Below are 144,179 nucleotides of genomic sequence, written 5' to 3' on the forward strand. Positions count from 1 at the left end.
ATTTGGTTATAAGTGTTTGGTGTTTAAAGATAAATGGTATCATTTTGAATAATTATTTTGCTGTTAAAAAAATAAAGGGATGTAAATTTACATATTTTAAAGAAGTTTTTCTGACAGTCTACACAAAGGATTTTTTTATTAACAATGGTTGAACAATTACAGAAAGGCATATACTTTTAAAATTACACAACACTCAGATAACAATAAATTTACATTCACAATGTTTACATTCACATTAATAATAATAATAATAATAATAATAACCACAACAACAACACAAAATTATATAATTACATAAATACAATTAAAAGATCTAATAAATGATAAAGAGAAACAAGTATGGAGTACAAATTCTCAAAATATGAATTAAATTGCTTGAGTTTCTTTGCATAGTGTTAAACACAAAAGAATATATTTTGAAGAATGCTGCAATCTGGTAGCCACTGACTTTGTGTTTTTTAATAATGTTTTTGCTGCTATCGATATTATTTTTCTTTTGTGTTCAATAAAAAAGGTAAATCAAATCACATCCCAGGGGGAATTCTGTAATAACATATTAAATATAGGCTACTTAAAAACTAAAATAAACATACAAAAATATCAAAAACATTTGAGGGTGAATAATCTAAACTAAAATAAATAAATAAAAACCAATTAAAATTGAATTAAAAAAGATCACAATCTGAATCATCAAATCAACTAATTGAGACATGGAATTACAACAAATAGCCTCATCGACAATGATTAAACAGCAATAAAACGATGCTGATTTTTATTATTATTACTTATTATTAATAATGTTGTTGTTTTTATTAATAATGCTTAAAGAACAAAGTACAGAGCAATACAAATACAAAAAGAAAGAAAGAAAAACTTCTAATGTTCTAATTATTTTAGTATAGCAGGGTAAAATGTTTTTGGTTATTAAATTTGCATCTGAATATGTAAATATTATCATATTATCATAATAACGTAAGCTTCCTTTTCAATTTTTTGTTACAGTTTAAAAATCCCCAAATAACATGTTGGTATTCTAATAAAAAAAAAAAAAAGTTATGACTTTGGAGATCTCGTATAATATTTTCTATGTAAATTGACAATTAAAAAAAAATACACAGCACAGTTTCTGGCTGTAACAAAGCAAATTAACAGTTTTGATCCTATGACTGTCTAAACTTGGAAAGAAAATGTTTGACAGGATAAAATATATGCAGAATTTTAAATGAGATCTCTTTAAATTAGGTTGAAATAAAAAAAATTATGAACAAATCTTTTTACAGTTTAAACCTCTGATGAACCCAGGCCAATGAGAGATTATGTAGGGTTTACTGACTAACGTTATAAGTGATATTATTGTTGTTGTTGAAAAGTCTCTCATTCATGACGTATTTATATTTGGACTGATTCATTACAAGCGAACTGATCAAAAGAACCGACTCGCGGAAATTCGTACTTCGTAGCTTCCAGACCAAAAAAATCTCGCGATACATCAGATTACATACCAGCACATTACAGTGTGCGATAGAGACAGGTAAGATGGCGGCGCAGGAGACTCAAGCAACACAGCAGTCCTCCGTAAGCAACGGAGAGGTAAGAATAACCGAAATGACAGGATGTAGCCGTCGGTTAAACGTGTCAACGAACAGTTTCAGTACAGTCTACGCGTCCACGAGAGTAAATGCGTGCTTCGCTTCTGTTTTAAAGAAGAAAACAAGATTGCCGGTCTGAATCAACGACCCCTTTAATTCAACATGCAGTGGGGGAGAAAGGCTGCCTGAGTCACGGAGGGTCTTTCCGATTGTGTGGCTTATTTTAACCGACAGGTCTATTATTTTGAAAACACAACAAAGCTTAATTTAACTCCATATATATATATCCCTTACAGGCTGTATTTTGAAGACTAGTAAACTACTGCTCGCCTTGACAGCATTTTAGCCATCAACTAGTTTGAACGCACATTTAATGTCCTTATACGTTATAACATGCTGCCTAGATATACAACTAAGTAGGCTCTGAGAAATAGCCTATAATGTAGATGACTGCTTATAAATGTTATTGTTAAATGTGTTATATGCTAATGACTGTATGACTTGATCAGTGTTAGCACGTAAGCTAACTAGCTGCTTAGCTCTCCTGTTAGCTTCACATGTCAAAGCAGTTTAAAGATGGCAGTATTGTGCAATCCCGATTATTAATCTTCTAGTTAACGTAGACCCTATCGTGACACAATAGCACGTGTCTTTGTATGGATGGAGGAACTGTGGTGGTAGTGACTGCTTTAGTAATGATTATAGCATATTGTGTGTAGTCAGCTACTTGGGTAATAGGTTTAAGTCAGAGATGGTCAGATTTGATCCTGGAGATCTGCTTTCATGGAGAATTTTAATGTATTATCTTTTTTTTTCTTTTCTTGAGAACATCAGGACTTTGGTTTTCTGGTTTTATACCAGAGTTGGATCTAAACTCTCAGGATGACAGATCAGGACTTAAAACTTGCATTTAGCTGCTGGGATTATGTTAGTGAGGTTAGCTTTGCCTGTCTTGATGAATAACCCAGTGGTTACTGATTACACAGGTTATAAAGGTCATGAATGTGTTATGACTTATAAACCTACTCTGGTTCACTAACACTTTTTTCCAACACAATGTGGGCTGCCAAATGTAAACAGATGACAGTTTCTCAGTAGTTTTGTAGATTTCTTGTTAAGCTCGGTGATTTTATAGAAAACTGGTTTGATGTAATTATTTAATTTGAAATTGTGTGATTATTATTTTTATTTTTTTTACATTCATGTCTTGTTTGTTGTCTAATCAAGTTGGAGTGACTGTTAATGCTTTGCTGTAAAATATGATGACTGAAGAAGTAGTGGTAGGTTATTCGGGATGCGGTGGGTTTCTTAGGTTATTAAAGGTGTTTTCTGTCATTATTTGTTTAGCCTGCATGTGTAAGCTGCATGAGTAATCATTAAAACATTGAGATCTCAACAACCATGCAGCATAATTTATAATCGGTGTTGGTTTGCATGTGTTTATTAGTCCGTCCAATCGCTGCTTTCAAATCTGCATTTGAAACATGCAAAGAGCGAAAAAGAGATTAAGGCTTTAAATAATACAGAAGTATTGGGAGGACAGTTTATAATTTAGTTTATGGTAAAGATTAAAATCACCTTCTTATGCATTTAACTTGACGCTCAAAAATGAAGGTTGTAGGCAGCTTTACTTGACCAAAAACTAGCATATCAAAAATATGCCACTGAATAATTTTTCAAAAATGACACATTTGTCAATGAAACATGCATTTAATGAGTGAATAACTGAATTATTTATTGAAAATAAGACTATAAGTAAAAATGGGTTGGATGAATTATAATGTTAGATTTGCACATTTAGCATTATCAGCAACAGTATTAGTAACAGTGAATTTTTCACAGAATTTTATACAACAAAATTTTTATTCAGCCGATTATTTCTTCATTTTATTTTTAATAAAATCACAGGTACTAAGTTCTGTTTGTTAAAACCAAAAGTTTATTGCAGTACTGTTTTTGTGATGAATAGAAAGCAAATTACATTTGTCTTTTCTCCTTTTTGGCTGATCCAAAAAATGGTCCGATCTGTGACTAAAAAAACCATAGTGTGATCCGAATTGTGAGATTTTGGGTCCATTACACCACTAATTTACATCTATGATACATCTATGAAGTGTACCTATTAACCATGTCAACAGAAAACTACAATGCACTTTGATTTGGCTGCATATTTAGAACAATAGTGGTCTCATGACAGAGCCTTCGGGGGGGACCCCATATTTAGAATCAGTGTTGGCAGTGGTTAGCTGACCATCTGACCCTGCATGAGGTCTATTAGTAAGTCATTCCAGGAAACATTGATAGAGAGTTTTAAGTTGAATAAATACTCTACACAAGTGTCTAAATGCAAATGTTAATAGCAACCAAGTCTTTACTTTGCTTATTACATTTATATCACAACTTCTAAAAGTGTTGTTTTTATGTTTTTATTCTGTATGTTTCTGGCATTATGTTGAGGTACAATCATTGGACTTGGTGACAGGCCTTTTGGGACCTGTTGTTATCTCAAAGCTGTTAGCTCTAGTCTCCAGACATCTGGATTGTAACCGGAATCATTTGTAAATCAGATTCCCATCTTCTGTCTCCATTTATTTGACCTAAATCCAGTCAGAAGCAATTCTATGCTCACCCTGCAGTTAAAAAGATTTAAAGTTAATATTTACCCAGTAGTGTCATATCCAAATCATTTTCTCTGAACAATTGTTTTTTAGTTTTTTTTTAGTTTAGTTGTTTAGTGGATCAACAGCAAATGATGGGAATACAAAGGTACATGAAAGGTGCAGTAGTTGCTTTATGGACTTGAAATTATATTTATGGAAGTGATTTCTTTGTGTCCACGTTGTTTGAAACTGGTCATATTTTGTTTTCTTTAGAGACAATGGCAGACTGATTTAAGCTTTATCAGCCTCTTTTTTTCTTGAATCAGTCTGAAAAAGTATGAGCTTTTTATGAGCTTTTTCTTTTCAGAATTGTCAGGAAGCACCAGTTGGACTGTACCTACATATTACAATGTAAAAAAAATGCTGGATTCCACAATATTCCTTCATGTTGTCTCAACACAAATTAAATAAGTTAACTAAATCGTTTTTACAAATTTAAGTGGACTGAACATGAAACAATTACAGTCTTCACAAAGAAGTAAGAATCCTATTGGTTCAACTCATATTAATTAGTAGTTAAAAACAAGCGGGTATGTGTGTGGGTTTTGTGGTATAGGAAAGATCAGTTTTGTTTTTTTAAATATGTCGATTATCAGTAATCATTAACTTAGTACTGGATTGTAGTTGAGCTTTGGATTGTAGTTCTGTATGTCAGACAGAGTTATAGTAAATAATAATATGAATTGTTTAAATTAAAGAGATAATGCAATATTTGTTCTTTTCAATATTGTGTTGTCAATTATTTAACTGAAAGGTGTTTCAAAGTATAAATGAATAAATACAAAAATAATAAATAATCTGAATTTTATTATTTGGAGATTTTTGTTTTAAAACAAATGTGGTTAAAGGCGCAAAAATAAAAAACTACTTTTGTGATCTGGGTCTGATCTTATAGTGTACAATGTAGGGCTGCACGATTAATTGAAGGTGATTGTTTTGCACATTTTTACTGTAAACAGTAGTGAATCTCCAGGGGCCTCATGTATCAACATTGCGTACGCACAAAAACTTTGCATACGCCAGGTTTCACGCTCAGAATTGCTCACGTTTGGATGTACTAACGATGAACTGAACGTGAAAATGTGCGCAGCTCCACGCTAGCTATATTACATTTTTTGTGCGTGTCTGTTTTATTTCCATTGGCGACTCCTAGAGGCAGTTGTGTTAAATTGCACTCTACAAAGTGTCTTTGACCCTTGCTATGGCAGCTGTATGAGACAGGTTCATCTAGCAGGTATATAAGATTTCCATACCATACAGTTGACCAGCCAAACATTAAAACACAATTTGCAGCGGTCGCCTGTTTTCCCATTGTAATGGGAACGATCTACTGCATGCACATTGCTATAAAGGCACCACCTGAAGATGAATTTGCATGCGTGAATCGGAAACATTTCCATTCAATAAATGTGCGAATAAAATATAATGCACAGACTTATTAATGATTCCTACTTGTCTTTCTCGTGATAAATAGTTGGCAAAATCTGATATGTAGCGGGGGAAAAAAGAAGAAAGAGTTCATCAGACGCTGGATTCGAGAGTTCATGCTCGTACGTGTCAAAACATGTTAACATGCGTTTTACGAGCTGCGCCACTGAGACTGTTAAGGGTACTACAACATGTTAACCGCATCAGCTAAACTCTCCCACTCTATTTTTTTTCTTTTGTTGTTAATTCCGGAGGACAAACTTGCAAATAACACCGTTTTCCTCCAGTCTACCTCCGAAAGCAGCACCTTCAATTCACATTCTGTTCAAAGTTTCTCTTTTTGCTTGCTTTTGCCATTGCTTTTTCGTTTGGGTTTTGCCAAAGTAGAGTCATTAGCATATTCATATGGGGGAGGAGGCAGGGAGGGGTTTTGTGCTCGTGCATGTTGCGCTCAGTTTCACGTTCATTCCGATGTACAAAAGAATATGCGTGGGATTTGGCACAAAGCTGTAAATCTGCGTACGCAGAAAAAAATTCAGATGTATGAAACACTGCGTACGCACATTTACAGCTTTGTGCGTACGTAATGTTTTAGTATGATTTCCACGCAAGTCTTTGTACATGAGGCCCCAGCAGTTTTAGTTAGAGCAACATTTACTACACAGGTTTGTATTTCACTTACAAGCTACACAGCAACACATTCATTATCGTAGATGGTTAATTTGTGTGATTATGAAATTAAAGATAATGACTGTGTAGCTTCTCTGTAAACTATGGCTTTGTTGCTGCTACATCTAAAAGCATGTGAAAATGCCACATTTCAGACATTTTTACTTCACGCTCGCTTCATAACTTAAGTCAAGTGTTTAAGTCTTTCTGTGAGAATATTCCATATTTATGTGTTTATTAATCAGTGTAAGCAGTTAAATCTAGCAACCACCATAGGGATTTCATGTAGTCTTCATGAGTATTTGGAGTTTCATGTGAGAGCTTTCTGGGCTTTGAAGGAGATTTACTACTGATCTTCCGTGAAAAGATGTTCATAAAAACCACAGCATTTGCTTAATTGCAGTTGCAATTTCTTTCCATTTTGTTGTGCTGCCCTTGTACAATGTGTACTAAACATTTTGCATGTATATTTAATTGTTTATCACTAAATGTTTTGTGCAGGTGAGCAGTAATGGGGCAGCTGCCTCTGGTCAGGTAGCTCAGACAGGTGCAACTGCACAGGACCCCCAACAACAGCAACAACAACAGCCCAGTGCCTGGCAGGTGATTAAAGGTGTCCTCTTTAGGTGAGTTCAGATCTTGCAAATTTAAATTATGTGTAACTCATAACTATTTTCCCCCTGTTGTTCTCACTTTAAAGCTATAGTATGTAACTCACATCAAATCACTCAAATCATTTATATTGTCACATCATCAGCAGCATGTTTACTACGAGGAGTAAAAACGCTTAGGTGCTGACAGTGCAAACTGTAACTCGCTCTCTAGCAGTTAATAAAACAACAATTCATGTCTTTTTAAGTACTACTGTTTATTAAGTTGTAGGGATGAATTGAACACAGGTTCATAGCTACTCCACAGTATGGATTGAGCCAACAGATCTAAAATAATTTGAATATTAATACTTATTTTATTATTTTTGAATGTAAATTTTGTAGCCTTTTAGTGGTTTGTTGTGGGTTTGTTGTGATTTTAGAAAGTATATGCTAACATTTTAGATTATTAATGGTGATTGAGCTGTGTTTGCCGTTGGATTTCAGTACAGTTAAATGGTTTTATTTGGTAATATTTATGCAAAATCAGTGTTCTAAGAGTCTCACATCACATGTCATGTGCTGAAGTGGAACATTGGAACGCAAAACTGAAAAAGCTTTCAAAAAAAAAACTGAAAAAGTTTCAAAGTTGTGATCTGTTATATGGATTTTTTAGGGTTTCTATGAGATGTATCAGATTCTTAATTTTTGCACATAGAATCATAATGGAAGGATACTGTGGTGTTTACTTTTGTGACAGTTTTAGTCACTTAGCATGATTAGCCAAATGCATGATTTTCAGAAGTATGTGCATAGACTCTTTAAAATGCATCCAGGAGATTTAAATTTTCTGCATGTTCTTCTGTAGATGCATCAGCATTATATTTAACATTATTTTATATTAAACTGTGATTAGTTGTTTTACGTGTGTCATTCAGACAACTTCTGTGCTGTTGTTGGCAAATGAAAGATCCTGCTAAAGAGTCCAGACCATCTGCCATGAGTCTGAAGCTCTGGCTGTGCTCAACTTTTGATTTTAATGACATCTCTGGCATTGCTGTGTTATGAAAATTGGGTTACCGGGTTTACTGGTATTGCCAGATATGATCATGATACTGTAACAACCCCAGTGTGAGTCCTGAGGGCTGCATTACTCGATGGACATCCCCTGAGGGGAAAACAACTAAACTCCAGAGCTGTTCTGACTGCTCTAATTGATGTCACGGGATTTGCATTCCTAATATTTCACACTTACGCAATATTTAAAGTGTATTGTCACAGTTACAGCATTTACCTTCTCCAGAGGTGTTTCTCAAAAATTGACTTTACTCTTATTTAAAGGGGCTGAAATAATATTAATATATATATTTTTTTTACTCTCACGTTATAGCTGATAGTTTAAAATAGCAATGTTGCATCATGAGATCTGGGAATACTCTTCTTAAACATCATAGGACTGACGTCTAAAGTTAACCCCCTCATGTTTTTACCCAGGATTTTTATCATCTGGGCTATTAGCAGCTGGTTTCGCAGAGGTCCATCAACCCCAGATCCCAACACTCCTGCTGGAGCTCCGCGAGTGCCCAGCCGAAACCTCTTCCCTAAGGACACTCTTATGGTATTCGTAGCTTTTCATGTATAACAACATAAGCAGAATATATAATCAAGCACATAATGAAATTCAAAGTAGGTTCATGTTTGATAACCATCACCTGTCTGTTTACAGGATTTATATGTGTATATCTCAGAGAGCGAGATATTTACAGATTTTAACAATACAGAAGAACTGTTCTGGTACCAGCAAGATCTGGTTTATGGAGAGTGGACCACAGGGGACTCGGGAGATGGCTGCTATGAATATTACAAAGAGCTGGACCTCTCTGAGGTGAGACATGTTTGCTTGCTGTGAATGTGATGGGTCTGAGACATGCACAGTTTGAAAATGTATGAAGGCGTGTAATTGACTATTTATAACCACTTTGCACGGCGGTATTGTTTTGGTGCTTTTCAGTACATGTGCCTACTAAGCTTTGACGCACACTAGAACATGGTAAAACACAAGTATGTTAATAGCTTCACAACTCTTTTAGCATTTAATAAGATGTATCACTTTAAAAATCTAAAGATTTTCCATTTTTACCTTTTTAAAAACTTTTAATAGTGAACAAATAAAACTTAATTTAAAAAGACTGGCATATCTTTAAAAAGATGTCTCTCTGCTGTCTTATGAAATAAACTCTCAATGACATTTTTACCAAAGTGTCACTGAGAAGAATTTTAGAATGATCATGTATTAACGCTAAAGATTGTATTTAATTTATGTTGTCATTTGTTTGTTGTTTATAATTGTATATTTATTAATGAAATGTTCTTGCCATTAAAATAGCCTTTGTTGCTGACATGGCACTAAATAAAAAAATTAATGATCTCTCCGCTGCCTTAAAATACATGTATAGTGATCAAGGGTTTCGCAACAAATCTTTTTAGATCTTGATGATTCAGTGCTCAGCATAAAGAAGTACACCCCTCACAAATCTTATTTTTTTTAATTCATATTTTAATTGGAAGCTATACAATATTCGATTTGTGCATATACATTAGATTAGTCAGTATTGAAGCCAAATCTGGAGCTTATCTAACAAAACAACTTACGATAACGTTCCAAAAACTAGTACAGCCAAATTTATATGTTAAAGAAAAATATTAAATACAAATGTAAAAAAAAGAGAAAAAATCAAGAGACGCAAGAAAATAAAAAAATGTAGTTGAACTTTTGTAGGTTGTAATTTTTTTGCAATATTTTGCTTGAATTTAATTGTATTATCTTCAATTTCCAAATGTTTTGTGACTAAAATATGTTTTTTTTAAATATATATGTTTAATAAACCTATTTTGTTTAAATGCACCAAAAACATTGCCTAAATTTACTGAGAAATGTATAAAAATATTCATTTTCAAAATGGTGTGTACTACATTATGCTGAGCACTGTATATCTAAAATGCATTATATGGTCATGTCCACCCAAATATACATGTGTTTTATTTGAACCCTTGTGTTGACTACCTATGCCTTTAATAAACAGTCTACCTTTGTTTGTTCATGCAGAGTGTGAAGCAGAATGGCTCAATATACATGCACATTTACTTCACCAAGAGTGGCTTCCACCCAGACCCCAAACGCAAGGGCCAGTACCGCAGACTATCCACAGTCCATGCCACTCGAAGTGAGTTTGTTTAGTTTTTTTTGTTTCGTTCACAGTCTCTCACCACTGGTACATTTGTGTTTCTCATGTTCACACATTTGCCTGTGTCAGCAGGCCTGTAATAACAAATTACCAGTGCATGGATGAACCCGCTTAAAAGCCTAAAGCCTGTTTTCACACACTTCCTTTTCAACAGTGCTCAATAAGTACAAGAGGAGGAAGTTCCTCAAGACCAAAAACCTATTGACAGGAGAAACTGAAGCTGATCCAGAAATGATCAAGGTAAGTATTAGAATGTATATTTATCAAGTTGGATAGAACAGAATATATAAACAGCTTATATCAGATGCCAAATTGGTCACTCTTGGTTGACTCATTTCTATTTGTTTATTAATGATGCAACCAACATGTAATTACTGTCAAGCTGCTCTTCCCATAAAACATATTTCATTAGAATGTGAAAGTATTGTTAGACATTATTTTAATCGAACGTGCAGATAAAGCAGCTAAGGAAGCCCTAACAGTTTTAAATAACAGACTGTAAAATTCCTGTGTCTGATGTTAAACCTGTTTTAAATCTGTATATTAATGAATAATGGCGAATGGGATGAATGTAGGAATAACAAATTGTATAAAGTGAATCCATTTGTAAATGTAACCGTTTTGAAAATAGACATGACCAGGTTGTACATACAAGATTTCGAATCGGACACTCAACTTGTACATGCACATTTATTGAAAGGTGTAGGGACCAATTTGTGACTTGTGCAAGAATATTTAACATTTTAACATAATGTGTATTTTAAATGATATTAGAGAACGTTTTTATTGTGGAGATATTTTAAATGAAATGTTTAAAAAGGTGTCTTCTGGAGCAATTTTAGAGTATGTATCTTTAATTAAACTAAAAGACTGTATATGACTGTATATTTTCAGTGTTGTTGTTACTTGTATGTTTTTTTTGTAGATTTTTTTTTTTAATACAATGTATGTTTGTTAAGAAACTTGTATGATTGTATTTTATATTTAGCATATGTTTTGCCATGAATTTAGCCAATGCTGCTAATATGGCATTAAAACACAAATAAATAAATAAATTAGACAATATTTTGGATGTTTTAAAAAAGGCATCACCAGGAAGAATTTAAGTTATTTATCAAATATTGAATTGAAAAATCATATTTAATATTTTAATTTACTTTTTGTGGTTTATTTATTTCTATTTATATATTTGTTTGTGTATCATCTCTTATTGAAATATGAAGTTGTTCTTATCATGTAATGTTTTGATGTGTATTGATCTTGCCAATAAATAGCCATAACTTACAGATGTGGCAATAAATAAATAAACAAACAATCAAACAATATAAACGGCCACTAAAACCAGCTACATTCAGACTATATCATAGTTATGGGATGTATTGATAAAAAAGTGCAGGAAAACAAAGTATTTATACATTGCTGTGCTAAAACAGCACAATTGTAGGCAGCACAATTGTAGAATTGTAGGCTTTCATTCTTTTCAACTTTTCATTTACTTGCTTTGCCAATCGCTCGTAAGAAGTGCAACAGGAGTTTGTTAATTCAATATCACTTCTGCAAAAATAATGTACAGCGTAATGGAAATAAGAGGGAAAAGTCTTGATTAAAGGAGAGTGCATGTGGTCATGAGACACATTTGAACATGTTAATACCAATTAGAAATGATTGCAGATCACCAATTGTGAGCAAAACAGTTTTGATTTGATATTCACTGTTGTCTTGTTTCATCTTGGGATTGACTTCTCTATAAAATATATTTATATACATGATGTGCAGTTTCTAAAGTTTTGCTTTGTGTGTTCTCACAACTTCTCAGAGAGCTGAGAGTCATGGCCCTGTTGAGATCATTTCCCATTGGCATCCCAATCTCACTATTAACATGGTAGATGATCACACGGCTTGGGTGAAAGGCTCTGTGCCCCCTCCCCTTGACCAGCGTAAGTGGTATTTTTTTTTTTTTTTTTTTTTTTTTTTTTTAACTGAAGGGACCCAGCTGATAAATTGATCTAGAATTGCCTGTAGTTAACCACAGCACTTTTGTTCTTCTCAGATGTGAAGTTTGATGCAGTGAGTGGAGACTACTATCCCATTGTTTACTTCAACGACTACTGGAACCTGCAGAAGGACTATTACCCCATAAATGACACCCTGCTAAACCTGCCCCTTCGTCTCACATACTGCCCCCTGTCCTTGTGGCGCTGGCAGTTGTATGCGGCCCAGAGTGCCCGCTCTCCCTGGAACTTCCTGGGCGAGGACACTTATGAGCAGTCAGACGAGGACCAAGATTCTGTTAAGGTGAGTTCTGAGCTCAAGAAAATATCTCTGTTAGCTCTGTGCAAGTGTTATTGTCTACAATATCAATTGTTATATGTCCAAAACATGCAAATAGTCCTTGCTGCAGCCTGTAAGGCTGCGTTCAAAATCATATACTTCCATACTATATAGAACATACTTTTTTAACAGTCGTGTAGTAAATTCAAATGTAGTACATACTCGAGTAGTGTCCATTACTTTAGTCCAGTGTTTCCCAACTCTGTTCCTGGAGGCACACCAACAGTACATGTTTTGGATGTCTCCCTCATCTGACCCATTCAGGTTTTAGAGTTTCTTCTAATGTTCCGATGAGTTGGTTCAGGTGTGTTTGATTAGGCAGATGTTGAACTTGTGTAGAGGGTGATATGGTGGTTTAGTGGGTACCCTCGCAGCAAGAAGGTCACAGGTTCATTTCTGTGTGGTGTTTACATGTTCTCCCCATGTTCGCATGGGTTTCCTCCGGGTGCTCCGGTTTCACCCACAGTCCAAAGACATATGCTATAGGTAAATTGGGTAAACAAAGTTGGTCGTAGTGTATGAGTGTGTGTGTGAATGTGAGAGTTTGTGGGTGATTTTCAGTACTGGGTTGCGGCTGGAAAGACATTCACTGTGTAAAACATATGCTGGAATAGTTGGGTGTTCATTCCACTGTGGTGACCTCTGAAATGGGGACTAAGCTGAAAGAAAATAAATGAAAATGTGTACTGTTGGTGTGCCTACAGGAACAGGGTTTGGAAACCATGCTTTAGTCTGTAAACGTATTCTCTGATTCACACTCCGGAGCTGAAGGTTGCGGTAATGCACCAAAATATTGGGTGCCAACCACCTTAAAAATACAAGAAGAAAAAGATGATGACATCCATTACGTAGTTGACATTGTAACCAGAATACTTTCTGTGATGGTTGGGTTTGGGGTAGGTGTAGACTGTAATAACACGCTGTAATGTGTAATTTAATAAATAATACAAATAATTTTCATTTCTAGCGACAACCGCTCACGCATGCTCGTCGATGTTATAGACGTTTTACATGCATTCATTCATAAAAATCAAAAACAACAAGGCAGTCGCTATGCATGCGTGCTAACATGTATGTGACATTGACATATGTTTTGTCACTGTGCTACCTGCTACAGTGAGGGCTGTCTCGTAACATGTTTAAAAGTATTTACTGTTTGATGAAACCTGGTAAAATGCAGTTAGAAATACCCTATAGTTCAAGTAAAAAATACAAAAAAAGTCATTTTTTTTTTTATACAGTTAAGCAAGAGTGGCGTTTTCAGCACTGTCCACACTCAAGTATGATCACAGATTTGATGCCGATTTGAAATGGCAGTTAAGTAAATACAATAAGTAGGGGTGTAACGATACACCAAAGGCACGGTTCGGTTCACGGTTTTGGAGCCACGGTTCGGTTCGGTTCGGTTTCTGTTTGCTGTGGGGTTAGGGTTGATGTCATGTTAACAGCAATGCTAAGGGACAATTTACTTAATAACAAGAACATCTTAACTTTTTCTTTATTAACTTTGTCATCACAGTTTTGGTACAGTCAGGATACCCGAGTAAACAACTAGTATTAAATAAATACCTCCAATACAGACTAGTCAGAAAAAAACTCTTTAGTGCAGCCATCTTAACTAAGTAAACTAAAATTAAATAAATAACTGCAGTGTAGACTAGTGAAAGATCTTCTTCAAAAACACCATAATATCCACATTCTCCGATGAGAGGCTTGATCGCTGTGCTGACACAGACGCTCATTTTTGATTATCTATGGTTTCAGTTAGATAGATAGGTTTTCGTTTAAATTAATGAAAAATATACATAATGTGTATTTAATACATATAATACATATAAAATGTATATTTATTTATGTTATTTATTTATGTATATTTATTTATGTTATTTATGTATATAATACATAAAAATATATATAATGTGTTTGTAAAGTGTCTTTACATGACATATTCACCAGTAAAATACATTGCAGTTGTGTCTGAAACTAATGTTAGGGTTGTAGCCGACTGTATGTTTGCCTTCCGATCTCTCGCTCTTTCTCTCCCGCTCCTTCCATGCCGGTCATTTATGTAGGTCCGCCTTCATGACAGCTGATGCCTGTCATTTCTGTAGGTCCGCCTTTTTGACAGCTGATTGGTCAGGAGACCGATCTATCATCATTTAGCGACGTAGCGCGGGAACATCATTTGGCGACGCAACGCGGGAATGTAAAAGCATGTCAGGAAGAGCGGGAGAGAGCGCTTTTTCCTTTGATCTCGTTTTTCGTGTATTTTTCTGACATGATTATGATTTTCGTTGTTTTTGCTTAACTTTCGTTTGGGCAAAATTATTTTGCATTACTTTTGCCCACTTTAAGAAATTTTGTGAGGTTTGTACATTTTTATTTCAATTGATTTGTAAATAATTTTTGGCTCCGCTCCTTCCCGACAATATAGCTTTATCTCTTCAAGTTCACTCTTAGTGTATGGTGGATAGGGAAAATGTCATACGATTTCCATTTTGCAAACACGTAGAAAATGTATTGTTAAAGACATCAGGTAAGAGGTGAAGGTCATCTTTGTTTATTTTATTCAGTATAGGGAAGAATGCGGCGCACGGCACTGAAGACCTTTTTTTTCTTTTCATCAGTTTTAGCGACGTAAGAGGGGTTATTCATGAGTTAGAATTGTTTTGTTATATTTATTTCTTTTATTTGTCTTCACTATCATCCCCTTGCTCGAGTTTAACTAATTTTTGTTTGATACTTTTGTTTGAATTTGCTACTTAATTATATTATTTTTATTAATGTAAATATCTCTTTTTTTTTTGTATATTTGTGCATTATTCTGGTTTCACTTTTGTATATTAAATCACTTTTGTTGGCAGTTCTGTTGCTTACATCCTCACATTGTGAAATTACCACACTTTTTAAATGTTTTTCCTTACAAGTAAGTTTCGTGAAACAGTTAAGACAGACAGGTGTGCGCTTTGTCTACGACACGAATTCTATTCCTGTACTCAACTGGAAAACCAAAATGTTTCCACACAGATGACTGAAATGTGTCTGGGGGATCTGCAATCTCAGTACTATGTGAAGCAGCCATCCTGCGTCCAGTAGTAACGAGTGTGATGCTAATCAAGTCACATGATAATACTAACTGTAGAATATAATATTTAGAACAAAACCTCATCATTACTAAAACAATTTCATCAAATGTGATAATAAAGATGTGTTTAAATTGGTTCAATTAGTTAGACAAGTGACGTCAACCTCAACAATGGGCAGCAGGGGACGTGAGAGTACCGCGATACGTATCGTGGTTGGTGTATCGCAATATTTCGGTTCAGTTTTAATATCGTTACACCCCTAACAATAAGTTAATATTGCACAATATTTTGTTTTATTTTTTCAGTTTTTACAGTGAAATGGATAAAAGCAACACCATGGCAGAAAATGCGTTTCAGAAGAGCAACATCTAATGCTGAGTTCAGACTGCATGATTTTCAAAGTAGTCGTATCACAGATGTTTTCACACTCCATGACTATCTGATTTAGCGTTTTGTTGCTGCTTTGTTTACACTGCAAGATGGATTGACGAAAGTGGGTTTCACACTGCATGACTTTACAATACAAAGAATCAGCGACAACTTTGTCCAAGCTACATCTTACAACCAAAAACATGTAGTATATCTCTTGTTATTGACTACATGACGAGAAAGAAGCCTTTAATGGGGTAGAAAATGTACATATTTGCTCACCTGGGTTTGAAGGGAATTAGCAATTTCTCCTCAACTTTCTTTTTTTGACCCGGTTGTGATATTGCTCACAATACATGTCAAACAGACAGGGGTGCTCCTGCTAAATTTACACTAGTTTTCCTTCTATTTCTTGGGTCCAAATAAACTGAAAAGGAGCACTTTTAACTTCTCGATCGCCGATGTTATTTTCAGTCAAAACTCATTTCACACGGCATGATTTGAATCGCCGATAGCTCCAGATATTCAGCACACCAAATATCTTGCAGGCATCGACGACTCATCTGCGATTCTCTCAGACCACGTCTTTGATAGTTCATACTATGTGATTGTCACTTACATGCACGAGCACCGATTTGCCTTTGATTTCAGGTGTTTGTCTGCGATTTCTCAAAACCTGTTGGCGAGTCAAAATCAGGGCTAAAATCATGCAGTCTGAACTCGGCATAAAATTACATAAAGTGCTTATAAAGTAGTTTCATTGAGACTTTAACCTTAAAGTAGTATTCGATATGCCAGTAGCTACGTTTCCTTCCTCCTATTTTATGTGCATTAAAGAGATGCGCGTAAAATATTAGTTGATGAAAATGCCATAATGTGCATAAGTTTTGAAAATGCGCATAAAAAAACGTGCGCATAACTGAGTAATCTTTTCATTTGATAAAAAAAAGATGCGGATAAACTATGATAAACAGTTTGATATAATAAGTTTTGAATAAAACTATGATAACTATGACGAGAGCTATGCAAGTTCTTTAGAGCGAATGTTTACTAGTGCCGAGTCCCATGAAGGAGCTCAAGATGAAAAGTTTTGTTTTGTGTTTACCTCATGGTTAAAGTTGTTGCACGTCCGCCGGTTCCTGCCTCAACATGAGTGAGTTCGAGCCACTTGTACATTCAGAAAGCGTTCAGAAAAAACAAAATACCAGCGCAGAAACTCGTCACAGAGGAACAAAAACATCTCACTGCCAACTAGCGTTACGGAAGTGTTACTGCAGCGCAACAGAAACAGCGCGCAGAAGTATAAATGCACGACAACGCGCAAGTCATGCGCCATGGGTCAAGCCGATCACTCGATGCAGAAGTATAAACCAGGCTTTACCATTTAAGTATTAGTGTTATTATATTATTAATGACCTCCAGAGCTGTCAAGAGCATCTGCGCTTCGCGCCTGACGCTTTCAAATTCACCGCACATTCAGTACATGTCAGGATTGCCTTATGAGGTGCAAGTCGTTTATTAAATGAAAAAAAGATTCACACAGCTTCTCCTACTGTGATAAATTAAGTTTTTACTTTTGATATTTGGCGCCAGTTAATCAGGAAATGATGATTTTGTTCACTTTGACTCATTGGATGGAAACGCTGCTTTATTCGCACGTCTTTTATACGATAATCCAGTTTTGTGCATAAAGTTAATTTGCATTTTTGGATGGAAACATACAGTAGCTAGTGGTTCCCAACCTTGTTCCTGGAGGCACACAAATAGTCCACATTTAAAACTTTTCCTAATCAAAGACGCCTGAATCAGCTCATCACATCATTAGAAGAGTCTACAAACCAAAAATGAATGGGTCCTCTGAAGGAGACATCCAAAACATGTACTGTTGGTGTGCCTTCAGGAACAGGGTTGGGAAACACTGCATTATGCTACAAATTAGACTCATGAATAGGTGAAATAATGTTAACGGTTCAACAAGCACAGTATTAAATGTCATTTACAAGTCTTTTTGTGTTTATATGCTTGCTTGTTTCTTTTAACAGGTGGCTCTGCTTGAAACCAACCCCTACCTCCTAGGCCTGACCATTGTAGTTTCCATCGTCCACAGCATTTTTGAGTTCCTGGCCTTTAAGAATGGTAAATAAATACTGTTTTGATTATTTGAGTCTTGTGGCTTCTGGGATCTGAGCAGTACCGTCTCATTTTATCTTCTCTGCAGATATCCAGTTCTGGAACAGCCGTCAGTCTCTGGAGGGACTCTCCGTACGCTCCATCATATTCGGAGTGTTCCAGTCTCTTGTAGTGCTGCTTTATATCCTGGACAACGAGACCAACTTTGTGGTCCAGGTCAGCGTATTCATTGGCCTGCTCATCGACTTCTGGAAGATCACCAAAGTCATGGACGTCAGGGTGAGATGAAGCCACTGCCAGACATTTTAGACCGCTTAAATGGCTAGGGCTAAATTGATGTTCATTCTTTTCTTTTCTTTTTTTTTCTAGCTGGACAGAGAGAACAGGATTGCTGGAATTGTCCCAAGATTAGTATTCAAAGACAAGTCCACATATGTGGAGTCTTCAACCAAAATCTATGATGATGTAAGAGTCACTTTTAAGCTGCATTAGAGCAAATTCAGATGAATTCATATTGTTCCATGATTAACATGTTTTTTTTCCCCAGATGGCCTTTAAGTACCTGTCCTGGCTGTTGTACCCTCTGTTTGGATGCTATGCAGTGTATAGCTTATTATATGTGGAACACAAGGGCTGGTACTCGTGGGTGCTCAGTATGCTTTATGGGTTCTTGTTAACCTTTGGTAAGTAGAGCTTCACATCATGTTTGTTATGTCTTCATGCAATTGTGATTACCAAAAGCACGCTCCCAGACTGTGTCCACATCAAATAAGAACTAGATGCCTGAGGAAAACACTGCAAAGGGGAATTCAACTTATTAGCATTTAAGACTCAAATGATTTTCTACAGTGCTGTGAAATAGAATAAGAAAGAGCACTGTATGGTCTTTGTGAAATCCAGTTGTTAGCCCTGGGGATATGATTGCATGTTGAAATATATTCATGTTTAATGGATTTCATAATGAAAGTTACAGAGAAACGTTTTGTCAGATGTGGCTCTTTGGTATGGTTTAAATAGAGTTGCAGACAATTTTCCAAAAAAAATGATATTTAATTTAATTTTTTTATTTCATATATATATATATATATATATATATATATATATATATATATATATATATATATATATATATATATATATATATATATATATATATTTTTTTTTTTTTTTATGTTTTTATTTATATTATTTATTATTTTTATTATTATTGTTTCTTGATTGTTTTGTTTAATTTTTAAATTTGATATATTTTGTAATTACATTTCTTATTAACTTTTATTATTATTATTATTATTATTATTATCAGTTTATATTATTTTATTTTTTTACTTCTTTCATGCATTTCTTGAGAATCAACCCCATGACTGTTCAATGAGCTACAGGACCAATTTTTCGTGATTCTCTTTGATGCCAATAGTAGTTCAGAAATAATATTAGGAAGTCACAAAAAAAATTAATACGTAAATAATTATTACAAAATATTCTGTAAAGAACTTATTGACAATATATTCTCATATGTTATAGATGTTTTGTGAATAACACATTAGCTAATGATTTAATTTACATCCTGTATTGTGCTGTTTTTATGTATATCTCTTTTTTGACTTTTTTGTAGCTTCCTATCATTTGCATGACATTTTTCTGTTGATGTGTTTTCATCAAAAATATATAGTTGAAAAAGAAAATCATCAAAAACATTTCAAGACCCTTGAATCATTTAGCTCCCTAATATACTTGTAACAGATATGTTTTTTCTTTTTGCTTGCAGTCAAAATACCTAAGCACTAGTAATGCATTTAGTGAGCATTCTGACACCACTCATGTTGCTGAAAGAGCATATAAATAGGTGCTGTGTTTTCTTCTCGACAACAAAATAAACATAACAAAAATTACAGTGGTGAAAAAACAGCAGTTTAGAAAGTATCTGATCATAGCATTGTTGAACTGCAGAGCTTTTGCAAACTTTCACATTGTAATCAAGTCACATCATGCTTATTCATACAACCCTGATAAGAAAAACACTTATACAAGTATTATAAATAAAGTATCAGAGTCATATTTAAATAAAATTAATACTTCAGTTTCTATTTCAAAGCCGCTTTTCCAAGTTTTTACTTTTGGCAGAGCCTCAGAGCTACACCTTACCTGCTCTATTATTGTCAAAAAGACCAGTGGTGTTTTGAAGCTGTTTACAAGCCAAAAATATTATCGTAAGATGTTTGATTCTTGACATTCGGCTTGGTCGTATTTTGTTCTGAACAGCTTCATACAAGTTCAAGTCGTTCTTAAACACTGATTTGTTATTTAGTCATCTGTCACAAACCCTAATTGCTTTTTAAACTTTGTTCTTCTGACTCGTGCAACTGTTAAATGTCCGTGTGTTTTTTTGTTTCGTCCAGGTTTCATCACCATGACGCCGCAGCTCTTCATCAACTACAAGATGAAGTCAGTAGCCCATCTTCCCTGGAGGATGCTCACCTACAAGGCTCTGAATACCTTTATAGATGACTTGTTTGCCTTCGTCATCAAGATGCCAATGATGTACAGAATAGGTTGTCTCAGAGATGGTACGTGCATACACCTTTCCCTCTGACATCCTGAATTTTCCAAAATGAATGTTTCAATTATTTGTTACATTGAATAGTATCTTTTAAAGTCTGTGTGAAATCGAAATGTATCGTATTTAGTTTGCTAGTTCACATTGATGTTCTTTAGGTGAACAATTAATGTGAAAATTTGGGTAATCTTTAAGTTAAAATTTGACCATTTGTTTCAACATTCAAAACGCAATATTCATTTCAAACACAATTTTCTTAAACCACATCCCTCTTACTGTTAGTTTGCTACCAGTGAATGATGCACAAAAAGAAAGTCCCACCCTCTACAGCTCTCAGCTGGAAGTACGTCAACATATTGACCTCTGGTTCATGCAGACTTTAAAGGTGCTGTATGTAAGTTTTTGACTCTTGTAAAGCATAAAAATACTAAAATATGTCTGCGGATATTTAAGAAACATGCCAAGTGACCATTCTTGTTTATCTGAAAAACAATGCTAAAGTCCGATATTCTGCTTTGAAAATGTGCTTTCTGTGCTGGAATGTATGTTTTTGTTTTGGTCACTTGCCCAATGCCAGTTTAGTCAATTATATTTTAGCACTCTGGTTGCCTTGGTGGAAAACAGAGCAATTCATTCAGTCAGCAAGGCTTTTAAAGTATGTGCCTGCGACTGAAATGCGACCTCTGGTGGACAGTAACAGCCTCCGAAATGAGACGCAGATTCAGAGTTCCACATGAGGTTATTAATTGGCAAATGATATAAATATCACAAATGTAAACATTATGTGAGCAGGTTATATTGTAACACAAATAACACATTACGTGAAGAGATTAGCAGTGATAAGCAATTTGCTGTTTGCACCAGATGAAACACAACAGAATTTTAAATACAGCCATTCAGAAGCACAGATTTGCACTTACTGCACTCCAACAAAATGGTAAGGTTTATAATCTAATTAATACATATTAAACCTCATTTACATGCTGAATCACTTGTATTTGTTGCAAGTCGTGGTTCTAAAGTTCAATTTCAAACAGTTTATTTTATTTTCAAGATCTGAGGTGAACTATCGTCTGCTGCTTTCAGTAGTATGGCATTAAATGTCATGTAAAATGGCGTTCAAACTCGCATTGTTAGTATTTAACACTGAATAAAGCACATGAGGTGATCTTTGTCTTCTGTTGTTCAGTAGCAAGAAATAGAAGCCGTTTCTAAAATATTAATTTCAGGTGATGGTTAGAATGAAAACTCCTTTTAATGGAGTATAATATTCAACGCTTAATACTTTATTACCTGCAACTCGTTTGTGTTCTGACCAGAATGAAAAGCCACATAAAACAAAACAAAAATACGCTGAATATGTATATGCATATGTATATATGTATTTGCTGAGTTCAGCGGCTAATCAGACGGAATCAGCTGAGGTAAAGTGACGCAACCTAGCTGTCACTCAAGCGGCCACACCCTTACTTATGCAATAGAAAATTCATCCTCTCACAGTTGTCATGAAGGGTAATATTAGCTATATGAACTAAAATCGTTCTTTGTACCAGACTGTAAACACCATTTTCCTACTGTAAAGTTGGTCATTTAACAGTGGGGTAAATAGAAATTTGCTCTATAATGGAGCCAGGACTAGCAGAATTTCGGTGAATTGCAGTTTCAGTTATCTCCACATTTGCTTCACAAGGGATCGCAAGAGGTTGCCGCTTGACTGCACCTTTAAGCATACATACAGTAATGTTAACTGTACTAATGAGCCACAGCCTAGCATGCATCATTCATAAAAACAAAAGAATACTGCTAATATTTTTTAGCTATTTAATTGGACATGTTGTCAATTTTTCCCCCACAGATGTGGTCTTCTTCATCTATCTGTACCAGCGTTGGATTTACAGAGTGGATCCCAACCGTGTGAATGAGTTCGGGACCAGCGGTGTGGACCACAGCAAGGACAGCTCAGCCCAGCCGGCAGCTGGCGAAACACCTGCTGCCATCACAGAAAAACCTGAGGGGGAGAAGAAGAATGATTAACCCCCTTTTAACCCCCCCTCCTCTCCCTTGTCCTCTGGTCTTGTTGAAGGTGCATGATGCATCTTCGAGGCTGAGTTTGTTTAATTGTCAGGGAAGGGAACTGGATTAATGGTATTACGTAAAAGACTGCAGGAAAAAAAAAAGTTCAGTTCAACGATCCTCCGTTGTGTGGGATCCACATGAAAAAAATATATTTAATGTAGAATTCCTAAAATCATTCTTCTTTTTTTCCAATCTCCCATATTTTTGCAGTCCAAGTGAAGTAAAATGTGATGTACTGTATTGTATATTTTTGGGTTGGAAACACTAATAACATGAAGGGTTAGGTGGTCCGAGATTAAATCCCATCGGCTGGAGTGAATAGGGCGATTGCAGTACATATCATTTTGTTTTTTGAAGTACAAGATTAAGGAAAAGAGGACAAACAAAACCTCACTGTTCTCCTGATTCAGTGTACTTATTTTCTGTTCATTCCATGTGTGAAGGGGTACCAGGACGCAGCAGCGTAGAGTAGGACGGAGCTGACCAAACAAACAGTCAATTCCGTGCGAGACGAGAGACTTTCCACGTTTTTAAAACAAGATTTGATGTTGCAGACTTGAACATAAAAATAAAGAAATAACAGCCTTGTAGGTATTAATATATAATTATATATTAATATTATTAATAACTATGGTCATGATTTCTTTTCTTTTTTTCAAAGCCTCTGACTTTTATTTTGTATGTCCTAAAACTGTACAGCCTAACAGCTTGTAAAATGTAATCCTGCTGACGTTAATCTGTCTAGCAATAGCTGAATTGCCAGTCCTCTCACTGAGAACTAGTTTCATTATATTCACACTCCACTGCTGGACCACAGTGTGTCTCCGTGTGTCCGGTTCGGCTGGACTCATGGCACAGTCCAAGAACTTGCGTGGGACGAAATGTCTGGTTTGTCCTATTTTGGTGCCGTAATTCTGAGTTGATTGGGCTTTTATTTTGGTACGTTCCAAAATTTGATCACTCATGTTTATAGTAAAGCTTAAGTACAGTTTAAAGTGGACATTGGAGTTATTTTTGTCTCATGAGTTTTATGTTTGCGTTTGTTTTGCATACTTTTGAAAGGTTTGAGATGAAGCATGACTCATAAATACAGCAAGAGAAATGAGTAAATACTGAAGATTTTAAATAGAAACCACATAATGATTTTGGACAAAATGTGAAACATTTGATTGCTCCATTTGAGGTGCAAATATGCTTATTTTATTTATTTGTTCTGGAAAATATGTTGTGGTTACCAGTGTAAAGACTTAGCTGCTAATTATAATACATCATTTAGTATTTTTATAAAATAATTTTACCATAGTAGCATGACTCTTTGTGAAAACGGTCATATTTAATTATTAAAATATCTCTTAGATTTATTCTAGAGAAACATCAATGGGCAAAAGCAAAGTTTTATTTGGGTTTATGAAGTATTTTTTAGAAAGAGGCACTATCAAAATGGGTTATCCAAAGTTTAAAAAGTATAAAAGAAGGAAATGTATTACTTTATACTTACTTCATCTAGATATTTTGACTCTAAAAAAAAAAAAAAGTTTTTTTTTAACACAATTGATCCCCTCCCCTTTATCTAATACGTCTGCAATACAATGTTCAGCTGGATTCACAAACAGGACTTGGTTTATGCCAGGACTATGCCTTCAATAAATAGGGTAATTAAGCAGCTTTCAATAACTTAGAGAAACATATTACTGGTGTACTTTGTCACTGCAGGTTATTTTTAGTTAAAACCACTCGTACATGGATTAGCCTTCAGTCTGGTCTCAGACACTTGGGGGTCTTTGACTCCTCGAGCAATTTCTGTTGTGTTGAGCTTGTAGTGGTTTATTCCCAAGTGGTGCTCGCTGCAGAGCCATTTGAGGAGAGCTGAGCTCCAGCGAGGGGGAGCATGAGCTGTCGCTCATCCTCCTGTAAGCTGTTTTAATGCGTACACCAACGCCACCCCTAACCCTACCCCCAGTGACATCACTCGTAGAAGAAGTGCAAGAAAGGTGGAGCTCAAGCTTAAGCTCCCCCTCGCTGGAGCTCAGCTCTCCTCAAATGGCTCTGCAGCGAGCACCCTCTCGTTTATTTCAGCAATGTTCACAAATATACGCGGATGCATATTTTGATATTGTGGTGACACCTAGCGGTGAAAATACATCATCGTCAAAGGAAATTAATGCATTGTGTTCTCAAGATTGTTAGTTTCTAAATCAGGGGTAACCAAACACGATTAAGGGCCAAAGATCAATATAAACATTGCCATTAATCATTTCCTCATTTCTTTCAAAATAAATAGGACACATAACTTTAATCATATTAACTACATTTAAACTAATGTATTATTATAAACTATTTATAACAATGAAAACAAGAATTACATTTACAAAAATGGAGTTTGATGCTGAATACACCAATCAATCTGCACCTGCTTTTGCCATTATTTGCTCGCCGAGGACTTCTAAATTTGGTCTATCCGTCGAGCAACTGTAGATTTAAAAACTATCGGATTCAATCACAACATTTCATGGAAATTTGAATTTTTGTAGTTTAACAAAACGAAAGTTTACAAAAAGGCAATATGTATGACAATATGTAAAAAAAAATCCCAATATGTAAAGGCAATACCCCCAATATCCTCAATTGGGATGGCGGGTCATATAAAATGTTTCAAAGGGCCAACTTTGGCCCGCAAGCCCCAGTTTGGGAATCTCTTATCTAAATAGTGTTAAATGTTTCAAATTCAGGTGACCTCAACATGTCACTTTAGGAGGAGACCCGCTTCTGTGTAAAATAAGTGGACAGGTCAAGGTCAAAATATTTATAAGCGAGTTAACGTGCAGCAGCAGGATAACAAAGCAAAATAACAGTCGTTAATCAAACTATTGGATGAAATCTGATCCATAAGGTTTGACAAGTTACTAGTTTTGTGAAACGTTTATTTGCAAACCTAGCCTACAAGGTGTCGTGTCGTACTATTTTGTTTTTTTTTAAATATTGAGGAAATGCAACAAATCAAACAAAAGGCTCGCTTTAAACACAAGGAAACATTTAATTAAACATTTTTGCATAAAAAATTTAGCTTCACAATAAAACAAAAACACGAACATTTACAATATTAAACAATTGTTATAAAAAAACGTTTCATTGAAGATTTTTTTTTTTTTTTTTTGCAAACGCGGAGATTCAATTTTACAGTAAAACTGAAAGTTCGTCGACGAGCTTATCTGCGGTCGGTCGGATGCTGGGGTCGCCGTCCCAACACCGGCTGATCAGTTTTTGACAAGTCTGTCCAATAGAAGACTGGGTAAAAACATTCCTGCTGGTCGAAGGGCGCAGGTTATACGCCACAACAGCGTACAGGATATACTGTCTGTCTCCCTCATAGGGCGGCTCTCGGGTGAGCAGCTGCCACATCGTGATGCCAAAAGAATAAACGTCCACGCGCGGCGACACTTCCTCACCTTTCAGCAGCTCGGGCGCCCGGTGCGTAAACGTGCCGCCGATTTCATTCATGTGCGTCACGGTGTCACTTGTGCTGGATATTTTAAACGAGCACCCAAAATCTGCGATTTTACAAACACCCTGTTCTGACAACAAGACATTGGCTGGTTTTAAATCCAGGTGCACTACGCCGTGCGCGTGCAGGTGCTGGAGGGCGCGCGCGATGTCTATTGAATACTTTATACACTTCTCCACAGGAAGCAAGTCTGTGAGCCCATAAATGAGCTTCTGTAGATTTATATTGCCTGCGAACTCCATTACGATCGTCCCGATGTTGTCTTTGGTGTTGAGATGCGCAGGAGTGCACGTGGTGGCCGCGAGCACGCGCACAATGTTTTGATGGTGCAGGTGCGCGGCGTTGAGTTCCGCCCAGAAACTTTGCCTCGATGCCAGTTTGTTTTTCACACACTTGACCTTTTTCACAGCGACAGTCTCGCCGAAGTATGTGCCTCTGAACACCGTACCGAATCCACCGCTGCCTATGGGCTCCAGAGCCTGCAGCTCGCGCCAGTGGATCACGGAGGACCAGAGCCTGTGTGCGACTTTACCATGAAACTTGTTTGTGGGCACGCGCAGGGTAGATCCACTGGCAGTTTTGGTCAGCGGGCTGCTGCATGCGCCAAACTCGAGGCCGAAATCCTTTGGCAAAAGTCGGGTGACGGGGATTGGTGAGGGCATGGCGCATGATAACTGTGAAATCGGAGAGCTGGTCGCTAATTTTGGGGGTGTTTGCTTCGCCTGGGCGCGCTCTCACATGATCGCTTTATATGCACCTCTCAGTCATATGACCAGCACGTGTCGATGGGAAATATCAGGGCAGAGTATGGGCAGAGGGGTGTGTAGGTGGTATTTTGACTGGTTTAGTCATGAATAAAAATCAAGGGCTTTAGTTAGATCTGTACAGTTTAGTGTTTTACATGCGTTATTGCAGTTTAGGCTTTTTCGAAGTGTTTTAACATTACCAGGGCTAATATAAACAGAAGCTGACGCAATGACAAAAGCGATAGTGGTAATGTATCCGTCTGTAGTATCTGCAATATTTATTGTAGATCACGTGACCTTTAAAAAATGGTTTCACTCACTCTGATCTTCCCGTGTCACACGGTTGTATCTGGTGTTTATTTTCATAGACATAGGCATTTATATTTTTAATGGTTTTAAATATTTTTTAATGTACAAATGTCGAAATAAATCTAAAAACAAAAAAATGCCGAATTAAACCTAAAAACATTATAGGGAAGCAGGATATGTGGTCCTAAAATATTAAAGATAACAATTATAATAATAATGAATTAATAATTTTTATAATAATAATAGTAAAAATAGTATATTTACATATTAGTTCATTTACATGTTAGTTAATAATGGTTTATATACATGTTATACATAATTAATACATTTTAAATTAGTATTTGGTGTGTATATAATACAAATTAACTAATACTGTAAAATGATGTGTTATTTTATAAAGCTATATGGGTTGGTTATTTTAGGACGCGCTCTCACCTGTTGGTAGACGTTGTCATGGTGACCATTTTTTGGGTTTCCCCAATCGTGACGTAGGGGGATTTCCACCACCAGTTACGAAGAGAAAAGTGAAACGAGCAAACAGAGCGAATTTTGATGTCAGTAGTTTGTCCACGAGACCGAGATAACTTACAGAGATCTCTCTGCTTCTCTCGGGATTTCTTCCCTAAAAAGCTTCTGTTAATTTGACAGCCTTCCAAAAAACGACGCACCCGGAAATGAGTGCGTAACGCGGGCCTGGCGAGAAGTGCTCCGTTTCTGGTTTTCGGGCAGCAGTTCAGCACAACAACGACTGCGAGAGCGCGTGAAGGAGCCGAAGAGACTTTGGTTTCTCAATTTGTCTTGCAATGAAAGACATGAACATTCCGAACGGCAAAGCGGCTAATGGAGGTCAGTGTCTTTCGTTTCTTCCATCTTCACTTTCTCCCTGTTGTCACTGTGATTCAGCATGTTTTAGCGATATCTGCTTTACTTTGAACCTACGCAGTTTATTGTGCACTTGAATTTAAACACAATCGCCACATCACGTTATATTGCTTTCATATCGCTTTTATTGACACTGAAGTTGACGGTATTATCGACAGTAAGTTGTTTCTAGGGGAAGTGGGTGTTTCCAAAAGTTGCGGGCCTGTTCGAAACAATAACACAGGCCCGCGGATGTGTCTCTCCCTCTAACTTACTGTCATCAAATAATCGTTTAGTATAATCGAATAGTAGCCTACATTACAAGACCCGTGAAGAGATGATGCCAGCCATCGAAGATTTCGAGGACAACACGTACACTTAATACACAAACACATCTCAATAAATATGTACACATAGACATCACCTATACGCTAAAACTGCAGGTTAACTATGTTTATATACAATTACTTTATTTGATTGTAACTTAGAACTTAACTTGATAGTATTGCTATTATGTGCTCATTTTGTAAAGCTGCTATGAAACAATTATTGTAAAAAGTGCTATACAAATAAGCTTTAATTGAACATTTATCATCTCGTGTTTTTCGTTTGTTAATAACGCATAAACTGTTGCAGAGATGTTTTTCTCACACGACATTGCTTGTCCTTAAGCGCTAGTGTGATGTTGTGTAGATGGTTAGATAAGTTGTTTCAGTTTCGTTTTCCAGGAATGAGCACGTTTAACTGTTTTTTCCTGTCTCTTCTTTCCCATCATGCCTCACTGCAGACCTGGAGCTAGGTGAGTGACGTCGTTGTGAGATGACCTTGTTGTCCACTTTCTCCAAATATAATTTCTGTATTTCTCAGGCAACGATAATGCTTTTGATCTTATTGTTATTTTTTTGTGTTACACTTTAATTTTTTTATACACAAAAAAGGTTCCTAAAGGCAATACCTAGATTTAATACTTTCTTTGCTAAAATTTTGTTCAATATTCAGTCTCTTATGCTTATTAATAATAGTAAGAATAATATGTTTCTTAAAGCTTATGATAATCTTTTTTTAATGGTTGAGGCTTTGTAAAGTTTTTGTTGTTTTGTGTTCCTTTTTTCTTATTTTTTGTTATTGTATATTTTTCAATGCAGGGATGTCATTATTCTTGTATTCAATATAAAAAACTTTCTATAAATATTACTGAAGAATATTTTGGAAAGATATTTACTGTTTTATTTTTGATAATGAGAACTTGAACTGTAAAAGGCAACATATTTTTAATTTGTTTATGCTGTTAGGAATACCATATACATAAGAAAAAGTGGTTTATGAAAAAGTTAACATAAACCAACCTATTCGCATTTTGTAAATTACTTCAAATTATATGGTAGTCTTTTAGAACCACTAGAATCACTAAACAAAAAAACACTGAAAACATATACTGCTCTGAAAACATTTAATTTTATGTAAATGTAATTTTACTTTATTTTATTATGTCTTTTTATATTTACTCTTTCAGTAAACCTTGTGAAATGTAGTACCTCTTGTTCATGTGGCATTGAGTTAATTAAAAAAAAATTTTTTTTTTTTAAACTTTCTATAAATATCAATAACTAGATTTAATACTTTTCTTGCTGAAATTTTGTTTAAAATTGAATCTCTTAAGCTTATTAATAATAATAATAATAATAATAATAATAATAATAATAATAAACTGTTTCTTAAAGCTTATGATAATGTTTTTTTTCTTAATGATTGAGGCTTTGTAAAATAAAAAAAATCTCTATTTTTCTATTTTCTTAATTTTTGATTATTTTATTTTCACTTTAATGCAGTGATGTTATTTTTCTTGTATTCAATAAAAAAACTTTCTATAAATATCAACTAATTAACAGTTACCTTTCTTATGGATACATTAAAAAGATACTCCCAGAATAAAAAAAATTAAGGTTTTGACATACTTTCTCCATCATAAAAATAACAGTTTTAAAAATAGACAATTGTTGCAATCTAAACACAAAGTATCCCCTTGGGCACAGGTGTCAAACTCAGTTCCAAAAGGGCCGCAGCTCTGCACAGTTTAGTTCCATCCCTAATTAAACACACCTGATCAAACTAATTGAGTCCTTCAGGCTTGTTTGAAACCTACAGGTAGGTGTGTTGGAGCAGGGTTGGAACTAAACTGTGCAGGGCTTCGGCCCTCTTGGAATTGAGTTTGTCATCCCTGCCCTAGGGGGAAGTATTAATAGAATGCAAAAATTATTGATACTATTTGGAAAGCTACCTGGTCAATTCCATTTAAATTTAGCCTTTTAAATAAGATTTAAGAAATACATTTTAAAATGCTTCACAAAATGTGTCCTTGTAAAGTAACCTTTTCTAAATTTATGGATATTGCTAATACTTGTATTATTTTGTATACTGTAATTGACTCTTAAGTATTTTACCCTCAAGTTTATATTCATGTTCTTTGATATTATTTATTTACTTTGTTACTCTCTCTTCGTACCTATTTTCCATTGACAATGTATGGAATTGAAATTGTTTCTGATTTAAACGTGATAGTTCAGCAACAACAAAAGCTATATCATATTTTTACAGACTTAATAAATGAGTATCTATTGGAGAAGACAAACAAGGAGTTGACAATAACGCTGCCTGGTCCTCCTCCTCCACCTGTGGATCAGGACATCCAGGCAGTTAATCCACCGCCCAGGAACAGGCGAACCACCAACAATCCAGTGCTGGTATCTAGAGGAACAGCTCCACAGGTAAGTCTTTCTGCCGTTTCTCTAGTCTAAAATTAACAGCAAGAGAGAAAGCATTTCTATTAATAGATTTCATACTACGCTTAAAACCCTTACTAAGTGCCTTTACTTAGTATTTATTTGTTACATTGAGATACATCTTAAATATATATTTGTCTCTAAGAGATGTTAATTTAAAGCGCCATGAAACCCCTTGTTTCAGCAGGGGGTTTTCACACCTCTAGTTTAAAAAAAGTCAGGAAAGTGGGTGAGTCCAGCTTTAGGTGGGAGTGGTGAAAGGGTTTGCATGAAAAGGGGAGTTTCATTAAGTGCATAACAGCTGATTTTCACAGAGGCAACACAAACACAGACTCAGGGGAGATGGATAGTAATTCGGAGAGCAGCATTTACAGCGGATCTGAGAGCTGTGTGGAAGTGGAGGATTTTCAGTCTTTAGTATTGTAGTGATTTTACAGTAAACTTAGTAACTAAATCATTTTGACTTAGGTATGTCTTTAAAAACTGAAAGAGCACTGCTGACAATACTAACTAATTTTGCCATCTGAATAAACTTAAACAAAGAACATTGATTTGACACACTTGCTCTAAACCAGGGGTTTTCAAACTATATCATATCAATAGTCTATCAATAGTTTGATCATGGTGTTTACCTCAATAATACCACTGATATATGCATACTCCACATGTCTTAGTTCCATTTCTGTTTAGTTCAGTTATGACTTTAGTCAGATTAGGGTAATCAAAAATCGCTGGTTACATGGTGTGTCCTAAAGGTTTGCTCTAAACAATGCAAAACAACCAATTTTCACTTTTTTTGTGAAATATATGTGTCCTAATAGTGTTTTTAGCAACGTGGGACATGTATATGACTGTCAACATCTCAAAAAATGTGTTTTGGTGTTATATATTACATTATTACAAATGATGTTTTACCCAATGGCAGTAAATTATGAGAATTCATTGCTTCTCGTTTATGAGCATTTGTGTTTTTTTGTGTGTGGAGATGAGTTGCATGACTGATACTGCCATATGCGCTTTTAATGTGTTTTCTTTCCTAATCAAATGCTCTCTAGTATCTGACATGCCCCGCCCCCTTCAAGATGCTTTTTGTTGCTTTTCATTTGATTCACTTGAGCTCAATCACTCTCACCGGCAGACCTGTGAGAAAAGCAAAATGCTATTGACTGTTCTTTAAAGGTCCCATGAATCAAATGAACATTTTTTTAAATGTTAATATCAGTAATGTACGTTTTTAAGATATCTATAAGCTAGTGCGCTCTAAAACAGTAATAAAAGTCGTGTTTTATAAGATCTAAAGCAAATATGTAAAGCTTGTAGTTAGCCACTTCCGCCTTAATGGAATAACAGTTTTATTAACGTCCTCTCATGCTAGTTTCTCATCATATCATGACTATTCAAATGCTCTCTAGTATCTGACATGCCCCACCCCTTCAATACACTTCTTGTTGCTTTTCATTTGATGCACTTGAGCTTAATCACTCTCAACTGGTAGACCTGTGAGAAAAACAAAACACTGTTGGCTGTTCTTTTAAAATGGGAGTAGCCACCCTTTCTTCATGTTTTAGTTGAACTTACATCAAACATCGAATACAAAATGCACATTTTAAAGCATGTCACTGGACCTTTAAGGATTAGTCCAGAAGTAATCTAAATGTAATCAAAAAGTAGTCATATAACATTATCGTAATTGTGCAATCTAAGACATTTCCCTATATTTTTCCTTACATTTTGTTATGAAGTAACTGATTACAACTTAGTGTAATCTACCCAGCTCTGGTTACTTGTTACATATGTCTTTAGTCTGTAACATGTAAGATACTGGCAGCTTTTTTAGTAACCATTTAACACTGTGGATATCTTTCCATCCACCTATTTTTATGCCCATTTTGGAGATGTGCATAAGAAATGGTTGATAGACACGCCAAGATGCAGATAAGTTTTGAAAATATGCATAAAAAAAACATATGTGCATAATTGAGTAGGATACATTTTTATTCACTAAGAAAAGATTAGCATGAACCATGATTGAAACATGTTCACCAAACAAATTCCAGTATGCGCATTTAAAATAATGATTTAGGACTGTTTTTGTTTTAAGACTGTTAAGATGTTTTATGACTGTTTTATGAGATCAAGTGATGATAAAAACGTTTGTCAATGGACAAACTGGCAGGCTCAGCGCACTGTAAAACATCTGAAATGTTTTTTTGGTCATTTTAAAACGCCGTAACCATTTCAGTATTAGTGTTATTATATTATTAATTATACCTCCAGAACTGTCAAGAGCATCTGTGCTCTGCTTTTCACGCTTGTAACACCACCACACTTTCATTGCACTTTCATTGCATTTGTCTTCTGAGTAATTTATTAAACAAAGAAAAGATCTGCGCAGCTTCTCCTACCGTAGCAAATTCCGTTTTTACTTCTGATATTTGCCGCCAATTAATCAGGAAGTGGCGATTCTGTTCTCTTTGACTCGTTGGATGGAAACGTTGCTTTATTCACATGTCTCCTATGCGATATTCCAGTTTTGTGCATAAATATAATTAGCATCTTTTGATGGAAACATAGCTAGTGTGACATGACAGCAGTGACATGATGAATAAACTGATATTTTGTGATAGGCTAAAACAACTCAACACAAGATAAAGACATTAGCTAACATAACATTGAAAAGTTAAAACATGTTAAATAAAACATTACATATTGAGTAGTAGTCAAAAGAAACCCACACATTCTCACCCATGAAACCTTGTTGTAATTATAAATATTTTTAATTTGAATTATTACATACATACATTACCAGAACCATCTTTTGTGGTATTTTGGGAAAACAAATAGATTTTTATTGACAGTGATGCCTTTAGATCAGCCAAATGTGGCATCTACTTATACATATCAATGTCAGCAAATACAAAGCAACATTCAATAAAACTATAAGAACACTTTAGCAACCATGGCAGCCTTCCTGAACAATCTAGTTACTGTATAATGTCTTGTAATAAAGATTAACAAAACCAGGAACCATTGCAATTGAATAGCATTGTCCTGTCAACTACATGGAAAAACCGATGTATGGATAATTTAAATAGAATTGTCATTTTTGGGCAAAATATCCCATCAACCCTTACAGTTACCTTTTTATTTCATAACTTAACCATCATTGTTTGTGCTATGGAGTAAATCCTCACTGTGTAGCTTATTTATCACCTTTGTTTCTTACCTAATAACTACTGAAATGTGTTTTTCATGACATTGAGTTTTCTTTTTTACTCTCAGAGGAATGATTGTAACTCGATGCCCACTTCGGTTAGCGTTCTCTGTGGTCATGTTTCTCTCCCGCACACAAAAGGCAAACAGTCACATACCCTCCTCTCTGCCTCACATTCTCATTGGCTGCTTTTCGTCAAGCTATGCGGGCTTCCTGCTTCTTCACCATGCTTCTTCTGGCTCTTCTCAGCGCCTCTTTGTGTAAGCGATCTGAGTCCGTTCTCAGGCATGTCCAGACTTGGTGTTTATCTATCTCTTCCTCTGAAATTCAGCAACCTTTTTCGTCTTTTTCGTTATTATAATCATGCTTTTTGTGTTCAGAATCGCTGAACTTTCTGCATGTGGAGTCAAACAAACTGCTAATCACTCTCTTTTCCTCTGCCCTCTTATTCTTGCACTCACTTTCTCTTTCTCTCTTGTTGTTTTTTCATTGGTCATTGGTTCAATTTTCAAATGCATATGGTTAGTTAAAGGTGAATTGTTAGTTTTTCCATTAATGGGTTCTAGATATTAGAATGTTGGAAGGTGATTTTAGCATAGTATTAAAACAAATTAGTTTTTAGTGTAGCTTTCAGAGCCATATGTGCTGCTGATTCATTACATAGGGCATTGAGAATTAATTATTTAGTGATTCGGTTGGCCATTTCTTTTATTTAAATATGAAAGTCATTGAGGCAGGGCTTTGTTTACCTGTCATTTTATTTAATTATTTATCAGCTTTTTGGAAATTCCAGCCATTACAGCCTGACAATAAAGTGTAATGGTTAAGATTCTGTAAAAACAAGGAAGTCTCCACCACAACTATAACATTTACATTCCAGTGTGTGCATTTAGCACATGCTTTTATCCAAAATGATTTACGAAAGAGGAACAAAGCAATTCATCACATAGTTGACAATTGTTGCAGTGTACAATGACAGGTTTATAAGATGCAGAAAAACTGTATGTGTGAGTGGAATGGTTTAAGAGAGTGGGCAAAGTGTAAGTGCATGCTAACGTTGCTTCTTTGAAAGACGTGATGCTTTTAGCAGTTGGGGTGGAGGTTGGCAGCTCATGCCACCACAGAGGAACCGAGAGGGTGGAAAGAGTTGAGTGTTGTTGTTTTTTTTGGAGAAGGAGTGATAGTGAGTATTTACCTCATCGTGAAAGAACAAGGAGACCTGAGGTGATGGGAGTGTACATTTGTGGTTGTAAGTAGAGAGAGGGAGCAGTAGATTTACGTTTGATTCTGGTCATAACTGGGAGTAAGTCGCATGACAGTAGAGTGGTTTTTATTTGTTGGATTGAAGACTACATGTGTTGCTTTGTTCTGAATCACTTGCAAAGGTTTAGTTATTCTGGTTGTAACGCATTGCTGTAGTCTAGTCTTGGACAAGTAGTTATGCTGCATGGTAAGTGTTTTTTTTTTTTTTTAAGTTGTAGAGCAGGGGTGAGCAAACTCGGTCCTGGAGGGCCGATGTCCTGCATAGCTTAGCTCCAACTCTCATCAAACACACCTGAACATGCTAATCAGTGGCTGCGTCCGAAACCGCATACTTCCATACTATATAGTACGCCAAAATCAGTATGTGAGCTGAGTAGTATGTCCAAATTCCTAGAATTCGAAAATCAGTATGCGAGAAGTACCCGGATGATTTACTAGTTCCGGCGAAATTCTAGAGTGCGCATCCCATGCATGCTGTGCTATCCCATGATGACCTGCGAGAGAATTCATGAATGGAAGTGAAGCGACGCAAATTATGCAGGTAGGTCGCGTGACCATGACAAAATGGCGGATATAGTACGTCCGAATTCCATTCATACTTTCACATTCATACTGTATAGAACGTACTTTTCTAACGGCCGAGTAGTATGTTTAAATTCAAATGCAGTACCTACTGAGTAGTAGGCGGTTTCGGACGCAGCCAAATTCTCCAAGATCACTAATTATCTGTTAGCAGTTGTGTTTGATCAGAGTTGGAACTAAACTGTGCAGGATAGTGTAGTAGATATCTTTATAGTATTTATTACCAATAAACATCTAAAATTGTCAGTGTAGTAGATATCTTTATAGTATTTATCACCAATAAACATCTAAAATTGTCAGTGTAGTAGATATCTTTATAGTATTTATCACCAATAAACATCTAAAATTGTCAGTGTAGTAGATATCTTTATAGTATTTATTACCAATAAACATCTAAAATTGTCAGTGTAGTAGATATCTTTATAGTATTTATTACCAATAAACATCTAAAATTATCAGTGTAGTAGATATCTTTATAGTATTTATTACCAATAAACATCTAAAATTATCAGTGTAGTAGATATCTTTATAGTATTTATTACCAATAAACATCTAAAATTGTCAGTGTAGTAGATATCTTTATAGTATTTATTACCAATAAACATCTAAAATTGTCAGTGTAGTAGATATCTTTATAGTATTTATCAGCAATAAACATCTAAAATTAGCAGTGTAGTAGATATCTTTATAGTATTCATTACGAATGAACATTTAAATTGTCAGTGTAGTAGTTATCGAATGTAATATTCACTTTTGTTGTAAACCTCAAGGATTAGTTGTTCTAACAGGAAGGTCCTCGAGTAGAACACTGCAGTAGTCGAGTCTTTACAAGTTCTTGGTTGATTAGTTTGGCCTTCTGAACAGTCTTAAGGTATGAAAGAAACCCTAATATAATTGTAGGCCTGTTAAATTATTAGAAAATAAAACTAACTCAAACAGCCACAGTGCTTGGGAAAAATGAGAATCCAAACCAAGAGACAAGTCTAAAATAAGTCTGATTTGTTGAAACTTAAGTTTCAAATTTGATTGAGGTTCATTTCAGTCTCCATCAGGTTCATGGCACCAAGTTGTTGGAATAATGAGAACCCATATTTGCTGGTTATTCTGCAGTCAAACGGTATCATCAAGTAATAAATGAGTCTCTAAGTCTGAAACAAGTCTGTAATGAATCTGTTTTGTTGAAAATGAAGATTCAGACTTGATTTAGGTCAATTTTAGTCTCTTTTATCCGGGTTATGGCACCAAGGTTTTTGAAAAATGAGAACCCAAACCAGGAGACTCGACAAGCAGAATTCTTTATTGAGATATGTTTGTTGTTCTACGGTCAAACAGCCTCTTCAAGAAGTACACAAGTCTGCAAGAGCATGCAGGAGTATTACAGTAACAAGTGTAGTCTAAAATGAGTCTAAAGCAAGTCTGAAATAAGTCTAATCTTAGACAGAGTCGACCTGTCTATTTCATGTTTTTTGAAGAAGGCAGAGTTTGTAGGTGGAGATAACGAAGCATGCAAAATGACGTAGATCAGTGAAAGAACCTGCCCAGCCACTGATCACAAATGTTTATCAATAAAAAAAGTTTCTTGAATGGATCCACAAAGACAAAGGCACAGTCAGTGAGACCCTGCCCATAGCATTTGCATCACTTTGGCTCAGCCAGTGCTCAAGAAGCAACAAGGTTTTATGTCTCTCACATCTGGGCTGCTACAGTTTCAAATGAAATGATATAATTAAAAACCAAAGAACATAACTTTTCAGTTATATAAATATCACTGTTAATTTGAAACTAGATTATATACATTTATATTTTACAGTGTGCATTGCTTTCTTAGAATTCAATGGCTGTTGCCAATTACTCCTCACCTGTTGATATGTGAAAAGTAATATTATCATTATAGTTTTCATTAAAGTTATTGTTTTTCTTGTGAACAAGTCTTTAGTATATTTAACTAATTAAGATCTTGCTAGTAACCACACAGCAACACCCTTGTAAGCAAAGGTGTGAAATCCCAATGACCACCTTAGTAACTGCATAGTAATTCGGTAACGTCCTTACAGACTTGTAATAATCTACATGTAAAATAAATAGGTTTTAAAAAAACATGCAGAATTTCATAGTAACGCCAACTAGCACAATTCTACAAAGGACCACCAGGGCAACCTTTGAGAACAACCAGGTCAAGAAGAAAATACAACTATTTTTTTTTTTTAACTCAAGACATGATGAGATGTTTACAGAAGATGCCGTATAGGACAAACGAGACTCGCACATGAACATTTACTCAAAGAAGAAGAACTGTCAATAATGCAAATGTCAAAATGTCAATAATGCAACAGAAACCAAACTGTTAAACATATTCTTGTGCAATGCATTGTTTCTAATGTTAGCAGACATACATTTTATCTGAAAAAAAAACTTTAAATTAATAAAAAAAAATTTTACTTTTTTTATTCAAAAGCAAAATTAAGTTAGATTTTTATCTTATATATTATCATTTTTATTATTATGTATGCATTTTATCTTATTTATCTTATTATTTATCATTTTATCTTTTTTTTCTAGTTGTCTAGAAAAAGGTGTGTCACAAGGTGTGAAATGTAAGGTCTTTCTTCTCTTCCTTCTTTGTTGTGACTGTTAACACCTGTCCATATGATAAAGCTGTACACTGAGTGCTGTATGGGCTGAGTGCCATTTATTTTCAAGTGATTTTTCTCCTGTTTCTTGGTCCAGTTTAGGAGTAAAGGTAGTATTTGTAATTTATTTTCTGTATTTCTTTTGATTCTTTAGGAAAGTTATCTTCAGGGTGGAGTTAGTTAAATTTTTGTTTATTATGCTGACCTTGCCCAGCCCTGAAGCTTATTTTGTTTGTGCTTCATTTCTTTGTTTTCTGTGAACACAAACCTTTCCCCCTTTTCTCACAATAAAAGAACCTTAAGATCATTAAAATCATAACCTGATAACTATTTATTTATTTTCTTTAGCTCATGTTCCACCTCAGCCCTAGACATTTAGGGTCATAACAATATTACATATTGCTGTCGATAACTTTTAATTGTTAGAATATTTTTTAGAATTATTGACAAGTGATATTTATAAAATGTAGTTGATTTGTTTTTTGCTGTGACATAGCCAGAAAGCTTATATGCCTCTCTCTCTCTCACTCAGGTCAATTTGAAATATCAGCAACTGCATAGCAATGTCCTAACAATCATGGTTAACCGATGTAAAAGCATCATTAATCTTCTTCAAATGTAAAAATGTAGTTTGCATCTCTCTTTCCTCACAGAATTCACTCAGCTTTGACCAGGTCCCCACTGCGCACGCTGATGGTATGGCAGCGATGCAATCCATTCGAGGTGCTAAAGGGTCATCTCAGCGACGGGGACTGGCATCTGTAGCAACCCAGCGTCGTATTCCTCAGCAGACAGGTACAGAACATCTGGAGATGTTTCTGGAAAAGCCAGACCTGGTGGTGGTGGAGCAGCCCAAGGAGCGCGGCATGCGTTTCCGCTATGAGTGTGAGGGGCGTTCAGCAGGCAGCATCCTTGGAGCCTCCAGCACAGACTCTAACAAGACCTTGCCTGCCATTGAAGTGAGTAGGAAGAACATTTGTACTGAAAAAATAGATATCCATAATCTGCTTGTTAAGTGTGACATCATGCAAAGCGGCTACTGGGTCTAAGAGCTGTATTTCCATGCCTGCTATCAGATGGCCAGAAAGTGATTAGTGTTTTATATATTGTTACAATTATTGGTGTCTGTGATGCAGCATGTCCAGAGACTGTAGTGTACACCATGATTATATATAAAACTCACTTTAATGTGTAATATATGACTAAAAAGTGGTCAAATTTTCTCAATTCAAATGAGTATCGGCTTGAACCCGGAAACAGCATTCCATACGTCACGCAATGGTGCCCCAGAAATTTTTCTTAGGGATGGCCATTTGAGGCCACACCAAATCTTGTGGCACACAAAAAATTATGAATTCAGTGTAATATTATATTTTTATTCCTGGTAAATGAAATAATTTTGTTTTAATTCATTTAATTACTCTTAAAATAATGCAGTTTATTCCTTGAAATTATTCAGCAAGTACCTGTGCAAATCAAATAAAAATCAACATTTAGTTTAAAAACACAGACAAATGAACAAACTGAACAAAAAGCATTACTATATACACAGACTCGCTGTACAGAAACTAATATATATATATAATTTATCCATATTTCTTTTTGAGCTTTTTATTAATACAGCTTTTTTATTAATGTTTCTTTTTGCAAAATACATCCACAAAAACATTGAGATTTTTGGCCCTTGTAAGTAAACCAGCAAAAAAATAAAAATAAAAATAAAATAAAAAAATAATGAGGGTACTAAATACACTAGATTCTGAAAAAGCTGATTTCAAAATGCAATCTTTTTTTGGAATTTGTGGTTTTTAATCTGATAAAACAGAATTTAAAAAGTTTAAATAAAAAGTGTACAATCTTAAAAATCCAAGGTCGTGTTTCGTCTCTCGTTGTCAAACAATACTACACAAATTATAAGAACCTGATCCTTAAAAAAAACAAAAAAAATGCAAACTTGAATTTGCTGTGGTAAAGTCAGCTTATCTGCTGCGTTTGAATGTCAGTAATTCATCCCCAAGGTGCAGCCAGAATAACAGTCAAACGATCTACCAAACCATCTATAAGCGCATTTTAAAGGGGAAGGGGCAGCGAATCACTAATGTTGGTGGCGTCAATCCACAATAATTTAGTGGCTGCATTTTATTTAGTTATTTATTGAAATATTGTGAATTTATGCAAATACATTTTAATTATTAATATTAACAGCAAAATCATATTGGGGTGGCCAGAGTTTACACAGATCTGGCCGGGGCCTTGGGGGCGCCCCTCGACATCACGACTTAACAAGCGGATAAACTGGGCGGGGGGAGTTTACCCAAAACTGAAAATTCGGTCATCATTTACTTTACCTTTTACTTGTCTTAAAGTGGTTTTCTTTCTTTTGTGAAAGCTATGTTGGAAACCAGTAATCATTGACTATTTTTTTGTCTTACTATGAAAGGCAATGGTTACAGGTTTCTACATTTTTCAAAATATCTACCTAGAGAAAAAGTAACTCCTAAAGTTATGAAAGCACTCTAGGGGGAGTAAATGTTGAACTGTTGCTTTAAGAATAATGAGCTCTTGATTGGGGAAGGAAATAATGAACAAGATTGTGCAAAACAGGTTTTTCTGCTAATATTTTATAATGTTGACAATTCAGAGACGTTTTGCAACGAATATAACCCCTTATAAGGTTAAGAAATTTATGCTCAGTTTGACCCAGTGAACCTCTCAGTAAATTTCCATCGTCCGTTCACATTTTTTCCATTTACACTAATTCGAAATTGATCAGAGCTCTTTATCTTATTCACCGGGTGTGTTTGGAATGCACCAACTATCCCAAGATGGTGGGGTTTCCCCCCACTTTGTTTTATTGCTTGTGTATGTATGAAATCAAGTTAAACGTGTCCTTGCAGCTGAAAATGAAAGTTCCCTGGAGAGGTGTGTGTGTTTTGTGGGCTTATTACGGAGGGAATTACCTTTTGAACCACACACATAAACATGCTCATTAGTCATTTTTGCCACTGAGAAATGATCATATTTGGTTACTTTCAACAGCAGTGGCACCACAGTTATGAGTTATGGAACCAGAAGTAAAAATGCATGTCATCTTTTCATTTCTTTTTTTTTTTTTTTTTTTAGATCCAAGGGCCTATTGACAATATCAAGAAAGTCATGGTCACGGTGTCTCTTGTGACAAAGGACATCCCATACCGTCCACACCCCCACTGCTTGGTCGGGAAAGACTGTACAGATGGCATTTGTGTCATACACATTAATCCTCACAGTAATCGTCGTCACAGGTACATTTCTGTTGACTTCAGTGTTTTTGGATGACAGCAGAACGTGATCTGAAATTCTATTTCCTGACTGAGTATGTTGGTGTTTTCCAGTTTTGCAAATCTTGGCATCCAGTGTGTGCGGAGGAAAGAACTAGATGCCTCACTTCAGAAGAGGAGGAATAAAAATATCGACCCTTTTAACAGTGAGTTGTTGATTGATACTACAGACTAAATGGATCTAATCTAATGGATTCTAATGAAGCTAATTTAATAGCATACACCTACCTGTCAACACTCTTGTTTTTGCTGGTATTCTCACGTATTTTACCATTCTATTCCGCTATAATCCTGTTTAAGTATTTTCCCGTTGTTTTCCCATATATTTCATCATGTTAGGAAAACTGAAAATAGCATCAAAGAGCCGATCTCAAATGTGATGTAATTGCAAGAGCTGTTCAAGAATATTAGCTTTCGCTTTACTTTGGCTTGAAAACGCATTGAAATGAATACAAAAACATCTGTATTCAATTTATTTGCATTTAGGCTTTGCGTCAGTCATTGCCCTTCATATGCAGCCTCTTAATCAGTCAATTCATGTAGCTGTGCTGACTGACGAAGGCTTTCAGTATAAAGAAACCGTTGCCAGATCAGCTTCAATGCCATTTAAAGAGGAGCGAAAGTGGACACTTTGGGATTTAGGTGTGTTTTTAAACAGACAAATAGACTTAATATATAAAAATGTCCATCCTGCGTATTTTATTTTAAACACACATAATTTGTCTTAAATGAGCACAAGCGATTACAAAACAAATCGAATGCTTTCATTATAGATCTGTGTGGATCCTAAAGCCTGATTTATGATTTCGCCTTGTACCTCATCTCCGCTCCCTGCGCATGCACCTCATGAAACGATGAGGCTTTTATAGTTAACGCGTTCGCCATCGTCATATTCCTTAAAAAAAGCAGGGGGCGGTCAAAATAAATCCACCTTAAAATTAGTTGGATAAACAGAGAAGTAGAAAGTTTCCGGAACTACATCAAATCATTAATATTATTAAAGATTTTTAAACTAAGAATTTTTATTAGCTTTTATAAATTATTTTATTGATTATAAAGATTTTTATAACCAATAAAGATTAAAAACAAAAAAAAAGTTAATTAAAATGTTAATGACAACAGAACGTGAATTGCTCTCTCTCTCTCTCTCTCTCTCTCTCTCTCTCTATATATATATATATATATATATACATATATATATATATATATATATATATATATATATATATATACATATATATATATAATTTATTTATTTTCTTTTTACTATGGCAGGAATGTTGTACGGATGTTTTTTTTTTTTTTTTTTTTTTTTTTTTGATTTAGCCCGCTCCACAATTTACACATTACTCTCTGGCTAGTTTCTGTCCTCTACTGATATGCTAAAAAGGCAATGATGGCTTTAAAGTGACACCTCTTTTATCAGAACAGTGGATCAAAGTGGATTTATCCCGAATGTTTACATCCCAATGTAGTCCTGCAACAAGAAAATATTCAGTCAGTAGGCAGAGAGTAGGTGATTAGTTGTGGCTGTTAATCCAATGTTTTTTTTTTTTTACTTCCACTGGAAGCATTCAAAAGTGGACAAACCTTAAAACACTTTAGACTGTTTATGCTAATGACTGTTTAAGTCAATGTCTTGTGATCGAAATATTGAAAGCGCATTTTTAAAACCAAGTATAAACAGCACAGTAGCCTGATTAACATCAAATGAGTAGTCTTAAAGAAAAGCACGAAAGTCCCTTTCAAAGAAATTGACATTGTGCATATAAGCTCCAATACCATCTACTTAATGTGGGGAAAACCTAAAATTTCACAAACATTTGAATAACAAAAACTAAGTCTGACATGAACTTTCTCTTAATTGTTGTTTTTATGTGCAAATAGCATTAAAAGTAATATTTCAGTCTGGACCAGCCAATGCACCTGTCAGTATATGTATCCGGACTTTTTCTATCGCAGCAGTGATTCACTTTAATTTAGAAGGTGGGTGTAGCTACCCGCCGATTATTATGTAGTCCATGCTTCCCAAATACTGATGTCCAAGCATTTTATTTATTGAACACGGTGAAAACTAAAAAGATGAACAAACAAACCAAATGTTTTACACAAACACAACATAATCAAAAGGTAATCATTCATTCATTCATTTTCTTTTCGGCTTAGTCCTTTTATTAATCTGGGGTCGCCACAGCGAAATGAACCGCCAACTCATGCAGCATATATTTTACACACCGGATGCCCTTCCAGCTGTGTGTATGGGACACATCCATACACACTCATTCACACACCTACACTACGGATAATTTAGCTCACCCAATTCACCTGTACCACACGTCTTTTGACTTGTGGGGGAAACTGGAGCATCCAGAGGAAACCCACACGAACACAGGGAGAACATGCAAACTCCACACAGAAATGCCAACTGACCCAGCCGAGGCTCGAACCAGTTAGCTTCTTGCTGTGAGGCGATCATGCTACTCACTGCACCACCGTGATGCCCCAATAAAACATCAAATAAACAAAATAATGTACAAACAATATTTCTTTTATCGTGTTGGCCTGATAACCAACAGTAGAATAATCAGGAGCATTTAACATGTGCCTGCATTGAGATCTCACCATGCTCTCTATACCAACTCTCGCAGGTTAAATCAGTCAGGGAGAATCATGTGACCTCCGACTCAAACCAACTGGAAACAAGGAAAATTATAAATTAAATATAAACCAATACACATTCAAATATGAAAATACGAAAAATAATAAACATAAAATACAAGCTGACCGATTACCGTCAGCTACAGTGGGACGTATTTTACTATATGCCTTGTTTGTACGTGTATACATAGTCTTTAATAGCACCAACATGTTTTTTAAATGGCCAAAGTATTAATGTTTTCCCATATTGATGTTTATTTTTTTTTATTATTATTATTATATAATTAGTTTCTTCATGTTCGTTTTTAACTCTTTGAGGTTTATTGAATATACTTATTAGGTTGTGGAACAGGTCCTAATAATTCTCTTGCTGTATAGTATAAACACTTGTTAAAGTTTTTCTTTGTTCTGTTCTCCACCAGCGGGGCACAGTAAGAGCATAGAAGACATGGACATGAACGTGGTCAGACTGTGTTTTCAGTGTGAGCTGGAACAAAAGAACGGAGATAGGATCACTCTCAATCCTGTGGTTTCCAACCCCATTTACGACAAGAGTAAGAGCAAGATCTATACATTGATCCAAAAAGTCCAGAATGCAATAATCTCTGAAGTTTCTCAGCTGATAACATTTGTTTTTGTCTTATTAGAGGCAACCACTACTGCAGAGCTGAAAATCAATCGGCTTAATGTGATTAGAGGACCCTGCACGGGAAAGACAGAGATTTACATGCTCTGTGACAAAGTGCAAAAAGGTAACCTGACTTTAGGCCACAGTTATGTCCTGAATTCCTATCATTTGCTGTGTTTTTAACAGCTCATTTGTATTCTTTGAAATTCCACAGATGACATTGAGATCATTTTCAGCATCGAGGACTGGGAGGCCAAAGCAGAGTTTGCTCAGACAGATGTCCATAGACAAATAGCTATTGTCTTCAAGTCGCCACCATTCCGGGAGCAGGATATTTTGGAAGAAACGGAGGTGAATGTGTGTCTGCGCCGCATGTCTGATCGGATGGACAGTGAGCCTGTCAAGTTCACCTATGTTCCAGACAATGCAGGTAAGTTATCAGAAATTAAAGAAATACTAGATATAGAAATGTTGTCAGGACCTTGTTTCACCATAAAGTAAAAAAAATAAAAAAATAAAAAATTATATATATATATATATATATATATATATATATATATATATATATATATATATATATATATTATATAATTCTTTTTTTAATATATGTATTATATATGTAGTGGGCCGTTATCGGCGTTAACGTGCTGTCTTAACACGATACTCTTAGCGCACAATAAATACAAATATCGCCGTTAATCTATTCTCAAAGTTGGGTTTAAATCTGGGTCTATTATACACAAGCTATGATGACTTTCACCTTGATATTTTAGCACGGATGTATACCTGACCGGTGAGCCGTATGACAAAAAAGTGCCCTTCTGAATCAAATCAGCAGGATGTCTGACTAACTGCAGTTCGGCACTTTAACTCATAAACATTTCATTCATGCCCCGTGACAAACGGTATTAGACACAAATAAGGAGTAAGGACTGGTGAGAGTGTTGTAATTTAATAACGCACGCCAGATGAAAAGAATAGTCTGCAAATAGTCCGCGATCCGGGGGTGTTATAGATTGTACCAAGCAACTGAGGACTGGGGGAAGGGGGTGAAATTAAGTCAGTTTTTCAGGAGAAATGACAAAACAGGAGATGGGTCTGAAATACGGGAAACTCCCAAGAAAAAAAAACGCGAGTATTGGCAGGTATGGTATAGGCTATTTCTGTCCGTTCGCATCCCGTCTCTTTGTGCCTCTTGGCAGCATAGTCGCAAACTGCAGTCATACTTAAAAATCACATTCTTACTTCTTTAGAGCGGCGGCAGTACAAGGTGTGGTGTTAATGCTCTTATTAAAGTGTCCTATTAAAGTGTCACCCACTGTGTGCATGCATATATGTGTATATGTAATATATATATATATATATATATATATATATATATTAGGGCTGTCTAATGATAAAAAAAAACTAATTAATCACACTTTTTTGTATTTAATCATGATTAATCAAGAAATGCCATATTTATTACAGAAATAAAAACACAGGCATGTAAGTGCCATTTCAATTTCAAAACAATCAATGCCAATAACAAACAAAAATTATTTCTAAGTGGATTCTAAGTGGCCTACAAAAAAAATCCAAAATACAGATATTGCAAATATGGAAAAGGGAGAACTATAATAATAATAAAAAAGTATTGAATACAAACAATTGTACTCATTGTAAAACTCTATTGCTGTGAGTTGAGAACATTAATTATGAAGCAGAAACAATTTTGCTTAGTCCTCCTTACCATTTAGCCAGTTGCTTAGACAGTCCAGTCTATTGACATGATCGGGGGACAATGTGGCCAAGTGGTACATTAAAGGCACGTACCAAAGACTTCTCACTGGGACTTTGGTCACACCATCTCTAAACATTTAATTCTAAACAGCTTTGAGTGATACGGACACCACAAAGACTAGAATACATATAACATGCCATAAAGAGACTTTGGACAGTCAGCGATGTCAGGCGTTTGCTCTTGTGCACGAATGTTGGTTATTATTTTAAAATAATATTTTAAAAAAATAAATTATTAAAAATAAACAATAATTTAATTTAAAGTTGAAATTTAATGACATTTAAAATGTACTTTATAACTGTTAATACTGTCTTTTTCCTATTAATATTAAAATCATTACAAAAAGTTTTGTTTACATTTTATTTTTTGTGCAAGAATTATGTCTTCAGAATTAATTTTGATAAATTGAACACATTTGCTGAGTAAAACATATAAAAAGTACAAATAGCTTTTTCCTCCACATTGCAATATTAAACATTTGCCAAAGTGGTGTGAATTTTGCTTTCTTCTGAGGGTGTTGTAATAGCCTTGACCAGTAGGACAGTCAACTGAAACAGTTAGTAAGATGGAGAAATGGATCAGCTCTTTCCTTGCTAGTTCCTAAAATATTGCACTCGGGGGTTATGTGTCACTGTCAAATTATTTAAAGGGAGTTTAGAAATGGCCAGCATTTTTATTTTGTTCAGACTGAAAATATGCGAGAGGAAACTAATCCTTCATAATAACTCATCTAGTGTCTTTAGAACACAAACAGATCTTTTACAGTCTGTGCAGCTGTAACTTCTGCCCCCATCACATGCTCCTGTTCCCTTTTAACAATGAATGGAGGTTAAGATGATTTCACTTTATGTCTGCAGATCCCTATGGAGTGAACCGCAAGAGGAAAATGAAAACTGATGTGAAGTTCAGCGAGTCCTGCAACATTCCTCAAAGTAAGGATGTGTCCAAGGCCACATTTACTCCTAATATTAAGATGCATTTTGGTCAGTTGAATCAATAGTATGGAAACACATTCCCTTTTACATCTGATGTTTTAATCTGTCTCCTTTGACCGCTTTTGATCTCTTTTTGAGGTCTGTTAACAGCTTTTTGTTTATATATGGGCTTTTTCTGATCATTTAATGTAATAATTGGGAATAACACAAAAAGAGACAATAAAAACAATACAGAGAGCAGCAGCTTTCATTTATGCTCTAGATAGCCCCAAAACCACACAATGGCATGTTAAAATAAGGACTGGTATAAGAATATTGTGCGTTTAGATTGAAGGTGGTGAAGATTAAATACCATATTCTGTACATTCAGTAAATATTTAGATTTATAAGCTGTAAGCAGTGAATAGTTGATCTGCATAAAAATACCATATGTGCAGATATTTAAGAAACATGCTGGTGAACATACTGGTTTATCTTAAAACGACAATGCAGACATCAGTTAATTGCCTTTGAAATAGTTTTGTTTTGTCTTGTTTTGGTCTCTATAACCCACCCACTGCCAGTTTACTCCATTATATTTTGGCGGTTATTATATGTATGAGACTACGGCTGAAAATGCAACCTATGGATGGCAGAAGAAGCTTCTAGAATGAGATGCAGATTTCAAGTTTAAATCAATCCACATGAGGTCGTTTTTCATTTGTAAACATTGCAAATATTACAAACATAAACATAACAGTGGCGTACAGTGTAAAGCTTGATCCTCAGGCAAGCTTGCTCTTGTTTGTGTCTTCAATCTGGCAGCTTTCGTTTGTTTTGATTCATTGTTGGTGGAAAAAAAACTCCAATATTTAGAATTTGAACTGCAATATTTAGTTCAGCCACTAGGTGTGCAATACTACATCCTGCACCTTTAATTTAGGGCGTACTTACACTATGTACAGTTGCCTCGAACCGGGCCAAAGCACGCTTATCCCCCCTCCTGTCTCCCCCAACGGCCTGCGCTCACAATCGGGCACGCTTGCGTCATCAATGCTGCGCTGTTCAGTAAGCGCTCTCGCTCAGCACAGTGGAGATTTCTCTACTCATATCGCTTTAGTCCTTAGGGATGCGGTGACACGCAGTCAGATCTTTCGCCGAACAGATCAGCCACTTTTGACGCTTAAAAACAATCATAAAGCCCTCGTGCTGCAGGAAATAGGGGGTTCGTGCAATGAGGGGTTTGCGTATTTAAAAAAATACGGCAGTTTGCGTTCACTGAACAGTAAGAATGATTAATAAATCCATATGAAACAGTCCCTTAAAAGTCACGTCTCGCTTTCAGTTTCGGGCTTTGGTGCATTTTGCACTCACACACAAGTGTACCACACCAAAGCCCAAGTGAACCGCGCTCAGGCACACCTCTTCCAACCGGGTCAGGGCCGGCCAAGTGAACTGTGCCTGAGCCCGATTCAGCGCACTCACACTTCTCAAACGATCCAGGAAACGGGCCTGGGCACGGTACGGATAGCATAGTGTAAGTAGGCCCTTAGCTGACACGTTTATCCAAAACGGCTTACAAATGAGGTTAAAAGGAGCACTTCAAATCACCAGACAATATATAAATGCGATGAGAAGTCTCGGTTAGTTTAGCATTGTGTTTTTTTTTAGTATAAGGAGTGCTATTGTTGGATGGTAACGATTCAAAAACACATGTCTGATCATATGGATTTTACCTGGAAATGGTCGAAAGAAATTTTTACACCAACTTTACAGCTGTTTTTAGTTTCGTCCAGTTTGATCAATAAAACCAGCAATCTTTATGTCAGGTGAATTTCATAAATAATCTGAACTTCTGTTGACCACATCTGTGTTTTTTTTTCTTAGGTCAAGACTTGCTCATGAATGATCCTGGCACATCTCAACAATTTGATCCATTCTACCCCACCCCAGAGTGTAATGTCTCGAGTGCTCCCATCGCAGTCCCTCTTCAGGATGGTGGCATCCAAATGCCATCTCTAACTGTGGAGGAGATGTTCTATAACGAAGACTTTAAACAAGAGGACGGTTGTATTAGCATGGACCAAGAGGCTTTGAGCTCCTTCCTCCTCCAGTGCTTGGGTCCGCATGGTTCTGACCAGGTCTACAACCAACTCAGTTCTGAATTAAACCTTGTTTTGGATGGCGCAGATATAAATGTTAACCAAACAATGTTAAACATGGCATCCATAAACGATGCACACTTCAGTCAGATGGTGAGTGAGAATCAGCCTTATCCAGCAGATCTGGAGAACATTGAAGAGTTCATGTTCTCCTCTGTGAAGACTGAGAACAACCCGGACCTTTGAATGCTGAGATGAACAGTCGCTGCTGACTTTTTAAACATATTTTTGAGGCGGTGTTCTGTCAATTCGTCCTACTTTGTCAGATTGTCCTACCTCCCATTCAAAAACTAGGTAGCACATCTTGATGGTGAAATATGCCATAAATCAGCTTGTGCTAACAGCGTCAATGTTTGATGTGGAGTGATATGAGGACTTGGCCTACCCCTGTCCTTAACCTTAACCTTAGAGCCCTTCAAATACAGAGTAGGATTAAATGTCAGAACACTGCAATTGACTGCCAGTGAGTTTTGGTTGCCACTATTTGACTTTCAATTTGGTAAGAAATGTTCAGTACTTATGAAGTAACTGAGGCTAATGACCGTTAGCAAACGGTAGGCCTAGCATGTAGCCTATGTGTTTTGTAAAGGGAGCAACAGATACTGCTTATCTGCTTGTAATGTGCCAGTTGTGAATTTTATTTGGTTGTTGCTAATTTATTGTGTGTGTTTCTGAGCTTAGGTTTGTAGTATTGTGCTTGTCCCCAATCCAAATTCACTAACGTGTGTTACTTGAATCGTGATATAACATTTCTGAAGAGCTGAGAAATTTCAATTAACAGCATTAAAGAGGAAAAATACGACATTTAAAGAGATAGTTCACCCAAAACTGAAATTCCTGTCATCATTTACTCTTTAATCTTTCACACTCGTCCAACACAAAAGAAGATATTTGCTTTTCTTACTATGAAAGTCACAGGTTTTAAGCTGCTTATATTATTTTGTGTTCAACAGAATAGAGAAACCGAAGTGAACCCCCCTTAAGGGTGAGTAAATAATGAGGAAATTTGTAGTTTTTGGTGAACTATGATAAAGACAAACACAATAAACCTGCCAGTGGCCGTTTCCTATCTGGAAATGTAGTGCATTATCATGATATCTGGTTTTCCAGTGAGCACTTTTGCATAGGCTTTGGGTTTACATGTAGAACCTGACTGACATCTAAATCTACCAATCACAGTTTGTTTTGTTCAGTGTCATGTAAATGTCATATGTTATTCAAAATACATCATATAAATGACAGATTAAATGAACCATAAACAATTGCTATAAAACATTCTCTCAGCATCTAAAGGCAGTGGAGGTCACGTGCTCTGGTTCCTGACACAGTATGGTACTTTGGTCAAGTCGGTGGCTTAGGGAGCGTTTTAGTTTCATTGGGAATCGCCACATTACTACTTCAATCTAAACCCTGGTCATGTTTTAGTAAAACTGAACTGAATGTAGTAAAGTGACACAAACATTTGGATACTTTGGTCTGTGTAGTAACTAAGTAGAAGTTGAAGGAAGCTGTATATACAATCTTAAACAATGGAAAGCATTTTGTTTATTTTCACATATACAGTGGGGGGAAATAAGTTTTGAGCATGTCATGTATTTTCCTGGGAAAGTATTCTAAAGGAGCTGTTGACAGAATTAAACCAGATTTTGGTAAAAACCCAAACAATACAAACATAACAATGTAACAAAACAATCTGAAAAAAATATGTTTAATTGCAATGAAATGACACACAATATTGATCTACTGAAATTTATTTAATACTTTATATTAAAAGCTTTTTTGGTAATGGCAGCTTTTAGACATCACTCATATGGAGAATGAAGTCACATGCATTGCTCGGTGTGCTTTTTTCACAGACTTCAACAGAGTGTAAAAATCTTGATGGTTCTGTAGGTCTCGTCTATCTGATCTGATCTTTAATTGCTATTTTTAATTGGATTCAAGTCAGGTGATTGGCTGGGCCATTCTACAGCTTGATTTTCTTTTTCTGAAAGCATTTGAGAGTTTCCTTGGCTGTGTTTTGGACCATTGTCGTGCTGAAGTGTCCACTCTGGTTTCATCTTGGTAATGTAGATGTTGGACTGAAGCAGCTGATATTAAATTACAATGAGATAGAGCAGAGCGATTGAAGAACTGAAGAGATTTCAGCTGCTGTCTGGGCTTTCACTCTCTTCATGTGTTCAATACTTTTTTCCTGTGTCATTTCATTTTATTACACATATATAATTTGTAAATTAATAAAAAATAGTTTTCTTTGCATAGATGGATTTCTTTGATTGTTACTGACATCTGGAAAAAAATTCAAGTCAACGGCACCTTTAGAAATATGTTTTCTGAGAAAATAATTAGATGTTGAATACTTATATCCCGCACTGTAGATGTGCTGTGTAAAATGTCTTCATTTGCTTGCAAAAATTGTCGCTTTGCTTCTCAGTGTGTTATTGTATTATAATTGTGTTTGGAAAAATAATTTGACTGTTCCTCTGTGTACTTGCTATTAGCACTAGAATAAACTGTCACTTCTTTCTGTCTCAAGTTTCTAAACTCCAAACAAATGTACCTCATTACAAACAAAACATTGGCAATTGATCTCATTTGGATGAAACACTTCAGTGCAAACACAACAATCCATCCTCTTAAATTTGGTTAGACTAAAATGTCCTTCTAACTGAAAATAAATCAGACCTTTGATTTCATGCATTTGACTATGGCAATCAGATAAAAAGAATTGCAGTCACTTCCTCGTTCACTATTGCTGTGCTTCTCTGATACTTTATAAAGCTTTCAGATCTATAACCACACACTCAACACGTCACTATTTCGCCCCCAAGTCTTTCAGTGGACTTTATTTATAGATGATGCTGTAGGTTTTCTGTTTTTAAAAGCTTTCATTATGACCTAATGTCAGAGCGTATGACTTTTCTTGTGACTATCGTGAGAAGTGATTTTCCATTCACATTACTCATCATGACTTTTTAACACTATTAATGTAAAGAGATTCTCTTCTCTGTCTCTCTGTTGATTTGAATATATTGCAATTTCAGACTAACAGGGTTTAACATTGACTATCCTGGCAGAAGGTCCAGTATTACGCAATACCACAAGGGTTTCAGATAGCGTATGTACTCAAATAAATAACAATAGTTCCTGTAGCCTCTAATTTTAGTAACATGAATTTTATTTTATATAATATGTAGTATATAATATTAAGAATAAAAAATCTGTGTTCAGCATAGTGTATTTTGCACTGTATTGCGTACCGAAAAAGTAATATTTTGAGAATATTCATTTTATATGATATACTATTGTACAAGAATTAATATGAAATAATAATATTAAATAATAGTAGTATAATAATAGTAAATAACAGCGAAAGCTCAGACAGTAGCTGAAAATTTTTCAGTAGTTCCTCAGCAACCTTCTGCCCTTTGTCATATAAAATAATATTAGCTGCTTCAGTCCAACATCTACATTACCAGATGATGAAGATGAAACCAGAGTGGACATTTCAGCAAGACAATGATCCAAAACACAACCAAGGAAACTGTCAATTGCTTTCAGAAAAAGAAAGTCAAGCTGTAGAATGGCCCAGCCAATCACCTGACTTGAATCCAATTGAGAAAACAGGTCCAGATGAAGTCAATATTTTATTAAACTTTAATTCTTGGTAACACAGCAAACAAAGCTTCCTTTTGTTTCTTTTGCCGTCATTGAAAGAGTTGGTTAAGTGAATGTATGAATTAGCTTTACAACAGTTCCCTTTTTTAAAAAAATGCTATGTAGTATAATTATCAATATTGTACATATAACAATATACATATCATGTTGCTTCTAATCGTGTCAGAACCATAGACTGTAAAAATATCCGTACATGATGACTTTTAAGCAAAAACATTACAAAGCATGAATGAGCTTTAACAGACGACGAAAGATGTTTCGGTTTTTGGTGTCTTGTCACTGAAAATGTGTCTGTTTTTATATCATGTTCACACCAGCTGACAAATACACTGGGAGAAGGGTGAGGGTTACTCGGTTACTAACAGCATTGGTGGTTATTATATTCACCAACAGAGGGCGCTGTGAGCCGCGCTGATTACTGGATTGCACGCGGCGGATTCTAGAACTGAAGCTGTTCGACGGCAAACCTGTTATCAACAAGAGAGACGCAGTTTTAGGTTTAAGGTAGTCAAATACTAGTTATTCTCGTTAAGGTAACACTATTTATATGTACATTTTAATTAGACTCGAATTGAGAGTGGAATAGAGTTTTGAATGTTCATAAATCTTTGTTATAACACAGTAACTACAACAACACAAAAATTAAATGCGTGAATATAAGTTTGAATACGTTTTTAACAAGCTACATTTTATTCCGTTTGAAAATGGAAAACAAATGAACAAAACGTACACGGACCATTGTGCTCAAAAAACCTTGAACACGGTTATCGGCCCATTCCTACTATTTAGAAATAGTAAACACCCCTTTCCAAAAAAGCAGACATACATATGAAGTTATTTGATAAGAATTTGCTAAAATATAAAAACAATACTTATATATTCACTAAATACTTAATAAAATAATTTCTTACACATTCTAGATTTGTTTTATTTTGTAATGTGGATTTGTAAAGCTGAAATGTTGTCATAAAAACCTACTGTCTGTATTCGTTTGCTGTTTTATGTAGTTACTGTTTTACTATTTCAAGTGGTGTGCGTGTGTGTAATTGAGTTAAAATCTGCTGGGGTCAGTTTTTATTAGGGCTGCATGATTTTGTAAAAATCTGACATTGCGATATTTTGTTTTTCTGCGATATGTATTGCGATACAGTTGTTATAGTTGGGAAGAATTCTTGGTCTCACTTTTTTTAAGGTTCAGTTCTTGCTCTTAGCGTTTTAATGGTCCTTAGCATCCTTCTAATATTTTTAATAGTTATTAAGGTAGTTTGATTATTGGGTAGGATCAGGGATGTAGAATACGATCAGTACTAATAAGCAGTCAATGTGAATGCTAATAAGCAACTAGTTAATAGTGAGAATTGGTCCCTAAAGTGTTGCCTAATATTTATTTTTATTGACTGGGATGATTCTGTCGGGGAGTGAATCCTGCATAACATGTAATAAACAAACTACAAGCATAGATAAATGCAAAAAAGCAAAGATACAAGTGAAATAAACAGTGAATGCATTATGGTTTTTTATATGTAAATGTAAAAATGACACTGCAAAGTCGACTCAACATTGCACATCTTTGCAATGTGACTATTGCGGATACACACATTGCAATATCGATGCTGAAACGATATATTGTGCAGCACTAGTTTTTATCATAAATAATTATAAATATATCCCACAACAACATGCAAAAAATGGTTTGCTCATTTTAATGAATTAATAGCTAATTATAGATAATTAAATGTGATTTAATCTGTAAAGGTAAAAAAATTCTTGTCAAAAATTTGGTCCCCTTATAACTGAATTATAAAAACAGTATGTTATGTATAAACTCATAGAATTTTTGCATGAACATTCTTAAAACTTACGGTGACAACATTAGTTGAAGAAATAAGTTTTTCTAATCAGACAGGCGAACACATCTTTTAATCGGTTTATTAAGTAAAAATGATATATTTACAGAACACAAGCACACAGCTTCTGGTGATGATAACACAAATAAATACACGTTTCTCTTTCAAACAGGGAAGATGGTTTCATTTCTTCTCCACAATCTGTGGCTCTGAGAGCTTCTTAAGGGCGAGCTCCTGCACGAGACTCTTCACCAGACCCTTGTAGAGCGGCTCTGGATCCTGACAGAGACGAATAACAGTAAGATTTATCAGATGACAACACCTTTAGAAATACATTATCTAAGTGAAATGGTTCAATACTTTTTTTCTTGCTGTATCAGTCAAAAAAATTGCAATTAGATTTTTTCCGCAAATCACGAAAGTTATTTTGGCTTTTATAAAGCAACTTTTTGCTTTGTGATAAACAACATAAACATGGATTTCTGTGAAGTTTTCTAAGTGCAGGTTTAACAAACAATACCATGAAATACTGTACCCATAAACACACACACGCATGCACGCACGCGCAAACAAACAATAAAAAAAAGCTATGTACATAAAATAACAACATAAAACACAGAATAAACATAAGTAAATAAATCCAAATGCAGATTTTGTTGTTTGTCACAAAAAAAGCTGCAATTTTTATTTGTTTGTTTATTTTCGGATACAAAACTTGGTGGAATAAGCAAGGGTGTAACAAAATGTGGGATTATAATTCGATTTAAATCTCATTTCCTGCATCTACACATATACTTGAGGCACATAATAAAAGAAAATCTAGAAAAAAAAAACTATTAAACAAACTTAATTCAAACGAACCTAACACTAACTGTGTGTGCTGAATCACTATGTTGTAATATCAATTGCAGCTATCAATTGCAAATTATATAATTTATTTATTATTTATTTACTGCCACATCAGCAACTTATGGCTACTTCATGGGAAAAAGGATATACATAAAAATATTACATGATAAAAAGAAATTTGTATTACAATAAAAAGTTACTTAGATAAATATCAAATATAAATAAATGAAATCCACACAAAAATATATTTAAAGTTAAATATGATTTTTCAGTTCAATTTTTGATAAATAATTTAAGATTCTTCCTTTTTATCCTTTTAAAATTGTCCATCAAAGTACTCTCCTTATAAAAATTTTGTCTAATTGTATTTAAACTTTCACATTCCAACAAAATATGTTTGATAGTAGAAGCAGCCTGGCAGTAATTACATTTAGGTGGGTCTTCGTTGTTGAGTAAATACAAATGAGTCAACCTAGAATGTGAAATTCGACATCTAGTATAGACAGTCTGAACATGCCTGGTCTCAAAATTATAATTTGCTAAGTTTCTTTCATTAACTTTCGGGTTAATTTTATGTAATTTATTATTCATGCAGTTGTCCCATTCACATTGCCATGTTTTATTAATGTACAAATTCATTGTGGGTTTCAAGTCTTCAGGAGGAATTAAACATTCTTTCACTTTCAAGAAGATAGCCTGTTTTGTTGCCTAGATGAAGCAGCAAAACAGGCTATTCCTGGTGCTAATTCTCTGTACAGCATATATTGGAAAAAGTTAAGAGTAACATCAGGAGGTGACAAAAACTGTATGAGAGAATATACAATAATTCTGACCTGATTTAATATATGGATCAACCAACTCACATCACCTTTTTTCCCTTGTTGACATTAAAGTCATCTGTTGCTGCTTTGTGTTTCATCGCTGACTGAAACTATAATTGACCACAACATCTGCTCATTCAGGGTGTCCGCTGGGTCTTAAAATGTCTTAAGTTTCAAAAACTAAATTTCGGGCCTTAAAAAGACTTAAATTTATCGCCAATAGCCTAGTGGTTAAGTGCGCTGACATATAGCAGCACCAAGGTGCTCACGGCAACCTGAGTTCGATTCCTGGCTCAAGGTCCTATGCCGTCCCTTGCCCTCTCTCTGCTCCCAATGCTATTCCTGTCTGTCCTACACCCTCCTACCTCAATAAAATGTGAAAAACCTTAAAAATATATATTTAAAAAAATCTATTCACTGAAATATTGTTCTAGATTTTAAATAATTTTTTAACAGGTCTTAATTTTTCCATCTTATTGATCAATCACCATCAATACATCTCAATAAAACCATATTTTTTATATTTAAGTTTTTTTTTTTTTGCAAAGAGCCAATTCACAATAACTGTAAGACATTTTTACAGAAGATTCCCCAAAAAAATTCAGGGAGAGACAACTAAAAATAATTATAAGATTCCCTTATGATAATACATTAGAACAAAACCTGTATAAGTCAAAAATTTCATTCTTAATAGTTAAAAATGTAAATAAAAAAAGTCTTGAATTTTACTTGATGAAACCTGCAGTTATTAGAAACTTCAGTTATTTGAGAGCATGCACCCAGACATAGGACCTAGTTATTGGATGCTTTTTGGATGTGTTTAGGTAATTTTGAATTTGTTTAGAAAAACAAAATCATTGTTATTTTGATAATTCTGAAAAGCTTTAGGAACAACAAATAATAATTTGACTTCTATTTGATCATTTGGTATCAGAAGTGGCTTATATGAAAGGCAAAGACCTCTAGATTGCGCTTATTTTACCAAAATAAAATATGATCATGCCTTGATTTTTTATTATTTAATTAGCAAAGTGAGGTCTGACTTTGCTTAAACAAAAGTCTTGTCACTTAACAGAAATAATGTCCAGAATAGAATATAAAGTCATGGTGCAGTGGAAAGATTTCTTGGATTCATCTTCAGGGCCTCTTCATTCATCTTACCCCAGACATGCTCAATAATGTTCATAACTGGTGACTTGGCTGGCCAATCCTGGAGCACCTTGACCTTCTTTGCTTTCAGGAACTTTGATGTGGAGGCTGAAGTATGAGAAGGAGCGCTATCCTGCTAAAGAATTTGCCCTCTTCCGTTGTTTTATAATGTAATGTAATGGGCAGCACAAATGTCTTGATACCTCAGGCTGTTGATGTTGCCATTGGCTCTGCAGATCTCTTGCATACCCCCATACTAAATGTAATTTCTAATTCACCAAACTTGACTGATTTCTGTGAGAATTTTGGGTCAATGCGCGTACTTCTGCAGTATCTGTAATGATTGGGATGCAGCTCGACAGATGATTCATCTGAAAAATCTACCTTCTGCCACTTTTCCAAATGACCAACTAGGAGTCAAGTTATTATTTACTGCTCTTGCAACTTGGATCCATGACAAGACCTTTGTCAGGCTCTGTATAATGACTATATGAAATTTCTCTACCACTGACTATCCCTCACAATCATTTGTATTACCTTTTTCTCCAGTAGTCTCTGTTTCTCGACTGCCTCCTCCAGACTCAAGCCCACCCATTCAGCCTCCTCCTCTGGCACCTCAAACTGCTGCTCGCAGGAATCCAGACAAAGGCAAGTGGAAGATAACACACACAGGTTGATTACTAGCACGGTTGGGTTGTTCATTTATATTAGCACTAAATCAACTCACCTTGTAGCGCTTGTAGATTTTCTCTCTGCGCTGTTGATCCTCGGGGTACAGGTCTGTGTCTTTGCGTGCCAGCCGTAGAAGCATCGCTCGTTTTAGATTCATACCGAATTTGGAGTTCAAATCTTGTTTTGGGGTCTGGTTAAAAACAGATCCACACAAAATATAGATCAAATATACCTATAAACTTCTTCAACAACAAAAAAGTAACATAAGAGGATTATTATGTAAATTGATAGTTTATTAAACTGAATTGAACACATGAATGTTTTTGAACGCATGATTTGTTCTGCTTGTATTTAGCCCGTAATTATAACATACTAAAAAAGAATTAAATAAATGTATAATATATATATATTACTGCTTAACACTTTCATTACAATATCATTGAAAATCTCAGTAGATCAGCAGTTTCTGAAATACTCTGACCAGCCCATCTGGCACCAACAAACATGCCACGTTTAAAGTCACTTAACCTTTAGTCCCCATTCTGATGCTCGGTTTAAACTGCAGATCCTCTTGACTATGTCTACATGCTTAAATGCACTGAGTTGCTGCCATGTGATTGGCTGATTAGAAATTTGTGTTAACGAGCAGTTGCCTAATAAATTGGCCGGTGAGTGTAGTAATTCCACAAAGCATACTACATGCCAGACTTACTGCAGATATTTTGCAACATACTAGTAAAATAATGTATAGCTATTTTATCTTAATAATTAAAAATAATAATACATAATAAATGCCAGAAACATTTGGAGCTCTTTTTATTGACCTTTTATTAGATGTTTTAATATAATATGCATTATTTAATATTACCATATATATAGTGAATATTGTTATATAAACATATTATTATAATCTTAAAAGTTGTATGATTGTCATAAAATAATACAACATACCAAATGTCATATATGACAAATAATACAGGGAAATATACCATATACACAAAACTTTATGCCATGAACATATATTATTCATATATAATTATGAATTTTCATATATAAATTTATATATTATTATATGTTTTATATAATATTGAAAAAACAATTTTACAATACTTTCACAAATATTATTATACAGAAGTGTTAATTTCTATAATTAATTTATTTTTGCAATTACATAATGAAACGTTCTATCTGCCAAAGATGTGCGGATTTTAGTCATGTTTTTGATAATAATGAACATTTCTTCTATCATTATTGTCCATTTACTTATGCTACTGCACAAACAGTAACTGCAATTTTTGCATAATAATACACAATTAATGCCACAAACACTGTGAAACCTTTAAAGTCCTTTTTAAAATACGGTTTTAATATTATATGCAATAATTTATAACAACACTTTATACTATTTCTATATAAACATACATTATTATGCACAACTTGTTTTTTATTATCATCATAATATAATGCAATATGCCATAATTAAAATAATAAACTATATACCATACACGTATATTATTATGTAGAACTATTATAATTTTGGTCAAATATTGAAACAGGCTAAATGAGACTTATAGATTCTCACCTTCAGAATGTAGAAGTCGAAGCCAAAAGCGGCATCGATAAGGTCCAGTGTTCGAGAAGTGACTGTCACACTGAACTTCTGGTCGAGGATCTCGCTGTACAGCTCTCTTGTAAACAGCTGGGGCTTCCAGGTTTTGGGCAGTCTTGTGGAAAGCTGCAATAATATTAATAATAATTCATATTCACATGAGAATCTCTTAGATAAGCCATCCTAAAATAACTTTCTGATTTAAAGCTGCAATCTCTCACTTTTGAATCTTTGTCACCATCTCTGTTTAAAACCTGCAATTGCAGTTATGGGCTATATGATATTAAACAGTGCCTGAAATTAGTCCCCAGCTAGGTAACTACAAGATAACAATGCTTTGTGATATAATTCTACCTTGTTAATATAATTCCAACACAATATTAATGCTCATATTAAGCCAAATGCTTTGGCTATAACTATATTATGCAATGGCTAAAGACAAAACTGAAGGTAAAATGCCCCAAGAACAAGCAGGAACTGAAGACAGTTGCTGTAGAGGCCTGGCAGAGCACCACCAAAAATGAATCCCAGCATCTGGCGATGTCTATACGTTCCATACTTCAGATTGTAATTGACTGCAAGGGATTTGCAGCCAGGTATTAAAAAATGAAAGTTTAATTTATGATTATTATTCTGTCCAATTACTTTTGGTCCCTTAACAAGTGGGAGGCACATATGCAAACTGTTGTAATTCCTACACTGGATGTAAATACCCTCAAATTGAAGCTGACAGTCTACCGATAAAGCACATCTTGTTTGTTTCATTTCAAATCCATTGTGTCGGAGTATAGACTCAAAATTGTTAGAATTGTGTCAGGTGTACAAATATTTATGGACCTAACTGTTTATACATATTTTTTATCTTGGCCTAAACACATTCTTTTGTGCATAGCATGAACAGAATAGGTCCGCTGAGCTTACAGCACTGTAGTACTTCCATATCAGTCATTTTCGCATTTGGCCCTCACTTGTTGTGTACTATTGTTAAAATTTGATATAAAAAGGATTTTCAATTTTATCAGTTTTCTAAATAAATTCTTAAATTGGAATGTGCTAAATAGCAAACTAAAATCTAGAAAAAGTACAAAAAGTTTTTTGAGGTAAACTATTCTTTTAATGTATACAGATATGACATTTTGACACAAAATTTCCAGTAAAAATTAGAAAACATAATTACAAGCAGTTTATTAATCAGGCTAAGGAAAGCTTTTTGACATTGCTTGCTGGTTATGCATTTGCTCAAAATTGATTTTAAATAATTATTACCAAAATAAGTTGCACTATTGGCATCTCCTTTATTTTACCTTGTCGTCTTTGGCATATCTGAAGCCAGATATCCAGCCTTCTCCACCCCAGAGTCCATCCTGTGACTCTGGAGGATAGTAAACGGGGATTGGCACATCCTGGACTCTCTCTCGTTGTCTCGTATCAGGATTGATCCTGTATTTGACACCCAGGGGTTTCCAGTGCACAGTGGTGGGAGGAGAGGTGTCCTGCAGAGAGCGCAGGTAATGCTGCGGCAGACGCGCGTAGATGCCTTTCTGCAGCTTCAGGGCTTCCCAGATCTTTGGGGGATACTTGTGTAGAGGCATCGTGTGAGACAAACCCTTAGAAAGAAGAGTTGAATATGTACACTGATTAGATATAGAAAATAATAATGAATTAACTCTGGGTTAATGATGGAAATGGGTTTTTATTAAAGAATTAAAATAAAACAGCTCTAATTTTTCTTTTTTTTTCTGAGCGAAATTGTGTGACTATAAAAATATTAATTATGTGGCAATCAGGTTTGGAGGATATTAATAATCACTATTAATTCTAGACTAGGGCTGGGCAATTTGGTGTAAATTCAAAAACTCGATTACGATTAATAAAGGATTATTTTTTTTAATATGATTTATTTTTTTACTATTTTTTGACAGGTTTTGTACAATAAATATGCTCACATATTATAGGTGAGAGATTCTTGAATGAAAGGTAGTTTACTTGATTTTAAAATAACTGAAGGAAGCACGCACTATCTACTATCTATGATTATTTAATGAACATCAATGTTGAACAACTGAAATTGAAGCACACATCGGCTAAAACAAACTTTTCCTTTAAAAAGTGAAAATAAATAACTTGCACTTTTAGAAACAAAATTTTTTTTTTTTCGGAGCGTTTCATATCAAAAGTTGAAAATAAGCAGAATATCTTCTAAATAAAATAACTCTTGTATATCTAGTAAATAAAATGTTAAGCAGTGCATGTCTTGCATCTTCTGTAAACATTTATTAAAATGTAAATAATAACTTTAATGTAATGGAGAATATGCCATCTCAAGGCATCTCTGACACAGCTTTCAATCATCATCAATGTAGAGCAAAGTATGGCTCAAGAATGAGTTTATCGTCCTACTTGACCAGAGAATAGATGTGGCTGTAAAGTGGACGCAGAAGTATGAATTAGCCTTAACAGAGCGGGGTCACATGACTTGTGGAGACAAGGGGTCACATGACTTTCCCCGACAGGGAAAGTAATAGAAAAAATTGACCTGGAAAAATGTGATCGATTACAGGTTCTGAATGTCGATTTCAATTACTTTTTGATTAATCGCCCAGCCCTATTCTAGAAATTGAATTTTTCAGTTGAAAATAATTCATAGGGTACATTATTCAAAGAAAGAAAATACATAGAATCTTCCAAAATATTTCACCTCATTACAAATGTAATTGATCAGATACGGATCTATTTAAACACATTTTTTGTTCTAAGATACAGACTTTTCATATTGGTTTTCCTTTTTTTTTTGCCTATGTTATATATGAGGGGTGTCACAGTGGCTCATTGAGTAGCATGATCGCCTTACAGTAAGAAGGTTCCTCGGCTGGGCCAGTTGGCATTTCTATGTGGAGTTTGCATGTTCTCCCAGTGTTCACAAGGGTTTCCTCCGGGTGCTCCGGTTTTCCCCAAAAGTCCAAAGACATGTTATAGGTGAAATGGGTAAGCTAAATTGTCTGTAGTGTATGGGTGTGAATGAGAGTGTTTGGGTGTTTCCCAGTGATGGGTTGCAGCTGGAACATATTAAAACATTAAAATATATGCTGGATAAGTTGACGGTTCATTCCACTATGGTGACCCCAGATAATTAAATGGACTATGCCGAAGAAAAAAAAAATGAATGAATGAATGAATGTTATATGTGGACAAAACATGTAAATCAGATACATTTTCTTTCTGAATCTGTCTTCAGTAAAACTTATTAGAAATTAGATAAGTTTTACACACTAAAATGTCATTAAAATATTGATAGAATAGCTTCTTTATATTGACATTTTATTTGCAATAAAATGCGAAACAATAGGTGCGTTCGACTTCATGCAGCGCTGCGCAGATCGATCGAAATCTGTCTCAAAGCGGTGCATTCTGGTTAGAAATCTTGTCCGGATTGATGCTGCGCCGACGCCACGTGACTGTCACATGTGGCATCAAAGTACCGCGACAGCGCTCCGAGATCAGACGGCAAACTCAGACCGTGCAGCTTCTGAAGAGCGACTGCAGGAGCTTTGATGACGACACCGATATTACACGATTGGCCGAGTTCACCACATGACAACAAACACGTGTATTTCGGGTTTATAATTGGACAAATTCCGATTCAAAAGTTTCAAAACAAACAATTCACTTTTCACACCCTCTCTATTCTGTACACATCTTGCTTATTAAAAGACTACAAATATTTTACTGCAGTATCATCTTTTGTTAAATAATCTGGTTATAAAGGTTAGCTTGTTTGCACAGGTTTATTTTTTAACTTTTTTATACAGACTATTTACTGCATTCATCTCCATGAACGATTTAAATGATATATTTTAGTGTATATTTTAGTGAATAACCTAAATATGAACTCAAATAAGTCTTACAGACTTGAAATAAGAAAATCATCATCATTGATCCTGCCACCCTAAAGCTCTCTTAACAAATTAAAGTAAAGAACTATTTTATTAAATAATTATAAAATGGCTTTATTATAATATAAATATATATTTTATTTTCTATCTAGCAGTTTAAAGGCTACCTGCTCTTTCTGGGAAACTTATACATAGCTCACTTATTTTACCTTTTGTTCTTTTCAACACAATCTTTTTGGATTAAAATGCTTTTTTGAAAATTCATTCATCATCCAAAATAATGTCATTTATTAAGACCTAATCAAAACACCTTGTTTTGCTTTTTACATGGGAAATTTTTATATCTATAAATGTACATATATGTAAACCCTTTTTAAGCAGATTCAAACAAGAAGTATTAGCCTAAAGATTGATGTTTAACTCCTAGAATTTATGCTTATTGCTTTGTATTTAATAGACCTGTTCGTTTTTATGTTTATATTAACCTCTCATTTCCTCTTATTTCTCTCATGCATTTGTTATATATTTTATTCATAATTCTCTCTTATTGGTTAAAAAGGAACTACAGTTTGAAGAGCCTGTATTCTGTTTTATTTGTAAATGTTTTGTTGTTATAAATAAAAATAACAAAAAATATGATGACGCCATGTGATCGGTCATCATGACTGCAGCAACTTTGAGTCCCGAAGTGTCCAGCTGTCCGTCTTGACGGCTCCGTTTTCAACTCCGCCCCGCCTGCGCTCGGCTAATCTCGTTGATCACCGGCTGCAGCTGAGCTTCATGTCGAACGCACCTAATAGTTTCTGACATATTAAAAGCGACCATTTAAAGATCACATTTCCATGAAACAAATAATTAAATAAGATTAAATAATTATACTTTGCTTTATATACTTAAAACCACCTATAAACCACCATGTTTTACTCAGCATATTGTCATTTTATCCGGTGGTTTAAAGCTGAATCTTCAGCAGCTCTACTCTTTATGTCACATGAAATCATCTGATCCTACAACTATAATATCGATATACTAATATTAGCAAACAATTCAGCACTCTTACCGGGGATTGACGCGATCGGGAAATGTTATAAATTGTTTTACATGATAAATGTTAGCCTGCTAGCCTCTCAATCCAGCATGCATGAAGCTAACCAAGGGCACTGTACGTCATTTCCTATGACAGACACTTCAGTGAGCGCTGTGATTGGTCCAGTTGAGTGTTTAATGCGCTGATTGGGTTGTTCGCGTGGCTGCGCTTCCGGGTTTATGAAAATTATAAAGCGGCACATGACGCAAAGTATTTTATAAGTAACGTTTATTATTTTCAGTATCGTCTGTTTTGTGTAATTTCTTAAATATTTTTGTAGTGATGAGACTCAAGGTCGCCCGAAAGGTGGAATTGAACCACTCTGCCGCTAGGCAGCTACAGGTTTGAAGCCTGCACCCCGGACCACCGAGGTTCATCCGGGCATTCGAAGCAGCGGAAACCACCCTTATATACAGGTCGTGGCAGTGATGTGCTTTACATCTGTGGTGAGGGGATATTTCTAAAACTATATTTGGCAGCATATCATCATCTTATCATCATCTCCTTATGATGTATTAGTCCCCCGTAAAGTATGAACTGCAGGGAAATACACGTTTAGCAGAAATCCTGCATTAAACACAGCGCTGCACCGCATGCAGATTAATTGTTTGCTATTGGTTGAGACTTGGGTGGAGTTTTTATGTCATTGTTCGTTGTTTGTTAATTAATGACATCTTCAAGACTTCTAAAGGTGCCTTTGTAAGTAGACAAAAGTGGATTAAACAAGGAGAAAAAAATACTAAATATTTTTTTTTAATTTAGAAAAACGTAAAAATGAAATGTCATCTATGTGTAAACTCAGTATTAATAACAGAATATGTGAAAGTAATAAAGAAATTGCTGAGTATGTCACACAGTTTTATAAGAATCTATATACTTCAGACCCTTACAATGAAAAAGAAGCTGAATTGTTATTAAGTAAAATATCTGATACAACAAGTATTATACAAGAAGACTTTAAATACTTTGTGACCAAGATATTAATCTAGAAGAGATAAATAAATTGAAGGGATTGAAGGATAATAAATCTCCAGGAAACGATGGATTGACTAGTGAATTTTACAAGACGTTTATAACACAGTTATCTCCTTTTTTAGTCGCAATGTTTAAAGAATCTATTACTTGTGGGGAGCTACCCACAACTCTTAAACAAGGTCTTATTACAATAATCCCTAAACCCAATAAGGATAAACTTTATATTGATAACTGGAGACCGATTACTCTTCTGAATAACGATGATGCAAAACTTTTTGCTCTTGTTTTTGCAAGATTAAAAAAGGGTCTGGGGGAGATTATTGAAGAAGAGCAAACAGGCTTTATGACTGGAAGACATATCAGTAATAATATTAGGTTACTTTTAGATATGATTGATTATAATTATTATATACCAAATGACTCTTTTATTTTATTTATAGACTTTTATAAAGCATTTGATACTGTAAGTCATGAGTTTCTGTTTAGATGCATTAAACATTTTGGTTTTGGTGAGTACTTTAAAACAGTTGTTAGAACTATTTACAATGGATGCAATAGCTCAGTTAAATTATCTGCAGGTACAAGTGGTAGACTTGAGATTAATCGAGGTATACAACAGGGTAGCCCTTTATCTCCATTTTTGTTTTTATTAGTCACAAATTATGGCCCTATATATTAAAAAAGCAGATTTTGAAGGTATACGCGTATTTGGAAAAGAATTTAAATTATCCCAACTAGCAGATAATACAACTATTTTACTTAAAATAATTTAGAAATATTAAAAGCAGTTAACTGTGTAAAAGAATTTTCCTTAGTATCATTAGGTCTTAAAATGAATATTAATAAATCTGTGTTATTTCCAATTAAATCATGCAATTCGACAGAATTACATAGTATTTCTTTTAAAGATACAGTTACATATTTAGGGGTTGTCATTCATAAAGAAGAAAATGAACATAATAAGCTTAATTTTCAACCCATAATAAATAAAACTAAGACTAGATTTAATATCTTGCTTCAAAGAGATTTATCCCTGATGGTAGATTTTTACTGTCCAAAGCAGAAGGAATATCAAGATCTGTCTATGTGTCTTTAGCTTTAGAGATGCCATCAAATACAGAATTAGACAAAATATTATTTAATTTTTTTTATGGAGAGATAGACATCGCTATTTAAGAAAGAAAATTATGTGTCAACAAAAATGCAATGGTGAGTTATCTGTGTTAAGTTTTGAAACTTTAAACAATACATTCAAAATTAATTGGTTAATTAAATTCATGAAAGAAAAGGAAAGTATGTGGTATACTTTTCCAAAACATATATTTGACATGATTGGGGGTATAGAATTTCTGTTGAGTTGTGATTTTAAAATCGACAAACTTCCAGTGAAATTAGCTTAATTTCACAAACAAGCTTTATTAGCCTGGATATTAGTATTTAAACACATTTTCCCCCCCAAACAAGTATATTATCTAGAATAATAGATGTATTCAATATAAAAATAAATCTCTCTTCTTCCCAAAATGGTATGAAAATGATATTGTATTAGTTAGACAACTTCTTAATTTAAACGGTAATTTATTATCTTACAGTGAATTTTTAGATAAATTTGGTTTTCCAGTTACTCCAAAGGGTATAGTACTGTATTTGATGCCATATCTCAACAGCTTCTTCATTTTATAAGAGCGTATGGAAATAAATCTTTTGAAGGAGAATATGTTAAAGAAAACCTTTTTTTTAGGAGATATTGATATTATTAAACAAAGTTATACTAATAAATATATTAGAAATATTATACCAGGTGATACAGTTGTATATAATAATTTAAAATGGACCAATGTATTCATAAATATAAATTGGAAAAAAGCTTGGCGTTTTTTTTTTAAATATATTGTATAAATAACAAAGTAAAAGAAGTTACATTTAAAATTTTACATAGTATATATCCAGTTAAAGAGGTTTTAGAGAGATTTAATTTGGATATTTATTATTCCTGTGATTTTTGTTGCATGGAAAAGGAATCTATTGTCCGCATGTTTTGTGATTGTATATACACAAGGATTTTCTGGGTGGATGTGGAAAATTTTCTAAGAAAGAAAACAAATATTGTATTTAAGTAAAAAAAAAATGATATTTGCATTTATTATGTTAATACATGTAAAAAAAAAAAGACCTTTCTAGTACAACTTTTTATTATTTTAGGAAAGTTTCATATACATAAAAAATGGACTAGATCAAAGCCAAATTTTGTTCATTTTCTTCAAGAGACTAAGGACTACTGCACAAGTTTGGAAAACATGGTTAATAACAAAGCAAAGAAGACTTGTAATATTTTTAAGGGATATAAGATTTTCAATTACTGATTTTTTTGTTGTTGTATATATACACTCTGGCATGTATTTTTTGTGTATAATATTGTATAATTCTGTATTTGTTAATTTTAAAAAAAGACATCTTCATGACTTCAAACCCAGACATGCTTGCTTTTTCGCTGTGAATTGATATTCCTAGCAAGAATTCAAGCACATGCTTTTACCATTAACTGACGTGTAATTTTTATTTTCAACATATATAATCATTTTCTAAAGGGACTAAGCCGACAAGGAAATGAATGAATGAATAAATAATAATTTTCTAGTTAAATAGTTAACATTCAGGTGGGAAAACTGTTTAATTTGTAGATCATTATTTTAATTTAATAATTATAATTCTCTAATGTTCAATCCATGTGTTTAAATACTGAGGTAAATTTGGTTTAATATTCACACATTTAGACTTTCTTCTTAATATTATATTATCAGTAAAGTATTTTTGCAAATACTAAATATGGATTTTATATTATCAGCCAGTGACTATCAAAGTACAACATTGTTCAAAGTAAATTAAATAGGGCTAATGTTGTTTTGAAGTCACACTTGCATGTTATTTCTGATCGAATATTCAAAGTAGCATTCCATTCATGGCCAAGATTCTGGAGAAAGTAGTGTTCAATCAAGTCCTGGACTTTCTTCCTCAAAACAATCTCATGGACAACAAGCAATCCGGCTTTAAGAAAGGCCACTCAACTGAGACTGCCCTGCTCTCTGTCGTGGAGGATCTCAGACTGGCTAAAGCAGACTCTAAATCATCAGTCCTCATTTTGCTGGACTTGTCAGCTGCTTTTGACACTGTCAACCACCAGATCCTGCTATCTACGCTTGAGTCACTGGGCGTTGCGGGCACTGTTATACAATGGTTCAGATCTTACCTCACTGACAGGTCATTCAGGGTGTCTTGGAGGGGAGAGGTGTCAACCTACAGCATCTAAACACTGGGGTACCTCAAGGCTCTGTTCTTGGGCCACTTCTCTTCTCCATCTACACATCATCTCTAGGACCAGTAATCCAGAGACATGGATTCTCCTACCACTGCTATGCTGATGATACCCAGCTATACCTCTCTTTTCATCCTGATGATCCCTCGGTTCCAGCTCGCATCTCAGCCTGCCTGTTGGATATTTCACACTGGATGAAAGATCATCATCTTCGGCTGAACCTCGCAAAAACGGAAATGCTTGTAGTTTCTGCCAACTCGACTCTACACCATAACTTTTCAATCCCGATGGATGGGGCAACCATTACTGCATCCAAAATGGTAATAAAAAGCCTTGGAGTAACGATTGATGACCAACTAAACTTCTTTGACCACATTTCTAGAACTGCTCGATCGTGCAGATTCGCACTCTGTAACATCAGAAAGATCCGACCCTTCTTATCTGAACATGCAGCTCAACTCCTTGTTCAAGCTCTTGTTCTCTCCAAACTGGATTACTGCAACTCTCTACTAGCTGGGCTTCCAGCTAACTCTATCAAGCCTCTTCAACTGCTCCAGAATGCAGCAGCACGAGTGGTCTTCAATGAACCTAAACGAGCACATGTCACTCTGCTGCTAGTCCGTTTGCACTGGCTGCCAGTTGCTGCTCGCATCAAATTCAAAGCTCTGATGTTTGCCTACAAAGTGACTTCTGGCCTTGCTCCTTCTTATCTGCTCTCGCTTCTGCAGATCTATGTGCCCTCCAGAAACTTGCGTTTTGTGAATGAACGTCGCCTCGTGGTTCCATCCCAAAGAGGGAAGAAATCACTTTCGCGAACGCTCACGCTCACGCTCAATCTGCCCAGTTGGTGGAATGAACTCCCTAACGGCATCAGAACAGCAGAGTCACTCTCTATTTTCAAGAAACGACTAAAAACTCAACTATTTAGTCTTCACTACACTTCCTAATCTGCAATTGCCTCTCTGAATATCACACTAACTGTACCAAAAAAAAATAAAATAAAATAAAATAAAATACTAATACTACTAATACTTCCCTTCTTAGACTTTACAGACCTGAAACTTGCCTATAGCACTTATTCATTGTTGCTCTTGGTTGTGTAAATTACTTCCTTGTCCTCATTTGTAAGTCGCTTTGGATAAAAGCGTCTGCTAAATGACTAAATGTAAATGTAGCATGGTAAACAGTATAGGGATTGTCACTTGTTGTCACTGAACTGATGTGTGAAAATAAAACCAACTTTACCTTGTTTAAATGTCCAGCATAACTAGTACACTGGTTTATATTTTTCTCCATTTCTTAGTGAATTTGGACAGTTTGTATCAGTTTTAGTTATTATTATGAGTGAGGGTCACCTAACACTGGATCAAAAAAATACAGTACATACAAAATACAGCGAAGTGCTGCAAAAAATAAATAAATCACAGCCTACAAAAGAGTCTACAAAAGGAAATATTTTTCCTGTTAATTACAATTTGATATTATTCCTTCTTCAAACTTATTCATTAGGGTGTGCTCATTTTTGCACCATGATCATAAATTAGTCTGTGTAATACTGAATAAACTAATGTACAAGTAAATCATATTTTCACAAGTATGTAATCATATAGCACCCCATAAAACAAACACACACACACACACACACAAATGGCACATGGTTATGGCATTACCTTTTATTTGGTCAGGGAGAATTGTCGATACAACAAATAACATCAGCCCACATGTGCCTCAATCAAACTTGTTTATTTCAGCAGTAAATAAATTGTGCAAAAATTAATCCAGTTAAAGAGAATGGTTCGCTCAAACTTAAAGGATGGCATCTGTTCCAGGTCTTCTCTGTACAATGGCAGACATTCACCTCAAAACTCTTAATCAGTTTCAAATATTCATGAAGCTTTTAAGGCCCCAGGCAAGAAATCTTGGAAAACACATAGAGTCACAGGCAGATCATATGCACCTTCTCAAAATCAATCTCACATTTTGTCTTGTGTCACACGACAGGGAACTTGTGCATTCAGATTTCTGCTAAATGAGATTACCAGAAACTGTATGTGGGAATGATTGCAGGACTCTCTTCATTTCTCATACAAATGAATACTTACGACTGTCCAGTTTACTGTGAATGCAGAGTAAAAACCAGAGGAGGTCTCATTAAAGTTACAAAGATAAACTGATCTTATTAACTCATGATTTAATAAACAAAACTCTTATCCTGTAACAATGATGGAAGTAACTCTGCAAAAACAAAAGTGAGAAATAAGACAAACACTCCTGCTAGTGTGTGATGTAGTGGAGTGAGGAAACAACACATTAAAAATGACTTAAACACTAAAAATGATCACACATAGGACCCTTCCAGTACAATATAATGAACTTAATAGTAAGTGCTCATACGTGTACGCAACTTTATTAGAGAAAATTCCATCAACAGATTTCAAAGATCTTGTTTCACGCTCACTTATTGCATTATACCACTGAAAGATGTGCACACAGACTCTACTTACAGAAACATTTCATGTGCATCAGAGAAAAACCAATCGCAAACGATAAGTATTCATAATTTCATGTAGCATTTCCTTGTGTAAAGTCATTCACACCATTTCTTTTATTCAATTCCATCATCTTCCACTACAATGAACTGAAATCTCAGTTTTGGGACTGCATTCAAAAGAAAAAAAATAAACAATTGGCTTCAGAATGAAACAAGCACACACACAAACAAATCCAACTGTGATTGATAAATATGAAAATCATAGTGCTTGTTTTAATAAAATTATATGTATTTACCTTAGAGAAATTGATAGAGGAAAACATACAGTCAGCAGAAACATCCATTTTAAATTTCAAAAATGAAAATGCATAAACGTAACAGGATATGACAGCACCCTGTTGTAAAAGGCTCTTAAGCGCACACACATACATACATACATACATATACACACACACACACGCACGCACACTCATTCTCTCAAACATGCTTAAGTTATCAATAAATAAAGTGGACAATCAAGTAACACAATGTTCTTAAACACTGTTGTACATCTGGATCTTATAAAGAAAGCCTTTGCAGTACAATCCTTCCCACTATTTGCAGTTACCGTGTGAAAACAGACATATTAGTGACTTGACTGCATTAAAAACAAAGAAAATGGACATGACTGACAGAAAACGTGATAGTTAAGATGGACAGCAGTTACATTGGGACGCAAACGCAGATCTTTTTTAGATGACGTGTTTTGTGTTTGGATGTGAATATACAATCAAATCTAGATGGCACCAGCCAGTGAACATGGCTTCTTTTCTGTATAGATGACGCAAGCGGTGAACAAACTGATGTCTGACTTTAACCGTAATTCAAAACTACTGACCAGACACTCATAATATTTGTAATCCGCCTGGAAAATAATACTTTTTGTTTTCACAATGTTAATATTAATAAACAGCTGATTAGTAATTGCACAAGCTTTTGTTCATAATAGGGTTAAAATAAAAGGCCAGGCATCCTTTTTTCACTAGATGTGGTTGGCGGAAACTGATGAGGCTTTCTCAGGGCGACCTCGGAAACAAAGGGAACACAATCACTATAGTACGTTATTTGATTTTGAGACCAGCACTCTTGTGCTTTGCTTTGGCAATATGTGATTAGCAAAAACCGTGAGGCGCTAATGAAAGTTAGCTCACCCTGCTATTAAAATAACTGCCCTACTTTACCTGAGGTTGGAGCGCTGCTTGCTTTACTCAGACTCCTGTGCTTTACCACTTGTGTTTGCCATGAGAATTAACTAGAGTTTGTCTAAAATTCAACATACGTTACAGGACGTTAGTAGGGCCACCTTATACCAGACCCTCAAAATAAATCTGTCTGCAATTCAGTCACTGTTTGAGATTGTTAACGGAAAAAAAGTTTAGCTAAAAAGAAAACTGACAACTGACCTTCTGATTTGGTGCATACTGGTAATGCAAGCACACCCCCCACCTAAAAAAACCCATTGTAATCTGCCAGATCTCTGCCCACAGAAGTCTGCTAGCAGAGCTTGACCATTTGTGACTTCTGAACTGTTGCCAAGTCTCACCAAAAGTAACCAGTCACATCAGCCTCTTTTATAGCTTAAGGATGGCGGCAAATTTTTGACAGAAAAAAGTCAACAAAAACCAAGTAGTTTAAAAACAACCCAAATAAAGCCATGCTGACGTATTGTGGTGAGAGTGAGAAAGTGCTAATGCTAGTCCTCTCTCCCGGCCCGTGCTCTTCAGTGTCGGCATGCACCAGGTGTTTGCAGCTCTCATTCTGGGCTGTGCGTCGGGCTCCAGGGGGAAGGATGTTGGGGAAAGGGGAAAAAAACACTCGTAACACGGCACACACAAACAAGTCCTCGGATGAATGTGACATTCCCACTGACCGCATGCTGCTGGAGATGTACACACAAAAAGGCAAACCGCCCACCATGCATACTGACTACCAATGGCAAAAATAGAATCCTTTTGTCTTTTTTTTCCTATTTTTTTTATCTCCTATCCTCATCCCATGTGTCTTGACTGTAAGGTAAGGCAGGGATTTAATTTTTTAAATACATTTTTTAAATCTGATGTGTGACTGTCTGTTGTTAAAACAAGCTCGTGACTACGCCACCAGACCAGCAGCCTAAGCAGTAAGTTGGAGATCACCATCCCTCCCCGCTGCTGATCGTCGACAGGAGCGTCGTCCTCTCGAACGCTTACGGATCTCCTCCAGAGTCGTTTCCGCGCTACGCCATGTAGATGAAAGTGTTAATGTCCGTCTCGTCTCTCTTGATGTACTTATGCTCGATGAGCCACTCGATCTGCTCCTTGATCATTTTCTTCTGAGGAAGGAACATGTTCTTCAGGATCTCCACCAGTTCGGTCTGCAGCTGAGCGTTTGTGATCTTCTTGCGCATCTTCATGATCTGAATGATGGCCTCCTGAAATGAAAGAAAGAAAGAACGTTTAGCCCCAAGAATACCTCAGTTTAATGTGGATGCTAGGGTGTGTGAACATTATTTGACGCAATAAAATAACGTAAATATAACAATGCTATCTCACTGCAATTCGTACCTTTTTGATTTTTTAGTTAATTCTTATGAAATCGTACGATCCCAGTACGATTTGCACATCCCGAATGACAGTTGGTTTTAGGGGTGGGGTTGGGTGCCATGCCTCCTTTTTCAAATCGTACATTTTCGTACGACTGAACTCGTACAAATTCATACGAATTAGCCATTAAACTGACAAAATGAAAAATACTTAAGTTTCCTTGCGCGATCAGGCTGTATCTACTCAACTATACAAACGGTTTAAAAGTTAAACCTGATAAATGACAAAAACATTTATCCTACTTTAACAAGTTGAAGACATCAACATAACTGCAGTGCATGTTTATGAAAAACAAAACATTTGTCCCCTGATGTAGACACTAATGTACTTATTGTTATAGTCATCTCACAGTTTTCATTATAGGTGTGTGTATGGCCATTAACCCCTTCAGACCTGAATTATGTTCCAAATTTCAGAAAAATGGGATGTCATGTGATGTCCATTGTAATGGACGCAGGGTCTGAAGGGGTTAAATGTAATCTTAGATATTATGATTTGCATGAAATATTATAACAAACATAATAAGTCTTACTGAATATGTAGTAGAAAGCCCATTAAAGATTAAAAGATTCATGAATATGGAGGGTGCTATTAGGTCGATGACATCAGATGGTTGTATTTAGTGAACTACAGGCACTACCTGATATGTTTTACAGCTACACAACTTCAAATGCTAGGACGATGCCATTTTGTGTGGCCTTTGAATGAAAATTCTAGTTTTAAAGTGCAACAGCGTTACGGTTTGGTACAGTACGCATTTACGTCCATTTCCACTTTTAAAAAAAGTACCACTTTCATACTGACTGGTTGGGTTACAGAGAATTGTAACTTGTTCATGGAAAAACCACGCAGGACTTGCTATTTTTAAATACAAAGACGAAACACAACACTAGTAATAGAATGACAATGTGCAGCAATTAACCAGGGTCATTTTGTTTGTTTTGTGACAAATAGCCACGTGCCAAAAAGCAAGAACAGGAGAACAAGCTAACATATCAATACATTGGGCCATTCACAAGGCACCGTCCTTCCTCTCTCTCTTTTTGTGGCACTTGATGATTGACTACATTTAAATAAAATAACTTGGGCACATAAAAGAACTCGAGCACCAAAGTTTTATTTTTTTATTAATTTATTTTCTTTTTGACTTAGTCCCTTTATTAATCTGAGGTCGCCACAACAGAATGAACCGCCAACTTATCCAGCACATATTTTATGCAGCGGATGCCCTTCCAGCTGCAACCCATCACTGGGAAACACCACAAACACTCATTCACACACATACACTTCAGACAATTTAGCTCACCCAATTCACCTGTACCACGTCTTTGGACTTGTGGGGGAAACCGGAGCACAAACAATTGCAATCTTTAAATTCTTCTTTGAACACAAAAGATGTTGATCGCAACTTTCTGACATACACCATATTAAGGCCCAAGCCTAACTCTATTATTTTACCCCTTCCCCTTGGCCCTTGAAACAAAGTGTGAAGGGGAAGGGCTTCAACCCCTAAGAAATGGGGACACCACTACAACACCTGCACATGTCATCATATGTCATCGCGAGCTCTTACTTCATATGAGATTGACGATGGTGACTGTTGTAGTAATTCCAGTTGCATTATTTTTTGGTATTCATCTTCAAGACAACGATATCATGTTATTGTGGATATATAAATTTATATAATCTAATTTCAAATGAACAATAATCTATATAAAACTGAAAAGTTATATTCTTTGGTTTTTTATTATATCATTTCATGAACATCCCAGCTAGGAGGGATATTTTCCCTTTGTCTTTCTGACTACTGGCTAGGCCAAAGAGATGCAAATGCTATGGGCAGGTTTTACGGGTGTTGCTTTTACAGTAACCCTTGTGTTGATTAACTTGTGTGGTCAGTAGCTGGGCCAGTTTTTAACACCTATATGCCAATTTGCCATGCTGACTCCAATACCGAATTTGCATGCTTAGTTTAGCCATCTCCCCTCCTCCTAACAGGAGAATATAGACAGGACATCTTTGTCTCAAATTAGACTTGTGATAGAACTTGCAGACTGTGGACCTCTAGTAGGGCTCTGCAGACACATGGATATCCTAAAGACGCTGTATGACTGCAGATTAACCAACATGTCTCAATAAAGGAATTCTGCTTGTTTCGAGTGTCCTGGACTGGGTTCTCTCTTCTTCTTCAATCATTTCTTTTTTTTACAACATTATCATAACGATATAATGTGGCAATAAGCTCGTAACTGTACTGTGTATTTACATTGTGGCCATATTCATCTATGTAAACACACGAAAACAACATCAACATTATACCAGACACTGTAAAAAGCTCATTCCCTGACACTAGATTTTGGACAGGGTATTCGAGTGTTAATTACTTACAGATGTAAAAAAGTATTCGAGTGTCAACGAGTTACAGATGTGAAAAAGAAGTTGTTATAATTATGGATAGCCAAAAAATATCATAATAATGCTAAAAAATACTTATTTGTGCATAGCCTGACTTGTGTAGACATGTAGAGATGCTGCTGTTGTAGATGGTGTATTTGTGAAATTTTTGTATCTCTTGGTTTCGAGTGTGGTCCTGATAAATCTCAGTTTAAAGGGTTATTTAGGACCTGCTTTCTACCCTTCCCTTTATCCCTACGCCCTCAAGCTAAAAAGAATTGGGACACCCCTACTCCTTCATGTGATAGAAGGGGAAGGGCTATGGGGTAGAATTGGGCCTTGTCGAAGTGAGCTCAATACTGGTCCACTGCTTTTAACCCATTCAAGAGCACACACATACACACACTGTGAGCATACACCAAGATCAGTGGGAAGCTATTGCTTCCAGAGCCTGGGGAGCAATTAGGGGTTAAGAGCCTTGCTCAAGGGCACTTCAGCTGGGTATCAAAGATGGGGAGAGTGCGAAACATAATGGTACCATTTGGAGTGGAGACGCAAGCCTGATCAGGGTGACCCATAATGAATACTTTACTAAACTATAGCTCAGGAATTCATGTTCACTGCTTTCTTCAGTTTTACTGCAGTGAGTAGGACAATAGATATAACAACACATTTATATCCATTCAATGTTCTTCAGTTATGTAACAGTTGTTTTCAAGCATCTAACATTTCTTGTTTTAAAATATGGCATTCGTTCAGTATTGTATTTCAACCGTCTGACCTCAACGCGGAACCAACTGCACACCTAAAACAATGGTGCGCTATAAACTTATAATCATTTATATTATCGGTGTATTAAAGCATACAATCATAACATTTGGGGGTTCCCTTTAAAGATTTTGACTCTCATACCTGTGTTCTTAATATTCTAAGCTGGACGATGCCTTCATTCTCCTCCTCTCTCATTCGCTCTGTTGTTAGCTGCAATCGGCCAATTAGGTTTATCTTTCCCCTCTTTTGAGCCTTGGAGTTTTTTCTGAAGATAAACAACAAAAATTTTTTTTCACAATTAAAGGATCATTTCAAAATAAATAAATAATAGTGATAAAAAGCAACAAACATGAGATTTTCTTACATCAAGGAGAATTCCTGGTTAACAAAAAACAATGTACTGTCCGTGAAGTCTTTGGGAGAGCTCACTTGAGGTTCATATAACAGCACTTGGCGTTTGAGCTTTGGAAAGGCAACAAGAGACTGTACACAAAGAGAGGGAAAGTTAAGAAGAACATGATGATACAACATCCATCAACAGGTCTCTTTAACAGCAAAAATATTATGCTAAAGATACCTACAATAAGTTTACATCCATCCAATGCCAAAATGCATTTGAATTTTATTCATACACAATCCAACATTTGAAATTCTTTATACTGAAAGCTATAAACCCCGTCTTTTTGGGATCCTACTCTACTCTGGTTGGTGAAATGGTCCAGTCTGCTGTGACTCAAATAAAAAGGAGCATACAGGCAATCACTGACTACGTTGACATGGACATCAGAAATCTAATTATTAGCCTTAATCTGAATAAGACAATAGTGTGATTAAGGTGTTTACATGAGTTACTTTTTGAATGTTCCCTTCATGATCCCGTTTTACATGTTATAGCACATAATTCGATTAACATCATTACGTCACACATGTACTGCACTTCAATAGTGTGACTAAAATAGCAATACTCCACATGTCTTCATTTGATTTCTGTTTATTTCAATTATGACTTCAGTCGAATTAAGGTCATTAAAAGTCGCAGTTTACATGGTAGACTCTTAATCAGAGTATTGTCTTAATTGGAGTATTGGTGTCCATGTAAACGTACTCCGTGATGCTCTTACCCAGAGAGTTCTCCTCAGCTCAGCGTCAGGCAGCTCAGTGGCAAGTTTCAGATTCTCAAAGCTGATCTTCTCTCGTGGTCTTTGGTTCCAGGCAAAAAGTACAGCCAGCTGAAAGGTTGTGACCTCCAGGTCATACTGCCCTACTTCATTCTTGAACGTGATCTACCAAAGAGCACACGGTCTGATTAGCTATTAGTTGCAAATATTTATTTACAGTAGCTACAAATCAATAAAAAGGTAGTGTATAAAATACACCCACAATGCCATTGGACATGAGGTGATGCCAGTGGAGTTTGCGGCCGCTGTGGTTTTTCTTGTAGAAGTCCTCCACCTCAGGGATGAGGTCTTCCAGCTCAGTGGGCAGAGACACGAACACTTTTTCTGAGCTGCGTGACCACGCTCCAGCATTCAAGATCTTGATGTTTACAGAGTCCGCTGGCAAGTGAAAAAGAGACCTTAGACCAGTGGTTCCCAACCTTTTTCTCTGGGGCCCCCCCACATGAACATATACAAACATTGGAGCCCCCCCACCATATAAATACACACGCACGCGCACACACACATATGTACTGTGTGTGTGTATATATATATATATATATATATATATATATATTTATATATGTATATATGTGTGTGTGTGTGTGTGTGTGTGTGTGTGTGTGTATAATATGTATAGAAAATATAAATAAGTCGGTTTTAACTTGTCTTGGCCTTCAATAAAACCAAAATTTAGGTTGGCTTTGTCATACTGTCTAATCTTTTTCTTCGCCTCTGAAGAATCACTGCATTTACGTTTCTCTGCCATTTTTGTTTTGATTTTGCCTTTACGACACATTGACAAGCAAGTTGCGTGAGTGAGCAAAATTTAAATAATTATTTAAAGTTATTTATTTTAATTATTTTTACTATTATGTTGGAATTTTAAGCATGTGTTTATAGATTTTTTTTGGTACTTAAAAATACATATATAATAGTAGGGCTGTCCGATTTTGGGAAAAATCATAATCACGATTATTTTGGTCATAATTGTAATCACAATTATTCAAAAGATTATCAGTTGAAGTCAAAATTATTAGCTCTCCTGAGATTTTTTTTTATAAATATTTCCCAAATTATGTTTAACAGAGCAAGGAATTTTAACAGTATTTTCTATAATATTTTTTCTTCTATTTGTTTTATTTTAGCTAGAATAAAAGCAGGTTTAAATATTTTGAAACCAATTTAAAGTCAATATTATTAGCCCTCTTAAGCAATATATATTTTTGATTGTCTGCAGAAGAAACTACTGTTATACAATGACTTGCCTAATTACCCTAAGCCTTTGAATTGCACTTTAATCTGAATTCTTGTATTTTGAAAAATATCTAGTGAAATATTATGTGCTGTCATCAGAGCAAAGATAAAAGAAATCAGTAATTAGAAATGAGATATCAAAACTATCATGTTCAGAAATAAGTTAAAAAAAATCTTTCCATGAAACAGAAATTGGGGAGGAAAAGGGTTGCTAATATTCAGGAGGGCTAATCTGACTTCAAGTGTATACATACAGTTATTTTCCACCCTGCAAAGGAGAGAGAAATAAATACAGTAAAATAAAAATATGAAACAAACTGTGCTTTAAGCATCTTCACTGTAAGAAAAACACTTTAGCTACAGCAGTTCTTCAGTCAAGAGCAGCGAAGGCTTTCTCGTTGTTTGATTAATAATGATAAAAACAGGCGGCAGAAGGATTATAGCGCACTGTCTCTTTAATAGTTTCTCTTTCACGTCTTTTGATCCTCAACTCGTTTGTTTATTACACAAATCAGGGTTAATATAAATAATCACTAAACACCGCGTTTTGACACCTATTTGACCATTAAAGCGCTCACGTTAAGATGACTTTAGATGTCTGCGCTCCTCTGCTCGTCTCAGTGTGCGAATGAGAGCGAATGCTGACCGGCCGCATACTTCTGACTGCGTGTGCGTTCTGCGCACACACATAAGCACGCGCTCTTTCGCGCTTTTAAGAGCTACAACACGTGTACAACTGGAAAGTGGCGGTATATGATGCAATAATCATTTATCTCGATTAATGCTCTTTTATAATCGTTTGAAGCCGAAATCGAAATCGGATTTTTGATTAATTGCAAAGCCCTATAATAGTGGAGCATTTTTATGCCTTTTTCTACCTCAACACTTATCCTCTCCCGCGCTCCCCTTTTGAACTCTGGCGCCCCCAGGTTGGGAACCACTGCCTTAGACCAACCATTTTCACATCATATCATTGTAGATTATTAACAGTATTACATATTTTCACTAGAGGTGCTCCTATTAATCAGCTGATAATGACCTTTAATGACTTGATCAGTATTTAATGATCTGGGGTGCGTTTCCCAAACAATGACGTAACTCGCAGCTGAACTATCATAGTACAATGTATCGGTTGGGAAAAGAACGATGTAGTGACGAGTGTTTCCCAAAACCCGTAGTTTCTCTGTCGCAGATCCATCGCTTGAACCACGTTAGTTATAACATAAAACGCCCATAATGATGCTCCAAACTGGGTGGAGTAACTACTTTTTTAGAAAAAAAAAACATAATTTCTTTGTGCAAATTATATTGTTTTACACAAACACACATTTAAAATAAAATTCAATATTAGATTTGGTAAAAACATGCACTCGCTTTCCATATTAACTGAAATATATGTAAATGGCACATATAGGGCCTACGTTTGCTTTACTAATATTATTGAGAAGTTGACTATTCCATATTCTATTCTAAAATATATCACTTACAAAAGCTAAAACTAATATCATATAAATCATATAAATAAATAACGAGGCTATTTATTATAAAATGAACTTAATATTTAATATTTATTAGAAATAAAAAAATCATACTTTAATAATAATAATATTAATGATGATGATGATAATTATAATAATTATTATTATTATTAAGTAGGATATTGTTTATTTATTTTTTAGAAAAGTCAAAATTTTTTACAATTTGACACTTGTAAACCACTGCAGAAAGTTCTTACCTGCAGGCCCATGTCATATAAAGTACAGATACTGATAACCCACTCTAAATTAAAGAATTAACGTATGCTTTTTGTTTTCACAAACTTTGGAGACGTAACATAAATTTAGCTTTTTAATAATAGGTCACCTATAGCTTTCGCCATGAGGCTGTGTTCAAAATGACATCAATGTTTTAAAAGTGCACTGTGAAGGGAGCACTACTGTAAACATGAAGATCGCTAAAACTGAACTGTAAAAATACTTTGAAAGCAAATTACATCTAAGAGAGATGAGCTTAATGCTTTTTTTATTTTTAATAATTCCAACTTTGAATGTTAGAATGTTCTAAATGAATAGGGCATAGGGGGATAAGTGGGAATAGAACACAGCCAGTAACTATGTTTCTAACTACAGCGAGTGCTCAAGTTTGCAACGCAGTTTGCGAATGTTCGTTGGAGCGATGGATTTGGGAAACAGCAAATCAACAAACTATGTTTGTAATGACAGAACTTGCGACCTTGGTTGGCTAATGATGTTTTGGGAAAAACACCCCTGGCTGATCTTATGAACCAATCATAAGTGTTTGTAAAAAATGTATATTTTAAAATATTTTCAAGATTTCTTTGACCATGGGAACTTTGAATTTAGAATATTTATTTTTATGTTTTTATAATGCTTGTTTTTCCTACTTTCATTAAAAAAAAACAACTCTATCAACATAAATATGAATAAACGCACTCCACACACCAAACAGAGAATTAAGTATTTGCATGAGTAAATTGCATACAAATCAATGAAAATGTGAGAACAGAGGCAGAGAACCACATTTGGTGTGCATGCTCTTGTCATGAGGTGAAAACTCTGGTGGTAGCGGCCACATAATCACACTGTAGCAGAGTTTTGCAAAATCCTTTTATAAAGTGTCAGTTTTAGTCACCTGACACTGCATTTTCGTGTGGACAAACAGTGAAACTGCATAGAACCAGTTGTGCATAGTGCAGTTTCGAAAAATACCAGTGTTGGTGTGGGCAAGGACTTGGCAATGATGCAAATAACAAGATAATTTCAGAACCTTTGTTATAGCTATTTTTAAAAGGGCGCTTGGGTTAATTTAAACACTAATGTTTGGTGTTTTGTTTTTATTTTGTTCTTTAATTTGAATGTAAACATCATGAAGATGTGGGAAATGGAACAGAAGTAAGCTGAAAGAATGGAAGTGGGTCAGTGTTTTGACTTGATGTTCTGGCCTTTTGGCTGAGGCTGTAGAAGTATGCTTGAGAGCTTGGTTTTCGAAGGCTCTTCATATTTCAGTTGTTGTTAGATTATTGTGTTATATTGAATTTCATTTGATATAAATTTGAACTTGATTTTGATGCATTTATTGTTGGTTAATTAAACGTTTAACAGAGAATCAAATGAAAGCATGTGAAGTGCATTCGAAGAAAAGCCCGGAACCATACTTTCGTGGCCTCAGCCAAAAGGCCAGAACAACATCAGTGAAAATAAATGTACATTTATATATATTATTGCTATAATAACATAATTTTAACCACTGTTTAAAAGTTATTTATTTATTTTATTAATCAAGGATGCATTCATTTAATCTAAACAAAAATAAATACTGTAAAATTGAAAAAATCTAAAATAATAGTTTTCTTTTGTAATACATTGAAAAGTTCAAAGCTACATTTTTACATTGTTACTGCAGTCTTTAGTGTCACATGGTACAAAGTACCATTCCAATTTGCTGATATGGTGCTCAAGAAACATTTTTTTTCATGATGCTTAATGTTTCTGTTCATACATCTTCATGTAATTCATTTTAATGAACTTTGATTAAAGCTAATGTAAATGCATATACAGAAAGGAAAGTGGCGTTTTAAGTCACCTGGTAAAGCCAGCTTGTTGTGTTTGTGCATCTCCTTGAAAACCTGATTAAGATCTTCAGACACTTTGATGTCCTGGAACATCCGAGCCAGCTTGTTCACATAGTCAGCAGGCATCCCAACTTCCTGAAACATGCCCGATTGAAGCGAACAGTGAGTGAATAATGTATGAAACCCTCAAACAGACTTTCACACCATATTATTTCTCTTTTATTCTCACCCTGAGCCACTCGACCATGTTCTCCTCGATCTCACTGTCAGCTGAGATGTCCAGAATCAGACGTCTGGTCAGGTGAGCTTTGTGGTACCTCATAAACACATCCTTATTCTGGACGTATTTAAGCACTAGTAGCTACAAAAGGACATTCATAGTATTGTGAAACACTTTTAAGGACAACAGATGAGCAAACAACATGTGACAACAATAGAGTCTCTCACCACTTCCTTTAGTTTGAGCTCGATGTCCTCTGAGGTCAGCTTTTTGCTGAGTGGCGTCTTTCTTAGCAGCATGTCGCAATAGTTAGCAAGCAGCTCCGGACACTTTGACTCTGGTTGTGTTTTAAGGCCCACTCTGTGTTTAAAGACATTGAAGAAAAATATTATACAAAAGTTCTGTCCTCATTCCATTACCCTCATGTAGTTTTTATAAAGGGTTTCCACTTGAAGCCTAAATATCACAGACTTTTTACTGAGAAAGTAGCTACATTTCCAGCAGGTACTGCATTTCTCTACAGGTGTGTGACCTGTTTTAGTTGTGTCTTATGACATTATTGCAGCATGCATTCAGCCTATTTGTACAAGGCAGTATTTGTTGTATTGATCATAAAATGTATTTTTTACTTTTTTTTAGTAATTTAAAGTCATTTGTGTGTCATTTATGAGTGTTTTTTCTCTTTGGGCCCTATCTTACACCAGGCGTAATAAGGCGCAAGACGTGTTTGGCATGGTTTGTTATTACTTTTAGAGCAGCTCAACACTAATTTTCATGTTTTGTGCCACATTGTTTAAACAGCAAATCCATTTGTGCCACTTTGTGGACTCATGGGTGTGCTGGTCTATAAAGGAGGTGTGTTAAGGCGCATTGTTGGTGCGTTGCTATTTTGAGGAACTGAAATAGACAGCGCCATTGACTAACTAAAAGCTGGTCTAAAAGTCCAGCGCAGAGCATGTTAGTTGTGTTCCTATGCGGGTCCAAATGCTTAAACATTACTTAATACACATAGGATGTACAGCAATACACAAATATCTTTACATATAAAAAATAAGGATTAAAATGTTATTAAAATATGTAGGCTAATGGATGTCTTCAGTGGAGTGAGTTTCCACGGTTTCCTTACTCCACCAAAGTAAAGGAGTAAAGTAAAGAGTAAAAGTAAGATAAAGAGGCCAAATGGAGGAGGCATGTTCTTTATTCTTGTGCTGCAGATGAGCTGTTTATTTTTTCTCACTAGTGAAGCGTTCAGTTTTTCCACTTACAAAGTCCACCATGCAAATAGCAAATGCACCATGGCGTGACGCAACTGACTGTTAAAGCGAATGGGAGATGAGACTCTGATTGGTTTAATGCACGTTATGCTCAAAACACACTCATAACTCATAAAGAGAATAAGCACAACCCTATTAGATCATACGCCAGGGTGCAGAGCAAATTTTTCAATCCTAAAAATATTAGAAGTATTTTCAAACAAACCCCTTAATGCGTTTGCGCCATGTGCTTTAGACTTTGCGCCTAGATCGGTAAAATAGAGCCCTTTGTGTCACTGTGTTCCCTTCATAGAAATTACAAAAACCAAAGTCAAAAAAGTAATGAAGAACAAAGATGTGTAAATTTGTGTACATTTTGACAGCAAACAGCACAAGAAATGCTGAATTATTACTGCAAATTTGTCATTTCTTAATTTGTGTTTCTAAGATTTTAACGAAAGTAATGAAAGTTAGAAATCAATGACAGAATTTTCTTTTTGATGTGAACCATCTTTTATATGAGTGCACAAAATACTGAAATATGGACTTTAATAAGGACCCTTTTCACAGCCTGTGATAAAAGTTGACCTTTTTTTCCATTTTTAAAATGAGTTTGATAATACTATATGTTTTTATTACTGTGAAATTTCAATTTTTATTAGATTTTTTTTTTCTAATAAAGCCAAATTTGATATCTTCAGCTGCGTCCCAAATGGCACAATATACACTATGCACTATTTACTTATGCACTAACACAATCAATAGCATAGTATATGTATGTAGTGTTGCCCCACTAATGAACACTAATGTTTTTGGCATAGTCACTCTTGTGGGATAATTTTGTTTTCACAATCCAAAATAAATAATCTAACATTAGTACCTGAAAGCTCTGCCCCTTCTGCTACGTGAGCAAAGCTGCAGCTGTTGAGTGCGTGAAGTGACCAATGGTTGAATTAGTGTATCATCTGGGTATGTAAAGTCCACTTACTGTTTTTACAATAAAACAGCTATTTCAGTGTGAACACACTACATACACTATTTACACTAAAGAATGGAGTAGAATAGTGCATAAGTATGCAATTTGACAAGCACTTTTATTCCCTTCTGACCAAGGATATACATGTCCCAATTTTTTTTTTTTCTCTTTATTTCCTTTTGCAAAGATTTTATTAATTGCAAATGGGGGAAAATGGAAAAACAACACTTTTTTTGTAGTTTTCATTAATGTGCAAGTTCAGATTTTTTTTTTTCTTTTGGAAAAAAATTATTTTTTTCATAATATAAAATGGAAAGCAGCTTACACTTCAAAGCAACTAATGTAATGCAGTTAACATCATTTGAATGGTGTTAAATGAGAGAGACATGCAAGTACTTGAAGTCCATTCAAAACATGCAATAGGTCCTGTTTTGCTTTAAAAAACTGTTTAGACTTGATATTTATAATAAAGTTTGTTTATAACAAAAACACAATAATTACTGTTCGGTATCTATCATCTATTACATTGTTTAAAAATGAAATTAGTTAATAAATAGAACCTTAACCCAGTGCCACTTGTTTTCTGCATTTTTGCTTAATTTGTTATACATTTACTGAACATTGGAGTTGGCTATTTAGTGCATCACACTTAAATAAAGTGTGAACAGATTCCTAGAAAGCAGTCGTTACTCACCCCTTCTGTTTCATTGGCAGCTCCAACTTAAATATTGTGGCATCATTCACAACTGCTTTATATGCCTGTGGAGAAAATTAAAACCATTATTATTATTATATATATATTTTTTTATTATTAATATATGGCATTAAAACAGTAGGTGTGATGCATTAAAAATATGACAAATCATGTTCTAGAAGCATCAATGTTGTTTCTGATTACCAGACTTAAAAGATAAAACCTCCCGCTGTACTACCGTCATCACAGAACGCTGGTAACCATCTGTGGTGTGATCTAGTAATGCAGGCCTCTTACTGTACTGAGACCAGCTGTGAGACAATGAGAATGAATACAGTTTGGTTGATATGCTTACTTTATCTCTAGCTGTCAGGAAGCGAGGATCATCCTGGAAGGCTTCCTTCACTAATTTACTAAATCGATTGAACAGAGTCAGGAGCTGCTCCACATACTTCTCAGAATCCTTAAGAGAAACATTAAACCAGAGCATCAACATTAGCGATGGCCAAACCTTTAAATAAAAACAGTTATTTATTAAAGTTATTTATTTATTATAGTTATTTATATTGTAAATAACAAAGGCCAATGAATGCTCTAAATGTGTAAAGGTCACAAAATCTCTTTTTAATCAGTGATTGCTGTGCTCACAGTTGTGATGGTCTCGGCAGCGGCCACCATGTCTGCGAGTCCAGCACTGATGATGTGCTCCTCTAGGTCTTTCAGCATGGGCTCAATCCCATTGGGCACTTTATCCATGAGAGAGAACATGAGGTGCAGCTCTGTGGGTGAAGAGTTTAGGGAGACTTCACAGAGGAACAAAGCTTACATTTAAAAAAAGACTACAGTTGTGTCAAGATATTTTAAAGAAAAAAGTATACATTTAATTCAACAAGTATTAAATTAACCAAAATAAACAGTTATGACAACAAAATGTTGTATTAAAAGAAAGAAATATATTGGTCTGACTTTTTATTTAATCAAAGATTCCACAATATATTACAAATATTAAGCAGAAAATGTTAATGATAATTTTTCTTTTGAGCACCATTTCACCATATTAGCATGCTTTCTGAAGGATTGAGAGACACTGAATATTTAGCTTTACATCACCGGAAGATATTATATTTTAAATTAAAAAATAAATATTTAAAATAAATTAAAACGTCAATTTATAGCTATTATTGATCAATGAAACCTTTAAGCATCTGTAGTAAAAATCCCTGAAGTGGTCACGTTTAAAAACATTTCAAAAGAATCTCATACTTACTGTCAGTCTCGTTTCTTTTGATCATGCCTGGACATTCAGCTAAGATAGTTTCTTTAAATGACGTTACCAGTGCATTCACACAACATTCCATAAGCTGTGAAGGAAAAAAGTGCACAAATTCAGACTGCTGATATGACTTCATTTAATATTGACAGCTAATTCAATCATTAATGCCTGTTTTAATGCTAAACGTAAAAATTATACACAAGGGCTTTTCACACCTCAGCCTCATTCACACTACAAGTTACAAAATGACCGTTCAAATCAATGGAGAGTGAGCGATTTCTGGCGACATCCGTCTACGTGAGCGACAGCAACCGTGTGGGCATGTAGAGCGATGCGACAAACTTCACATGATCCTCTCTCAGCTTATTCAGAGGCCGGTTGTATTCTTTGTGTTGTAGAGCAACACAGACCGGAATTTGCAGCAGGTCACCACCCAGCGTGACAGGCAGCTACAAAGTCGCTGCTAGTGTGACTGAAGCATCAATTAAACTACGAGCAGCAAAGCGACAATCGATTGCTCATATCAGTGGAGAGTGAGCGATTTCTGGTGACATTCCTCTAAGGGAGTGACAGAGACCATTGGTGACCGTGTGGGTGTGTCGAGCAATGCGACAAAATTGAAAATCCCTCAATTTTATGCAAGTGATAAGCGACTTTCTTGAACGACAGCCAATAGGAGCACCAGTAGAGATCACGTGATCCTCTCTCAGCTCATTTTTTACACTGGGATTAACAATTACTTCTGGGTATTAGTTAACATTTCCCTTATTTGTATATCTGCACTGTCAGTGTTATGATTGAACGAATCAGCCTGTGTAAGGCTCTCAGGTTTAAAAATGGTTTCTTAATTCTGGGCGAAAAGCAGCAGTAACCCCACTTCAAAATGAGACATTTTACGTTACCAAGGGTTAAAAGCAGGAATCGTATCCCAAGATTAAGTGTGGTGTGAGAAGCCCTTAATTGTATAATTAATGCATTTCTTAAGAGCCAATCATATACTCACTGCTTGTACAGAGTTACATTCACGTCGTGTCTCTAAATATCGTAGTGCACGTTTCTCCTCTTCCCTTAACTTAGCGTCTGCCTGTAAACAGAGACACGATTGAAAACACGAAAAACAAAGAAAAGCAGTGTGTCAGCAGGAGTCATAACACTCCCCCTGGTTATGCAATCTGATCTAATCCTATTGCTTGGAGAAAATGTGGTGTAAAATCTGATCTCTGCCTGGACGCACATATTTCATGTAGTTTTGTACTCCGTTCTGCTGCAGATAGGACGGTGCTTGGGTCCTGTAGAACCTCTCAGTGGAGTCTAGGTATGACTTCTCAAAGTTATCCCTGTAGATCTGCAGTTTATCTTCAGGATTGGAGCACAGGTTCACTGAGGAAGAGATTAGAGATTTTAGATTGGGCTGCACGATATATATGGGTTCAGCATTAATATCACAATGTGTACATCTGCAGTAGTCACATCACAGAATCTGCATTGTTGACTTGGTATCATAGTTCAGAACATTCGCTTGTATTTTTAAGGGTACATAATAAGAAATTATAATGTTTGTAGCTTTATCAAAGGTTAATATACAGTGTTATTAATTTACATTTGATTATTCAATTTGTATCCAAATACAGTTAAACTATCCAGAAAGTATAAAGCACTGTTTTGATTTATTTTATTTATTTATAACTACAATTTGTTTATTCTATTTTACGCAGATGCACTGCACTAAGAAATCTTGGCAATCAGTCTAAAATGATGAATTCTTTCCACGCAGAGCTATTCAAATTATCTGGTGAAATTGTATTCATATCACAATTAGGGTTGGGTGATGTCGACCAGTTTGGCATCGTACGATGTGTAATGTGAAATGACGATGGCATCGTCGTCGTAGGCGTTGGTGAATTAATTACGTATGAATAATTTATTAATCTATAACGAATTAATTATTTGTAGCCTACCGTTTTAACTACCTGACCCGCATGGTCTTTGTTTTACCAATAACCAAATCATAAAAAAATAAAGTTACACACAAATTACCACCTGTCAGTCACTTTTTCCGCGAGACTCTGGCATGAATAGGCAGAGGGATCTGCGTCGATATAATGGCGTCGACAAATTTGGTTGGTTAAAAAGGTGCTAAACCAACAGGAACCAACCAAAAGTATCTAAGTTTTTTGCTAAAATTGCTTACAAGCGTGAAAGCAAAAGATTGAAGCAGTGTACTGACACTGTGACACGTAACCTGATAGAGTCAAAAGACCAAAGAGTCGTTAAACAGAGACAAGATTAATTCAATACTTTCAGCAGTATAGTGTAGACAGAGATCTTTTCAGAAATGCTAGATGAAACACCCGTGTGGACATGGATCGTTTTCGTTCTAAAATGTTATTTTAAAACTAAGAAGTATAAGTGTAAACGGGGCCTAAGAGTGTATTTTTCGCGAGCAGGTTGCTGCTGCAATGGGTGTGGGGTGGAAAGTCAAGATGCCGGCTCAGCATAGTGATGTCTATCGGCCATTGGAGATGGGCGATGGCATTGTCTATTGACCCAACCCTAAACACAATACATATTCACAGTAAAACAAAACATTTCACTTTTTTATTTCACTTTTTTTTTTCAAATACCGTGCAGCATTACTTGTAACTGATAATACCTACACTATAAAAAATATCTGTAAATCGAGAGTTTTCCATATTTTGTGATTCATGTTTTTTTTCTTCACTTATTGAAAAGTTTGAAATAGTGAAGTTTCTAAACATTTTTAATAGTTTAAAGCAGAGGCGTAGTAAGTAGGGGAAAAGGGTTATCAATCCACCCCTTTCCCTGTTTCTTTGGGGGGTCCACATGAAATTTTTTTGCATAGGGCTCGAAATTGTTGGCTACGCCCCTGGTTAGAAGTGATATATCGTTTATGTTGATGTTGTATATTACGCTGCAAAAAACCTGGTAATAAGCTGCCAGTACATTGTTATTTTACAAACTTAGCTCTCTTTAAGTTATTTTTTAAACAATATCTTGTCTCAAAGTACTAAAATGTCAATAAATGTCAAATTGTTAAAGTGCATAGTTAAACTTTCAACATTAAAAGTTGAGAGAGCAGACAACAATGTCCCCTATTTTAACTTACAACCATAAATAAATGGAAAACACAAAATACGGAAACGGTTGCAAAATATTTCATGTCCACATCCATATATCAATGTGTGCATCTGCATTAGTCTCATTACTGGATGTTCAATGTTGAGTCTGGATTATTGTTGATCAGCACCACAATTTAGAAAACATGTAAGATTTGCTGCATAATGAAATATTTTGTTTTTCTGTGATTTATATTGTGATATAAATACAATTTCACAAGACATTTTATAACTCTATTTGGAAAGAATTAATAATTTGAGATTAATTGGGATTATTTTGTAGGGGAGTTTCGGCATAAAATGGAACAAAGATAAATACAATCTTTCTGTTAATCTAACAGTACTGAGCTACTCAAATATTCAGTAATCATATGTAAAATAACACAATATAGTCATAGGCTTCATTGAATAAACAATTAAATACAATCAATCTTTGTTGAAGCATCAAACTTTATAACTTATTCTTAATTATATTTTTACTTATTCTTATAATATTACTTTCTTATATACTTATTATTAATTTACATTCTTAATATATTCTTATAATATTATAATTCATATTATTACTATTATAACTTATTATTAAACATACTTGAAATCTTACACATTCAAATGTCTTAAAAGCACATCCAAATGAAATTCAACTTTGCGATGACCCCACAAATCACGTTCTGAACTATGGATGCTGCTTATTATAATATTAATTTGACATTGCAGGTCCTGCAATGTAACTATTGCAAGTTCGCACATTGTGATATTTTTGCAGACCTAGTGGAGTCACTTCAGAGTTTAAACAAAGGAATCAACGTTAATAATTTAATACATTTAAAACGTGACTGTCTGGGCACTTCAAGAAAGTTTAAAGCATTCCGACATTATTATTATTACTACATTATTGATACATTAAGTGTTAGTTTGACTCTCCAAAATTCCACAAAGTACTGTTTTATCTAATTTTATCTTTGCTCTATTGTATCAAAGACTGTAAAATACACAAGACATGCCAGTCATATAATTCTGAATGGGGAAAAGTGAAACAGACAATATGCTCACTCTAGAAAAAGAAGCTTCGCCTTTAACTAAATGAGCAAATCATTGATCACTAATGATGGCTGATGATTTTTCTGGGGGAGGGGAAATCTTAGCAAATCCTTGCCTCACAGACATGAGCGATATATCTACATAAAGCTTGAAACTTCTACATCTAAACAAACCAAATACAGTTGGAAATAAATGTTCTCTGGTTTTGTAATCTGCACGAAACAAAACCAAACTCTGACTTCATGGATTTCTACCAGTCAAACACAAATCACATGTCGGAAATCATTTGAACACACACAAAACATAAACAAAGAGGTCATTGTCATTTTGGTATGAGATTTGCCATCTGGATTAGGTTGGAAATTACTTCAGAAGACCAGCGCGATTGGCCGCAGCATTATTAGGAGAATGATATTGTGCAACACATAAGGTATTTGTTCTTATGGTAGTTATAGTTGGAGTAACAGAATGACATCTAAATGTGGCCTTCAGAAACAGGCGTAAATAGGGTTGATGTCGTGATCTTGTTCCTTTCGAATGCACATGCACATTAGCTTGTGCAACCTGAAAACCTTTGTAATGATTCATGATTTTGATTCATGAATCAAAATTTAAAAGACAATTAAAGAGTTCAATTCACTGGTGCCTCCATATATGAATTTTAATCATAAGCTTGACCAAAGGTTTTGGAAAATTTGATGTTTCCCCATTCAAAAAAGAGCTTGCACTGGCATGCCCAAGAGCCGTTTCAAAGATGAATGTGGAGTGAAATGATTTGCCTTAAAGAGATTTTTATTGTATGTATCTATACATAAATTAGTTAATTTTGTTAATACAGTAATTTGTTTATTATATCATATGAATGATTTACTCACTTACAATCCCCATCCCTATCAATCTAAATTAATGACTTGTTTCCAAATTTCCAAAGCGGCTTAAATCATCTGGTAAAATTGTATTCATAAAAGAAAATAAAAAATATCACAATGCCCAATTTTTCCAATATCATACAGCCTCAACAACATCATCCATCAAAAACACAGAAATCTCTTATTAAAAAGATAAAAAAAACTCACCATATGACTCTCTGACCCCAATGACCAACTGCGAATCAAACGCCTCTCCCAGCCGTTCAGCATGTACCAACTTCATGGCACTATCCTGCAATCTATTCTTGATGTTGGAGAATATAGACTCGTTCCAAGTGTCCAGCATCAGCTGCAGGAACACAATAAGCCCAAAAGGATGAATCCCAATCTAGGAAAATGTGCTACAAGCAAGCTCTATCCCACTCACCTTCCTAACAATGCTATCCTCCACATTGGACTTCTTGCTGCTGCCCTGTTTGCCCATCAGAGTGATCTCCAGCTGGCAAAAGGGCTTGGGCAGAATGTCACACTGTGTGAAGAACTTCCTCCACTCCACGATGTAAGCCTTGAGAAGCGCCGTGTCATCTTGGTGACTGAGCACTCGCTAAACACCAATGATCAACAATGCGAGATGATTCAGATGAAGAACTATTTTGTTTTCATGTTCAACAGAATAAAACTATTCAAACTGGTATGTAAAAATGAATTATCCCTTTATATTGCACCCTGAGCAGCATGGGTTGTGTTGGGATATTCATTGATAATAGTCCTACTAAACAGATGTTTCTATAAAAAATTATCCATAAGTGAAGAAGAAGAAGATGATGAGGGGAAAAAAATAATAATAATATGAAGAAAAAAACTACTTTGTGATAGTTTACTGTGAAGTTAATTCCTAAACCTCTCTTACCGCTTGAGCTTGCTTAATAAAATCTAAGATGTCCTCCTTGAGGGCCTGATGGATCTTTGCCGGTCCTTTGTCATCCCATAGACAAACTGCATGAACATCTCTGCAAGAATAAGATGACACATTTAACATTTAGATTACCAGCATTTTGTTGAATCTACATCCCCAAATCAGAAAAAGTTGGTAGAGTATGGTAAACGCATATAAAAAAGGAAAGTAGTGATCTCTAAAATGTAAGACACCAAGTGTTACATTTTTCCAGGTGTAATTTTGTCCCATTCTTCCTGCAAACAAGTCTTAAGGTGGGCAACAGTAAAGGGTTTTCATGGTCGCATTTTGCACTTCAAAATGCGCCACGTAAACTATTGGAGACAGGTCGGGACTGCAGAAAGGCCAGTCAAATACCTATAGCCACTTCCTTCGCAGCCAGGACTTTGTAGTATGTGGAGAATGTGGTCTTGCATTGTCTTAATGAAATATGCATGGGCTTCCCAGCAAAAGAAGGCAGCATATTGTGCTCCAAAATCTCAATGTACTTTTCAGCATTAATGGTGGCATCACAGAAGTGCAAGTAAATGACAGATCCTAGCTATTGGACTTGTTGCTGGTAAGAGTCCGGATAATTATTTTCGTCTTTGGTCTGGAGCAGACGGCATCTATTATTCACAAAATATACATGAAAAACTGATTCATATGACCATGTTTCCACTTTGTGATGATCCATCACAGATGCCTCTGAGCAAAGAAGTTGATGCACTTCTGGACACTGTTAACATAGGGCTTCCCTTTGGCACATTACAGGTTTAACTGGCATTTGTAGATGTAAATAAATATTGTGGTACTTGACAAAGGTTTGCTAAAGTAGTCCTGAGGCCAGATTCCTTGAATCTTTTAATTATGTAGTGCACTGTTGGAGGTGAAATATCCAAATGTCTTACAGACATTGAACATTGTTTTTTAACATTTCAATTTTTTTCGTGTATTTGTAGTAAAACTGGCAATCCTCTGCCCATATTTGCTCCTAATAGACTAGACCTTTCTTGCATGCTGCTTTTGTACCAAATCATAATTACAATCACCTGTTGACATTACCCGTTTCTAAACTTCATTATTTATCCAATTTACCTGATTAGCTCTAAATTGCTCCTGTCCTAACTTTTTTTTTTTAAATGTGTGGCATGTCGGAATGACAGAAAAGGATGTATATTTACAAAAGAACTGAAGTTGACCAGACAAAACATTAAAAAAAAATTGTTTCCATGTTGTTTTTAATGAAATACAAGTCAAAGTAAATTTGGAAATCAATGCTTTCTTTTTTATTTGCGTTTTCCATACTGTCCCAACTTTTCTAATTTGGTGTTGTAAAAAGATCTGAATTCACAGGGCCTTACGAGAACTGATCGAACCACTGCTGCTTAGTTACAGACTCTTGGCGAAGCAACTTCAGGACAATGGGACGCATAAGATCCCACTTGTCCTCAAACTGGAGGGAACCTTTGTTCTAGGCAAAATAAGCATAAAGGGAGACAGATAATTAGAAAACAAGTAGATATATGTCTTTATTTAATCATAACAGCTTATATGCAGTAGTTTACCTTTTCCATTTTAATTCTTTTGTTTGTTTTCTGTTTTTCTTGGTTATTTACTGGCATTTTTAATTATTTTTGTATCATTAAAATATTTTAAGCCATTTTAATATTATTGCTCATAAATTACAACTATATTTCAGTTGTGATGTATGACCAACATCTGTATTAAGATTAAAATATGTTTGTCAAGGCACCTAAGAGCTTTAAATAAAGAAATAATGAAATCAATAGCCAATATCAAAAGGTACAATAAATTACTAAAGAGAAAAAAAAATCTAATATTCTACAATTTAAATTCAAATACAATTCAAACTGACATCATATCCTCAATAGACAGAAAAGAGGGGTTTTTGATAAGTAAAAGACTCAAATTATACTAACCTGTCAAACTGGACATAATTTTGAACACTCACATGATATTCAAAGTAAGTAGGCAGCTCACTAGATGTTTTTGAGACACAGCTACTATATTTAACTGCATGAAAATAAACATCATGCACACTCTAATTTAAACTCCCTGATGATTCCTTTACATAATTAAACTATAAAAAAACAAATTTCCCCAGACATTATACATCGTAACAAGGCAAGATACTATAAGCACATGAAAGTCAAAATGATCCACACTCGTTCACATTTATATGATTAGCTCAGGCATTACACTGAGTGTCATTTAATCATTGGCCAGGCTAGCAACATGCGTGCTAACTGTAACAGTAACATGCCTCTTTATGATATATAATTATAAACAATACAATACTGTAAATAAGCACCTAGTGGAGTGATTTATGGCTTTAGGTGGTCTACATGCACTCCAGCATTGTTGTGATTATTGGCTTTATTAATCTCAGCTAGCTCACAGCCAGCTAGCTAAACACAGGCTGCAAGACAATCTTATAAACTGACAGGACATGCACGGAAGAGTCCAAGCAAGCCGCTAAACGTCAATAGTACAACATAGTCGTTTGGAGGTTATGAGCGTCTAAACGGAGTTTTGGCTGTTTATGGAGCATTTGGAGGCAAAGGGCTTAAGTGTCTCTTACCTTTAACAAATTAGACGTCGCCATGTTTCCTTAACTTATCCCCTCGTCCGGTCTCGCGAGATTTGCTTCGGTATTGGAACTAGTGATGAGAATGAATACTTTGAGCAGTTAGCTTCTAATAACCTCGTCTAAAATCGTGTAGTGAACATTTGTGTTTCGATTTCGTTTACTAAAACCAACCTCGTCATACATATGTGTAAATAAAAACTTAATGTGCGCTGTAAACAATTATTAATTACATTTTATTAGTAGCATTTCATAATTCAGCCAGAATAAAGGCATTGATTCACCACAAAAGCCAACATATTTACACCCATCTCTTCAGTTCAGTTTGTTTTAATTTCAAGACAAATAGTTTTTATAACTTAGACATAAAAACACTGTGACATCAAAAATGAGATCATAATACAAACACCAGTACTTTAAATAAACGTCCATAGCCTCATTCAATAGGAATTGTCCAAAATGGTTCTTCTTGATTAGTTACTCGTGTAACCATTGGTTTCATGTTAAATTTAATTACTCACCCTCAGATCATTCATAAAGCACGTAACTTTTTTTCTTAAGGAGTAGCCTATGTAAAAGATGACATTTACAGTGACCTGTAACCTTTGGACACTGACATTTTGAGAGTCAAAAAGCAAACAAATAAACTAACAAAGTTTTATGATTTGAAATATTGCCATCCCTGAACATTATTTACTTACAACATTATAATTTTGAATGAAATCATTTTGAACGATAACTTTAAAAGCCAGACTGGTAAAAACAGGTGGGTTTTTTCTTCAAAAGTGCATCTTTTTGCGGTTATAGGCATCATTTAGGCTACTATTTAATTAAGAGATTTAAATATTGCAATTTAGTAACATTTTAAGCACTATTTAAGCTAAAATAGATTGTTGAATGGGTAACATTACCAAAAAAAGTACATTTGGAAATTCATAGATAACAACAATTTGCTAAATATTTCACATTCATTTTAATATTGGTCGCTTTTGTTGCTTCACGCCTTTTTATTGGTCATTGTTTGATTCAAAAATAAGGTTTTGATTTAGAATAAAAGTTACTTGTAAAGTATCTTCTCTATTTAAAACAAAACAGTAGCGAAAGATGACTTCACTTATGTCAGATTGTATGTTTTCTTGCACAGCTGGATGCTGACCTCTGAACTTGTGTGCATTAGCCAAAACTAATTATCTGAAGTCAGCCCAAAGCGACAGCCAACAGCGGATTCCGCTTGGTCTTAAAATCTTTTTCAATGGGTTATTTTCACTATTTATGATGGCATATACAGTCAAAATAGGACGAATTAGCTCATGTATGGGACAAATTCTGGACCTTTGTCAGTGAGGGGTGGGTATGGCTACAGGCCCGAATCAGGATATTGCAAGCTTTTTGTCTCATAAAGACATTGATCATGCCAGTCAGATCTATTAGCAGTCAACTGAGATTGTACACACTCATAAAATCTACAAGTAGGCCTACAATTTTGAAAAACAATATATTACCTTTCTGTCCATTGTAAACAAATAGCATCAGCTCATTGACTGAAACACAATCAGGCAAGGTCTCAAATATCTTAGTGCTGTTACATAATTATTCATTCATTCATTCATTTTCCTTCAGCTTAGTCCCTATTTCAGAGGTCACCACAGCGGAATGAACCACCAACTAGCATACTGTATGTGTTTAATGCAGAATGCCTTGCAGCTGCAACCCAGTATTAGGAAACACACTCATTCACACTCATACACTAAGGCCAACTTAGTTTATCAATTCACAAATACCGCATGTCTTTAGACTGTGGGAGAAACCAGAGCACCCAGAGGAAACCCACGTGAACATGGGAAGAAAATATAAACTCCACACAGAAATGCCAACTGACCCAGCTGGGGCTTGAACCATCACCACTGAGCCATCATGCCGCCTGTTACATAATTACACATAATATAAATATTAGTGTTTTTTTTCTTTCTGCATATTTTACTTACAAACAGATCTGTTTTCACGATAATTGTTTGTTAAAGATGTGGGATAAAGCTAATAATGATTTAATAAAGCAAAACTTTTAGCTTCAGAAGACATAAATGCATCGTCATGAGCTGCAAGTATTAATTTTGTGTTAACTGTATATGTTGTTTTGACTCTCAAAGTGCCAGTAGCCATCGGCTTACATTTTACAAATTACCAACTAATCACAACGTCTGCAGAACACACAACGTCACCTTCATCTTAGATGGTCTGATGATGAGTAAACTAACGTCAAACTTAACTATTCCTTTCTAACCCGTTGGTCAGATGCAATTCTAAACATAGCTAGACACGTGAGAACTCTAAATAAGTTCATTTCACATGACCAGATATGTGTGACAGTTAATGTCTAAACATCGAGAGGAGGTGGTTGACCAGTTTAATCACTTTATTTGTAGTTTTAATAGAGTATGGTTTCTTTTCTGGTCTTTCAGCATGAACAGGTTGGTTGCATGGTATGTATTGGTTGTAAGAAGACGTTTAAACACATTTCAGCTTGAAATGTCTGTCAACCAGTCAGTCAAATACCACACTGACCGGGTGTTGGGAAATCAGGAAAAACTGACCACCAAAACTTTTTTCCTGCAACCAATATGTTGATGCTGATGATTCACTTAAAATTTCTTTGACTTTAGTTTGTGAATTTTGGAGCATCAATAAATCTGAGCTTAATTTCTGCATGCACATCCAGGAATATCCCCTCATCAAGGGATATTAAGGATTTAAATTGACTTAAATACAGTCATTTTCTTAAAAATTTGTCTGGACATGCAATATTAAACACAATTACTCAATAAAAACCTTTCTTAATGCAACACTAAAAAAACAACAACAATATGTACCAGATTTAACTTTAACTCAAAAACAATAATGACACAAACTTAAGCAAGATAAATCAGTGCACATGGTTTCTCTTTGAAGATCTTCAGTCTTGATTCTGTGTTTGATCCACTTTATGGCGGCGGCGAAAAAATCCACACTGGAATTGAAATCACATGAGAGTCAGTGCATGCCAAAATAACGATTATGTTTGGAATTACATACCATCTTGTGAGCCTCACTATACATATAAACACAATGTATATTTTAAGCAGATTCACTGACAAAGTTTAATGTTCCCTTGGTAAAGCTTAAAATTTAAAATAGTTAAAAAGTATGTTTTGGCATGCCACTAGCATACTGCTGCACTTAGTTTCATCACACTGAAAGTATAATCCAGCAGGAGTTATAATTTAAATGTGCTAGCATGTTGTGAAACCTGCTGAAAATCCAGCATATTCTGGTAAGGTATATTTAGATGCTGGTGTGGTTTGGTTTGTGCTGGTTCTTGTTGTTCAACACTGACTATGCAACACTCCTGTGTAACTGAAAACTGGCAAAGAGGTAAGGTTCGGGTGGAGTAAGAGATGTCTTGTTGCTGCTAGATGCCTGGTAGATGCCTTAGATCAGTATCAAACTCAATTCCTGGAGGGTCATAGCTCATAGCTCTTTGCTCCAATTAGGGTTGGAGCAAAGCTGTGCAGAGCTGTGGCCCTCCAGGAATCCAGTTTGAGGCCTATGTGCCTTGGATAATTTATTCAACACTTCATGAATTAACGTGACTTGTTTGTATTCGGACCACATGTGCTTGGTTGTATACTTTATTTTTAATTAATTGAGTGTTTACTGAGTTTGGTATTTTAAATAGGTATTTTAAATTTAAACGCTAATTTCTTTTTAAATACTTTAAAGTCTGTGTTTGTGAATGCTATAGGCTATTTATGAAATCCAGGCATAGCATTTTATAGCCTAAAGCTGATCAATCTGATAGATTCTGAAGTAAATTAAAGTTATTGTTAAATTATATATATATAGTTAATAAATTATTCTAACTAAAACAAATACATTTATAAGCTAAATTATATAAGAATATCCCTCATCAGAATAATGGAGGCCAGAATTGATTGATATTTGATAATTGTAAGAAAATAGTCTCCTAATAGACTGTGTAAAGCCACATAAAACAAATAAACGAATACTATGCCAAATTCAGGGACTGGAGTTAAGTGAGGTAATGCTATGGAGAGCAACAGATTCCTGTTTTTGTTCCAGGCTGTAAACACCTTTTTCTGCTATAACCTTGGACATTTTAACAAAGGAGTCTATTGGGATTTAGACCAGTTGAAGCCAACATCTAGTGGCTAGTTGCCGCTAGGTCCTGAGAAGCAAGAACCAGCATCAAAACATATCATACCAGCATATTGTGTGTTTTTTTTTTACACGTGGAACACGAAATAACAAGTTTAAGAATGTTTTTAACATGTTAATATCATGTTGTTAACATTTTAGCACAATATCATGTTCTCGCACAATGCATCACTACAACATTTAATCTTTACTATGATGTTAGTAATAATTGAGGTTGTTAGCATGTTTTAAAATAATGCTAGAAACTGATCATGATGCTAGCATGTTTTCTTTTTTTTTAAGCATAAACCATTATTGCTGAAATGATTCTAACATGTTTATTTTTGACTGTCATTATTTAGCATTAATTAGCACAAAATCATTTCCTACCTAAAGAACAATGCAATAGCATGTGGGAACAAAAAGGAAATGAACAAGTTTACCTTGATGAGGATGATGATGAAGATCAAAAGGAACAGAAATCCACCTATGGATCCTCCAATGATGGGGCCTTTCGATGTCATCACTTGCATCTTGGTAACCGGCACCTCCAACTGTATTGCATCAGTTGAACTATCAGTCCCCAAATATTGTTAACATGATTAAAAAATGGAAAATGGCACTCACAGTAAAGCTTTTTATAGTATCCTTTGCAGAATAGAGGGTCTCATCATAGCTGTATTGACCTTCAACAATGATCTTTTCTGATGTGTCCTGTTGGTTGGAGAGTGTTTAAATGAGCAACAGTTTGTTGATGCACAAGACTATATTCAACACATGCTCATTGGGAAAACATACCCCTGTATATATTTCTGGAGAGCGCAAAGTATGTAGCCAGAGCTATGTATGGCTGAATTTCGTCTTTACAGTGCGGTATGACAGCTTCTTTTTGCACTACCAGCTGACCACTTACCTCCGCTTTGACGGCTTTACCGCTATTACCAGTTTGTCCAGTGGCTTGCCGCATATGTCAGTGGACTTGAGATGCTGAAAGGAGTTGACCACGACGACTGGGGAGTCTGACTAGGAATGCTTACAGAATGTGGGCAAAACAAAAAGTAAAAATAAAATAAACAAGTAAATAATAGGGTGAGAACGTGGTAAGATCTCAAAACGTGGTAAAAATCAGGCGTCCATGAGGGCTTATTTTTTTTCTGGATTGCTTTTAAAATACTGTCGGTTGGGTTTAGGGAAGAGGATGGGTAGGGGGATTGGTCAGTCAGTCGACAGCTGCCTCTGGTGGATTTAGGTGAGAACAGCAGGCTCGAATGGCACTGGCGAGACAAATTTGAGATCTGAAAAAGCATACAGAGCGGCCCATGGTGGATTCACGAAAACAAAAACTGCAAATGAAACAAACCTCCTGGGACTTATTTCATGCTTTCCAGAAATGTATATAGGGGTACACATCAATAATGAGCCTGGGTTGACTATATCACAATAGTTGAAATATATACCTATACCTGAACATCATGTATGAAAACATTGGCTTCAATGGTGATTATTTGCAGCTCTTTCAGGGTACATTTGTAGATATAGGATGCCTATAGACACAAAAATATATTGTGGTAACACTTTAGTTTTGGTTACAAATCATGCTATTAACTACTGGCTTATTATCTGCATATTATTAAGATGTTAACTGTTTATTAGATGTTATAAATTATGATCATCTTTTACGTCTGTAATCCTACCCAAAACCCAACTTCTACCTTATTAATAAACAGCTAATTAGTAGTTTATTAAGCTAGTATTGTGAGTTAATTGTTTGTTAACACAGTGAATTGTGACCTAAAATCTTAACAAATATGTTCTTTTCAATCTTAACATAAAAAAACTGAAGACGAGGATGAATCTTTGTATGCAACTGTACAGTAGCTAGTGGTGCTGACCAAAAATTTCACTATAATATATTTAAATGAATATTGATCACTCTCATGACAAAACTACATCTTTTATTTGTTTACCTAAAGGCTGAGTTTTCCATTTTATCCTTTTAAAATTCCCAGTAACACTTTACTTTGATGGTCCATTTTAGTATTAGTAGGCTGTCTGGTTAATATCTGTTGATACTGACATTTAACAGTCCTTCAACAGACATTTAACTGACTATAAGAAACTTTGCAAGTACATGTTAACTTACAGTAACCCTAACCCCAACCTAACAGTCTACTTATAATCTAATGACAATTAGTTGGCATGTAGAAGCAATGTAATTTATATTTAACAAACGGACCATCAAAATAAAGTGTGACCATTCTCAATTTAACTATAGTTTTGCATTTGTTTTCATTTTGAAAAACAGGAACATACATAAATTCAGCCAATTCGATTGTTATCACTCAATTGAATGGGTGTTATCAGTGGTTCTCAGCTGATAGATATGGGCCAGTAGGGGCCTTCTGCGCCTACTGGTAGGCTTAGAAGGCTGTTATCATCCATCCACATGTTTAATCAGCTATAGATCAGATATGACTGTGGATGAAAGTTAACAAGAATTATTTATATTATTTATTACATTTCCCAATAGTTGTATTTTATTAACATCTACCCCATACCCTGAACCCAACCATTAGTAATGTAAAAACAGATCTGGATTTGCACTCTTCTCTATTAGTATAACTGGTTAACCATGTGCATGGATAATAACAGGTTTCTGGACCTACTAGTAGGTGCAGAAGGCCCCTACTTGCCCATATCAATCAGCTGATAACCACTAATATCATTCGAAGCGGGTGCATAATTTTAGCTACCTCATCTTTAAAGGGAAAACTAATGTTAAAGTAATAAATAAAATGAATTATTTGACCTAGTTTTTTGATCATGCTAACCAAAGTTAAACCATGCTCAAAGTTACTATATTATTACTTGTTATTAACAGTAGCCTAATGACAATATTTTCATAATAGGAATGCACCAATGTATTGGCCAATGGTATGTATCGGCCGATGTTTAATTCATTTAAAGGTATTGGCATATCGACAGTAGTAAAAACAAGGCCAATATCGATATTGAAATTTTTCATCTTAATTAGTTTGGAATGATTGAATGTTAAACAAATTCCAATCCATGTTCAGTAAAACTAATTTAATGGACAAAAAGCTAGTACTGTACTATAGTTTTGGAATCGGCCAAAAATGTTTAGTTAAAATCTGTATCATATTGGCAACTATACTTGATAACACAAATTAGAATACAAATGCTCAAAACCCCTGTAGCAAAATATTGAAAAAATTGATAGAGCAATAATGAAATATAATCAGTGTCAACATTCATAATATTATACAGCTTGATATGAATATCCTACATTTCTACTGAAATGGTAACAAACAGTTAGTCATACAATGGGTAAACTGTGTTAATCATTATTGTTTTATCATCCAGTCTGAGAAAATATCTAGAACAGTAAAGCAAAGTGTTACTTATTTTTATTTAACAAAAGCGGTTTTCTTACCTCCTTCACCTTGTTAGCTTCAAGAACACACACCTAATGCAAAAAGTGCAACAAATGTTAGTCTGATGGCTTTGATGATATTTATTTAGTCACTTCTTGCAAAAAATAGTGTGATACCTCTGGTTGGATTTTGGTGATGTGTAGATCAGTTTTAGAGGTATCCATTTTGATAGTTATAATTACATCAATTGTAGCGCCATACTTATTTTCACCTTGAAACTGAATTAGAATACAATGCAATTTAAGTATGGTAAAAATAAATATCAGACGGCTAGTTCAAAGTGAAGTTTAAAGTACTTGAATTTTAAACTTGATTGGCTGAGTTTTTCCTTTTCCCCCTTCTTCAATACGGAGTATGTTAGGTTCGGCTGAGCTGCATGATTTTGCAAAATAAAAAGTACTATTAACAATAATAATAATAATAATAATGATGATGATGATAATGATGATGATAGTAATATTATTATTAATAATAATAATATATGAATCAATATTACAAAAGCAATAGGTTTTATGTAAAATAATTCACAGGTTGTTTGTTTACTCACCCACGTATAAGAATTGGTAGGAAATACATCACATTAAACGTATATATTCTAGAGTCCAGAAGCTGAATGCCATTATTCTGACTAAAAAAAAGAAAAATAAACAATAAAAACAGATGAAATACTATATTCAGATGTTCAAAAACCAGAGTAATGTTCAAGCCAGCATTCAAACCTGGTAAGATTTGCTATAATCTCAGACTTCTTGAGATCAGATTTGTCATTAAGTTGCCAGGAGATGAAGAGATTGGTCTGGAAAAATAATTAACAAAATAAATAAAACAAAAGGTACAAATGAGAATGGTAATATTTCAAAGATGTGATGTGAGATTTTTTACCTGTGCAGATCTTGTGAAAACCGGGTGTTGAAGATGACACTGAATCTGATTGTCATTCTTCACAGGACAGGCGGCTCCTTCAATTTTCTGTTTGCAGAGCACAGTTCGTCAGGACTCTCTGTTAAATGCAACTGTGAGAAGAGCTGTGAGTGTTTTTTTTTTTTACCCTCTCACTGAGTATGCTGGGGTACGTCAACGTCAGGGTGGTCTTGTAGGAAGGGTCTCCAGTGTTGGTGAAATTGAAATTGATATTCAGGTTTTGCGTTTCTCCCATTGTGATAGTGGTTTCACTGCAATATTAATATACATTTAGTTACAAGAAAATATATACTTTTACATGTCTTATAAATACGTACACTCCTAAAACGGAAATGAAGTTAACTAGATAAAGACTAGAATTTGATCAGTACGTACCTTATTTTTGAATCAGATAATGTAATGCTAGGTTTACAATCTGCAGCCTGGCAGTCCTTTTCAAATGGAATCTAATGAAAACAAATTGAAATTTCTGATCATTTACTAAGTCATTGGTAACACTTCATGATACAGGACATTTACTGTTAGTTATTGTTTTTACTAACACAAACACACAATGACCAATACACTTGTTTCAGTATCTATTCATATTTGTTAATGTTAATTCATGAAAATAAAAATGTTAATGTTTTACTGTTTACAATTTCAGGTAGAATCCACATTGACTTACAGGCAGCAATTTGCCAGTAACTTACTGTAAATCAATTACCGCAAAAATATTGTATTTACATTTACAGAACCATTTATCTTGCTGTATATGTAACAACATAATTGTAGGTGTATATTTATTGTATAATATACAGTAATTTTCACAATACAGTAACATACTGCATAACTGTCCTACAGTAAAATACAGTTCACATTACAGTTACTGTGTAATTCACAAAAATCGTCAACAGTGTAACTCATGATGCATTAACTAATGTTAACATGCACAGCATTGGATTTTAATAATGCATTAGTCAATGTTGATTAATAAACGTTTTACTAAGTAATTTATCAAAAATCTGTACAGTATGGATAATGACTGGATGATGTTTTAAATAAAAGTCGCCACTAGTTTGCTTGGTTTGGCACTTGTGGAGCTGCGCATTGATGGATTTGCTCTTCAGTGTTTGGACTTTTCAGCAGTGAAAATTAAATCACACTGAACTGAACTAAACTGAGCTTCAACTCTGAAAACTGGACTGACACAGTTTCCATTTACTAATCTTATGTGAAGCTGCTTTGACACAATCTACATTGTAAAAGTGCTATAGAAATAAAGATGAACTGAATTGAATTGAATAAAAAGATTTACTCAAAAGTGACACAATTACTACTGATTATAAAATAAGACATTTATAATGTTTACCCTTGTGGTAAGTCCTTAGAAAACAAAAATGTCTGTCAAAAACTGTCAAAAATGATCATATACTGTATTCATTTATTTTCTGCTTTCTCAAAGACTTCTTTATCAGAATCAGCCCTGATGATGAAGTATCAAAAATATTTTTGAAGATTTTTAACTCTTTAATAAAAAAAAAACATACGTCACTGTTATATAAAAGTATTTTTCCATTTTACATAAGTAAATTAGAAATATTTTGTTGCATTTCTCTCATCATTAAAAATTATAAAAATTTCAGTATATCCATTATATCCATACTAGTAGTAATGGGTGATTATTTTTACTGTATTTTATTAATAATAATAATAATAATAATAATAATAATAATAATAATAAAAGGTTACCTCTTTTACAACCTCTGTTGGAGTAAATGCATCAAGAATGCGAATAGGTGCTTCATTTTTGTTGGATGCCAATGAAAAACTCAGCTTGATTTTAATAGGTGAAAAACAATCAAAGCAGCCCTGAAAGGAAAACACAGCTCGTCTCAGTTAATATGACAAAATAAGAGTCATAGCTCTCAGACAAAAACACTGTGATAATCACTGACAATTTGAAACAGTAAATTCAAGCTGATTGTCGGTTTACATTGCTATATAGTTTTTTTACATGAAAAAAAAAATAATTAAATGAACCAACATACCAAATATGTTAGCTTCTTATTAGTGCACTCTTCATCTGGTGTCAGAGTAAAAGTGTCTTTTATTAGGCTGTCTGCGCCGCAAGTGAGGCGCTTTTTGCTTGCACCAGAATCCAAGTCAATTTCATAGTCAACAGCCTGTGTTTCAGATTTTTCAGCTAAAACAACAGGAAGTGAAATGTGGTTATAATAGAACATGAGCATCAAATATTTTCGGCGATCTTAAACTCACTTACCCTTAAGCTTTCCTTTTTTTATGTTAAAGCAAACAGTAATCTTCATGCTTAACTCGCTGGATATTTTATTCATCTGGTGAGTGAGAGCAATGACTTCTGTATCAATTTTGATAGTTGGTTCGATAATCAAGACTGGGATAGTTCTGTAAAACATAATACAGTCAAAAAACTGGTTCAACTATCCTATAGTAAATCTGAACGTATACTCAAACATAATGAGAAATTCGGTCACATTGAAAAATAGAGTAATGTACAGCTGAAGTCAACCCTGTGATTTTTTTTTTTTTTTTAGTTGTTTCCATTTTCCCTAATTCCACAGCCATATCACCCTGCAGCCCAAGACCGGTTACTCACTGAAGCTAAGCAGGGCTGAGCCTGGTCAGTACTTGGATGGGAGACCACATGGAAAAATTAGGTTGTTGTTGCAAGTGGTGTTAGAGAGGCCAGCAGGGGCCAATCGACCTGTAGTCTGTGTCAGTCCTAGGGCCCTATCATACACCCAGTGCAATGTGGCGCTAGGCAAGGCGCAATAGTCTTTTGCTACTTTTAGCTCGGCGCAAGGGTCATTTTGAGGTGTTGCACCACACTGTTTAAATAGCAAATGCATTTGCGCTCAAATGTGCGCCCATAGGTGTTCTGGTCTAAAAAAGCAGGCGTGTTTTTGTGCGTTGCTATTTTGAGAAACTGTAAATAGTCTGTTCTTTAGACCAGAACAAAGTCGGTCTATTGTCTGGCGCAAAGTGCGCCTGGCTTAGACACTACACACAAGATGTAGAGCAATACGCAAATATCTTTACATATGAAAAAGATATAATATATTAAGGATATATATAATAAGGATATGTATAGGATATAAATATAAATGATTAAAATATTACAAAACATATTAATTTCTAGCCTACATGAATTTAAAAACCACTGACTTACTTTCTTCATCTCGGGAGGCTTTTTCAGTTCATTCAATTTGCTTTTGTATAATGTTATTATTATTAGCAGTAGTATTTATTATATCCATATTTATATTTGTTTTATTAAAAATAAGCTTAGATTTGCCCACTTGTCAGGTTTTAGACCATATGGGGCATAGCAGGTGTATATGGAAATAACTCAGTATTTTGACCACACTTCGTTATTATTGTTCATTTATTAGTTTGCTGGAAATTAGAACTCAATTTAGAAATAGTTTTGAAACAAATCTTTGTGCTTAACAAACGAAATTTATTATTTATAGGCTGATTGATGTCTGTGCGGGAAGGTTTCCCTATTCACGAGATCAAAAGCGAAATTTAACTTACTTTTGTGATATGTAAATAGCAAATCCGCTTATGGTGCGATGCAGCTGGCTCTTTAAGGGAATGGGAGATGAGATTCTGATTGGTTTATTCTCAAAACACACCTATAACTCATTAAGAAAATAAACTCAACCTTTTTAAACCATGCGCCACGGCGCAAAGCAGATTTTCCTGTCCTTAAATTAGCAAAAATGCGTTCTGACACGCCCTCAAAGTGTTTGCGCCTTGCGTTTTGCGCTCTGCGCATGGACCGTCAAAATAGACCCCCTAATGTCCCAGTAAAGTGAAGGGGACACTATAATTTCAAAGAGTGTCATCTTTCAGATGCAACGTTAAACCGAGGTCCTGACTCTCTGTGGTCATTAAAAATCCCATGGCAGTTCTCGTGAAGAGTAGGGTAACCCCGGTTTCCTGGCCAAATTCCCTCCATTGGACCTTACTGGCCTCCCAATCATCCCCATCCACCTAATTGGATCTATCACTGTCTCTCCCCTCCACCTATAGCTGGTGTGGGGTGAGCGCACTGGAGCGCACTGTAACATCCAGTGGATGCTACACACTGGTGGTGTAGAGAGACCCCCCCCCCATGACTGTGAAGCACTTTGGTTGTATGGCCATATACAAAAAATGCTCTATATAAATGCACATTACATTACATTACGTAACATAATAATGTTTAACAGAGCAATAAAATTTTCACAGTATTTCCTGTAATGTTTTTCATAGAAAGTCTCATTTGTTTTATTTCGGCTAGAATAAAAGCATTTTTTTTTATCATTTTAAGGTCAGTATTATTAGCCCCTTTAAGCTATACATTTTTTTCGATAGTCTACAGAACAAATCATTGTTTGTTTTATTTGGTTGGGGTATTTGGGGGGAGACTAATAATTCAGGAGGGCTAATAATTCTGATCTTAACAGTATATACAGTTTTTTGACTTACTCAAAAACAGACACTCTCCCTAGACTTCCAACAGCGATGCAGGGAATATCTGATGCCGGTGCAGGTCCCACACTTACTGACTGACCAAAGTACACAAGTTTCATTCCAAAATCTGATGGTGAGATTTTCTATGCAGGAAACAACAAATTGTATTAAAAAACACTTCGGCTTTATAAAATTCTTTCTGAATTTCTGGCAAAAAAGTTTTTGGTGCTATATATGAAATGCACTTCTTCAGGTCTATTTATTTTCACTTATTAAGTGAATTTGTTACACTATAAAAATAGTTTTTTTACTGTGGCTCAGTGGTTAACACAGGCACCTCACAGCAAGAAGCTCTAGCTGGGCCAGTTGGCATTTCTATGTGGAGTTTTGCATGTTCTCCCCGTGGGTTTCTTCCAGGTGCTCCAGTTTCCCCCACAGTACAAAGACATTCGCTATAGGTGAATTGAATTAGCTAAATTGGCCATAGTGTATGACTGTGTGTAAATGTGAGAGTGTGTTTCGCAGTTCTAAGTTGCAGCTGAAAAGGGATCAGTTGGCAGTTAATTCTGCTGTGGCTACTCCTGATAAATAAAGAGACTAAGCTAAAGGAAAATGAATAAATTAATGAAGTTGCATTTAAAATAATGTATCATGAAGTATTTTTACAAGAAAATACAGATTTACAAGTAACGTAACTACTATTTTTTTCATAACTACCTGCATTTTATTGGCTTCATTCTGTGAAGATCAAACAGGGAAAATGCACAAGGACTTTTTTAAAGCCAGTTCAAGAACTTCAAGTGAACTTTTATGCCATTATAAAATCCTTGCAATTAAGATCTAGTTTCTTTAAGTGGGTCTCAGACTGGATTTTACACTTGAACAACTAAATGAAGGCTTAAGTTAATTTATTATACTTTTATTAAATTATATTATCAATGCTGTAAAAGGAACCCTATGAAAACAGTCACATTTACAGTTCACCAGAAGTTTATCGGTGACTGTAAAACATGATACGTCTCGATATTCTCTCCTAACAAAAAATAAATAAATAAAATACAACGAATTACTTTACATGGGCTGCACAGTGGTGCAGTGGATAACACAACTGCCTCACAGCAAGAAGGTCACTGGTTTGAGCCTCGACTGGGTCAGTTGGCATTTCTGTGTGGAGTTTGCATGTTCTCCCCATGTTTGCGTGGGTTTCCTCTGGGTGCTCCGGTTTTCCCCACAAGTCCAAAGACAACTGGGTAAACTAAATTGGTCGTAGTGTATGTGTGTGAATGAGTGTGTATGGATGTTTCCCAGTGATGGGTTGCAGCTGGAAGGGCATCCGCTGTGTAAAACATAGGCTGGATAAGTTGTCAGTTTATTCCGCTGTGGCAACCTCAGATTAATAAAGGGACTAAGGCGAAAATAATATTACTTTACACTATTTAAAAACAAAAAGCTAAAAGTGGAAAGATTATGTGACCCAGTCTTAAACTGAATGTATTTGTGGAAAAATATAGATTTTCTTCATGCCGTAAATGATTAAATAAACATCATAAAGATATTAGTAAAATGCATTGCTATAATATATTGATAAAGTCACATTTAGAGTTCTTCAGATTAGGTACTAATATTTTGATTATGTTTAACCTTCAGATGCCAGTTGTTCAAATAGCTGTATCTCGGTCAAATATTGTTTTAACAAACCATACTCTCAGCTTTCAGGTGTATAAATCTTAATTTAATTAATTTTGCGGTCCAAGTTCACACATGCTTAAACTCACTTGTGAAAAGCGAAGACCTTCTTCGAAACCACTGTAGATGTAAACGCTTCCAGCTGAGCCTGTTTCCAGAGGAGCACCTACTGCTACATCATTAAACTTGTTGTTATCAATGTCTCCAATAGAGCCAATGGCTGCACCAAACCTGGCAAAGGTCTGTCCTGCATCACCCCGCAGCTCCACGGGCGCACGTTCAAACCTGTCCTCCTTAGAGAAAAACAAGACCGTTAGCTATTATTCATGCTAATGCAGTCACACATAAAACAATAGTCTTACTTGATTCAGTTTGTACACTAGCACTTTGCCTTCTTCCCCATTCAGATGGAAATGTGGAGCTCCAACTAATAGATGATCTGTGTGTTCATCCTTATTAATATCCAAGGCACAAAGAACCGATCCAAAGTAAGATCCAACCTAAACATCATTTATTGATTATCAAATTTACATTTGCAAACTGGGGCTTGGTTTTATTATGAATGTGTACTGTGAATGCCATTTAAAGATTTCATTTTAGTGACAAAATGTACAGTTGAAGACAAAATTATTAGCACAATTATCATTATATTGCAAAATTTTCTAATAATTTGTTTTCTCTTTGCCATGATACAGTACATATTACGGTTATATAATATTGTACTAGTAATTTAGTAAGATATTCACTGTAGTGCAGTTTAAAGACTTAAACAGGCTTTTTAGATTTACTAGAGAAGCTTATTTAATAGGTCATTGGACATTAAGGTTGGAAAATAATGACAAATAATTCAAATGTCATTGGAGGATTAAGTTTTTGTCATTAACTGTGTATATATAAAATAAAACCATTTGAAAATGAAAGTAGTCGGATATGTTAATAATAATTAACTACAAATACCTGATCTCCGTGAAGCACATACTTTTCTAAGCCATCAAATATGAATACTGCACCAGTCAAATTATACCGTGGTGCACCAGAAATGTAGAGAGTCTTAGAGGGCAAATGAGCTGAAGTGACACTGTAACCTGTGATCAGAAAAGAGATTCAACAATTATGTACTTTCATTTACTTTCAAATAGATTAATTTCATTTATTTAGATCAGTGGTCACCAAACTTGTTCCTGGAGGGCCGGTGTCCTGCACATTTTAGCTCCAACCCTAATCAAACACACCTGAACAAGCTAATCAAGGTCTTGCTAGGTATACTTGAAACATCCAGGCAGGTGTGTTGAGGCAACTTTATATATGTATGTATATATATATATATATTTGAACATTTTTAATAAAATAAAAAACAAACTTCTAAACTTATGTATCTTTAAACTAAATATGTTATGTTTTTTTGCATGTTTGGATGAATTGCATTATAAAGAAAACATATAACCATAAATCATAGTTATGAGGAATGAGATGAAACAAAAATATTTGATTTCTTAATTGTCTTTAAAGGTCCCTTGAAATTAAAAAGGTTTTTTGATGCTAGTATCAGTATTGTTAGTTTTTAAGATATCTATTAGCTAGTGTGCCCCAAAACAGTGACAAAAGTCACATTTAGAAGATAACACTGATATAAACATGTCACATCATACCTCATATTTACATAACCTCATCGTCAGTTTCTCCTTAAGTCATAATTAATCAAATGCTCTCTAGTATCTGATATGCCCCACCCCCTTCAAGACGCTTTTCATTTGCTTTTTATTTGATGCGATTGAGCTCAACCCCTCTCACTGGCTGAGCGGTGATTAAAAAAATAAAATAAAGGGGAGGAGCTACAAAAATGCACATTTCAAAGCACCTCACAGGACCTTTAACTTTTATTTTAATGAACAGAATTGGGAATAAAAGATTTCTAATGTTAAGAATACATTTAGATTTTAATGGCGACAAAAACATTGGGATAAAGGCATGTTTAACAGTGTTTCACATCATCTTTACTTTTGAGAACATTAAGAGAACATCTTTACTCTCAATCACTTGGGAATAGTATATTATCACTCACCTAAATATCCAAATTTGGTTTCATTGTGAGAATCATTCAAGAATTTAACCGTGTTGCCGGATTTCAAAAAGACCCCACCACTCCAGTCATAAGCTCCAACAGCTCCAAATAGTGCTTCAACCTTCTGCTCCTGTACAAAAACAAAACAATGTTAACAGTATGTGAATCATCATGAAAAGACGCTGCGGATATAAATATACTATATAACACAAGATTTAACATACAGTGTCAGAAAGAAAGAGTACAAGTTCATGATGAAAACAAACCAGAAAGTCTTTTGAAACGATCATACTTACGTTGTATAAGAGATGGGAGCTGAATCCAGCTTCAGCGAGCTGTAATTTAAATCCATGCTGAGTGCCTGACACACAAAGTTTATTAACAAACAATAATGATACAGTGACTATTCAATTACAAATATCATCTCAAGTCATGTGAAATGTGAGAGGCTATTGCCCATGTGTGCACTCTAGACAGGTATTCAGTTTGCACTGTAGTTGTTGGGATTTTTTTTTTCGTGGCTATAAGGGTTATTATTCAGTGTAATTTGTACATTTCATACCTTCAGTTCCAATTATCCCTCTTTCCAGTGAGGACAGAATATCATTTAATGCGCCATAACTGGAAACACTATAATACTTTCCAGGATCTGCTATTTGCGTCATCTCTTTGATTGCATCCTTGTTTTTCAGGATGCCATCGCCAACCTAAAGGTAACATGAGGATGTAAGTGTATGGAACTTATTATACATTTTTAATTACAATTGCAATTAACTACAAAGTAGCTTATGAGTGTTTAAGCAAGACTTAAAGTGAACCAGAGTTATCTATGATGACGTTTTTTGCAGTTAAAAATGGGACACTTACCCCTATGGAGTAGCGAGTGACACCTTTCATTTGGGTCTTGTTCAAAACTTCATCAAGAGTCATAGGGTCTCCCAGAATCTTTCCATCAGACAAGACGATTATTATTTTTTCAGAGTTATTTTTTGATCCATTCTCAGGGATGAAGATATCTGTGCTGTAATCAAATACAACAATGTGAAATCACACCATTACTCATCTCCAAATGCTTTAAAAATAGTTTGTAGACTCACAGGACGTGATTGATGGCAGAGGCCGTCTTTGTGAGATTGTAAATTTGCTTTATTTGTTTGACCTTTTGCAGGGATCTGGCACCATCCTCATTGTCTAGAAGCGAGAGTTCAGTCCTGATCGAGCTACCATATTGCACTATTGCAAAATTACACTGCAGAGAGAAGAGAGGTTAATGTAAAATGACATTTCAATTATAATTTTGTATTATGAAATTCTTTTTTTTTTAAATACTTGCATCAAAACATGTTTTCCAAACATTGGACATGGTGGTGTGGATGAAGTCTTTCGCTTTCTCAAAGTCATCATACTGAATGCTGCCAGAACCATCTAGAACGAAAGCAATCTCTGTCCCAGGATCTAAAAAAGATGTTCTGAAACTTCAGTACTGAAACTATTGCTTTATTTAATTTAACACTTGTAAAAACAACTACCAGTGAATTCGGATAATATTATATTTTAAGGTGTATAAAGGTCACTTCTCACCCCAGAGTTTCTCTTTTCCTGTGTATTGTTATTTATCTATTACTTTATTGTATTTATTTTATTTTATTCATTTTTTTAATGTATTTTCATTTAATGCAAACCCTGGCTTGTTTTTAGTTGTTGCTAGCTATGTATGCTGGCTTTGTTTTGCAATAAATAAATAATCACCAAAAAATTATACCTTCTTCCTCTTCCTCCTCCTCCTCTAATGCGCCAAGATTCGGTTGCGCTTCTCTTCTCTTCCTCCATTTAACTTGCAGATATTGACAGAAATGTAAATTAGCAGAGCAGAATATACATGTAAATTAGCCTTCCTGGTTCAATCTGGCAAATTTTATATGTTCTTTTACCCCCATAAATTATGAATGCTCATTATCATAAATGAATTTAACATTATCAACATTTTCCTTAAGACAGTCTCACCTTGATCGATCCTTCCACCTCTGTATTTGTTGTTGTTGTTGTTGTTGTTGTTGTTGTCCATGTTGTTGTCTTGGAAAAAGAGATTTAGGAATTTCAGGTATAAGATTTTATCTTGTTGAATGTGAAGACCCCATAATAAATGAACCAAACATACCTAATTCAGCAGGAGATAGCTTGACTTTTCCAGAAGGACTCATAAGTGTGCAATTTCCATTCAAATACTCAGTTCCTCTGATCTTTGTTCTAACTTGATTACACATCTTGAAAGAGGAAAACAAAAACTCAATTACAGTTATTTCACTCAAGTCATTTACTTTCATATTCGACTAAAATAAATATTAAACAGTAGATATAGAGGACTTTTTTTTCTTTTTTTACATTTCAAATTTTTAATGAGGAAGTGCTGTCACTATGGTTTCTAATGATGTCACGGTTATGACTCAAAACATTGATGACTTCCTCATGATAGTCACATCATCCTGAACAATTTCCCAACGTCTCAACAAATAAAACCAATAACATTCCCCTGAAATAACATTTTCTCATTTTAGTTTACGTTACACGCACTATTTTTCCTGCTTTCAAAACGACTGTTTCCTGTACTGTGAACGAGAACTGATACATTTCAGTCTGTCACGTATGTGAAGAGGAAACCACACTTTGTGGTTTTACTGAAAAAAATGCTTTGCGACAGACACAAAACCTTGCGAACGCTATCTGATAATGCACAGTTTACTTCTCATTTGGTATATTTCAGTAGCTAAACCTTTTGCAAGTAAAATCTCATATTATAAGTAAGTTGTCCCCCAATTATATAAGACCTCCTAGTGTTTGTACATACCACAACATGTTGGTCTTGTGATGTCAGGCTAGCCACTGATGCTACTTGTCTCATGCCTTTTGGGTTCTCATCTTTAAAAGAGACATTCATGTAAAACATTATTTCATGTACTGGAAGTTAGTTCAAAATTAAAAAAAATTAATTCTGTCATCATTTTTTTTTCACTCGTTCCAAACCTGTTTGAGGTTTTTTTCAGTTGAGCACAAAGGAAGAGATACTGAAGTATGTTTGACACAGCAACCATTAAACAGCAGCTTTTTTTACAGTATTCTTCGCTAATGTATATATCCTTGTGTTCAACAGAAGAAATTCATAACAGTTATGAGTGTGAATAAATGATGAGGGAATTGTGATTTTTTTTAAGTGAACCATTTATTAAATTTCATAAATCAGTGATAACATTATTATTATATTAACAAAGTTTACTACATATTATATATTATAAAAAAAGCTAAGATAAACTTACCGCTAATGTTTACTTTGGAGCATTCATTGTCTAGAGTACACTCAAAAAGGCCTCCATATATCGGGGAGGGAACAAAAATCCTAGAACAGAACAAAGCAGTAACATGTTACTGAAACAGAACACATCTAAAATAAAATTAAATAAAAGTATATGTTTAGAATTACCAACCCATCTTTTGACTGAATGATGGTTTGGCCAAAGAGTGGATCCTCATTGGTAAAATGTTTCAGTGGAGATATCTGAACGTTAAACCCGGTTGCATTGCACAATACTGTAAAACACCAAATAATGAGTGGAAACACAATTCAGAACAAAGCAGCAAAGATTAATTTCATTTATTATGATTTAATCAGCTATTTTTTACCTATTAGTTTAAAACAAACAAAATGTTGTAAAACAATCTATCACAAACACAAATATAGATATTTAACCCTGTAAATGAATACATACCCATCATAAATAGCAGTTTTCTGTACATTGTGTGAAATTAATCAATATCCGCTTTAAAAAAAACACATCGGCACATCGAGACACAAAGCAGCTCGTTGTGGTCTTGAGAAAGTAGAACAGCACACATGCACTGCTGACTGTTAAACCCTCCCCTTCCACACACTTGCTTCTCTCGTGGGAAGCTGAATTCAAAATGATTCGATTATCAGGCTAAAATTTGAAAACATCTTTATTTTTAAAAACTGTTTTGATTTAGTAATAGGGAATAGTTCACACAAAAGTTACAATTCTGTCATCATTTTCTCTCCCTTCACTTGTTTTAAATCGGTTTGAGTTTCTTTTTCTCTTGAACATAAAAGGTTTATTTTTTTACCACACTTCACCACCGGGTATCATAGAGTTTCAATCAGTGACCATAAAAGAGAATCCCCGATTACCGTGTATGTTTTGAAGAATATGAAATATTCATTCATTCATTCATTCATTCATTCATTCATTCATTCATTCATACATTCATTCATTTAAAAAGATGTCTAACAGATGTCTAATAGACGTCTAAACAGTCGTCTTGGCTAAAACAAGGCTAAATTTGGGCTGTCAGTGAAAACCTATTAGACGTCTTATGAATAGGCCAAAACTAGTCATCAAATAGACAGAAATGAATGACTACACACATAAAGTCTGTCTAATCTGTCTATTTGACGACTAGTCTAGTTTTTGGCTGTTCTTAGACTTCTATTAGATTTTCATTGCCTTGTTTTAGCCTTGCTTTAGTCTACGTTTAGATGTCTTAAACACGAAATTATTTTGCTGGGTAGACAATGTTTTTTGAAGAACACTTTTGTCTTCCTTGCTTTAGTAGAACTGCGGCCTTAGAAAAGTGAGATGCCTATTTATAATCTTGCCTGCTATCAAGTACTCAGTAGTTTGCAAAGGTTATATACCGCAATATCAGAGAAAACATCTGACTTTGCCTCAGGATGTGGTGTGCATAAAAACCTGCAACTAATTCACCATCAGCCCTCGGTTTTTAAACTGACCTCAAAGTTTTTTTAAATGACTTAGCTCAATAATGATTATAACTAGTTATGGCATTGAAAGAGCGCTGAAAACAGACTGACCACCGCTGGGACTTTTCACTGTGTTTGCTGATTGCAGACTGCCAGTGACTTGCTGTTACTCACATTATTACGAATTGAAGGTGTCCATTGGTGCATATGTAACGGAGGCCAGCTAGTGTGTGCTGTGCAGGTAAACCTCACTCCTCTGACTTCTAAAGGTGCTCTAGCGATAAACGCTAGAGGCCATGGTCTTTAGACTCCTTGGTAGAGCAACAGACTCCCATGCAGAAGATCGCTGGTTCGATACCAGCTTGCAGCGGGTTGGGTGGTGTAGGACCGGCGGGGTTACATTGGTGCCGTGACCTGGATGGGAGTGAGGTTTAGCGGGGTGAGTGTAGTGAAGGCCAGCCGTAAGGGGCTGTGCAGGTACACCTCACTCCTCTGACCTCTAAAGGTGCTCTAGCGACAGATGCTAAAGGGCCTGGTCTTTAGCCTCCTTGGTAGAGCAACCGACTCCCATGTGGAAGGTCACCGGTTTAATCCCAGCTTGGAGCGGGTTGGGCGTTGTAGGACCGGTGGGGTTATACATATACAGTTTTTCCTGCACTGTTGATTGGAGAAGGGTTTATTTCCCATTTAGACTTAATTAAAGGAGCCGTCTAATAAGTTTTTGAAGCAGTAATTGTGTTTATGGGATGCACATTAACATGTGTTGATGCTTCACTGTAAATAAAAAAAAACATTGTTTTTCACATATTTGCACATCTTGTACACTGCTTTTCAATTAGCATCAAAGCAGCTGACTTATTTCCTGGCTCTAAAAAGACCCTGCCTCAGTGGATTCTGATTGATTTGCTGACTGTATATGTTGTGATTTGCTGATCGGTGCTTGTTATCCAGAAATGTCACACCTCCAACCACAGTGGGGTTCATGCCCAAATTTGTATTACACTTGCATAGATTAGGTTACCTTTTTTATTGAACTATTTTCTAGCTATTTTTAAAAACTATTTTAACTGTTATCACCATGAATATATGCTGAAATGGCAATTACAGTTAATCCATACACAGAAAGGCAAATATTTTTCTTTTGAACAGGTCTGTCTTACAAACAAGTTGGGGAAGTGACAAATCTGCATCTTCAATTAAGAAAACCTGCACTGTAAAACCCAACAGTCCACTTTATCAAATGAAATGAGTGTAGTTAACTCAAGATTGACTGAAAGTTAATTTTACTCAATTGAAAAGAGTTTTGAACTCAGTATTGAAGGTAATTAGTTAATTAAATATCTCATCACTTTAACTCAAATGGAGTAAGTTTACAGTACTCATAGATTAGGTTCCTAACTCAAATGGTTTGTAGCAATCGGTTTCCGCAAACGGTTTGAGTTGCCTTAACTTGATGAGTTTTACAATACTCAGTTGGTTTGAGTTCTCTTCATTTATTGAGTTTTACTCTCCCCAAATTGCTTCTTTTACTCAAATGGATTAAGTTCACAGTACTCATTAGGATTCATTTTTGAACTTAAATGATTTGTTGCAATCAATTTCCTCAAATGGTTTGAGTTACCTTAACCTATTGGGTTTTACAGTGTACCTTTTTTTTTGCTATGAGTGGACACCAGCGTAAACCCGCACTGACACAGGAAGAACATGCAGTCACCACACAAAAAGGCATCCTGTCCTTGTCAGGAATCGATTTCAGATCCTGCTGTGAGACAACAGTGATTGCCACCGAGCCATTGTGTCACTTCTCTCAAACTGTGAAAGCTGTCCTCTGTAAAATGTTGAGCATTGGAGCTGGATATTTGTTTTCTAATGTTCTAAATTGAGGTAAAAATAAAATGTACAGGATTCCAACGCTACTTAAAAGTACTTTAATTTCAGACACAAAAAAAATGTGGTGGGGTGGCGAAAAAAACCAACTTAAAATTAGAATAACAAAGTAGATTTCACCGACTTGGTCCCAGTCATTCCCCTCGCAGGCCAGCAGATGTCTTCTTCACTGGACTATTGAACACTACATCTCCCACAAACCCATTCAGCTAGCTGATTAAACTGCACCTGACTCTTGTTACTCCAGCACACACACACACATACACACACACACACACACACACACACACACACACACACATAAAAGCAGCTCTCGCTCTCACTTCATTGCGAAGTCTTGTTCTGCCCTGCTGACTGAGCGTTACTTACCCTTGCCTGATCTCCTGTTGCCAACCCGGATTGTCCTCGACCTTGTCTTGCCTGTCGCCTGCCTTGATTACCTGACTGTCTTACCGATCTTGCATCTCGCTGCCTGCCCCTGACCCATGCCTACTCTGATACACGAATGTCAGTTGCCTGCCTATCGACCCTATAAGCCTGTGATTCATGTGATTTCATGCACCAGTGCATACTGTATGTTTGTTAATAAACTGTGTTTAATAACGTACAGCAAATGGATCCCTCTGTGTCAGCCTCCTGGTTACAGTAGAATAACAGACATTAAATTACAGAAATTTACTGTAAAATAATGGTCGGTAAATTACAGAAACTTACCGTAGAATAATGGACATTTACTTACAGAAATTTACCATGGAATAACCGACGTTAAACTACAGAAATTTGCTGTAGAATAACTGACATTAAATTCCAAAAATTTACCGTAGAATAATGGACGTTAACTTGCAGAAATTTACCATAGAATAACAGATGTTAAATGACAGAAATTTACCATAGAATAACAGATGTTAAAATACAGAAATTTACAGTAGAATAACAGGCGTTAAATTATCGAAATTTACCAGAGAATAGCGGTCGTTAAATTACAGAAATTTACCATAAAATAACAAACAGTAAGTTGCAAAAGTTTACTATAGAATAACGTACGTTAAACTAAAGAAATTTACTGTTGAATAACGTACATTAAATTACAGAAATTTACCATTATATAACGGCCGTAAAATTACAGAAATTTACTGTTGAATAACGTACATTAAATTACAGAAATTTACCATTATCTAATGGCCGTTAAATTACAGAAATTTACTGTTATATCAGGGTCGTTAAATTACAGAATTTTACCGTTATATAACAGTCGTTTAATTACAGAAATCTCCTTAAAGGGATGGTCCGCAATGTAATTTTAAGGCTTGGTTGTGTTTATAAGATGCAAAGCAATGTGTGTTCATGTTTTACCTGAAGGAAATTGCGTAATTTTTTCATATATCTCACTTTGATTATACACAGCTACTCAGCTAACATGAAAACGACTGTCATATTTCCTAGTTCCTCTAAAAGCCCCGCCCTTAAGTGACTCTGATTGGTCATCGTTATAATGTGCTGCGATTGGCAAATCGGGTCCACGTCATGCACGTAAAAGCACACGCTTTTCTGCTGTGTAAACCTCAGTCAACCTTCTGCCTGCTATCTATAATAAAATCTGACAAGTGTCTGTAACGAGTGAAAATGGGGTGCGGCTCCTTTAATAGCGTTTGCGTGTGCGTGTATGTGTGGTGTGAATGTTGTCTCCATCTGTGTCTGTGTTTGTGTATTTGTGTGTGTGTGTGTGTGTGTGTGTGAATGTGTGAACTTTCTGTAACAAGCGCATGTGCGTGGGACTTTCTTTTTCTCTAATGCTTGGATTAAGTTATTTTCTGTAATATATCGTGACAGAAGAATAAAGCACAAGATGTGGGACGCTACCTGTTTGAGCCTGGATTTATTTTTCTGCTGCTAGCACTGTATTTTTTTAACTCAATGCGTAACACAACGTCTTTCACGTGTATCCGGAATATGCACGTGTAACTAATATAAATCATCCACATATCTTTTGTGACTTCATTATCTGAGATGTGAAACGCATGGAAAAGCTGCCTGAAGACAATCAGTGCAGTCACGCACGCACACACATAAGAGTGTTGGTGGAGTGTGTGTATGTTTACAGCAGTTTGACTGATAAATATGAATTTGTAGCTAAATCGTTTGCCCGCAAAGCAGCATTTCCCATTGTTTACATCGTTGCTACAGCTTACCGTTAACGCTAGACTCTGTACATGTCATGATCAATTTTGAGGAGATTTTAGCCGAATCCAGCACTGAACTTGGTGAGATTCTGGAGATGTGTTTTGTCAAATCATGCTTGCTGTGTATTTTATAATTTTCTGGAACATAATTAATATTGAACACTAAGCACTTCTGTCTTTGTGTCGTGTCCTTTGGAAGCCCAAATACAGAAACAGACGAAGCTCTGTGGAAGCAGCAGTGTTTAGACGCATTTTTAGTGTCATCTCTCCTATAACGTTACAGCGCCTCTGGCCATGTCTCTTACCTGCTCGATTTGGATGCGCAGTAACGAACTTTTGTGATCTCACAGGGGGCGTAAGTATTTTTTGTAGTCCCCATAATTCGTTCATTGTAGGCTTTGCTAAGCTAACTCTGTCAAAATCAATGTCTCCCTTTGCATTGAACTTTGAGCATTTTACATTCAGAGTTGTTGTTGAGGTTCACACAGCTACATTACACATCAACTAAAGTTTAAAATATGATATCATAGTGGACAACCCTTTTAAATTTATATTTTTGGTAAGTTTCTGTCATTTCACGTCTATTATTTTATGGTAAATTTCTGCAATTTAGCGGCCGTTATTTTTTACAGTGTACTTGAAAACATGCAGATGTGTGTGAGAGCTGTTCACTCTTATAGATATGGGTTTTTAAATAATGTTTTTTTCTGTGAGGTCATTAAACACAATAAACAAGGAATCGCAACCTTTGTGCTTTGCTCGTATATAAAAAAATCAGCTTTTAAATTCTGTCAGTTTTGCTACAGAATAAAAAAAAGACAGTAAATGCTGCCATCTTACTATTAACATATCGTTTGATGAAAGATCATTGATGAAAGAAACTGTCATTAAAATCTCTGCATTCAGCTTGTAAATAACATTATAAACTTAGAGAAGCCATAATGTCCATAAATCAACTGGAAATGGTCCCTAGAAAACATTTTGCTTAATGAAATAATTGCATAGAAATGTTTTTTTTCTTCTCTATTTAGGAAATACACAAATACATCAGTGATGAAAGCCACTTTTATTAGAGCCACAATTTAAATGGGTAACACTTTACAATAAGGTTCATTAGTTAATGCATTTACTAACATGAACTAATCATGAACAACACATGTACAGCATTTATTAATCATAATTGAACATTTACTAATGCATTATTAACATCCAAGTCCATGCTTGTCAACATTAGTTAATGCACCACGAGTTAACATGAACTAACAATGAACAACTGTATTTTCATTAACTAACGTTAACTAACATGAACAAATACAGTAGCAAATGTATTGTTCATTGTTTGTTCCTGTTAGTAAATGCATTAATTAACATTAACTAATGAACCTTATTGTAAAGTGTGACCTTTTAAATGTTTATATTAAACACAAATGAGGTAAAAACAGAATGTTGCTATTTTAAAACTGCTATGTTATCTTACATTCAAAATGTTTATATAACCTGGTTAATAAAATCTATTCACAATTTTCTAAAAATATAAAAATATTAATTATATCAGTTTTTGTTACTGTTAAGCTGTACTTTAAGGAAAAAAATCTAAACATTCACAAGCTTGTCTCTGATTCGTGGACAGCCTGGAGTGTGGAGCAGAGCTGAATCTGATTTCTCTGGGTTAGGAGGCATAGGGTTAGGAGGCTCTAGGTCAGTAGGCACCAGTGGTTCAGGCAACCTTGGTGGGTCAGCAGGCTCTTGTGGCAGTGGCAAGCAGCGACATCGAAGATTCTTGCAGCTGTGGTTCTGGCAGTGGTGAAAGCTGTAAAAAGATACAATAAGAATGCAGTCTGGGAGGTCTGAGTAGTTGGCAATGTTCAAAAACTTACACATATGGTCCTCGAGGGTGTATGGCCCTTGGCTTAGATGCACTAGTTGATCTGCAGGACCGTTGTTGTGACAGAGTCTCCTGTAGTAAAGGGATGGTGACAACAAGGGTAGGATCCAAATGCAGTTTTAATCAAGTGTCAGGCAGGCAAGGTTCAATACAAGACCAAACAGTAATATACAGATAACCCAAATGGGTAAACATAGGGGTCGAGGCAGGTGGTCAAGCACATCGAAGTATAACAAGAGCTGAATGGAAACTAGTGTGTGACTGCAGGGCATGATGGGATATGTAGTTCTGTTCAGTGGCAGATGTGATGTGTAGAGTGTCCTCTAGTGTATCTGGAGAGAACTCTACTTGGTCAACATGACAAAGAGCCACAATGTATTCTTTTTCTGTGATACAAAGGGTACTATTCAGTGTAATGTGTACATTTCATACCTTCAGTTCCAATTATCTCTCTTTCCAGTGAGGACAGAATATCATTTAATGCGCCATAACTGGAAACACTATAATACTTTCCAGGATCTGCTATTTGCATCATCTCTTTGACTGCATTAGGTTTTTTCAGGATGCCATCGCCAACCTAAAGGTAACATGAGGATGTAAGTGTATGGAATTTATGATACATTTTTAATTACAATTGCAATTAACTACAAAATAGCTTAAAAGTGTTTAAGCAGGACTTGAATTGAACCAGAGTTATCTATGATTACAGATGACCTTTTTGCAGTTGTTGCTCCAACATTGAATGTAAAATTAGTATTATCCAATACAATCTCAATACAATTCGTAACTACTGATGTAGTGGCTAGAATTTAAATTTGTGCAATCTCTTTCCTACATTTTAGTCAGACTGCTCATCCCCAATGACAGTTTGGTTTGGGTGTGGAGTTTAGGGACAGGCCTTCTTTTAAAAATTTTACATTTTTATCTTACTGAAATTGTATAAATTTGTATAAATTTTCCTATTTTTCGACAATACATAAAACAGTTATGTTTTTCTCTTGATGTTTTCAGGCTGGATTAACTTAAATTACTCTTAACTTGGCAGTATATGGGACACTTACCCCTATGGAGTAGCGAGTGACACCTTTCATTTGGGGCTTGTTCAAAACTTCATCAAGAGTCATAGGGTCTTCCAGAATCTCTCCATCAGACAAGACGATTATTATTTTTGCAGTGTTATTTTTTGATCCCTTCTCAGGGATGAAGATATCTGTGCTGTAATCAACCACAACATTGTAAAATCACACCATTAAGTCATCTCCAAATGCTGTAAAAATTGTTTGTAGACTCACAGGACGTGATTGATGGCAGAGGCCGTCTTTGTGAGATTGTAAATTTGCTTTATTTGTTTGACCTTTAGCAAGGATCCCGCGCGATCCTCATTGTCTAGTAACAAGAGTTCAGTTCTGATCAAACTACCGTATTGCACTATTGCAAAATTACACTGCAGAGAGAAGAGGGGTTAATGTAAAGTTAATATCAATTGAATTGTATTTTGTGCCATGATTTTTTTTCTTTATACTTGCATCGAAACATGTTTTCCAAACATTGGACATGACATTGTAGATAAAGTCTTTCGCTTTCTGAAAGTCATCATCTTGAATGCTGCCAGAGCCATCCAGAACGAAAGCAATCTCTGTCCCAGGATCTAAGAAAGATGTTTTGAAACTTTAGTACTGAAACTAATAATATACAGTATATATATCTTTGCCCACATACTGTTCCGCAACAAGCAAAGGACACTCTACAGTTTAACAAATATTGCTGCTGTTACACAACATAATGTACCTTTCAGGGTTTTTTTAGTGGAGAATGTAGTGGTTTAGGTTGCAATTATGCAGTTTATTTCTAAGGATAGTGCCTATTTTTGATATTTTTAATTTCTGAGAGACACTCCGTTGGCGCCAGGCCATTCGCGTGTCATTGAGTGGAGCAAAGACGGTTGACATTGTTCATCCACAAGATTATGATAGAGACAGCATAATAAGCCCTTAGAAGAAAAAACTACATAATTTCTAACTACAGCTGATCAAATCATTATTAAACAGGTAAGTGAAACTCTATGTCGATCTTTCTCTTTTGTATGTTGTAGTGCTGCATTTAAAACTTGTTAATTGTAGTGTATTGAGCGTGAGATGGGACTTGCATATCAGGAATCTGTATGTATTTTGCATTGGCCACTCTTTGTATAACCTTGAGTTACTTTTTGGTTGGCCTACTGTTTGTTTCTAATGAGTCTTCCGTTTTCTTTAGCTCAGTAAAAAAAAAAAGAAAGAAGAAATGCCCTCGTGTTCCTTTTCGCAAACACAACAGTAATCTGTTAGTGTTTGATTTGTTTTTTTTCAGGGATAAATATTGTGATATCCTGCTTTCAACAGAGAAATACTGAGAAAGTTCCTCGTATAAAAGAATTTTGAGACTCTTGTGTTTGATTTTCTTTTTTGTACACATGATTACACCGTCAAATACTGTTGTGTAAATGTTATATCACAGTCGCAGCAATGCTATGTAGCAGTATATTGTCAATGGGGGACACTAAGGTACTCGGCCTGCAGCCTTGAGCCATCGCACACCTCCTGCCAATGCTGATTTACAGCCACATCGCACCGCTACAAGTGTGATACTGCTCAAATATATAAATATATATATGACAGAAATGCAAATTAGTCATCCTGGCTCATTCTGACACATTTTATGTTCTTTCCTCTCCATAAATTATTAATGCACATTATCAGGCAGGCAAGGTTCAATACAAGAACAAACAGTAATATGCAGATAATCCAAATGAGTAAATAGCCGCGTTTTCACTATCACGTCTAAAGCGAGCAAGCCAGAGCCAGTCGCGTTTCCACTGTCACTTCCGGGGCCTGATCGGGCCAAAACGGGGCTTTCTCGGGGCCAGCGGCCAGCCTATTTCGGCCCGCCGAATACCTTGGGCCAAAGAGGGCCAGCTGGGGCTTCGGGGCGGAGTGAAAAGACAGGCGGAGTTTGCCCGAGTCTGTTAAAGATGGCGTGCCATCATTACACTAGTATTCCTATCGCACACGACTACATGCGGCAAACAAATAAATTAATAAGGGAAAGAAAACATATAGCTGGTCAGCTTTAGACAATTTAGGATGCTTGACAGCTCTGTTGATGCCTTGACCAGCTTTTTTCTTTTTAACTTTATTTTGGAGATAATAAACAATATGAATACAACATTAAACTTTTACAAAAGTGTCCACTTTTAGTGGCTTAAAACAATAGTGTCATATCTCGATAAAATAGCCTAAGCTAGCCTATATTGAATTAGTTTAAAGAATTACAAATATCGGACATTAAAAAATTACATTAAATAAATCCACCAATATAAAACAAACAAAAGCTAGCTATAACAATGTAGGTAAATACAATACATAAATTAAACCGTTTTAAGCCATATATAACTTTAATTTTAAAAAGACCTAGCCTAATAAAATTTAGCCATATTTGTTGCGCTCAGCAGCTATTCACTAAAGCTCTTCATTTAAAGTTTCATTTATAAATTTGACCACATCATATAAAAACATAAACACTTGTTTGAGGATATAGAACACATTTTGTGTTCGGACTTTTCCCAGATGCGTTTAAAGCGGCACTGCGCAGGACTGAGTGACAGAAAAAAAGGTAGGCTAGATTATGCTTTTACACTCCCCAAAAAGGCTCTGTTTGCACGATTGGATTAATATCATCGTATCCAAATACTTTATAAATAATATTTTAAACCTTCGCTGGTGTTTATTGTTTTTAGAAAATATCTAAAATCTTTTTTTTTTTCAGATTGCTCTTATCTGCTGAATCACTTAACACAACGTCTATCAAAACAAGGATGTTATAAAATACACTTCATACCGAGTTATCACCGGAGAATTTCTGTGGCTTTATATTATGGATGGTGCGCTCACTGTGCTGGGTCCCTCCGTTAGTGTCGAGACTACTTGATGCACGATACCAACAGTCGTTCAGTGAGTAAACAACTATAATGAATGGAAATACACAGACCTGTGCGTATAGACATATAATGTAATGCTGTACAGTAACATGTAATTTGTTTGTTTCAGTTGTCTTAATTTTAATGGTTTCCTGATGATTCGATGGTCTGCTTTATCTGTCTGATTCCTGCTGAAGAGGGCGGGTTGTGTGACGTTTTGATTCGGGGGATGTTCTGGGGGCGGGGTTTGCATGACGTGATGCTACTAGCCTGACAGTGGAAACGCGACATGATTTCGGCCTCACTACTCAACCGTCCGAGCGATTGGCCCGCCCCGGCCCGATAAAAGCCCTGGCTCACACTAGCCCAACAGTGGAAATGCGGCTAATGTAGTAACATGCATAGTGGTTGAGGCAGGTAGCAAAACAAGAATAAACATTAAACAAAGAAATGGTCAAAAACGGCAAGGCAAGTTTTGTAAAGCTGAAGTATACCATAACTCAGCACTGTGTGTGTGTATGTGTGTGTGTGTGTGTGTGTGTGTGTAATCAAGTGTGTAATCAGTGTGTGACTACATGGCATGATGGGATATGTAGTTCTGTTCAGTGGCAGATGTAATGTGTAGAGTGCCCTCTAGTCTTGGTCACCTTGACAAAGAGCCACTACGTATTCTTCTTTTTCTGTGACAAAGGGCTCTGTGACATTCAGTGTAATGTGTAAATTCTGTACCTTTAGTTCCAATTATCCCTCTTTCCAGCGAGGACACAATATCGTTTAATGCCCTATAACTGGAAACATTATAATACTTTCCAGGATCTGCTATTTGCATCATCTCTTCGGTTGCATCAAGGTTTTTCAGGATGCCATCGCCAACCTAAAGGTAACATGAGGTTGTTTCAAGTATATGGAAGTTCTACAGTTGCAATTAATTACAAAATAGCTTATGAGTGTTTAGCCTTATAAAGCCGCAGGTATCACATTTGATACACGAGTTTCTAAGACCTATATAATACCAACCTGATCTTTGATTCTTTGTTTAGAAACCTGTTGTATATGATTTGATACTTGTATTCTCTCCCCTTCTGGATTTTCATGACACCGCAGGCCATGGAAGGGATTTTTTATCTTTTCAAAATGGCTACTTTCATTGAATTAGATGCTTTTAAGCTAAAAACTATTTGCTAATTTCAAGTTGTTATAGTAAAAATAAAATGTATATTGTTTCTAATTTTATTAAATAAAGGCTTTCTTGATTGAAACAAAGCATAATTACTTAATAATTAATTTATTTTGTTGCAAACAAATTGTGTTAAAAACGTATCAAATTTAATACAACAGGTATAAAAGCAGCTTTATTTCTGAACAGTCATGTCACGTTTTTGTAATGTAATCAATATAATGCCTACTGCAATGCAAATACAATGTTTTTGGATGATTAAATTTAATATAATAAGTGACATACATTGTGGGCATTTTTACAATAATTTATAATTAATAAACTATATGATCAATTTTGTGTATTTTTAGAAAAAATAGAGGAAGATTACAGATGGTAGAAAAATTAAAGTGTCTTGAAAATGTCATCAGCATAATAGTCTATGGCAATTAAAGTGACAGAGAGAAGTTAGGGGGACTCCTCGGACGATGCATGATGATGGTCATTCAGACAGCAGTGATGAGGAAGATTATCAAGAAGAAAGTGTTGTCTAGACAAGCACAGAAGTAAAGGTCCCAACTACACAAACACATTACACAGTCAAGAATAGAGATGGAAAAAATACAATATCATGGTAAATTTGTTGAGTTCATTGCATCTGCTGAGGAAGGCACAGAGGACTCATACCGACTGCTTTCTGACTGTGTCCTGTGTTTGTATTGTTGGGACCTCATCTTTTTTTTTGGACTAAACTTTTTTCCTGATAATCTTTCTCATCACAGCTGTCTGAAAGCCCCTTATTATGCATGGTCTGAGGACTCCATCCCTCCTCAACACCTATCTGCTCTATAGCACTTTATTTGCCATCTATTATTATGGACTCTGGACTCAGTATTGTAATAGTTTGCCACTGACGAAATGCTACAGGACACTGGAGAACAAATAAACCTGTACAGTATATTCAAAGATGGCAAGTCTATAAACACTGATGCCAAAGAGATTGAGAAATTCCTAGGCATGTACATGAACATGCACCCCATAAAAGGTCAAGCTGTGGTGTGCCTTTTAATGTTAGAAGGCATGATCCTTATCATTTTCCAACATAGAGAAACCTGATAGAGATTAAAAAAAAAACTGCACCAGCAATGACTTCTCAGTTCTGTGTACTGTGTAAATGTAAAGTGCATCTTTGCCTGAACAAGAGATGAAACTACTAGTACGCCTACCACAAAGTGAAATAACAAAAAGTAAAATGCTTAATGTAACAACAAATAATGAGATAAACTGTCTGAAATGATCTCTTTTGTCAAAATGTTAAAAGCAAAATAATTTTTTTGTAATTAAAATTATTATTGTTTTGAACAAAAAGTTGCACAAATACCCAATGTGTCAAATTTGATACAAAATAAATATCATGAAAAAATGTATATGGCAATTTTTTTTTTGTTTAATAAACATTCAAGTTCCAGAAAATTCAAATTTTCTGACTGTTTTTTATATGTCAAGTCTTACAGGAGTGAACGTTTGAGGTTACAGAAGTAACCCTTCGTTCCCCGAGGAGGGGAACGGAAGTGCTATAAAGTGGACTTGATCTTGGAAAATCCACGTATGGGAGGATTCGGTTCAGAAGCCGCTTGTCTGAAAGAGTATTGAACAGGCCAATGAAAGCAATGAATTTGAAGCGTAAGCTTGCGCAGGTGTGCTTCATTGGCAATTATCCCAGCATATAAGCACACCTGGAGCGAGTAAACGCCATCCTTTTAAGCTGAAGAGACTTTCTAACAGCTAAGGGACAGTCATTATGGGGACGGAGTATAGCACTTCTGTTCCCCTTCTTGGGGAACGAAGGGTTACTTCTGTAACCTCAAACGTTCCCTTTCGGTTGGGGAACTTCAGTGCTATAAATTGGATTTGATCTTGGAAAATCCACGTATGGGATAAATATGGAAAACGCCATAATGACTGCACCTTACCAATGCCCCCGATAAGGGGATAGTCAAACAAGCGTGACGCACCCCCATCATGGGGGGCGCGGTCCTCCAACGTGTCCCTGGCCCTAACTTATCCCACTTCAACCGAAGTTTTACGGATTTGGATATATTTTTTGGGAAGTCGCGAGCGTCTAGATAATTCTGGGAAATACAACAGTACGTTGGGAAGCGTGCAATCCTGATAGGGTGGACGCTGCGGAGGCCATCCGCTACCCAAGGGGGGAATAGATGGCAGAATTTACATATGGACTAGCCCTAAGAAGGGGGAGTATGCATAGTAAAAAGTGGTTAGCGGAGAGGGAAGACATGAGTCCACCCAGAGGGGGGAATTAACCATGGAGGAATAAGCATATGGGATCGTCTAGTGGGGATCACGCATAGCAGGCACCTATACCCAAAACGCGGGCTGACCAGCGGGCAGACCAACAACGTAGTGGGCCAGCAAGTGACTCCTCCGCTGAGTCAGTGCTGGGGGCCACGGAGGAATCTGCAGGGCTCACCTGACGGGTAACTTTACTGACAGATAAAAAGGCGCATGTATCTCTGTGTTAGGGAGAATTACGCAGCAAGCGTGTTTCAACACCCTACCGAGTTGTTTCCTCAATCATCAAAGGGTTACCTAATACCCTTGAGGAAACCGGCTCCACTCGCAGATTGTAAAACCTTGCAAATGTGTTGGGTGTCGCCCAGCCCGCAGCTCTACAGATGTCTGTTGGAGAGGCGCCGCGTGTACGCGTCCAAGAGGATGCGATGCTCTGAGTGGAGTGCGCACGCACTCTCGGGGGATGCGGCTCACCTCGGCTCTGATAAGCGAGAGAATGCTATTCCCAATCCTGTGGGAAAACTTAATTTCGATACGGCACTTCCCTGCTGCCACCGTCACAACAGACGAAGAGCTGCTAAACTCTGAGTGCGGTCCGAATAATACGCAAGGCGCAAACTGGACAATAAAGAAAGGGCTGGGACTGCCTCCTCCGGGGGCAGCGCTTGCAGGCTCACTACCTGGTATTAAAACGGAGTGGTAGGAACCTTGGGCACATATCGCGGGCGGGGTCTCAGGAGGTGAGAGAAAGCCAGCCCAATTACAGGCACGAGTCACTGACCGAAAAAATGCCTCCGGGTCCCCGACCCTCTAATCGATATCAATGCGACCAGCAGAGCTGTCTTCAGGGACAGAAAGAAACTGAGTCGAGGATCGAAGGGATCTGACGCGGCTCGTGTAACGAGGGCGAGATCCTAAGAGGGCATGAGAGGGGGCGGGGTGGATTAATTCGCCTAGCTCCCCTGAGGAACCGGATGATGAGGTTATGCGTTCCCACAGTGCTGCCAGCCACCGCGTCTGATCTGGCAAATTATGGGGGTCTTCTCAGCGAGAGACACACCATTCAGTGAATAGACTCCACTTCAGGGCATAGGCACGCTCGGGGAGGGGGCTCTAGCCCAAGTGACAGTATTACTCACCGCAATCGGAGGTTACTTAAGTCTTCCTCGCGTCTAAGGACCTCCAAAGATCGGCAAGGGTGCCAGATGGTGCCCTGTCCCTGAGAGAGTAGATGCTCTCTCGAATGGAACTGCCAGGGGAGGGCTATCGCGAGGAGGGAGAGCTCTGACATCCAGGTTCGGTTGAGCCAGAGGGGCGCAACCAGCAACCTGTTCCTCGTCCTCCCTGACCTTGCACAGTAACTGCGCGAGCAGGCTCACTGGGCGAAACGTGTATTTGCGCATGCCCCGAGGCCAGCTGTAAGCCAGTGCATCCATGCCGAGAGCACTCGGTTAGGGAAAAGAACAGCTGGCAATGAGCGATCTCGGGGGAAGCAACAGATTGATCTTGGCTTCCCCGAATCATGCCCATATCAGCTGAACAGACTCGGGGTGGAGTCTCCATTCTCCAGGATGTAAGGCTGCCGTGAGAGCGCATCGGCTGCACGGTTGAGCTTGCCTGAATATGAATGGCGTGCAGCAATATCAGCCGCGGATGACTCCAGAGGAGCTGAGACATGCGGCGAGAGCGCATACCCCCCATACGGTTGATATACGCCGCCGCCACCGTACTGTCCATCCTGACCAGCACGTGTTGCCGCTCTAGCACCGCAAAAAAATGGGAAGAGCGAGTAACACTGCCAACAGCTCCAGGCAATATGCCAATTCAACTGAGTCCCTTTCCACAGGTCCGCAGCTGCTTGCCCGCAGCACAAAGTCCCACAGCCCGTGTTGGAAGCATCTGTTGAAACGACAACAAGACTGGACGCCTATCCTAGAGGCACTCAGGCCTGTAGGAACAAGGGGTCGCTCAAGGCTGAGGGCGCGGCGACACAGCGCAGTAACAGAGACTCGGTGTGCGCGCGCGTGCCATGGGTCTCGATCGTGCAGCCAGTGCTGAAGTGGTCTCATATAGAGTTATCCGAGCGGCGTGAAGCGGATGCCATATGCCCCAGGAGCCTCTGAAATAGTTTCAGTGGGACCACTATTTTACTGTCGAGCTCTCTCAGACAGTACAGCATCAGCTGAGCGCTCTCTCCGGAGAGGCGCACTGCCATGGTGACCGAGTCCAGCTCCAGCCCGAGAGAAGAGATCCTCTGCACGGGGGCGAGTTTGCTTTTTTCTCGGTTGACCTGAAACCCCAACAGGTGGAAGTGCCGGAGCACTTTGTCTCTGTGCATAATCAATTGCTCCAAGAGTGGGCAAAAATCAGCCAGTCGTCAAGAAAATTGAGTATGCGGATGCGAAGGGGCGCTAAGGCACCCTCCGCGGGCTTGGTGAGGACCCGTGGAGACAGAGAGTCCGAAGGGGAGGACTTTGTATTGCCAAGCTCGACCTTCAAACGCAAACCGCAGAAACTGACAGTGGCGAGGAAGAGTGGAGACATGGAAATACGCATCCATCAGGTCTAATGCTGCAGAGGATGCGCTTCTGCGTGAGCATTCTGAAGGGCAGCTTGTGCAGACAGCGGTTCAAAACGCGCAGATCTAGGATTGGCCGTGACCCACCACGCTTTTGGGCACGATGAAGTGTGGGCTGTAAAACCCACTCTCCATCTCGGCTGGAGGGAGCGGCTCGATTGCATCCTTCGCCAGGAGGACAGCAATCTCCTCTCACAAGACAGGGGCGGACAGGGGGCTGACCCTGGTTAATACACACCTGTGACTTGGGGGGCTGTTTCACGAACTGAATTGCATAGCTGAGTCTGATTGTGTGTATGAGCCACCGCGAAGTGCTGGCCCACGCTAACCAGGCAGGCAGAGCTCTCGCTAATGGACTCATTGCTACAATCGCTGACGTACCAGCAGTGGGGCAGCGCGAAGTGGGTGTGCTGATCCGGGAAGCGCGTGGGCCCCAGGAAGAGCTGGAGGTGAGAGATTTGCTCTCACTCCGCACCCGAGCTCCAGAGGGGAGGCTCGAGGGGTGGGAGAAAGGAGACCGTCCTCCCAGCGCTCGTGAGCCACTGGCGAAACGCACCGAACCTGCAAGCTAGAAAGCATAGCGTCCCAGACTGGCGGATTTTGGGCTGTCACATCTGGGGAAGTGGAAAAGTGCTCTTTCATGATGTTTTCATGGCAGTAAAAAGTGCCGTTGGAAATGGGGCCCCGCCCTCCAGCGGGGAAAGAGCAAGTTCCCTCTTCTTCAGATGGCCTGTAACAGGGACGCTTCGCGGTCCGTTGCCGGACTTAGCGGCGTTCTGGGCAGGGGGGGCTGCCTGCTTCCGAGGTGCTTGACGCGCTCACTTCGGACCCGCCAATAAGACATCACCCATCAGACTGCTCTCTCACCGCCTCGAATTCCTGGGTGAATTCACAGACGGTGTCGCCGAACATGCCAGCTTGGGATATGGGGTCATGGGCAGACTTTGTCGACTTCGCGCATATCAGCCAGGAGTGGCGCTCCTGGATCTCGAGTGTGGATATCGTCCTCCCCAACGCACCCGCAGCGGACTTAGTAGTCCGAAGAGCTTAATTGGCTGCGGTGCGAAGCTCATAAGCCTGGGTTGGACCCACCCTCGTGCAGCTCGGCCAGCGCCTGCGCCTGGTAGTGCTGGTAGGTGGCTATAGCATTCAAGGTGGAAGCAGCCAGGCCCGCAGCCTTGTAAGCTCTAGCTCCAAGGGAGGCAGATAACTCACAGGCTTTGGATGGGAGACAAGGCGGACCCCGGCAAGAAGAGGTGCCGCGCGGATTGACCTCCATCGCGCACTCAACCTGAGGAATCGCCACATACCCCCTGGCTGTTCCACCGTCATGAGTGGTGAGGGTGGAGGGACACACAGCACGAGCAGAAAAAAGTGCTTTTTAAGACCGCGTGAGCCTACTGTGCCCCTCCAGAAAGAAGGGAACGCCCCTCTAGTCGGTCTGGCCACGGAACTGGGGGATAAACCATCTCCAACCCACGGCCGAAGCAGCCCGGGAAAGCATGGCTAACATGTCCATTTCAGGATCCGTTTTGACAGCGCTCACCTGCCTGGAGGGGGCGAGCGGGTCTGGATCATCATCGGACAGTGAAAGCCCACCCTCCGATGCCGCGGTGGATGTCTGGTCTCTGGTGTCATCGAGCGTAAGGGCTACCATCTGTAAGACGGATCGATTCCCCCGCCCGAAGCTTGGATGGAGCGCTTGGAGGAGCGGGAGGTCCGCAAGCCAGTGGGCAACGGATTATCTCTCGCTGAACCCTCAGATCTGCCCGAGTGCCCTCTGCAGAGCAGGGGACACCTGGGGTGGTTTGCCCTTTTGCTAAGGCTAGCCGTGATCTTTACTGCGCAACAGTCATGGCATCGGAATGACGACATGAACTGCCCACGAGCAGCGCATTAACATGCTGGACCCCCCAGGCATGCAACGCAGTGCCCGTGCCCATCATCTGAGGACAGGAAACCACCGCATCCAGAAACGCACAGTCGGAGCGCCATCCTGAAAAGGACGTGCTGCACGACTGTGTTGCTCTCTTTGTGAAGTTGCAACTTTTTACGCACCGTTCTGGAGGACCGGACCCAAAGAACGCCAGGCAAGGGAGAAACCCAGCTCGACCGTCTGCCGCTGTGTGCACACACTCTGGACCGGGAGAATGCTCTCGTTCGCTCGGAATCGCTGGATTACAGCAGGAGGAACCCTCATCGACTCGATCAGAAAGTCTCTGAAGTGAAAAGGATGGTGTTTGCTCGCTCCAGGTGTGCTTATATGCTGGGATAATTGGCATTGAAGCGCACCTGCGCAAGCTTACGCTTCAAATTCATTGCTTTCATTGGCCTGTTCAATACTCTTTCAGACAAGCGGCTTCTGAACCGAATCCTCCCATAAGTGGATTTTCCAAGATCAAATCCACTTTATAGCACTGAAGTTCCCCAACCGAAGGGGAACCAGAGTTATCTATGATTACAGATTACTTTTTTTGCAGTTGTTGCTCCAACATATGATGTAAAATTGGGATTATCCAATACAATCTCAATGCAATTTATAACTTTTGATGTTCATATGATCTCATAACATTTTAGTACAAACTGCTCATTCCCAATGACAGTTTGATATGGGTGTAGAATTTGGGTCAAGACTTCTTTTAAAAATAATACATTTTCATATTCATATTTTATAAAACAGTTATGTTTTCCATTGAGATCAGTCTGGATTATCTAAAATTATCTAAACTTTGCAGTAAATGGGACACTTACCCCTATGGAGTAGCGAGTGACACCTTTCATTTGGGGCTTGTTCAAAACTTCATCAAGAGTCATAGGGTCTCCCAGAATCTTTCCATCAGACAAGACGATTATTATTTTTGCAGAGTTATCTTTTGATCCATTCTCAGGGATGAAGATATCTGTGCTGTAATCAACCACAACATTGTAAAATCACACCATTAAGTCATCTCCAAATGCTGTAAAAATTGTTTGTAGACTCACAGGACGTGATTGATGGCAGAGGCCGTCTTTGTGAGATTGTAAATTTGCTTTATTTGTTTGACCTTTAGCAAGGATCCCACGCGATCCTCATTGTCTAGTAACGAGAGCTCAGTTCTGATCAAACTACCGTATTGCACTATTGCAAAATTACACTGCAGAGAGAAGAGGGGTTAATGTAAAGTTAATATCAATTGAATTGTATTTTGTGCCATGATTTTTTTTTCTTTATACTTGCATCGAAACATGTTTTCCAAACATTGGACATGACATTGTAGATGAAGTCTTTCGCTTTCTGAAAGTCATCATCTTGAATGCTGCCAGAACCATCCAGAACGAAAGCAATCTCTGTCCCAGGACCTAAGAAAGATGTAAATTAGCCATCCTGGCTTATTCTGGCACATTTTATGTTTTTTCCCTCCATACGTTATTAATTATCATGCATTATAAATAAATTCAACACTATCTACATTTTCCTTAAGACAGTCTCACCTTGATTGATCCTTCCACCTTGGTATTTGTTGTTGTTGTTGTTGTTGTTGTTGTTGTTGTTTTTGTTGTTGTCTTGAAAAAAGAGATTTAGGAATTTCAGGTATAAGATTTTATCTGGTTGAATGTGAAGACCCCATAGTAAATGCACCAAACATACCTAATTCAGCAGGATATAGTTTGACTTTTCCAGAAGGACTCACAAGTGTGCAAATTCCATTCAAATACTCAGTTCCTCTGTTCTCTGTTCTAACTTGATTACACATCTTAAAAGAGGAAAACAAACAAAAAGTCAATTACAGCATTTTCACTCGTCATTCACATTCATATTCAGCTAAAATAAATATTGCACAGAGGTTATTGAAGATTTTTTTAATGTTACTATCTCGCAGTGACCTACTGACTGTAACTGAAATTTAAAGAGGGGTCTGGTGCAGCTGTGAGCTGAGCTGCATGCAATGATTTAATACGCACAGCTTATGCTGCCTCCATACCTCTCACAGTGACTCTACCCGATCATTAGCTCCATTGATTGCATTGTGTCTAACATTGCATGTCTGAGACTGCGTAGCATGTGCAGCTGGCATGTGCAAGTCTGCACCCAGACACTATTGGAAAATTCATAAATGATCATTGCTTTATTTTAAGTGAAATTTTACAAACTAATTTGCTAGAAAGGCGAAGCGGTGGCGCAGTGGGTAGTGCTGTCGCCTTACAGCAAGAAGGTTTCTGGTTCAAGCCTCGGCTGGGTCAGTTGGCATTACTCTGTGGAGTTTGTATGTTCTCCCCATGTTCGCGTGGGTTTCCTCCAGGTCCAAAACCATGTGGTATAGTTAAATTGGGTAAGCCAAAATTGTCCGTAGTGTGTGTGCGTGTTTGTACGTGCGTGCTTGCGTGAATGAAAATGTATGGATGCTTCCCAGTGATGGGTTGCAGCTGGAAGGGCATCCGCTGCTTAAAACATATGCTGGTAAAGTTGGCAGTTCATTCCCAGATTAATAAAGGGACTAAGCCGAAGAGAAAATGAATGAATGATGTAAAGATCATCGACAAGCTAATCATATCATTATCAAATCAGTATAAGACCAAACCCTTAAAAATTGTCATGTATGGCTTAACCCATTGTCTCTCAATCACCAGCATCCCACCACCACCCAGTTGCTCCACCTTAATTTATGTGGGGGGAGAATTCTGATGTCAGGCTTGACACTGCGTTCTGACCACTCTCACTTTCTATCTTTCTCTCTCTCTCTCTCCCTCTCTATTTCCTGATGAGGAGAATAACACAACTAGGGTGTCCCTCCGAGCTCAAAGCCCTCTCCCCAGACAGCACACCAGATATTCCTAGTGGTGCCTTCACTATGGCTTCAAATGATGCCACGTTTGTAACTCTAAGCCTTGATGACCTTCTCATGATAGTCACGTCATCCTGAACAATTTCCCAACTTCTCAACAAATCAAAACTAATACAATTCCCCTAAAATAACAATTTCTAGTTATGTTTCACATTTTACAAACTAATTTTCCAACTTTCACAATGACAACTTTTACTATACTGTGAACAAAAACTGATACATTTTAGTCTGTCACATGTGTGAGGAGTAAACCACAGTTTTTTGGGGTTTTACTCTGAAAATGCTGTGCAACAGACACAAAATTTTGCAAACTATATCTGATTATGCATATATTAAGACTACTATTACTTCTCAGTTAGTAGCTAAACCTTTTAGTACTATAATCACATTGAGAATAAAGGAAATGTTGTCCAATCATATAAGACCTCCTAGTGTTTGTACATACCACAACATGTTGTTCCTGTGATGTCAGGCTAGCCACTGATGCTACTGGTCTCATGCCTTTTGGGTTCTCATCTTTAAAAGAGACATTTATGTAAAACATTTTTACAATTCTGCTTAAAAGGTTAGTTCACTCCAATTAGTTTTTATTCTGTCATTATTTAGTTTCTTTTTTCTGTTGAACAAAAAGGAAGAGATACTGAAGTATGTTTGAAAAAACAACCATTGAAATCCACAGCAGTTTTTTCAACATTCTTTAGTATATCTTTAATTGTGTTCAGCAGAAGAATTGAAAACTGTTTAGAACCAACTGAGTGTGAGTAAATGATGAGGTAATTAAATTTTTTTTTTGAAACATCTCTTTAATTCTGTAAATAAGTAATAACATTATATTAAAAAAATAACATTATATTTCTGCAAATGATCTGTTATAAAAAAAAAAGGCAAAGATAAACTTACCGTTAATGTTTACTTTGGTGCATTCATTGTCTAGAGTGCACTTGAAAAGTCTTCCATATGTTGGGGAGGGAACAAAAATTCTAGAACAGAACAAAGCAGTAACATGTTACAGAACACATCTAAAATAAAATTAAATAAAAAATTATATGTTTAGAATTACCAACCCATCTTTTGCCTGAATGATGGTTTGGCCAAAGAGTGGATCCTCATTTGTGAAATGTTTCACTGGAGATATTTGAATGTTAAACCCAGCTGCATTACACAGTACTGTAAAACACCAAATAATGAGTGGAAACACTACTCAGAACGAAGTTATTAAGATAAATTGAATTCATTATGATTTTAATTTTTTTTATCTTTTGCTTGAGTTTAAAACAAGCGCAACATGTTTTCAAACAATATTATAAACACAAATATACAGTATATTTAACACTGTAAATCAATACATACCCATCACAAATAGCAGTTTTCTGTACATTTTTGTGTAGATTGATCAATATCAATTTTCTTTAAAGAAAACACATTGACACATCGAGATACAAAGCAGCTTGTTTTGGTCTTGAGAAAGCAGAACAGCACTCATTTACTGCTGACTGTCAAACCCTCCCCCTTCACAAACTGCAGACACTGCATATTTTCTCTTGTGTAAAGCTGAACCCAGAGTAAGTAGATTATTATTCTGAATTTTAAAACATCTTTATTTTCAAAAACTGTATCAGTTCTGAAATAGGAGCCCTGGGAATAGTTCACCCAAATGTAAAAAGTAATTTTTCACTGTGAGAATCTCTTCACTGTGAGAGGCAGATCTGAGGATTACAGTGGGCGCTTATCGGTCGCCTCCAGGCCCATGGACCCTCCACTCCTCCACAGTGCGCCCTATCCAATCTTTGAGCGATTGTGCTGGTTCATCCTCTGGGATGGCCACACTTCCGCCCGATGACATCAAAGATCAGACACACATCAGAGCATCAGAGGCGAGCATCGGGGGCCAGCTACCACCCTCTGGGGTGCAAAGTGTGGTCACGCATCTGGAATCGGGCATAATGGCTGTGCTTCCCAGGGTGCGGAGGTTTCATCTTGGGGGCTAATATGTGAGTTGAAATCCTCCCAGTACCCCATCCTTTCTTTCCATGGGGTACACAGTGAGCTCATCCAGGAATGGAGGGCGATTTTTCTCAACCTGATCCTTGTGAACTTCATCTTCTGCAATGGAGAGGCTGCAAAAAGGAGAAGAGGAGGACTGTTCTTTCCCCTGTGGGGGGCTGGGGATTCCACCTGCAAATAGATGCAGTGTGCCATGTGTAGCTAATGTAACATGAGACTTTTTTTCTCTTTCCAGGTGTGAAGCCCAAGCGCTGCCAGCATGGGACGCGCTGCCTTCCAGTTTAGAATCCTTTCTCTCACACCTCCAGCCTTTCCGCAGGATCCTAGGAGGAAGGTAAGAGCCAATCTCTCACTTCAGCTCTTCCTCGGGATGCCGAATGGGTATTTCCAAACACCGTGAGGTCATGAGTTGTTTGCTCTCATTCACTCTCAATGGCACATAATATATGTAGGCAAACTAAAATCGACACCTGCAGAGAACAGAAAAAATACAACTGCAGTGTTAATATAACTGTTTAATATAATAATATAAATAATATAACTGCTAACTGTTAATATAACTGCTATCTTTTTTATTTGTATCAAGACTAAATATAATCAAAGAAGACATATACATATACAGAAATGGCATGACAATAATGGCACCCCAAATAGCCATAAATTGTTAATCAAACTACCTCTTATTAACTTTTGCCATTAATTTTATTAACAGAACAGCACTATTCGGAACTGAATTAAGATTGGATGCCTTTCAATAGCAAACAGAATGCAGAATTTATTTGATAAAGGGTCTTAAAGGGTTGTGTCTAAAGGGTTAGTTCACCCAAAAATGAAAATTTCCATTCAAAATCCAGAAAAAAAACCTAAAACACTGTCAAAAACTTCATGTGACATTAGTGATTCAACTGTGATCATATGAAGCTCCAATAACACTTTTGTACATCAAAAAAAAAGTAAAATAACTTTGTTCATCCTTGTCTTCTCATTTATGGTTGGTCAGGGTGCACATTTTCTATGTGAAGTACGATGTCTTTGCCATTCGAGTCAGCAGCATTGTATTGCCCATAGTAAACTGACTTTATGCAGAAGACAAAGACAAAAAAAAATGTTTTTACCATTTTTTGGTGCATAAAAGTGTTCTTTAATTTTTGAATAATTGGTTGACAATGTTTTTGGTTCATTGAACATCTCAGGACCATTGTTGTTTATGGAGGATGATCTCATGTTTCATCTAAAATATCTACACTCTTTTTGTGTAAATTGATTAATCACTGCTTTCTTTAAAGAATACATATCAGCACATCGAGATACAAAGCAGCTTGTTTTGGTCTTGAGAAAGCAGAACAGTGCACATTTACTGCTGACTGTCAAACCCTACTCCTCCACAAACTGCAGACACTGCATATTTTCTCTCTCTTCTCTAAAGCTGAACTTAGAACTAGTAGATTATTGAACTAAATTTTAAAAAATCTTTATTTTTAAAAACTGTATCAGTTCTGAAATAGGAGCCCTGGGAATAGTTCACCCAAATGTAATAAGTCATTTTCTCTCCCTTCACTTGTTCCAAATCAGTTTAAATTCCGCTTTAGTTCATAAACTCTAACATTGTGTTCTTGACACATAAGGAATAGCCAGATGACAGTGTGGATGCACTGTTTGTGGACAGCTCATGCCCTAAATGTGAGAGGCAGATCTGAGGATTACAGTGGGCGCTTATCGGTTGCCTTTGGGCTCGTGGACACTCCACTCCCCCACAGTGCGCCCTATCCAAGCTTCAAGCGATTGTGCCGGTTCATCCTCTGGGATGGCCACGCTTCCGCCCGATGGCATCAAAGATCAGACACACATCAGAGCATCGAAGGCGAGCGGTCATGTTCAGATGACAAACCGGGCCTGCTACCACCCTCCGGCTGTACTTCCCAGGCTGCTTCAGCGGTGGGTGCAAAGGTGTCATCTTGGGAGCGTTAGAATCCTCCCAGTCCCACTCCCCTTCTTTCTGTGAGGTACACAGTAAGCTCATCCAGGTATGAAGGGTGTTTTTCTCAACCTGGTCCTTGTGAACTTTGCCTTCATCTCCTGCAATGGCAGGGCGGCCGCGTATATAAGGTTATTCCCCAAGTGATGGCGTTGCCACCTGGAGTGGTAAGTCGAGACCCCTGTCCAAGGCATGTGGGTTATCTGTGTCTCTTATGGCCAGAGCCCATACAACATGGGCCATGCTGCTTCTGCCCTGCACCACAGTACCAGCACAAGGGCTGCACGAGAACAGTTCTTCCCCAAGCTTGGTGCATGAGCTCTGCATGGTTTCCTGGGGAAGAAGATGGCCACAGTGTGTTCCAGGAACAGCACCCTTGACTCACTCTGGTAAATATGTGCCATGTCAAAAAAGCTTGATATCTCGTTATGCTTATTTCCCAGATAGGCTTATTCAACGACAATGCCCGGGACTTTACCCTGGAGTTCTCTGCGCTGAAAGAACAGCCGAGCGTAATAGGGCAGGTCATCTTCCGGTGGGCTTGGAATAATGCTCCCCCGCTGGGCCCTGCTCTTTGGTGAGAGAGTCATGA

At 36.2% G+C, this 144,179-nt stretch overlaps 8 protein-coding genes and 1 non-coding gene across 18 annotated transcripts in view; 3 read left to right on the forward strand and 6 right to left on the reverse strand.

The window, feature by feature from the left end:
* The first annotated feature begins 1,504 nt into the window (after positions 1-1,504).
* On the forward strand, positions 1,505-23,725 carry clptm1 (CLPTM1 regulator of GABA type A receptor forward trafficking). The gene is made up of 14 exons (NM_001003647.2): positions 1,505-1,590; positions 6,848-6,972; positions 8,431-8,554; positions 8,663-8,821; positions 10,043-10,160; positions 10,336-10,421; positions 11,998-12,118; positions 12,232-12,476; positions 18,010-18,103; positions 18,186-18,376; positions 18,467-18,562; positions 18,645-18,780; positions 20,497-20,664; positions 22,510-23,725. Exons 1-14 carry the CDS (start codon positions 1,537-1,539, stop codon positions 22,686-22,688), a joined length of 1,896 nt encoding a protein of 631 aa, NP_001003647.2. The 5' UTR covers positions 1,505-1,536; the 3' UTR covers positions 22,689-23,725.
* A 2,019-nt stretch (positions 23,726-25,744) lies between these two features.
* Positions 25,745-26,936, reverse strand: mos (v-mos Moloney murine sarcoma viral oncogene homolog). The gene is given in 1 exon segment (NM_205580.1): positions 25,745-26,936. A coding segment is annotated over 1 exon segment (990 nt). The 5' UTR covers positions 26,895-26,936; the 3' UTR covers positions 25,745-25,904.
* A 1,027-nt stretch (positions 26,937-27,963) lies between these two features.
* Positions 27,964-52,617, forward strand: relb (v-rel avian reticuloendotheliosis viral oncogene homolog B). Of its 3 annotated transcripts, XM_021466348.2 has the most exons (11): positions 27,964-28,133; positions 28,936-28,947; positions 30,744-30,913; positions 39,271-39,576; positions 41,741-41,901; positions 41,992-42,083; positions 45,018-45,149; positions 45,243-45,347; positions 45,438-45,653; positions 47,864-47,938; positions 49,808-52,617. In XM_021466348.2, the coding sequence occupies exons 1-11, from the start codon at positions 28,091-28,093 to the stop codon at positions 50,266-50,268; spliced, it is 1,773 nt and encodes a 590-aa protein (XP_021322023.1). In that variant the 5' UTR covers positions 27,964-28,090; the 3' UTR covers positions 50,269-52,617. The 3 variants fall into 3 exon arrangements, with proteins under 3 accessions (XP_021322023.1, XP_073779600.1, XP_073779599.1); XM_073923499.1 differs by lacking the exon at positions 28,936-28,947; XM_073923498.1 differs by lacking the exons at positions 27,964-28,133; positions 28,936-28,947; positions 30,744-30,913 and adding an exon at positions 34,214-34,402.
* Positions 52,618-55,677: 3,060 nt separating this feature from the next.
* mrpl28 (mitochondrial ribosomal protein L28) lies at positions 55,678-65,764 on the reverse strand. Its single transcript, NM_001024399.1, is given in 6 exon segments — positions 55,678-55,886; positions 58,964-59,050; positions 59,154-59,288; positions 60,681-60,833; positions 62,012-62,314; positions 65,661-65,764. Coding segments are annotated over 5 exon segments (759 nt in total). The 5' UTR covers positions 62,300-62,314; positions 65,661-65,764; the 3' UTR covers positions 55,678-55,790.
* A 219-nt stretch (positions 65,765-65,983) lies between these two features.
* On the reverse strand, positions 65,984-66,070 carry trnastop-uca (transfer RNA opal suppressor (anticodon UCA)). Its single transcript has one exon. It is a non-coding gene; the product is annotated as a tRNA-Sec (tRNA).
* A 6,290-nt stretch (positions 66,071-72,360) lies between these two features.
* cul5a (cullin 5a) lies at positions 72,361-97,328 on the reverse strand. The gene is made up of 19 exons (NM_001328059.1): positions 97,261-97,328; positions 96,020-96,129; positions 94,632-94,731; positions 94,149-94,325; positions 93,929-94,070; positions 89,909-90,054; positions 89,678-89,758; positions 88,669-88,762; positions 88,050-88,180; positions 87,757-87,864; positions 87,402-87,466; positions 84,706-84,838; positions 84,488-84,619; positions 84,270-84,393; positions 79,633-79,808; positions 79,374-79,535; positions 78,617-78,735; positions 78,394-78,517; positions 72,361-74,915 (listed from the first exon to the last, which is right to left on the reverse strand). Exons 1-19 carry the CDS (start codon positions 97,282-97,284, stop codon positions 74,721-74,723), a joined length of 2,343 nt encoding a protein of 780 aa, NP_001314988.1. The 5' UTR covers positions 97,285-97,328; the 3' UTR covers positions 72,361-74,720.
* A 155-nt stretch (positions 97,329-97,483) lies between these two features.
* itgae.2 (integrin, alpha E, tandem duplicate 2) lies at positions 97,484-117,923 on the reverse strand. The gene is made up of 32 exons (XM_003200028.7): positions 117,825-117,923; positions 117,543-117,645; positions 117,375-117,454; positions 116,909-116,979; positions 116,222-116,327; positions 116,068-116,136; positions 115,826-115,897; positions 115,397-115,518; positions 115,161-115,312; positions 114,931-115,084; positions 114,626-114,770; positions 114,360-114,424; positions 114,064-114,193; positions 112,959-113,086; positions 112,364-112,501; positions 112,091-112,294; positions 110,331-110,458; positions 108,097-108,239; positions 107,864-108,018; positions 107,565-107,684; positions 106,209-106,279; positions 105,961-106,084; positions 105,795-105,881; positions 105,632-105,708; positions 105,460-105,540; positions 105,209-105,284; positions 105,029-105,130; positions 104,912-104,944; positions 102,921-103,001; positions 102,085-102,171; positions 101,901-102,011; positions 97,484-100,270 (listed from the first exon to the last, which is right to left on the reverse strand). The coding sequence occupies exons 1-32, from the start codon at positions 117,850-117,852 to the stop codon at positions 100,217-100,219; spliced, it is 3,297 nt and encodes a 1,098-aa protein (XP_003200076.2). The 5' UTR covers positions 117,853-117,923; the 3' UTR covers positions 97,484-100,216.
* Positions 105,860-144,179, forward strand: part of LOC103908820 (uncharacterized) — a 52,190-nt gene continuing 13,870 nt past the window's right edge. For 3 of the 6 annotated variants that reach the window (XR_012390732.1, XR_012390731.1, XM_073923510.1), the window contains exons 1-2: positions 141,138-141,599; positions 141,848-141,946. The gene's annotated coding sequence lies outside the window, so the exon portion shown is untranslated. Of the gene's footprint in view, positions 105,940-141,134; positions 141,600-141,847; positions 141,947-144,179 lie in introns of those variants that run through there. The other 3 variants (XM_068213625.2, XR_012390734.1, XR_012390733.1) reach the window with 3 other exon arrangements.
* Positions 123,949-141,070, reverse strand: itgae.1 (integrin, alpha E, tandem duplicate 1). Of its 3 annotated transcripts, XM_002664585.7 has the most exons (16): positions 140,959-141,070; positions 140,673-140,775; positions 140,509-140,588; positions 140,054-140,124; positions 138,414-138,519; positions 138,257-138,328; positions 138,003-138,124; positions 137,768-137,919; positions 137,537-137,690; positions 129,468-129,612; positions 126,313-126,434; positions 126,079-126,230; positions 125,848-126,001; positions 125,219-125,363; positions 124,779-124,858; positions 123,949-124,711 (listed from the first exon to the last, which is right to left on the reverse strand). In XM_002664585.7, the coding sequence occupies exons 1-15, from the start codon at positions 140,984-140,986 to the stop codon at positions 124,821-124,823; spliced, it is 1,644 nt and encodes a 547-aa protein (XP_002664631.3). In that variant the 5' UTR covers positions 140,987-141,070; the 3' UTR covers positions 123,949-124,711; positions 124,779-124,820. The 3 variants fall into 3 exon arrangements, 2 of the variants coding, with proteins under 2 accessions (XP_002664631.3, XP_068069795.1); XM_068213694.1 differs by lacking the exon at positions 124,779-124,858; XR_012390728.1 differs by lacking the exons at positions 123,949-124,711; positions 124,779-124,858; positions 125,219-125,363; ... (2 more) ...; positions 126,313-126,434; positions 129,468-129,612 and adding an exon at positions 131,344-131,438 and having other exon boundaries at positions 137,255-137,690.

This window comes from Danio rerio, chromosome 15, assembly GCF_049306965.1.
Source record: "Danio rerio strain Tuebingen ecotype United States chromosome 15, GRCz12tu, whole genome shotgun sequence".
Lineage (NCBI taxonomy): Eukaryota > Metazoa > Chordata > Actinopteri > Cypriniformes > Danionidae > Danio > Danio rerio.

What these genes read in the sequence shown, in the direction of transcription:
- clptm1 (NM_001003647.2), top strand. Translation starts at nt 1,537, where the DNA reads ATGGCGGCGCAGGAGACTCAAGCAACACAGCAGTCCTCCGTAAGCAAC. An exon ending in CACAGTCCATGCCACTCGAA is followed by an intron (nt 10,161 to 10,335) that starts GTGAGTTTGTTT and finishes CCTTTTCAACAG; the next exon opens with TGCTCAATAAGTACAAGAGG. An exon ending in CTGATCCAGAAATGATCAAG is followed by an intron (nt 10,422 to 11,997) that starts GTAAGTATTAGA and finishes ACAACTTCTCAG; the next exon opens with AGAGCTGAGAGTCATGGCCC.
- relb (XM_021466348.2), top strand. Translation starts at nt 28,091, where the DNA reads ATGAAAGACATGAACATTCCGAACGGCAAAGCGGCTAATGGAG. An exon ending in CTAGAGGAACAGCTCCACAG is followed by an intron (nt 30,914 to 39,270) that starts GTAAGTCTTTCT and finishes CTTTCCTCACAG; the next exon opens with AATTCACTCAGCTTTGACCA. An exon ending in CTATGTTCCAGACAATGCAG is followed by an intron (nt 45,654 to 47,863) that starts GTAAGTTATCAG and finishes TTATGTCTGCAG; the next exon opens with ATCCCTATGGAGTGAACCGC.
- cul5a (NM_001328059.1), bottom strand. Translation starts at nt 97,284, where the DNA reads ATGGCGACGTCTAATTTGTTAAAG. An exon ending in TACAAAACTACATGAAATAT is followed by an intron (nt 89,759 to 89,908) that starts GTGCGTCCAGGC and finishes CTCTGTTTACAG; the next exon opens with GCAGACGCTAAGTTAAGGGA. An exon ending in ACCTCATGTCCAATGGCATT is followed by an intron (nt 79,536 to 79,632) that starts GTGGGTGTATTT and finishes GCTCTTTGGTAG; the next exon opens with ATCACGTTCAAGAATGAAGT.
- itgae.2 (XM_003200028.7), bottom strand. Translation starts at nt 117,852, where the DNA reads ATGTACAGAAAACTGCTATTTATGATGG. An exon ending in AACCAAATTTGGATATTTAG is followed by an intron (nt 113,087 to 114,063) that starts GTGAGTGATAAT and finishes TTCTGATCACAG; the next exon opens with GTTACAGTGTCACTTCAGCT. An exon ending in TTTTCACAAGATCTGCACAG is followed by an intron (nt 105,709 to 105,794) that starts GTAAAAAATCTC and finishes TTATTTTTCCAG; the next exon opens with ACCAATCTCTTCATCTCCTG.
- itgae.1 (XM_068213694.1), bottom strand. Translation starts at nt 140,986, where the DNA reads ATGTACAGAAAACTGCTATTTGTGATGG. An exon ending in CACCAAAGTAAACATTAACG is followed by an intron (nt 140,125 to 140,508) that starts GTAAGTTTATCT and finishes TCTCTTTTAAAG; the next exon opens with ATGAGAACCCAAAAGGCATG. An exon ending in TTTGGAAAACATGTTTCGAT is followed by an intron (nt 137,920 to 138,002) that starts GCAAGTATAAAG and finishes TTCTCTCTGCAG; the next exon opens with TGTAATTTTGCAATAGTGCA.